At 35.0% G+C, this 144,179-nt stretch overlaps 1 pseudogene; it reads right to left on the reverse strand.

Annotated features, from left to right (window-relative positions):
* Window positions 1-41,004: 41,004 nt before the first annotated feature.
* LOC103663115 lies at window positions 41,005-43,675 on the reverse strand (annotated as a pseudogene).
* Between the last annotated feature and the right edge of the window lie 100,504 nt (window positions 43,676-144,179).

Consider the following 144,179-nt stretch of genomic DNA (forward strand, 5'->3'; position numbering starts at 1 on the left):
ACTACAATAATTTTTATTGGGGGACATGAGTTTATATAAGTTCTTTTGGAAAAAGAGTTTGTAATGAGAGAAAATGGTGTTAGTATTCATTTGAATGTGTGAACATTTAATATTGACCATACAGAATTTTCAGTGGGGATTTAAATGTGATATATGAGGGAATTTTAAGTGCAATAAATTTAATAAAATGGAGGTTCTCTGTTTTACTAGCAAGAACTAAGTCTTCCTCATCTACACAACAGACTTTGCAGTGTTAATGTTCTTTCCCTATGCCTACAAATAATGTTCAGAAAAACTGGATAAAATACCTCATCATATTCACTCTAATGCTGACACTTATGTAGTTAAGTATGGCTATGTGCCTTTTAATGACTCATTTCATGGGAAAACAATCATTCTCCAAAGCTTCCTGGAGAAAGTACAGAATCTCTTCTGTTGCAGGGAGAGAGAAATCTATGCAGGGCCTATTATGTTAAAGCAGGAAGGCAGGGATAAAATGACCCTTGACAATTTTCAGCTCCGAAGAAGATGTCTATTTATTGTTTGACATTTTCTTGACAGTAAGTTATTGAGCTATAATATGGAAACTTGGCAAACGATGCCTAGAATTCATATATATATATATATATGTGTATATATATATACATATATATATGTGTGTATATATATATATACATATATATATATATATTTTTTTTTTTTTCCCTAATTGAATTTCATACTTTGTGTCAAACAGCTGGAGGCTGGAAGAAGGATACGCAGCCTTAACGAAGACTGGCCTTGATGTGACCTTCACTGTTAGGCTCTACCAAATAGTAAAATAATGACTTATTATAGGCAATAGAGGAGAATAATGGTTATTGAAAGAAGGAAATTCCTTTTATCTGGTCTATAATTGCTTTAATTTTAAAAGCATTTTGCCATGTATAGCAGGAAGTCCTATGGAGACTCAAATCACAGGACCTGGTCGTAGCTGTTCAATTATAGTTCTAAGATTTGTCTATAGTGTCAAGTAAAAATAGGTATTCTAAATATTTAAGAATCTCTCATTTTTCCCTTAGTTGCCTCCTTGTTTATAATATGTCTAGGATGCCCTTAAAGCTTCCATTGGGGGTTTCTAGCAATTAGCCACTGTGTTCAACTGTAGCTCATTATGAAGCAGGGAAACCAAGAGCATCCATCCTCACCTAAGTTGCCTTCCCAACCTTTGCCATCAGCTTAATTTTCCACCTTCATTTACTGTCATGACTCTAACCAAATGCAATATAATTTTGTTGTTGTCTTTTTAAACAATAGACTGTAAAACTAATGCCAGTCAGATTTTAATGTGTAGTTAAGGAAACTGAAGATCAAATTTTACATATTTGGATTGTAAGTGACACAGTTGGAAAAAACATGATTTGCTACAAGGTTTATCTTATTCAAGAGTTAGTGTTTATTCACTACTTGACTCCTATGCCCTTCTCCTTTAGGAAAACTAAAACAAACAAACAAACAAACAAACCTCTTACCAACTACTAGTAGCACACATCAGTTATGTTCCTTTTGTGACTAGTGTCATCCATCAGTGCCATGTTTAATCTTACAAGTACAATCCAACTTAAGGAATAAGTTAAACTAAGTGCTTTTGGTGGTCACAGACTCAGTAAGTCCATACTTTACATGTAAATGGCCAGCCTTTGAGGACAGTGACTCAAGATGGCTGCCACTATGGGCTTGGGAGTAAAAGCCCCTTGTGTTGGAAGAATTCAAAGAAGACCAAAAAAGAGTAGGGGATGGCAAGGTTAGCTTGGGGTGTAGAAGATAACAGACATAGAACTTACAAGATGGGCAGACAATCCAGTTGGGCATCTGTTAGAAGGTGGAGGAGGGATAGTAAAGTATCCTCCAAACTGAAAAGGCACTTTGAGATGGGAAAATGAAGGAGGCTACTCCATACCATTTACACAGAATTTTATTCGGGCTAACTTACTGACAGGGGAATCTGGCAAATGAAGATCCAGGTGCTACATAGCTATTCTCCACCAAGTCCAGACCTTAATCCACAGAATTTATAGAGCAAGGTAAGGTGCAGAGATCATGGTGGTGAGGTCAAAGTGTTTTAACAGACCCCGTGGTGCCATCTGTGCACCAGAAGGGAGGAAGGGGAAGAAACTATGTTATCTCACTATTTGTCTAAACAACTTTAGGGAAGATCAGAAAAAGCCTTCCCACATTCTGGTCAGGCCATACATTAATCTCCAAGAGGCCTGGAACACATGGTCTCAAGGGAGGTCATTGCACAGGCATCAACAAGATGGAGGGCCAAAGATGGAGTCAGTGTTGTCAGCACCCCTCTAGCCTCCAAGAAAAATTTATGAAAACCTAATATATAGCCTTAAAAGGAATGTGGACCTCAATACTCAGAAGCAACTCTACTTCCCTTTTAAGATGTGTAACAACAATTTATATGGATGGAGTTAATAATTCTAATGGTGTGGAAACTCATGAGCCATATCAGGGAGAGCAAAATGGCAGAATTTATATAGTATCAATATTTACTAAACAGCCGCAGCACCTAATAATGCTGAAAGAAAAAAAAATGAAATTCTCAGCCACATGAAGAACAGTGTTACAGCAATTAGTCAAAAGTAAAAAGCACAGGCCCACCCCTCCCCCTCTATTTGATTTAAGCAGTCTCCATTGTCCACATTAGTAAATCTTCTAGATTTGTCTTATAGACCTTAAAGTACTAGAAAGGAGACTCCCATTCAATTTATCTGAAGATACTCTAAATACACTAATATTTTGTCTATTTGAAAAGTATAAACTGTGATATAATAAACAACCTTGTCAAGTGTAACTACTGTCCACTTTGAACTTCCAGGATCAAGAACATAGGTTTAAATTCATTTCCATCTTAATCTGTGGGGCAGATCTAACTCTACTGTGAAAAGACACATCATTATTATGCTGATGATCTGGCTTGGGGTCTCTCTTTCTCTCCCATCACTTCCCCCTGCCTTTCTCCTTCCTAGCAACAGCCCTCCAGCTTAGGGTGGCTCCTTAGAAGTGAATGTTTTAGGTTTCAACCTGGGGGACTAGTGTTGGGTATATAGGGGTGCTTTTTCGCACCTCTGATTTCTTGGTTGTTTTTTTTTCCTTTTAAGTCTTAAACTATACCCACCTTCCAAACCATTGTCCTTTCCCCACTCTCCTCCACTACCACTCTTTTTTTTTTTTTTAAGATTTTATTTATTTATTCGGCAGAGATAGAGACAGCCAGTGAGAGAGGGAACACAAGCAAGGGAGTGGGAGAGGAAGAAGCGGGCTCATAGCAGAAGAGCCTGATGTGGGGCTGGATCCCATAACGCCGGGATCACGCCCTGAGCCGAAGGTAGACGCTTAACTGCTGTGCCACCCAGGTGCCCCCTCCACTACCACTCTTGACTGAAGCATAAATTTTAACCCCTTCACTTCTAAAATCGGCCTGTGGTAAGGAATTCGGGGCTTTTCCCATATCTTCTGTCTTCTACCTTTATCTAGGAGTGCTGCTTTTTCTTTCTTCCTTGTCAGGTTCCTTTCTGCACTGTCACCACTAACATTTTCTGTGACACTTCCTCAGTTTGACCAGAGGCCATCAGGCGAAGTTGGAAAGAGTCTGTGACCACCTTCATTTAGTTTTGGAACCACATTTATTACTCTCTACGAGCCTGGGAAATTAATATTAGGTCCTTATCCCTGCTATACTCTGCTCTCATCATTTGCTGGTACTTTTTTGTTGTTATTTTAACCTCATCTTTTGATATGATAAAAAGAACAGTCACCAGGCTCCTAAATTCCTTGTTGGTTGAACTTGGAGAGAGACCACATGAAGACACTTGTAAGGACAAACAATCCCTCTGAATTTTCTTTTCCTGTAATTATTTTTGCTTTTAAAAATTGAAGTTTAAAAGTTTTAACTTTTAAGTTCTTAGGAAGTTTTAAACAGGGCACTTGGGTGGCTCAGTCAGTTAAGAGTTTGACTCTTGATTTCAGTCAGGTCAGGATCTCGGGGTCAGGGGGAGGGGGAGTCAGGAGATCAAACCCCCCTCCCCATCAGGCAGGCTCCATGCTCAGTCTCTCATCAGGGAGTCCGCTTGAGATTCTCTTATTCTCCCTCCGCCTCTTACCCGCTTGCATGTGCACTCTCTCTCTCTCTCAAATAAATTGATAGATCTTTAAAAAACAAACAAACAAAAAAAAAAACCAAAAAAACCAGAGCGGTCATTTGGTCATCTTTGGAATCCATTTGGATCCAGTTTGGAATCTGACAACTGGAATAAAAAAACTGAATTCAGTGCATGTTTTGGTTCGGTACTACTGTTTCTCATGATTCTGTGGGGATTAAGAAAGAGCTAAGTGCACCACAGATCCTCAAAATTGAAAGACTTGATTTCCTGGCAAATTGCTACATTTTTCCACTTTTCTGGTAAGGACCATTAAATGCTGAAAATATGGATGCATACTGAAATAAAAGCGATTTTTGTCTTCTAACACACACACACCCTCTGGTATAATAAGAAAGACATATGGTCTTTGTTCTCAGTTACTGACACACAGCTTTAAAGTCCTTGGGATTCCCTGATTTTTAAGGGTGATAGGATTATCTTTTGTTCTAATGAGGTGACTCTTAGGTCCTGAGAGAGCTTCGGGATGGGGGAGGGTTACCAAAACAAGCTTTGATTACAAGCTTGTAATTTTCAGCCCTACCCACCAACCTCCTGGGAGGGGAGAGGGACAAGAGATTGAGGTAATCACCAATGGCCAATGACATAATCAATTATGCCTATGTAATAGAACCTCCATAAAAATCTTTAAATGATGGTGTTCGGGGTGCTTCAAAATTCGCTAAGATCCATCTGCTGGGAGGATGGCACATCTGAACTTCATGGAAACAGAAGATTCTGCTCTGGGCATGCTTCTGGACTTCGCCCTATATAAATCTTCAATTTGGCCATCATTTGTATCCTTTATGACCAACTGTTAAACAAAGTAAAGTGTCTTCCTGAGCTCTGTGAACCATTTGAGCAAGTTTTCTAAGGGGGCCGTGGGGCCCTCAGTTTATAGCTGGCCAGTCAGAAGTACAGGTAACCCGATACTAGCGATTGCCATCTAGAGTGAAGGCGGTCTTGGGGAATGAGCCATACGCGTGCGGAGTCTGTCACTAATTCCAAGTAGTTAGTGTTTAGAATCGAATTGAATTATGAGACACTTAGATTGTATCAGAGAATTGGAGTTGGAGAAGTCGTATTCAAAAAGACACCACATGTTTGGTATTAGGAGGGGGAAAGAAACCTCACAAACAAATAATCATTCCAGGCACACAGAAGAAATATTTATTCAAAATCTTAATCTCCATGTGTCTATTTACTGAAAGGTGCTCTCTATCTTTAAGCCTTGATTTTTAATACTAAATCTGACATAATGCTAAGTCTGACATAACACTTAACATCCATATTAACAGTAAATTCATTTAACAATGAAAGAATGAATTTATCTTAAGATAGTATGACTATTAACAATTTAGTAAGTCCCGATTATCTGCATGGGTTTACAAAAAATTCATCATCCTGCCCTTACAATGATTATTTTATTGGAAGCTAAATTCCATCAAACAATTCTAATATTGCAAATATAATGGCAAAGAAACTACAAAGTGAAATGGGAGCATGTGGTTTCGGCAATTTAATTCTAGGGGATGAGATAAGCACTTAATTATAGATGAAATAAATAAATGAATACAGTTTATTTACAGTGTTAGAGGGTGATGTGTGGAAGAAAAGATAAAAGAATAAGCAAGAGTGCTATTTTAAATATTCTGTTCATAAATAAGGTATTATATGAGCAAAGACCTGAAAGAGGAGAGGAGTTATTCAAGAAATCATGCAGATGAAGAGAAGTCCAAGAAGATGGAACACCAGTGCAAATTTCTGAGAGTCGGAGCACACAGGGGGTTTTGGAAGAACTGCAAGGAGGCCAGTGCGGCTGCATCAGGGTGAGCAGGGATGAGCAGAGTGGAGATGAAGTCAAAGAAGTCATGGGAAAACAGATCATAGGCCACTATGGAATTTGGCTTTCTCTCTGAGTTTCTTGCAGGGCACTGAGCAGAGGAATGGTATGCTTTCTGCAAGCAGTGTTGGAAATGAAGAGGGTGAAAACAGGAAGGCTAGAGAGAGAATTTCGGCAGTAATTCTGGGGCGAGGAATGGTGATGATTCTTCCTGTGGTTATAGCAGCGGAGGTAGGGAGAAGTGAGTGAATTCTGGGTGTATTTTAAAAACTAAGAGAACATCTTGTTGTTACACATTGGTGAACTAGATAACCAAGTTGTTTTTGTTCTTTATCTTTACTATTTCAGCACATTGATCATTCATTGATGGCAACAAAAGAACTGGAGCCCCTGGAGTGTATTTCAAAATGGGGAGGTATAAGAATGGAAAAAGTGGCCATTGGTTGCAGGAAGAAGCTGTTGGGGAGCCATCTCCTGGGGACTTTCAGCAATAGATTGAAAGACAGTCTGAAAAATGAGGGTGCTACAGTAGTAAATAATAGGGGGAAAGTGTTACTTTTGCATCTCTCTTCCCTAGGAAGTTTTATTTGATATATATTATACAAAGGAATGAATGAATGAATCAGAACAACTACTAAAGCAATATGCTGATGGTCAGCTCACTTTTAACATGTGAACTGAAACTAACAAGATGGATACTTTAGGCTTTATACATATTTGTAAACATGGATATGGCAAAATAGTTATTTTATAGAATTTTCAAATATAGCATTATTTTTATAATTTTTCAATTTTTTTAAATTTAAAAAGTAATATATGAAGATAATTTCTTCTTAAAATCCATACAATTTATATACTTTATCAGCACAAACAAAACATTTGATTATCTTAATATAGTGTTGTGGCAATCATGAATTTTTAATATCCAAAATATATCAGAACATGCAATAGCTAGGTTTTGCATAAGTGATTAATGACTGTATGATTCATAACCACCACCATGTATGTAGTAGAAGTAGGATATTTAAATAGAATATATAAGCCATACAAGTGTTATGCCAGGTCTACAATTTCCGTAATTCTCCTGTGTGTCTCCTCTACTCTCAATATTTCACTCTGACACGTCTGGGCAGATAATGTGGGGAGTTTTCCTCTACCAGGCAGTCCTCCCACACCATTTGGGTGTCCTACCACTTAGTTCAGTTCTGACATTGTCTAACTGGAATTAGCATTGATCACACATGTTAAGGGCTTAGTCCCACAAAACGACCTCCACCCACTCACTTCAGATGCCAGTTGCCAAGTCCATGTTATAACTTGTGCTTCTGACCCACCAATTCCTGAAACACTCTCTTCAAATTCAGTTATTTTGCTAGAGCTGCTCATAGAACTCAGGAAAATACTTTGCTTACTACATTTTGCGATTATTATGAAAAGGATAATTCCATCAGGAACAGCCAGATGGAAGAGACGTCAAGGCCAAGGTGTGTGACCTCCAGGGTGTATCACTCTCCTAGCACCCCTGCATAGTCACCAGCCTGGAAGCTCTGGGAGCCCTGTCCTGGGGTTTTTATGGAGGCTTCATTAGAAAACCAATATTGAGCAAACGTGTTAGTCATTGATGATTAAGTCAATCACCAGTTCCTCTCCCCTCACTGGAGGTGGGAGGAGGGGAGTTGGACTCAAAGTCCCAACTGTCTAGTCACCTGACAATCAGCCCCCATCCATAGGGGTTTTCCAAAAGCCACCACATTAATATAAACTCAGGTATGGTTGAAAGGGGCTTGTTATGAATAACAAAGACACCTTTATTGCTCTTATCACTTAGGAAATGCCAAAGGTTTTAGGAGCTCTGTTCTGGGGCCTGGGATGAGGACTAAAATATATTTCTTATTATAAATCACCATATTGCAACCATACAAACTTTATGCTAGGTTTACTATTTCTACTCATCATTTATGATCATATACTTAAAATCAGAAATCCTCTATTTTATGAATTCTTGAAAATAATTTTTTCACATAGGTAAATTTTGAACTTCTAGAATTACATACACTATTAAGTGATTCGAAATGTGGGAATTTTTTTTTTTAATTTGGCATTCTAAATACACCAAAATAACCCATTAATTTTACACTAAAGAGCATTAAACTGTACCAACAAGCCTTAAGGAAACTTGCACCCACCAATACATATTGCAAGTATTTTAATAATGTGGTACTCCACTGACAGCCCTCACATAAGGTGGTCTTCAGAACACCTAATATGATTGGCAAGTAAAACTTTTCCAAGACAGGTTATGAGAGAAGTAGGATTCTGTGGTGGCTATTTCTTGAAATGTTTTCTGCTACCTTTTAATTATACCAAGGAAAGCTCTCTGTTCCTTTTACTGGCAGAGAGAAAGCAGATTTTTCAGTGGTTCAGATGTGCTAATGTCAGCTAATTCAGTTTTTATTTTGGGGTTGCTGTAGAAAGGAAATAAACTAAAGCACAAACATGGTCAAGGACATTTTGAGGGTCCAAATGGGTAGAAGAGTCTGCATTAGGTATTGACTGTAAGGAAGAAGTGGAAACAACTATCAAGGAGCACACTTCGGTAGCTGGCAAAATCATAGAAAAATTATGCAAAATATACTTTTGGTCGAGTCATAGATAAATAACTACAGCAAAGATAATCAAAACATGTTATTAATGTTAATTTATATTTGCATACACTTTTACTTATTTGGGACTAAAATACTGTATTTGGCAATGAAAATTATGGTCATTTTAATGAGAAATATGAATTGATAGAAGTAATCCCATTTATAAAAAGAATGAATTATAGTGTCTTTAAATAAATCAACAAAGATTCAGTTGATCATCCAAACTCAGTATTTAACGTTTCTGGAATTTCTCTGGAAATTCTTGATACTTTAAAACAAAAACAAAATTTGTTTTAAGTCTTGTGCACAACTAAGATACAAGAACATTGTAGGTTTGGTGGTAGCGTTTCAAAGGTTCCTGAAGTTGTGGAAAACAGAACAAAACGTGTTGTGAGAATACGCCCGACAAGCTATAAATAAGTAATTGTGTTTTTCACATTTGATCTACAAAAGTTTTGTCGTCCTTTTTCTCAGCCAGAGCACACTTTACAGCTTATTGTATTTTATACTGACTTTGAGTGGTTTGTTCTGGTGAATTTACGCTTAGAAAAATACATATGCTTTACTACTGGTTTTTTCAGACCAATTAATCAACAAAATTCAAGTCAGAGAGGAGCTATTGGTCATCTAAATAAGGAGATAAATTTTAACTTCGAAAAAATGTTAAGTGCCTGAAAGAATTGTCCTTCAGAACAACTATCATTTCACAAATCCATTCAGAAGGAGACATTTAAGGGCAGTGACAGTCAGTGCTTCATGTAGCTGATGGTTCATAGGGCTTTGCTTTCTTGTCAGAACCAATCAATGGTCCTAAGAACAAAAACTCAGTAGTAGTGAAGCTGGAAGAAAGGAAAAGGGGCATTTTGTGGTCCAGAATGCAATTCAATAAGCTTAAACTCTAAGTGACAGATGAGGAATTTAAGCTGCTCAATATAATTCTACAAATGAGGTGTGCGAGAGAGGTTTTCATTAAAATGAGTCTCACTTCACACAGGCTTATGAGTCTTCCTGATGTGTTCTCAGAGACTCTCATTAAAGGACTTGCAAAGTGTAAAACTTCTCCAACATAGTTTTCACACTCACTCCCTGTATGTTTATGTATATGTGATATATGAATTTCACCAGGAAAACATCTTGAAAGAGTATTTGAGCTGAAAAGTATATTCATAACATGAATTAAACAAGAGTTCTGTTTGATCTTTCCTTGAGAGAAGTGCATTTACATTTTCAAATGTGATCATTTATTAAAGTGCCATAGTTTGTGCGAGACATCACAGAAAAGATCATGCTTGCGTGCCAGGGCACTGGCTTTGGCGACAAGTGAACAGATTCACAAATGAAGTCTTACGGTACATTTTTATTATTCCATGAATCTTTTAATTCCTCGTACATGTTATAGTTATTGGAAACATGTTTTTGATGACTATCTCCAGGGCTTACACAAAAATAAGTGAAAATCAGTATTTAGAAAGTCGAGATTAATGTATCATCATGTTACTTCATTTTTTTAAAATGGAATATCCATGATCAAATTCCTCATGTGGCTTCTTTTATTCTTATTATTTTCAACACATTTGTATTACTCTTTGTAGCACACGTGTGTGCACAAGCCATTTTTACACCCAAAAACAAATTGTTCACTGTCTGGGTATTTACACTTCAAGAAAAATAAGACTTATTAAGAGAAAACTGAAATCTAAAGACTTAATAGTATTATTACAAAATTGTTTTTTATTGTGATAAATTAATAGAGTATGTTGTTTTGTATTTGCATAATGAAATAATTACTCTTGTATAGCTATTTTTATGTAAATGAACTCTACATGCCTTTTTAAAAATTCAATTTATATAATAGAAAACTAAATGACACTGAGATTGCCATGACTTACCTTGGTGACTTTTACAAGCTGGAAGTTTTCTTGTGATTTATGTTTAATAATTTAACACATTAATAATATTTTAGATGTGGATTGTTAAACATAAGCATGCAGATTATTTAAATGAATATTTAATTTTTATTCACCTTGCCAGAAGACAGAACGTGCATTTAATTGCCCGATATGAAAAATGGAAAAAAGATCAGTAAAAATGGTAATGTAAAAAAAGTTTAAAATAAAATATGTCTCTCTCTCACTTTTTGGGCCACAAAATAAATAATAATTCACTTGGCATTTGACATTATATAATAAAATGATAGCACAATTTCACCTTATTTTTTAACTGGAAAACATTGGGTCTGCTTGAGGCACATGCTCAGACCGTACATTTTAATTTGGATCTACTTTTTTTATTCTGAATATCTTAAATAACATTATGAATATTTTACATAATGAGTCTAACACTGTTCGTAGAATGGACATCTGATGAATAGTACTTCTTTTGAATTTTTCTTCTGTGTTGATTGCCAAAAAAAATCACTCTAGAGAAACACTCTTATGGCAGGGTGGGACACTGACCACCCCAATAGACAGAATGTTGCTGTGAGCAACACTCCAAATATTGCAGAAATGAATTTCAGTACTAAAATTTTAGTAATGAAAGGTGAAATCTATGGCGGAACTAAAGTCTAAAATACACAAGTCACATTTCTATATACTGGATATTTTCCTTTCTTCTCTGGAGAAAAATGGCAATCTAGGAAACGACATATTACACACACCCACATGCATGCACACATGCACACACAGAACTTTGCTATAACCATATTCCAGAGACTCAAACAGGGTGACTTATAATGATTTACTTTTGCAAAAGACAATTCTTTGACTCCGGCTCACGTGCTGAATCCTGTTCCACCGCAAATGCTGTGAGAGCTCCAGTGCGCTTAGAGTACTTAATGTAGGAGGCAGTGATTGGTGAGAGTTGGTAAGGAAGTGGCTACACTTGAGAATTTGCAGATCCAGTTGTACCATTACCCTTGATGTCCATTTTCACCCACTTTCTTCATTTATTTTCCTGTATGCTCTTTTTCCATTCTCATCCTTTTTTGCTTTAAAAACTAAAATTGTGGGGGTGCCTGGGAGGCTCAGTCAGTTAAGCGTCTGACTCTTGATTTCATCTCAGGTCATGATCTCAGATTCATGGGATGGAGCCCCCCATGGGACTGTGCACTTAGCCTGGAGTCTGCTTGTCCCTCTCTAAGCCCCTGCCCCTGCTCTTGCACACATGTGCACTCTCTCTATTTCTCTCTCTCTCTCCAATAAATAAAATGTTTAAAAACTAAAATTGTGGGTGAGGGCTAGTCAACACTAAAGAGTATCATTGCCATGACAGGTACTTCCTCTCCCTGCCCGCTCCACACCTCACCACACCAGTCTTGTCCTATCCCTATTTCCAACCACCATTCTTTTGTACATATGACTTGATTTCAGTCGTCCCAATCTTGAAGACACACTATAAAGAAAGAAAGAAAATATCCTTCTACAGTAGGCTGTAATTTAAAGGAAGGGAAGACCACTCAACCTTTTTTGTGGGTGGGTAGAAATGGGGATAGATTCCTTCAAATTATTGGGCTGAAATTATCCCTATAACCTCATCTGCAATTTTCTCTGATTGGGGAGAATTATTTCTATCTTGTTTCATTCAGCTATAGGCAAATTAAGTTTCAAGAACTGAAATTTGAGAACATTGGAATGTTGCACAGCTAACCTCTGCATTTTGCTGTATTATGAATCAACATATATTTAATTAAAGGGAAGAGAACTATGCTCATAAAAAGAATAAATGGCTATCTTTACATAGCTTAATTAACTCATTCTAAGCATTCAGGTTGTTGTTGTTGTTGTTGTTTTGAAAAATGCACTATTTATAACACTTCATTTAAAAGTAAAAGCCCTGATTTCTTTTTGTTCCTTAGTTTCTTCCCTCCCTCCCTCCTTCCCTTCCTCCCTTCCTCCCTCCCTTCCTCCTTTTCTTTTCTTTTCTTTCTTTCTTTCTCTTTCTTTCCTTCCTTCCTTCCTTCCTTCCTTCCTTCCTTCCTTCCTTCCTTCCTTCCTTCCTCCTTTCCTTTCCTTTCCTTTCCTTTCCTTTCCTTTCCTTTCCTTTCCTTTCATCCTTCTCCTCTCTCTCTCTCCTCTCTTTTTCCCTCTCCCCCCCCACTCTCTAGCCTACACATCTCCATGGAAGAAAACATAAAGAAAAACTCCACATAAAATGTCTACAACCAGATGGACCGAGAGTTTTTCCCCAAGTTCAATCCGAGCCTCAGCCTCCCTTGAAATTTTCGCAGCAATATGCCACCCATCATCTAAGTTAGCTCTTTGAGGCACTTACTGCTTGGAAACTTTTCCAGTTAGGACTTACAAGTACACCGGACTAGTTCTCAGTTTTAGGATCTTCGTGAAAATAAGACATACAAGTGTTTTTCAATTACTGTTCTTTTTTTTTCTTAATTAAAGAGAGAATTCAGATACTGTGATGAGAGGCACTATTGAGTTTTACAGTCAGATCATTAGTGATATTTTTATTTTAAACAAATATGCAAGCTGCAAGTCGGTGATCCAGGAGCTTCTGAGTTCTGATCCCAGAGCTGTCATTAGTGTTCTCTGCTCTAGTGGTTATGTCATCTGAGCCCTGTCTGCCTCCATTTTCTTATCAGTAATACCAGAACGAGACTGTGGTACTTACCGACCTCAGAGGGGTAAAATAACAAGTATTTTAATGTAAGAAAAATACGTTTTAAATGTCTGGGAAAGTTGCCTAGCCTTTTTAATATATACATTAGAGAAATACGTTGGGTATATTCATCATTAAAAAAAATACAAAACATCTTTTGTACTTATCATAAAAGACAAGGCATAGATTTGAGGCTAAGAAAGAACTAAAACATTTCTGTCTTTGAGCTTCTTGGTTTCTAACACAAAGCCTTTAGAATGCAATCGCTCACATTAGTAGATGATTCCTGATATTCATGAGGTTTTCATTCCATAAAATAAATTGTTACTTCCTTCTCTAGCAGTTCCCTAAATAGTAAGATTTTGTGCTTGTATTGGAGTGTGGAAGGTATAGTGTTAAAAAATAATAATCTGTTTAAATACAAAGCAAGTAAATAATATTAACAAAGCTAATATAAACAATAAGAAAGACTACAGAAGACATCACTTGAAACCATTAATTGCTTAAGAGGCCTCAAAATTCATTAGTCTATACTGCTTTCTCTTGCTAAATAGTATTGGCCCTTTAGAAATGTATCTTATCCAATATCTGCTACCATAACTCCTCTTAGGATTATGAGAATTCAAGCCTTTCCTCCTGTGACCTTCACTCTTTTATAACTTAGAGCCAAAGTGAATTAATTCTTCCCACACAAAGAAAATATCAAATTTCAAGGAATACAAGTTTACGGTTTATATATAGTCATATAAAACACTCTTTGAGTTAAAGATATTTGCTGTGTTTAAATAATCTCTTGCTTAAATCAAACATTTAACCCTTAAAGTGTTATGCCTAAAACCTTAGATCTACACTTGGTAAAGGGATATTTTATTGTTTTTTTTTCTCAATATAACTCATGTAGTTATGGATGAATCAAATGTCCTTGCAATTTGAAATTGGTCTCCTAACTACGTGAACTCAGACTTGAAAGTCCCTTTGTATTTAAAGGAGAGTAAACATCGCGTATTGATTAAGTTGAATAAGGTTTTAAAGATTATCTGAGTTTCCTGAGGCTGTATAGAATCATTATTTTTGTAAGCTGGTATTAAATGTATACAAATGTGTACATATTTTATTAATATTTATACATCTTGACATAAAATGTGAATTAATGACAGAAATTGTTGAAGGTAGGGACCTTGGCTTATTGACTTTTTTTAGCCTTAACATGAGCTATTTTATGGCATTATTAATTATCTATAATACTCCTGTAGAATGAATGAATTATTCATTTTGGATTATGTGTATCAGTTAATATTGGAAGGTTTAAACTACATATGAATACAATATGGGTTCCATAAAACAGAGGAAGAGCCACATTGATAATTCAAAAGCCTAAAATATATTAAAAAATTCATATTCAGGAATAATTTCTACCTCCATAAAAATTAAACTTCATCCAGAGTGGAAGGTAGTTGCTTTTTAATAGGACAAAGCAAACTGCAAAACAGAAAGGGTCAGAAACCTTGAAATCCTAATCTCTATTTTGTTATTTCCCTTCACTGTGTGGCCTCAGGCAAGGCATTGAACCTCTCATTTTATTCAGTTGTGAGATAAGAACACTTACCTACTTTATATGGTTATTGTGTATGTTAAGTAAATAATGATTGCAAAGCTCTCTGAGGACTGTAAGATGGACTATAAATACTGAGCCAAATTCTTCCATTCAGTATCTCCCATTAGGTTATACAACAAAGAATTCCATATATATTGGGAAAAAGGCATGAGAAATAACCGATAATGTGAATGTGAGTCTAGGTCAGAGGATGACTAAAAGAGGAATCATGATTTAAATCCACTAGAATGATTATAATTGGACAGTTTTGTTGGGTCATGAAGCTTTTGAGGATAAGGTAAAAGTGTAATTCTTACGTCAGGGGAAAGCTGAAACAGGTCCCGTGGATCTAGACAGCTCTCTAGACTTAGGCAGTTTGTATGAGAAACATGTTTTTTGTTATGTTATAAGAGATTAACTGATTAGAGACACTGGATGACAGGATGAAAAGATCATTGCCTTCACTAGGAAAAGAGCTCAAAGCCTTAATGATGTTAAATAAATCCAGGACAAGAGACAAAGTCTAGTATCTATTGTGCCATGCGTGCTAGGCACCTCTTTACGTGTTGTCCATTTATTCATGATAACAGACTTACGAGATAGATATTAGGACATTCACTTTTCCAGCTAAATATTTGGAAGTACAGAAAGTTTAAACTAATTAAAACCCGACAGCGTATTGAATCACAAAGCCAGATAGGTTGGATTCTCGAGTGAGTATTCCTCCTATTACCATGATGTATCCCCAAAGAGGTCCAGTAACGTCACCTTTATACTTGAAGACATCTTGCAGATGTCAGTAAATAACATACATATTTTACAAATCAAAATAAGATTCTGTAAATTCATTGTTATAATTATCTGTATATTTTTAGTGCACCCAGTGTATCAAAAATAATCCATTTCTTCTGAAAAAGTATATAATTATTTTTGTTTAATTCAGGCCCAATAGAGTGGTTTTCTGAAGTTGAATTAAAGGAGGCATTAAACATAAGTAAAAATATTCAAACTCAATATATGATTAATATATAAATGTTTATCTTTATGATATGTTTGTTTCAAAAGTATTTATGCTGTGGTTTGGGAAAATTGCCTTAAAGTAGGCGCCTCCATACTATGAGTGGGAGGATAAATTAATACTACCTTTTGGAAGAGAAAGCAATGTAGCAAGAGTTCAAAATTTTCCTACCCTTTGATCATGCCCTTCGACTTTTATTCTAGGAATCTACTACATAATAATAATTGGAGATTAAGGCACAGATTTATATACAAGGATGTTCATTTCAGGAGTATTTAAAGTAGCAAATAGAATCAAGCTTAAATATCCAAAAAAAAGTAAATACCCTCTAAACCATAGCATACAATTGTTTTAGGATATTATCAAAATTATGGTTTAATACTGTTTGTTAACATGTGAAATGTGCCTTAGTGAATTGGAGAACAAATCAGGGTCTTACAAATAATTTGGAGGCTCTTTTTACAGTCTCAATAATTCACTAAGATCTTACACAGAAGATAGGATTTCTAGGTCATATTGCTGTATTTAACCACAGGAAGCATAATTATGTCAATATATTTTCTCCCCTTCAGGAAATCTGGATGTATAAGATTAGAAGGGTCTTTAAAACAGCCTAGTGTTTTTTGTTTTGTTTTTGCCTAAAAATGATTTGGCTAGTATTTTATTCTCTGTCTCCCTACTACTATAATAAGGATTGTGTCAAGAGTTTGGTATGTATAAAAATATACTTTCTACATTTTGTAGTTGATAAAGTTTTAGAAGAACTTGACCAAATAATTTCATTTTTCCCTATACCTTAGTTTCCATGTTACAAGACAAAGACATCAATGATAAACTACTTCCCAGGGATGTTTTTGAGCATTAGTTAATGTTTGTAAAGCCTCCACCGAGACCAGAGGATGAATAATGAAATAGACTCTCAAAGTAGTATTATCACTCTCGTCTTTCTCATTAGTCTCTAAGAGGCTTCGTGCCAACTGTTAGCATCTCAGCTGCCAGAATGAGCGGTTTCTATTTTAATTTTGCCTAGAAAAGTGAGCGTTTCTTGAACATCTGGGGTTCACCTCGGCATAATTCCAATAATGCTTCTATGGAATCAGGTATGTGAAGTGTGATGACCAGCACCACAAAGGAATTCATATCTAATTTTAGGCCTGCTGTTTCAATTTATAATTTAGCTTACATTTTAAACCTATTAGGAAAAGCAGTATCTAAGTAATACATTTGAGATTTATTTGAGGTTTTTGTGTGAGAAAATTTTGCTTTAAATTAAATTACATTAAAACCTTGTCTATGGGGAGTGGGCAAACAGAATGGGATTAGAATTTTGGCCAGCTAGTTTCACCATATTTTTCTATATGTATTGTATTATGGCTAAAACATGAAAAAAATGAATTCAAATGAAAGAAAATTATTTACTCATTCATTCAAAAATATGTCTTAGAGGTAGGTATTGTGTGCAAAATGGTGCTGGGGCTATAGTAGGGTACAGTGACAATGAAAATCCTACCCCCATGGAGAGAGCGCATTGCAATAGCACCTACAAGATCCAGGATGACCTGTCTATGTTTTTATATATATCTTGAGCCTATCACATTACCTGTCACAAGTAGCCACTTAGTGCAAGTTCGTTGAAAGAATGAATGAATGAATGACTCAAGCACACAAAGGTTGTATAGAGAAAGCCAAGAATTTCATCTGCATTATCTAATTTCTGGGGTCCTATTGACATTGCACTACATGAGCCGATGAGAATTAAATAAATATTTAATTAATTTTACAAGGTGGCTGTTGTTTTTAAGATTAAGGTGCTTCCATTAATAGAATAAATCTAGATACATAAATAGAGATTAATGAGAATAATTGAGTTTTCTGAAGATTCGGATATTAAATTTCACAAGAGGCAAGTAAAGAATACGAAGGGGAACAAAGTAGTATCAAATTACATTTTATAGGTTCAAAGGATTTAGACAATAACAGAGTATCCATGACTCAAATTGCTCTTTAGTTCAGTATTGTAGAAACTACATCTGATTTTTAAGGCCATTCGTTAAAGTCAAGAACAGTGCTATCCAATAGAATTGTCTGCAATGATGGCAATGTTATATATTCCTCATCTCCAATATGGTAACTGCAAGTCAAATGCATCTATTGAGCCCTTGAAATGTAGCTAGTGCAAATGAAAAACTGAGTTTTTAACTTTAATTTAAATTTATTTTGGACAGGGAAGCTCTAGAAGAAAAAAAATGGTAATAACTATAAGAACTGTTTTTGCTAAAATTTCTATGTGATAGTCAGAGTGCATATATCAGATTATGGTAGCAACCAACCATAATCTGGTGCTAGGTCATAACTTGGCAGCTGGGAGTTGGGAAGATGGTGAGCAGAGAGTAGTACAGCCTTGTGGCTAAAAGCTCCAGCTAAGGAATGAGACAGACCTGGATTTAATTTATGACTTTAAAATTTATAGGAATGAGATTTTGAGCAAAATAACACGATCAAACTCAACTGTGAGGCAGGGATAAATATCTATATTCCTAGCATAAGGTCGTGAGAATTAGGTAAGATTAAAGCAGGTATGGTGCCTTTCATTCTGTCAGTGCTGTATGTGATTGTAATTATTGTTTTTGTACTATTATTATCCAATCTGAAGTCTTCTTAAATGATGTGTATATACAGAGAATAGCATGATAAAATGATCTGTTGTTTTGATATTCAGCCTGAATGTCCATTGCCCTCTGCCTCTTCTCCCTAGTGAAAACTTATTTTATCAAGTCTTTACTAAAATAACTTACACTATTATAGGTTTACCTGAAACCAGTAGATAAAAGTGTAATCACTTTTTTTTTTTTTTTGAGTGGAGGAGTGGTGCCCATATGCTACTTTATGGTACTGTTCATATTCTTTCCATGCTGTTTAGGATATAGTATTCAGGATTTTTAGATGGTTAACTTCTCCTATAGTTTTTACTCCTATTTAATAAACAAAGAAATACAGGCCCAGAGAATTTTTTATTCCAGAACTATTCCTGCTTTGGTTGTCATTATTAGCCTCTTGTGGGTAGAACGTAATCCAGAAATTTGACATTCTGATTTTTCAAGATAGAATACTCTAGTTTTTCCTAGAGTTGGTGATGCTGTAGTCACTTTGTAACATCTGAAAGGAGTGGTCAAGGCAGTGTCAGGTCTCCATGTTCCGCAGGTAGCCAGCAGGAACAGTAGATGGGATTCGTCAGTGTACCCCATACGGTCTATATTCTAAGAGGACGGATGGCCAGAGTGAGTTACCTTAGAACTAACAGTTGTGAAATCAGCTGTTTGTGACCAGCATTTTACAAATGAAATAAAACAGAGTGCGTCACACAAAGATAAGCCTTTTTCACAAAATTTTTCATTACTTCAGCAAAATGTGTACATATGTGTGAGTCTGTTCTAAATTATGATAAATAAAATAGTTTTCATTTGGCTCACAGTCAAAAAAGTCTGAAGCCTTGTCTATGAGGATATAAGTCCCAAAGTGTATTTTTATAAAATATGTGTCCGAAAAGTGAATGCAACCTCAGATGATTATGCTGAGAATAATGTAAGATGGTAGATGGTATTTAATGGCAATATAGCACTGTATGCTTCATGGAGGTTCAGAGAGAGATTAAAATGATAACTTAAGAATGAGAAAAGAATATTAGAAATAAATCATGATAGAAAAGAAAAAACAAAGTTGTCTCTTCAGTCTAAAAACAACCAAAGTCTTCTGGTGAGGTTTGCAAATTTTTGCAGCGTAATAACTGGACTGAAATTGCTGGGAAAAATCTGAGTTTCTGCAGAAGCAAATACATTATTTTGCTTCCTAATACCAGGAGTTACTCCTCACCTCCCCAAATTCACCTTTGGCTCCCACCTCACCTCTTCTGGGAACTCTTCCACATATTTCTACAAATATTTCACTCCCAAAGAAGCTGTCGTTATACTACATGACCTTCCCTGAGAAACCCTTGATCGATCTTGAGCTGGGCATATGACTAAACCAAGTGGAATTTTTTAATTGAAACTGAGAAAGGGTTACTCTCCTGTAATGGATTTCCTAAGATGTAAAAACAAGGCTTTCCGACATATTTGGGCAGCTGTTCTGAAGAGAGAAGCAAAGATGAGAATTAGAGACAAAGTCCTGGTGGATTTGGAGCCATGGACTCTATTTGTTCCTGAAGCCCAGCTGTATCTCTGACCTTCCCAAGGCTTCGGTGTCTCATCCTTTTTGGATTCTGAGATCCAACAAAACTCTTTTTCAATCTCAAGTGTGAGAAGAGGTACTATTATTTGACTAATATAGTTACGGGAAGTACCACTAACAGGGACAGTCAGAAAAGAGAAGACATTGTAGGACACCTGAAAAGAGGAGCAAAGATCGACAGAGTAAGACACACAAACACAATAACGAAATACAGAAATAGCACAACTGGACTAATATTATTGACGACTGAATCAGAAAGATTGGTGGTCAAAATGAGAAATAAACCAGAAGAGACATTTTAGTTGTATTGGTTCATATATGTAGAAAATAGGAATGTATATATGATCTATGTATCTAAGTAATGAACCTGTTGTTCAGAAAGCTATGGCTAAGAATGTTCTGTGTTTACCAAACTCTGTTTCCTTTGTCTTCCAGTCTCCGCACGATGCTACCTTTTCCAGTCCTTCTTGCAGTTTGGGGTTGCCATAGGATTGAGTTCTGACCTTGAAATATGTTCATTGTGATATGTGCAGATTAGAATCCTGGCCCTTAGAAACCTCCCTGAAGTAACTCACCTTCTCTTTTCTCACCCTTTCCCTATCCAGAGCAGTGTGTGATGGAGAGGAGAGTCATAATATGAAAGAGACTGGGACCCCAGTGACCACACGGAAGGCTACCCAAGCAGAACACTGCTTGGACTAAGATGTGGGCTAAAAATATACCAAGTGTCAACCTACTGATTTAGGGGATGAAGGGTTATCAGTTCCAAAAGTCAGTGGTGGCTAATAGAATACAGTGTTGCTCAGTTATTGTGAAATAATTTATTTGTACATAATGTTTAAACACAGGATGAGACATTAGGATACCATTAGGCTAGCAATCGCTGAATGACTGGATGCCAGTCATTAGCAAGAGGATGGCAATGGATAGTGTACATGAATTTGAAACTATGTTTACATCCCTGCTTCAATTTGCTCAGCCTCATTAGACTAAAAAGAATAGCCTCTTCTCAACTGACTGCAGAAAAACTTAATTTCAAGTCTGAAATTTTTTCATATCTGCAAGGAATTTCTGGATATACTTTGTATTTGTAACATGACTCCATTGATTCTCATACATCATGTTATTGGCAAACAAAGGTACCTAAGGGATAGATACAGTTTGATAGTTCCAGCCATCAATGACTATGTGAGAGCTGCTGAGAATTTCAAGGTTATACTTAAACAGATATGGGCATGTCCTGAGAGCTTTGTACTTCTTAGTTAAATTATCTGCAGAGGTGATCTTTGAAGAATATAAGAATCTTAATAAATTTCTAAAAGCATCTATTAAATGTTATTTGATTTCTCCTGGTTGAAAAAAGCAATCTACTAGTTTCAAATTTATTTTATTCATTATAGTTGCTGAGCTGTAAGACAGTCAGCTAAAGAAAATGAGTAATTTAGAAAGTATATGTAGGTGCCCATATACTTTATTGTAGAAATAAAACGTCAGAGAGGTTTAATAGAGGTGAGGAAGCCATAATTTTGCCTCATACTTAGACCACCAATGCTTGCATGAGAGTTGATGTCAACTGATGGAATAAAGCTATTTGCTTTGCTTTGTGTGTTTTAGATAAAAGCAGACTTTTATACAAATTCAGGTAGGGTTTTTTTTTTTTTTTTTTGAATTTTGCAATTATCTTCAAACTTAGTGACCAATCTTTACTTCCTTATTGTCCTTTGTCAACCCTACACCCTTTAAACCCTATATTATATCAAATGCCATATAATGAATTTCATTCGTGTTATCTCTAAAATTGTATCTTCTTTATCTGTTAGGTGTACTGAGTTACACTAAGTTATATCTCTGTGGTCTGCACATTCCCATTTTATCAGAAATGGTGATACCAATTCATCTTTCCACTATGTAAATCAATGCTTTAGCAATGTTAATTTTACACATATTCATACCTTTACTTGGGAGGTTGGTATTGCATAATGATAATGCCAAGTGTAGGAATAAAGTCAGATTAGCTGGGTTCAAACCAGCCATGTCCTACTTTTGTAACCTTTGATAAGCTAGTTAGCCTCTTCGGGCCTCAGTTCCTTTATCTATAAAATGGCAATAGTAATAGTGCATACCTCACAATGCTATTGTGAGGATAATATGAGCAGGTGGATACTGTGTGCTTAGAACAGCCCCTTACTAGACACGAATGCTTGCTAATGTTTTTTGTGTTTGTTACTGTTGACGTTACTAGGTATGATGCATTATATTGGGTAATGTGGGTGGGGAAAAAGGAGATAAGTTCCTGCCCTTAAATGCTTTGAATTACAGCAGAGGAACTGTACATATACATAAATGATTATTATAGAATATGATATAGGTACATATAAAGTGCCTTATGATTTGGAAATGGAAGTGACTTGCCATTTTGGGATGTCAGAAATTTCACAGGGAGTTACATTTGGTATGAGTTTAAAGTATAAGAAGTGTGCTAGAGAAAGATAGGAAAGCATCAAAAGCATGGAAAACAGAATGGGCAAAGCAGAGAATAGTGAAACATAAACATGTTAGGAAATACAAAGTAATTCATTAATTCAAAAATAGTTCAATAGTTCATTGAAATTAGAGCAGTGGTTCTTGACAGGTAGTAGTTTTGTTTCCTCTAGGAAACGTATGGCAATGCCTTTATTCTCACAACAGGGAGGCACTGTCGGCATTTAGCATGTGAAAACCAGGCAGGCTGCTAAACATCCCCACGGACTGCTCCCACAACAAAGAATTCCGTGGCCAGAGACATCAGTAGTGCTGAAGGCAAGAAGGCCTGAGCTGGAGAAGTGGGCAGGCAGAGAGAGCAGTGGACGACAGGCAGGGATTTGGTTGGGATCCACTTTAAAAGAGCCTGATATGCAAGTATAAAGATGCTGCCTTCTAAGGGCTATGGGAACCCTGGTCCATTAACTCCCTGAGGTGCCAGAACATTTGCCATTTGATAATTGATATATTAACAGTATCCAATCAGCTTGATTTAGAGTGTCTTCACTTTCGGCAGGAAAATTCCACATTTCCTTCAGATATCTGCTTTTCTTAGTCATTGAAACAAGCCTTAACATCATTTGAGGTAAAAATTCTGTCCTCAGAAGTGCCGATCCATATCCCCCTCGGGCCTTACTTAAAATATATATCAAAACCACAGTCTCCATTCACTGTTTCCCTCGCTCACAGTCGTTTCCATAAGTATTTTTAGTGGGCTCGTTCCCTTAGCTCTCTCCCCCCTGCAGATGCTCCCAATACTCTGTGGTATTCCACTTTCGTGATTGCTGTTAGTCTTGGAAAAACAAAGAGGAGTCTTTTTCATATACCTTTGTTTGTCTTTGAAGGCACAAAGAGAAAGAGAGGAAGGAAGAGATGTGAAAGGATCAGAGTAAACAATCACTTGGAAGACTTTAGCTTTTTAGTAAATATGTTTCTCTACCAACACAGTGCTGTATGACTAAAGGACTTCAGGAACATTTAGATAAGAGGAACAACAAAACAACATCATTTGCTGCTTTTCCAGAAGAAAATCAAAGTATTGCTGAGGGTCTTCTACTTCCTGCTGATTTTGTTTTTCTAAAAATGTGTATTGATTTCTTCCACCTCAGAGATTCATAAATGTTATTAAAAATGAATGGCAGGTCTGATTTAAATTAAATGTCAGGTGGTTGATAGGTTTCATAATACTTTTTTTAAATTTTAATGACATTCTTACTTGATTTTGTATTAGAGGCATGCAAAACATAGAATACCAAAATCCACAATAGTATATGCTAAATGAATGCATGAATAATGAAGCTCTTGCTTTTTAAAAATAAAAAGGAACAGTGTATCTGTATTTGTTATGGCTTATTCCAAAGCCACATAGGCTAAATAACACCAAGTTTCTACTCATTAGATAAGACAGAAACCCCACCTTCAACTTATTTGCTCCTATTCTTGTCTTTTAAGCATGATAATTACTTGAGTCATATCAAATTCCTTGCTCATTTGGAAAGTACTGCCAGAGATCAGGATGTAAAAAGTAGGACGAAGGGTTGCATTTTATTATAGTCTATTAAAATGTCTTTGGGGTGAATGTCAACCTTTCAAAATGCCACATTGTATTAGATCCTGAAAAATTCCCTTTATTTGCCCAAAGTGGCTTGTCATATGTTTTAAAAGTCTGAGGAGTAAAATATGCTTTCTATGTATATAAAGGTAATTTCTTTTTCACTCTTTTCTTTTGCCCAAGTGAGTGTTCCCTGGCCATAACCACTTAGACATCATACATTTCCAAATGTTTTATCCTCAAACACTTGATTACTCTAAATACAACCCCTGCACTGAATCACCCCCACCTAAAAGGCATTCAATTGACTAGAAGGAAGAAGCAGGCTGTTCTGAAACCACTACTCCAGGAACTTGACTAGTTTATCACAGGTAGACAATTTGTGTTATTTTCTCTCTTTGTGGAGTTCACCCCACGCTGCTCCTTACAATCCAAAGTAGCACTTTCATTTTTCTGATAGTGCTCCCAGTGGATGTTGAAACACTCTGCCACCTCTACTTCACTGATGTGTGGATTTCGCCCCCCTGTGAATTACCTCTGTTGAATTTTCTTTTGCTTTTTCTCAGGCTCCTGCTGACAAAGCCTGCAGACAGCAATGTACATCCTTAACAGACAGAGTACCCTGCTCCCAGCAGGGCAACCCAGGCATTCACAGCTCACACACGTTGTTGATCAAGTGCTCCACGGAAAAAGCTGTCTGTCTGCCACAGGCAGAGGGTGAAAAATCTTTGAAGATTCTCAGAGGACCCACCTACTCACCCCTACCTATTTTTTTCAAAGTAGGAAAGAGAGCATCAAGTCCATTATATTGTATGAAAAGACTTTTTTCCTATTCCTTGCTTCCTTGGCCTGAAATAATTTCTGCTCTGGGGTCAGGCGTTAAGAAATAGAAAGGCTTAATAGAGTACCAGTTTGGGTTCATATTTTATTGCATCCCATTCTATCATTTATTCATTTAACATATTTTTGAATCCCGGCCATCTGTCAGACACTGTTCTACACCTAATCTGTCTTTAAAATTTGTCCTGCTACCTCCATTTTTAAACATGTTGATATTTCTCCCCTGTCACCATAAAAATCTCCAGAAAAACAAATTAATTGACTGCATGTGCTATTGGTTGTGACATGGCCCCTCTTATCGGGTACCATTGAGCTCTTGGACTCTTCCACAGTTTTCAAATCAAGAGGTCTACATAGGATTGTGATGCTGAGTAGACTCATTTCAAATACCCATCACCCGCTGTGTCATATTTTAGTGTCACCTTAACTCCCAGCCTATAGAAATGGTGCAGAAATTATCTAATAGAACTTACAGAGGCAGAAATAACTCATTGTGTTTGTTCAAAGATTGTTTATATAGATTTATTTGAAGATAATTGTGTTTTAATGCAAAGAATATTACACTTCTGTTGGCAAAATTATGATCACAATTTATTCTTGCTTTTTCAAGTTCAGTTCAAGTGCTAAGAGCATTTTCTATTACAAAAATTTTTATGAGGTGTATGTTTGTCATAATGACTCTGTTTATATAACACCACAAGTGTCAATTTATTGGGGAAAAGAAAAACAGATAAAATGAATCCTTGCCATGACATTTCCTTTGGAAGTTATTTAAACCTCTTTTATTTCACTTGGGAATTTGAAAAATACACTAAAATAGTACAGCAGAAGAACCAGATGCTAATACAATAAGTAAATGCAAAATAGTCTTTTAATATGATAGAAAGAACTCAGACGTTGACTTCAAAATTACACAGAACTGCTGGAATACAATCCCAGTCCTAGAAATTATTAAATCTATTGCTTTATTCTTTCAGAGTATGTTTCCTTGTTTTTCATGTACGTTTAATATATCTCCTGCCAAGTTGTGTGAGGTTGGAATGAGATATCATAAATGGAATGAAAAAAATCACAGGTTCACTCATACTCTAGGAACTAGAAAACATTCTTTCTCCTGAGCTTATTTAAAGAATAACCATGTCATCTTTACTCGTGTGTGTGTGTGTGTGTGTGTGTGTATTTTTACTTGTTTATTTTCTCTTTACCCGTAGACTATGGTTTTTGTGATAATAGTGTTGATATCTAACATTTTATTAGTACTCTTTCCCAGTACTTGGCAGAGTCTCAGACATGACTGCCTGCCTGCTGGTAACAAAATGGCAGATAATGATAGGAATTAATGCAGATGAAATCTTTTTGACATCACTGATGGGATCCATAAAGTTTGCATCTTTTGCTCCATGTTTGAAGGATATGTTCTATCACTCAAAGGCTGTGACTCTTCCTAATAAATAAAAAAGAACTAACTTGCTTTGTTTCAGATCTAATTTTATCATCAGTGTCAATCACAAAGACTAAATCTACTGAGTTATAATTCACATTCATTAAGATGATATAAGTAAATTAAGCAATTAAACGTGTTCAGTCATCCTTGAATGATCTCAATATTTAAAAGTAGCAAAAGTTGGAGAGTGATGAAAGGTTGAAATGATTCAGTTCAATTCAATTTCATAAATAACTATTGCAAAAAATGGTGGGGAAGATAGGTGTCAAGCAACTTGAGTTTGAGTTCCGATTTTGGCTACATAGTGTTTTTTTTTTTTTTTCTTTTAGTTTCAAGTTTTATTTAAATTCTAGTTAGTTAGCGTACACGGTAATATTAGGTTCAGGTGTAGAATTGAGTGATTCATCATTTACAAAATAATGCCCAGTACTCATCACAACAAGTGCCCTCCTTAATACCTGTCACCCATTTAGTCCACCCCCACCACCTCCCCTCCAGCAACCCTCAGTTTGTTCTCTATAGTTAAGAGTCTGTTTTATGGTTTGCCTCTCTCTCTCTCTCTTTCTATGTTCATTTGTTTCTTAAATTCCATGTATGAGTGAAAGCATATGCTATTTGTCTTTCTCTGAAGGACTTGTTTTGCTTACAATAATAATCTAGCTCCATCCACGTTGTTGAAAACAGCAAGATTTCGTTCTTTTTGATGGCTGAATAATATTTCATTGTGTATACATGCCACATCTTCTTTATCCATCATCAGTTGATAGGCATTTGGGTTCTTTCCATAACTTGGCTATTGTTGATAATGCTGCTATAAATATCTAGAAGCATGTGCCTGTTTAAATCAGTATTTTTGTATCCTTTGGGTAAATAGTAGTACAATTGCTGGGTCATAGGATAGTTCTACTTTTAACTTTTTGAGGAACCCCTGTGCTGTTTTCCAGAGTGGCTGTACCAGCTTGCATTCCCACCAACAGTGTAAGAGGGTTCCCCTTTCTCCACATCCTTGCCAACATCTGTTGTTTCCTGTGATGTTAATTTTAGCCATTCTGACTGGTGTGAGGTGATATCTCATTGTAGTTCTGATTTATATTTCCCTGATGATGAGCGATATTGAGCATCTTCTCATGTGTCTGTTAGCCATCTGTGTGTCTTCTTTGAAAAAATGTCTGTTCATGTCTTTACCCATTTTTTTTTAACTGGATTATTTGTTTTTTGGGTGTTGAGTTTGGTGAGTTCTTTATAGATTTTGGATATTAACCCTTTATCAGATATGTCATTTGCAAATATCTTCTTCCATTCCAAAGGTCACCTTTTAGTTTTGTTGATTGTTTCCTTCACTGTGCGGAAGCTTTATATCATGATGAATTCCCAATGGTTCATTTTGCTTCAGTTTCCCTTGGCTCAAAAGATGTATCTAGTAAGAAGTTGCTACTGCCAACTTCTATTATCTTGTCAAAGAGGTTACTGCCTGTTTTCTTCTCTAGGATTTTGCTGGTTTTAAGTCTGTTCAAGTTTTCTATTTCTTCCTGTTTCAGTTTTGGTAGTTTATATGTTTCTATGAATTTATCCATTTCTTCCCCGCTGTCCAAGTTGTTGGCATATAGCTTTTCATAATATTCTCTTATAATTGTATTTCTGTGGTATTGGTTGTGATTTCTCCTTTCTCATTAGTGATTTTATTTATTTGGGTTCTTTCTATTTTCTTTTTTATAAGTCTGGTAGAAGTTTTATCAATTTTATTAATTTTTTCAAAGAACAAGCTCCTGGTTTCATTGATTTGTTCTTTTGCTTTTCTAGTTTCTATATCACTTATTTCTGCTGTAATTTTTATTATTTCCTTCCTTCTGCTAGCTTTAAGCTTCTTTTGTTCTTTTTTCTAGCTCTTTTAGGTATAACGTTAGGTTATTTGAGGTTTTTCTTTCTTCTTGATGTAGGCCTCTATTGCTATATACTTCCATCTTAGGACCACTTTTGCTGCATCTTAAAGGTTTTGGACTTTCGTATTTTCATTTTCATTTGTTTGTGTATTTTTAAAATTTCCTCTTTGATTTCCTGTTTGACCCATTGATAGTTTAGTAGCATGTGGATTAACTTCCATGTATTTGGTGTCTTTCCAAATTTTTTCTTGTGATTGACTTCTAGTTTCATTGTGTTGTGGTCAGAAAATGTGCATGATATGATTTCAATCTTTTTGTTATTTGTCGAGGCCAATTTTGTGACCTAATATGTGATCTATTCCAGAGAATGTTCCATGTGCTGTTGAAAAGAATGTGTATTCTCTTATTTTAAGATGGAGTGTTCTGAATATATCTGTTAAGTCCATCTGGTTCAGTAAATCATTCAAAGACATTACTTCCTTGTTTATTTTCTGCTTAGATGACCTGTCCATTGATGTCAGTGGGGTGTTAAGGTCCCCTACCATTGTGTTATGATCAATTGGTTCTTTTATGTTTGTTATTAATTGTTGATATATTTTGGTGCTCCCCTGTTGGGTGTTTAAATATTTATACTTGTTATATCTTCTTGTTGAATTGTCCCCTTTATAATTCTATAATGCCCTTTGTCTCTTTTTATAGTCTTAGTTTTAAAGTCTAGTTTGCCCCTATGTAAGTAAAGTGCTACGCCAGTTTTCTTTTGACATCCATTTGTGTGATAAATGTTTCTCCACACCCTCACTTTCAATCTTCAGATGTCTGTAGGTCTAAAATGAGTCTCTCGTAGGTAGCATATAGATAGGTCTTATTTTTTATATCCATTCTGACGTTTTGTGTCATTTGACTGGAGCATGTAGTCTATTTACGTTCAAAGAAATTATTGATAGATATGTATATACTGCTACTTTATTATCTGTTTTGTCATTGTTTCTAGAGATTTTCTCTGATCGTTTCTTGCCTTTGTTACTTTTGGTTTCTCCTTTGCATTCAAAGAGTCCCCTTTAATATTTCTTGTGGGGTTGGTTTAGTGGCCACAAACTCCTTTAGTTTTCATTTGTCTGAGAAACTCTTTATCTCTCTTTGTATCCTGTATTGCTGGATAGAATATTCTTAGTTGCAGATTTTTCCCATTCAGCGCTTTGAATATATCATCATACCACTCCCTTCTGGCTTGCCAATTTTCTGTTGAGAAATCTCCAACTAGCCTTATGGGTTTTCCCTTGTAAATTAAGGAGGACTTCTTTTGTCTTATTGCTTTTGAGGTTTTTTTTCTTTACTCCTATATTTTGCAATTTAATTACAGAATATCTTGGTGTTGGCCTGATTTTGTTGATTTTATTGGAAGTTCTATGTGCCTCTTGGATCTGGATGTCTGTTTCTTTCCTCAGATTAGGGAAGTTTTCAGCTATTATATCTTTAAATAACTTTTCTATCCTCTTTTCTCTCTGTTCTTCTGGGACTCCTATAATACAAATGTTATTGCATTTGATGGAGTCAATGAGTTCCTTAAGTCTTCTCATGTTGCATAATACTTCTTTCTCTCTTTTGTTCAGCTTCGTTGTTTTCTATTATCTTGTCTTCTGGATCACTAATTCATTCCTGTGCATCTTCCAGCCTTCTTCCTCTGCTTACATCAAGCCTGTTCCCAATCTTGTTTATTGTTTTATCTTTGATTGATTCTTTTTTAACTCTTTTATCTCCATGGTAAGGGTCTCACTGATGTCTTCTATTCTTTTCTCAAGCCCATTGAGTATCCTTATAATTGTTTCTTTAAATTCTCCATCAGGCATGTTACTTACATCTGTTTCACTTAGATCTCTTGTCATGGCCTTATTGTTCTTTCGTTTGGGATAAATTTCTCTGTCTTGGCATTTTGTCTAAATCTCCACATTCTTCTGTATGTTAAAGAGACCATTTATGTCTCCTCTTCCTGAAAGTAGAGGTCATGTAGTGCCCAAGTCCTGGCACTTCAGAGAGTGTCTCAGGTGCGTGCTGCATACGCTCTGCTGTTGTGTTTTGGCTGCTCCATCCTTCAGGCCAGTTGCCTGCAGAGGCTCTCCTTGACTGCTTAGGGCAGTGTTTGGTCCCTAGCCTGAATGTGGTGAGTTTTAACTAGGTGTGCTCTGGTATGCTTGTGAAATGAGACCTGACACCACTTTCACCAGAACTGAGGCCCTGCAGAACTCTGGTCAGGAGATGTGGTATGGCAGGTGTGTGTGCTGGTCTTCTGAGAGAGGGCCTGTCACAGTGGGACTGAGGCAAGCTTGATTGAGAAGGACAGGCCTGCCAGAGTGCAAGGGGGGTGGGGCTTGGTGTAAGCAAGTTTGGCTGCCAGGGTTAGCTCCGTGCTGCTTCCCACAGCTAGCTCTGTATTTTTGCTGAAGGGTAGGGAAATGGCACCAGCCAGCCCCTTTGTTCCTGGAGAGGCAACTCTGTGAATGCTGCTTCTCAGGGATGAGCTGCAACAAGAGCAAATATTCTCCCCTCTGTGTGCCCTAGATGTTCTTCAGATCAATATTACCATACTGTCTGCCCCCATACTGTTTGCCTGCCTCCTCTCCAGGAGCAGCACAATGTCCCTCTTTGGGCTCTATCCAGCCAAGCCTGCTGACCTTTAAAACGCAGGTTTTAAGCCCCACTGGTTGTAAGAACTCATGAAATTTAGCCCCTCTCATTTTCTAAGCCAATGGCTTTGGGGAAATGTTCTCTTTTTTTGTGTTCCCCTGTGTGCTCCTCTCTCACCCTTCTCTGTAACCATGGCTCCCTCCCCTCCACAGCACCTATGATCTGTTTCTCACTAAAACCCATGTATCCTCACTTCCTACCTTCTCTGATATGGCCTCTTCTCTTCCTTATGTTGTGGAATTTGTTCTGTCAGTCTTTAGGTAGATTTCTGGACAAATATGTTTTAACCTTCATTTGTGTCTTGAATGTCCTATCATTCCGTTTAGTAAACAGAGATGTAGTCATGATTTTATTTTATTTATTTATTTTTTAAAGATTTTATTTATTTATTTGACAGAGATAGAGACAGCCAGCGAGAGAGGGAACACAAGCAGGGGGAGTGGGAGAGGAAGAAGCAGGCTCATAGCGGAGGAGCCTGATGTGGGGCTCAATCCCATAACGCCGGGATCACACCCTGAGCTGAAGGCAGACGCTTAACCGCTGTGCCGCCCAGGCGCCCCTGTAGTCATGATTTTAAATTACATTGTTCACTCCCCCCAATGATTGAAAGATCATGGCATGACATCTATAATAGCTCAAATATGCCTCAGGCTAAAGTGAATACCACAAAAAATAATATTTACTTTTAAAGTACATTTGTAAATTCAATACAGTTCCACTTTAATAAACTGTGCTCATTGGAAAATGAGAAAACATCCCTTTAAATTTACTCTGAGAAGAGAGATTGGCTGACAAGTCATTTGCATTCAAGGAAATCTTTAAATGCCTAAACAGAAGCATTGAAGAATATTTCAGAAATGTAGCAATATTCAGCCAGAGAATTGGATCTACAAATATGGTTTTTCTTCAAGGATCAATTAATACATTGAACAATTAAAAAATTTAACACTAAAGCAGTATAAAATTACCTAACACTAGGACAAATTCCCAGATATGAGTTTGCTCTAGAATTACCTTAAGACAATATCATTATTGTCTATTGCAATGACACTGAGGGTGGAAGTCACATGGTTTGAATCCTCATAATATAGGAATGGAAATTAGAACTGTTACTACATTAATGCTTGTTGAGTTGTATGTAGTCTGTATTCCATACATTATGAGAAGAATAATGCCAAGTTAGAAGAATTGAGAGAAATTCTGAATGTATATACCATAAATAATAATTGAGGGAATCAGAGATTATTTGACTCTGAATGAAAACAACAAAGGAATAAACTTTTATTAGAGATGCAGTTTAACTCAAACATTTAAAGGACTATCATGAAGAAGGAGTAAATGTTCTGAGTACTTCCACAGCATGATGGATAAACATTTTAAAGTGGGCAGATTTGGGGTCAACATAAGGCCCAACTTTTATTTAAATGTATGTAGTCATGAATGTGGGATTTTATATGAAACTTATGCTTCACTCATCTTAACTTTGCCAGTCTATTCAAAGGACCTGAGTTAATTTTGTAATTCTAATTTTATATTCTTTTTCTTAACATTGGTTTTTTCAAATATTAACATTTTAGGTTCAACAAAAACTTGAGTCGTTCTCTACTCAGATGACAATAAGTCCTTCATATTTTGTATCATCCTTTCCACTTGCAAGAATCTACGATTTTAGTATTTTGCTACTCTTTTTTTCATTGATTTGTTTTATTGTCACAAATGTATTGATCAGATAATCCTCTATTATACATGGATTTGTGAGAATTAGCACTGTAAGTATAATTTGCCTCCCATTCAGTGTAGAAATGACAGAAAATATTAGGGTAAGAGGGCAAAAAGTAAAATTTGATACTTTTTCTTTCTCAAATGGTGTGTTTATGAGTATACATGAATAATTAAGTGTATCAGAATTAGCTTAAATATCTGGTTTAATCTAGAATTTTAGATAACTATAAAAACAGGGTAGGATAAAGCATTGGGTGCTCTGATGCTTGAGTATAATCATACATGCATATGCATAGTTAGCATGTAAAACATGAAAGGACAAAATGATGTTCTGTCCGTTTTCATCAAGTTTAGTGCATTTGACAGCTTTCTTTTGTGTGAATATATTTTGCCATACTTTTAGAAGGAAAATAGGGAACACAAATGCTATTCCCTTCTAAATATCATGTCTTCCTGATGTTAACAAAAAAGTACACAAATATACAGGGAAATTAAGGAGCAAAGGGAGCTTCTCAAATATGTCCGGGAAGTTCTAATGAGTAATTTATTAGGTTCAAAGATGATTTAGAGGTGGATAAAATGGCAAGTTGAGTTCATCTTGATATAGCATAAGGAATCAGTACAGAAAAGTAATAAAGTGGAACTGTTAAGAAAGAAAAAAATGGTATTGAGGAAGAAAGCAGTAAAATCAAGGATGTATCATGAACACTATTTGTATAGTGCTTTATAGTGAAGAAAAACACTTTCATAAGCATTAGGTAATAACGAATGTATTATAAGTGAATTCTGACTACAGGGGATGTGCCTTATGCATCCACATTTTAAACCCTTTCTTATTGTAAATCTCAACGTAATAGACCAACACTCTATGTATATGGACAATGTGGACATGTGAATTCTCTAACCAATAATGAATAGGATACTGTGCCAAATTGATTGGTTTTAGGCCAATGCAATTAAAAAAAAAAAGTAAGAAAACATGATGGGTGATCCATAAGACTGAAAACTTTAGATTTCATCCCTTCATGATGAGAAGGAATGACTATGGTTCTGCCAAGCATTGTTTTGAACAACTGGTAAAATACCCATGAAAAACATTCCTAGTGAGATAAAAGTATGGTATAATTGATTTGGGAATATAACTGAATAGCATAACAGTTAAGTAGAGAATTAACAATTTCTGTCTTCCCAAAAAAAGTTTCAAAATTTTTTGAAAAAAAAAGTAAAGATAAATCCATTAATGAGGAAGAATGAGATTCATAACAGGTATTTAATATCTATGAAAAAGGTAGTAGGGATCATTGAAGGGAAAATTTTTCCCATTTAAACTGTCAAGATTTTACATTAAAAGACTTTTTTTTGAGGGAATTCTTGCAAATTAAAACAATAATAAAAGTTTTCAAGACAGCTGACCCTAATTTTGAATGCATTTCAGAGGTATTTAGAAAATTAAATACACTGGTTATTGTCACAAAAGATTTACCATGAACAGAAGCATCCTGTTTCTTCCAAAGGAGAAAAATTCTCTTAAAAAAGAGCACTTATGATGTAGCTTTCACATCCAGTGATTTCGCAGATTTCAAAATGTTTTTAGAAAGCTGTATTGCATTTGATTTTTCAAGTTTATTTTGGCGACCAGTGTGGTGAAAAGACTAAAATTAAGGTTCAGTGTCATATGCTGCCTTGACATGGAGTACAACTGGGAAGGCCATGATGGCCTGACTGCAAGTTACCTCTACGCTGCTCCCACAGAAAAGGTCCTGTAGCCAAACAGCCTTCTTAAAAGGGGATTGGACACCATTCCTGCTTGTCCTTGAGCAGCGAGTGTCAGTTCCCCACCAGACCACTGAGTTATTCAGACAGGCCAAGCACTTCCTCCCACAGGAACCAACCAACGTGTCACCCAACCTTCTTGATGCTCTAAAGCCTGCCTCCAACAGCCCTTGGGTGTTCTCTCTGTTTCCAAATACAACTTCTGTGTTGCCCTTCACAGCTTTCAGTGTCCTCCTCCTGTGAGTATATGAGACCAATAAACTGCTATCAGTCACATGTGTCCAGTGTCAGGTGTCATGTGTTTGGCCATCTCCAGAGCCCTGGGGTAGAAAACTCTCCTCAACAATGGTGTGAAAGAAGGCTATTAAAAAACAAAACAAAACAAAAACATGTATTTTTATTTTTATGATACGAAATATATTTCAGGCACAGAATCTCAGTAACATTATGTATATATAGGAAATAATATTGAAGCTTGTTTTGTAACTTGTGATCTCTTTCTAGAAACTAATATTAGATTCTAAGTCATAGGGTATCCCTCATAAGGGGATGTAATGAGGCAGAGTTAATACGTGAGACCGAGTCACTTGTAAATTATCCAGAAAGGTATAGATCACAGGTTTTCTCACTTCAAAGTTAGTTTTCTTTCTATAATACTGAATTGTCTGGGTAATATTGAGATCTCACTATAAAAATCCATTTTCAGTAATAACACTAAACATGTATTTCACATTTTTCTCCTACTTTTCACTAAATTTCTTCCTTTGAACCTTCTCAACATTATTCATGGCAGTCAATTGGAGTCTTGTTTTAGTCAAGAATGCCTGCCTGCTACACAGAATTTTCTTTTTTTTTCTTTATTTTTTCTTTTTTTTTTTTTTTAAAGATTTTATTTATTTATGTGACAGAGAGACAGCCAGCGAGAGAGGGAACACAGCAGGGGGAGTGGGAGAAGAAGAAGCAGGCTCCCAGCGGAGGAGCCTGATGTGGGACTCGATCCCGGATCGCCAGGATCACGCCCTGAGCCGAAGGCAGACGCTTTAACGACTGCGCTACCCAGGCGCCCCCACAGAATTTTCTTTTAGACAAAAATCAAATAGAACCGTGAGACGACTATTCTCTTCTTTCCTCCATCCCTCTGGTATGGTTCTACAGTGATACCATTGATTTTTCTTGTATTCAACCAAGATATAAATAGAACAGTAACTGTTAAATGCATACAATTCCTAACTCTACCTCTGTTCCCATGCTCATTAAAATTTGAGATCTTCCAGTGTTCCAGATTCTAGTTATATGAAGGGTAGAAAAACTAGAAATGTATTCATAGTCATGATTAAAAAAAAAAAATTGCTGTGGCAAATTGAGCATACTTTATCTCTAAATGAAAAAGTTTGAGATATCTTTAATTTCCTTTTAAATGGAGCATTTGTTTCTTTTTGCTTCTTTTGGTATTAATATTATATACTGCCATGAAAGTTAGGGTAGAAAAAGAGTAAAAAAAAAATCATTTAAGCAAAATGCGATTATTTTTGATCTGTCTTAAAAAAACAAAATCCGTTTTTATGATTGGATAACATTATGGATTATTTTCAGTGTATGGCTTTCTGAAATATTTATTTTCTTATGGAGAAAATAAAATTTTCTTATGGAGAAAATCTTTCTGATTTGAATATGATACATTTTTATTTCTCTTTTGTTTTTATTTTGCTGACTGTGATACATTAGAAACCATCTCAATGGGTACTTGTTCTGTTTTAAAATAATTTCTTTAAAAGATTTGTTACTAACTAGTCTAAAGTTAACATATTCATTGATATATGTATTCACTGTTTAATTATTTATACCTAAGAATCCTAGATATCAGGACAAAATTATAGTTACCTAGAAGTACATTTATATACTTCTAGTTCCTGTTATGGAGTTAATTGTGTAGTCTGGTTACTTTTTTTTTTTTTAAGCTATATTAGTGTCTTAAGGTTGCAGTGCATAACTTGTCTCTGTTTTAAATATTGCTACACACACAAAAAAATATTAAAGCTGTTCTAATGTATCAGATCTTTGGTTCTCCAATTGTCCAAGAGATGGATTGGACCCACCAGTTGTCTGAGGCAAGTTTCTCCTTGCTCATGTATATATGCTCTATATCAGCTGGTACAGATAATGGGTGGCTCTCCATTCAGGCCCCTGTTCTAGCTAGTGTTCTTTCCAGCCATAAGATAACATGTCACCTAATTGTCAAAGCATACACATCAGCCCTTATTTGGTAACAGAGATTTTGTAGACTGTAGGTGTTTAACAGAAAATATATCCTTGGCTTCTCTGCTTTTTTTTTTGTTTGTTTGTTTTTCTTTCTTTTTTTTTTTTTCTTTTTTTTTTGGGAGAAATAACATTCATGAAATTTTTGAGTTGTGTGCACTTTTTATGTCACAAGATTTATTTTAAAATCATGTCAATTCATCAGAGATTTTGCATATTTAGGATAAATTATTTTAAATTTTTAAGGGATATTCTTTACTGAAGTTCACCATGTAATCATATGGCTATGGTATGTTGATGAAAATGAGGGACGCCTGGGTGGCTCAGTTGGTTAAGCATCTGCTGTCAGCTCAGGTCATGATCCCAGGGTCCTGGGATGGAGCCCCATATCAGGTTCCTTGCTCAGTGGGGAGCCTGCTTCTCCCTCTGCTTCCTGCTCCCCCTGCTTGTACTCTCTCTTTCTCTCTCTGACAAATAAATAAAGTCTTTTAAAAAATGTAATTATTTACTTAATACCGTGGTGTACCCCATCATGAGGCTCAAAATATAAAAATTATGTTTGATTTTCTTATAAATGTGATTTTTTAAAGTATTGCAAATATTTGTTTATGTTCTGTCCTCTTCATTATGCACCCATAGAATTCAGTTTCATGTCTGCTTTCCTAACTGGTAATTAGGTCTGCAGCTCCATTTCAGTACGGGCGTTTCCCATCCTTATTGGCTCTGACCTGTCCTGTTTGAGCATGTTGTTACCTTAACTTTAACTTATCAGCTTCATGCTCTCCAGTAGAGTTAAGGACAAATTTTAAGGAGGGCTAAAGCTTGTTACTATTTTGGGAGTTGCACTGATACCTGTACCTGGGGCTGTGTTGCCCTCACTTCCAGTAATGGGATGGAGGTTCTGTTAACAGCCGGTGGCAAACAATGGATTTCCCAAATCCTATTCCATCATCTCCATTTTCAGACCCTGCTTGGGCACCCACTGATCTGGGGTGGGAGTCCTGGAAGCCGCAGGAGATTAGGAAGCAAGAGGTCTATTAGGGAGTATACCCAGGCTCAATCCTTGTGAAGGAGAAGGCAAAGCAATGGGATTGGAGAAGAGTTCTGATTCAGTTTTAACAGAGGCCCTAGCCGACCTGACTGAGGAATCGGAAGCTGTCATAACTCTCTGCAGATGTCTTGAGTTGGAACAAAGGATCTAAGCCATTATGTTCCAACATAGGTCTGTCACTGGTTTCTAGATTTGAACTGGGATGAGGCAGTTCTCTTCAGTTGATGCATTCCCTCAGTTTCCCTGAAGGAACCTGACAGCTGAGTGCTTTCCCTTGGCTATGCTTCCTGCAGCTGAGGGAATAAAAGTCCATTCCTCACGGTGATCTGGGCAATGCCTCATAGCATCCTCCGCATGGATTATTAAATAATAGGTTTTACTGAAATCTAGAAGAAATCTATACTTCATCATGTTTATAATTTTTTAAATGTTTATTGGCCATGCAGGTTTTCTTTTTTTTTAACTGTGAATTTATTTTATTTTTTAAATTTTTTATTATGTTACATTAGTCACCATACAGTACATCATTAGTTTTGATGTAATGTTCCATGATTCATTGCTTGCGTATAACACCCAGTGCTCCATGCAGTATGTGCCCTCCTTAATACCCATCACCGGCCTATCCCAATCCTCCCCTCCCCCCCAAGCCCTCAGTTTGTCTCCCGGAGCCCATAGCCTCTCGTGGTTCATTCCCCCTTCTGTTTACCCCCTTCATTCTTCCCTCTTTCTTTTCCATGAATTGTGGTTTGGAAATTTTGCACATTTTAAATTGGATTCTTTTGTCTGTATGTTAAATTGTAGGAGTATATACTATGTATACCTATACACAGTCTTTGTAGTTTTTATGCAATACATTTAAATTCTGAATCTTTCACTTTGATTATGAATTATGTTGCTGCATAGTAGGTCTTCACTTTAATGGAGCTGAATTCATTAAAGTTCCTGTTTGGTTTGTGCTTTTTATATCTTTTTTTTTTTTTTTTTTAAGATTTTATTTATTTATTTGACAGAGATAGAGACAGCCAGCGAGAGAGGGAACACAAGCAGGGGAGTGGGAGAGGAAGAAGCAGGCTCACAGTGGAGGAGCCTGACGTGGGGCTCGATCCCATAACGCCGGGATCACGCCCTGAGCCGAAGGCAGACGCTTAACCGCTGTGCCACCCAGGCGCCCCATGTGCTTTTTATATCTTACTCAAGAATTTTTTATCTTCTCTGAAGGCATACAGGTATTCTACTATTTTACTTCTAAACACTGTGAAGCTTTGCATGTCCACTTTAGTTCTTTACAACTCCTGAAATGAATATACGAAAATGTTATTTCATTCTCTGTGGCTAACAACTGTCATAGCAGCAGTCCTTGACTAGACCATACATAGCCCCCCCCCCCCCCTCACCTCTGTAAAATATAAAAAGTCATATATCATCAGTCTGGTTCTTTGTCTCTACTTCTTCCATTAGATTTTTTGCTCATTCCCGAGGCAAATTTTGCTCTGATTTATTTAGAATAGTCTCAAAATAAATCTTGAAAACTGGGAGGGGAAGTTTTCTTTCCCAAAAGACGCAGTTATTTTGGCCTTTTGCATTTTCCTCAATCTTTTAGAATCATCTATAACAATATAATTTGTAATTTCATTGAATTTATAGATTAATTTGGAAGATAATTAACACTTTTAAGTCACTGAACATTCTTCTCTACAAACTTGGCTTCTCTTGCCATTTAATTTAGTCTTCCTTAGTAATTTTTCATTCAAGTTTTAAACTTTTCTCCATAAAGGCATTACTCAGATTAATTCTAAAAAGTTGACCTCTGCTATTTAATATTTTTATTGCTTTTATGCTTGTTAATGTTTAGAAATTTACATGAAAATATGATTTGCTATTAATATTAATAGTGTTAATAACACATAAGTATTACAATATACTATTATTTGCTAATATACAAGAATAAAATCAACTTGTATATTGTTCTTTTATTGAACAATCTTGATGAATCCTTATTCTTAAAATTTGGCTGCTAAGTAATTCAGGTGTCATGTAGAAAATCATATTAACTTTGAAAAATCTCATATCCATATTTTGTTTTTACTGTATTGGCTGAAGCCAATATAACATTATATTTGATTTTATCTTCACATTAATTTATATCTATAAAAATCACAGTGTAATGCTATCCTGGTGTATCTATTGATAAATCTATAAATAAATATCTACATAGATATATATATATACCTATACGCTAATATACACGTATATACCATATATAGATATACATCCAAATATATACTAGACACACACACTAGATAGATAAGCACAATAGTGCTAGTTGGTCATCTTTATTTTTCCTAATATTAAAGAGAAGCTTCTGACATTTCAATGTTAGGTATTATGTAGATGCAGATTGTGTAGATACCATTTAAGGATATTGCCTTTTATTACTAATATAGCAGGATGTCTTATTATGAATATTATTAAGTTTTACTGGATGATTTTTCTGTACCTATTGAAATCACATTATGTGTTTACTACTTTAATCTGATGTTATGCTGAATTACATTTATTGATTTCCTAGTGGTAAACCATCCTAACATTTCTGGGATAAACATAGTTGTTCATTATTAGCTTTTTCAAAAATATAGTAATGTATTAAATTTTGCTCATACTCTCTAGAATTTTGGAATCTCTTATTATTGAAATTAAAAGGTATTTTAATGCTTTCTGCATTCTCATATGTTAGATTGCTTACTAACACCATATAACTGGATTTTGTTTTGTTTTTAAAACCATTGTGAAATATGTCATCAAAATAAGGCTTATTCATTTGTATTTACATTTCATTTAAGCACCAAATTCAATATATTTGGATTTTGTATCTTATTTTGTGTTTCCCCTTTATCCTCCCTTTTCAATGCTTATTTTTTCTTTTAATTTTCTTGTATTCCATTTATAGTTTTAATTTTTAATTCTGCATTTTTCCTGCTACTTGTTTTTTTTTAATCTTTTAGTTTTTACCCTTTGGATTATCTTGTATTTGATCTGCTTCTATCTATCTTAAGATAATTTCTGTACTCTTCCCCAAACATAGAGGACTTGAGAACAATACTTTTCAAACTGTCAGTGGTAAAGAATTTTTTTTTCAAAATTTCCAATTCCTTATAGACTGATGGATCTGTAAAATAAAATTCGCACATGTTACTAGAAAAGTGAAATGATAAAGTGCACACTAAATACAAGGCTACTTTTTTGGTTACTAGACTTAACAGACATAAAATTATTCTGTCAAAATGCTTTTAAAGTTTCTTACTCTCAATTTCAATGTATTTCTTGTCACAGATCAGTACAAGACAGTTTGTGGACTGGTACTGATCATGGAATGTAGTTTGAATGGCACTGACTTTGAATACTTTAATTGCAAATGTTCTTTCTTCTTCTTATAGAATTGTCAGGTATTGAATACAGTTTTAATCTACCTTGTTTTTTTTAATCCCCACATTACTATTATTTGAACTGTTTCAGGTTGTTAACATTTTTTAGACTTATACATTTCTCAATTTCATTGGCTTTTTTTTTTTTCATCTCAGACCTTCCTTTTGTGATATTATTCATCCTTCCAAAATAATCCTTTAAAGTTTCTTTTAGTGAGGGTAGGTTAGTGGCAAGCTCTTTGTCTCAAATGTCTTTATTTTTTCTAAAATCCTTAGTGATAGTTTAGTTTGGTATCTAATCCTAAAGTGACAGTTTTCTCCTCCTACCAACCCTTTCTCAGAATTTTGAGGGTATTATTCTACAAGCTATTTATATTCATTGTGATATTGCACATTTTGTAAGTAATCTTTCTTTTCTCTTTGGTTACTTTGAAGTTTTTCTTCCTGCACTTGGTATTTTTCAGTATGTTTATAAAGTGTCTTGGTGTGGATTTTCTTTTATTTTACATGGAAGGACATGTTTCCTGTGCCTAAATATTCTTATTTTTCATTAATTCTGTGAAATTCTCACTCACTGTATTTGCCAATATTGCCCCCATTATATTTTCTATTGCCTTCTGTAAATCCGATTTAAAAAACTGAGACATTTCTATTCTATCCTTCACGTCTCTTAGCTTCTGTGTTTTTTTTTTTTTTGAACTTCAACTTTTTGAATTTCTGTGATGTATTTCTTCAAGTTTGACAGTTCTCTTTACAGTTATTTTTTAAATTCACCACTCTATTGTTTTGTTTCAGTGATTATGTTTTACTTATTTATTTTTTTTGCTGACACCGGGCACTTTATTAGCGAGGAGCCGTGGTTTAGGGAGGGGGTGTTGGGATGCAGAAGGAGCACTCATCTCGGGGGATTTTCCTAGAAATCCAGCGGTCCTCCATGCAGATTTCGCGGAAACACCGTTGTGGATGAAATCCCTAGAGGGCAGTGCTGTCCGGGACAGCATGGCTTCGATGTCAGGCTCCATATCAGTGGCTGGAAAGCGGCGTCAGTACCTGGGCACGCGCACACCATCGGGGCCCACCAGGAGCTTTTCAAAGTTCCAGGTGACTTCGCCAGAGACCAGGCGATGAACTTGGAGTCAGTCATGAGCGCAGTGGCGTTCTCACTGCTGGCAGGCAGGACCTCTTGCAGGAAGACGAAGACGGGGTGCGCCTGCGCGCCATTCACCTTGTACTTAGAAGGCGGGAAGTTGGGCTGGAGCCCGTCACTTAGTGGGACGTGCTTGAGGGAATTCAGGATCTCTTAGCTCTTGGCGTTTTCCCGGTCCCCGAACTGGTGGTGGCGGAAGCGGAACATGACCAGGCCCTGGGGCCGGAGGCACCGAGGCAGCCGGTTCATGTGGGTGTAATCCCGGACCCTTTGGCCTCAGAGTGACGCCACATTCTGGATGGCAGCGCCTTGGCCCCAGGCCACCCAGGCTCCTGGGCTCCCTGGCGGCCGCGGGCGCGTGGAGAAGGCGCACGAGGAGCTCGGAGCCGCGCGCCTGGCGGCCTATGCGGGAAGAGTGCGTTATGCAATTTTTATTTATAGATTACCTAATTAATTAGTCTTCACATCTTTGTAATACTTCATATTATCTTTAATTTTGCAAATATTTCCTTCTTTTATTTCTTTCAATGTTTTAAAAGTCCGTTTGTATTCTACATCTGTTACTTCAGCTATCAGAAAAACAGGGATTTAATTCTCCTGTCTGGATTCTGCAGAATAGCGCTTGTGGTGCCATTTTCATTAACCTTTTATAATTTTGGACTGTGAGTTTAGTTTTGGTGGTCTTTTTCTGGGAGAATCATACGGGGCCACATTTGGGCCATATTTTGAAAGATAATATTTTAAAATAGAGGTGCCTTGGAGATGTCCTTACCTCATGATTATTTTATGGTAATATACCTGTATGATTTTTTTTTTGCAAGGTACATAGTATAAATCGGATTATTGAAACCGTGATGTGAAAGCAAGTTTGTATTTGTAAATTCTTACAGACTTGTTTCCACCACAGTACGGGCCAATCCAGATAAGTACGCTTGTCATGTTTATTTATTGGCTTATTTTCTTTTAGAGTTTCTCCCTGGTCTGGAAAGGGGAGTTATAGAGAAGTCTAATTCAACCAACCCCATCTCCCACCCCGCCACAACACTCTGAAAGTTTATTAATTATATTCTCCGGTAAAATTTGATTTCTGATATTGGTAGAGATACAGCTTTTAGCTTACTATTCTGGCTTTTACTTTTCTCTTTGATTTGTGTCCTTTGGTGTTTTTCTTACTTGCGGCGGTGTTGGGCTTAACTGTATATTTAAAATAATGTTTATTATATTTCCCAGAATTTCTGGCTGCATTATAGTGAGACATTGTTCAGGATATTTATCTTGCCATAGTGTTATTTGAAATGTAAGCATATGGTCCAATTCATGTTCTCTTTTCTTTCTGTACTGTAGTCATACTTTACATCTTTCAGTCACTCTAAAATCTTTAGTTACTTTCCAACCCATACTGTTTTGGTTAGGGTAGGATGAAGCATACTCCAGGTGTAAAAATAAACTCCCAAATTTCAGTGTTTTAAAAGAGTAGATGCTTTTTGTTTACTCATCTAACAACCTGATATGGGCATTTCTTGCTGTCAGGTGGCTTTCCTTCACGTGGTATTTCAGGTATCTGGACTTCTTCTATCCCAGGGGTAAACCAGGGAATAGAAATGACACACACCACTTTCATCAAACTTCTTGGATGGGAGTTAGTCACATAACCACCTGTGGAGGCAAAAGAAGCCTAAGAAACGCTCCTTTCCCAGTCAGGGCTGTATCTAATGAAACTGCACATTACAGTGAGGGAAACTCTCAATGTTGATGTACAGATACTCATTTCTGTGACAGGTGCTTTTGCATATGATATTCCCTGTGCCCGGACATTTTCCCTCGCTTACCCTTTCTAACTGACACTCTTTTGTGCTTTGTCACCCAATCACAATCTAGGAAAGTCTTTCCAGATTAAGTGAGGACCTGGTTCCATAAAAATAACCTAATAAATCCTTTAGTCCTTCTTAGCACTTATAAAATTGTAATTGTTTTAATGTCTGTGCAATTGTTTCCTCGATCTCTAATCCCCCACTAAAGGAAGAGCTCATCTCTCTCCCACTGCTTCAACCCTCCCCCCATCATGATATTACTAGTTCCTTAGTGTCTGGCAAATTGTGAACATGCAATAACTATGTGCTAATTCATAAAAAAATAAAGGAGGTTTGTATAAAATGATCAACAAGATTTATAGTGAAAACCATGACAGTCAGTATCATCAAACTCTTAAATGCTTATCTTGTATAAGTAAATTAATCAATCCACAAAGTAAATTTATGAAGATTCGCTCAACAGAGCAGGTTCTGTGAAATACATATTCTTCAAATACATATTCTTTGTCATTAGGCATCTCATATCTCTTTGAGGGGTGGGGGTGTGAGGCCTTTCTAAGCTGGAACATTAAAACTCTCTTCTAAAAAAATTTAAAATTAGTAAAATATATGTTATGATTATGCCAAGATATGTCAGCTGTGACATTGCCACAAATACTGTATTTTAGCCTTCCTGTTAGAGACATACGTGGTGTCTTCTATCTCCTTACCCGGAGAACCACATTTCTTGTCTTACAGAAAGAATAAAGTCTGTTCCATTTAGATGTCCCAGGAAAGAAATATCATACAATTAAATATGAATTTGTTCCTATAGTTTTTATTATCTAAACTGTTCAAGTAGGGGGTTTTTATGTGCTCAATCATTCTTTCCAATTTCAAGTATTAAGATCAAAGGGTTTTTTCTCTCTCTAAAATATAATAAAATTATATACTTCTTAAAGCAAATAGAATGAGTGTTGAGGTATACATTGTTTCCTTAAAGATAATGATATGTCAAATATGTATTTGTATATTTTCTTCAAATATGTTTAAAAAACCTGATATCTAATATTTTTATGAGCTTTTATTTTTACTTTTTTAAGTTTTTCTTTTTTCTTTTTTTTAATAGGTTTCCTGGCTTCTCTTAGGAGCTCCTGACTTTCACGCTGCTAGATTCCTCCAGACCAGGTAAAAAGAAGGCAGTGAGCTCACTTGAACTTTTTTGGTAGAAACTTAGTTTTGTTGAAAGACTTGCATGCCTTCTATCTGACTCTTTAACATACATACACCTATTTGCTGGTGCTGTATTCTTCATCTTAAGTTAGTCATTGGTAAATGGCTGCTTATTGCTGCTTCAGTTTTTTACCTATGTGGTTTTGCTTTGAATGTATGTTATTTTTTTTTTCTTTAACCATTCAGATTGGCTGTGAATTATATCAGGAGAGCAGCCTTTTAGTAATCAAGGTCAATAGGAATCTCTACTCCTAATAAGTCACATAAAGCCTTTGCTGTGTGCTATTCCATAGGGCAGAGTAGAAGCTGTTTTATTGACCAGCCTTTCCTAAGGGGGCCTTGTAGCATTTGCAATTTTTGCCCTCAGGGGCTGGTAAAAGAGACCTCTGCTACTCTTTTAATCAGTACCAGAATCAGCAATTAACCTATAACTGTATCTGGTGTCCTAGAAATGAGGCAATGTAATCTTTTCTCATTACTTCTTATGGGAAAATTGCTTTTGACATATGTGCTTTAAGGTTGCTCACACTTTTCACGAAATATCCTTTTAGCCTATGCCAATCAGTACACATATTACCTCTTCCATAGATGGTCACATTTCGGTTTACTGAACTAAACTGTTCTGCATTGTATTTTGCCTTTATGCTTTTAAGGGTGCCCTGTGCATATTTCTCTCAGAATACTTATCACAATGTTGTATAATCATCCCTTTACTCCCTTGACTATAAATTAGAGAGCATTTATCTTGATAAATTCAGTTACTAGGAAAGTGACTGGTTCTTCATTAATAATGGCATTTCAGATCAACCTTAGGAACCAAGATAGTCTCTGCACAATGAAGAGTGCCTAGCACATAGTAATCTCTCAATAATATTTCTTAAATAAGATTCTTAATAATGGGGTGCCTGGGTCGCTCAGTCAGTTCAGTCTGACTCGTGATTTGGGCTCAGGTCGTGATCTCATGGGTAGGCTCCACACTCAGCGGGGTATCTGCTTGCTTGTCCCTCTCCCTCTGCTCCTTCCATCTGCTCGCCCACACTCTCTCTCTCAAATAAATAAATCTTTAGAGAAGTAATAACACCTAATGTACAATACTTCTTTTATGATGGGCATAGTTCTGACTTATATTAATTCATGTAACCCTCAAAACCACTTTAGTAGGTAGGGCTATTATTTTCTCCATTTTACAGATGAGTAACTGATGCAAGAAAGGGTGAGTAAATTTCTAAATGGCACACAGCCAGGAAGTGATGGTGTCATGAGTCAAATCTGGTCAGTCTGGTTCCCAAGGCCATCCCCTTAACATTACTGTAGGAAAAAGCTTCTATGGAAAGAAATGACTTGCTGATGAAACATTTTCACATATAAGAGGAAGAAGTATTTATGCTTATACAAAAGACTAAGTATAAATATATGTTCTTATAGGGCATATAAGAGGTAAATGGAAAGTCATTATTTGCCTTCCTGCACATTTTCCATGAACCAAAACTGGATATCATTTTTTCAGAGAAATTAGGAATAAAATGAAACCTTTTTATGTTTTGTATCTGGAATTAAAAGACCCAGTGCATAATTAGAAGTGATGAAAAGACTTTCAGTTCTTAATGTTGGACTGTTATAAGTTTTGGGTAGTATCTAAATTAATATTACCATAATAATAAAATACTACAAGAGTATAAAGGTATGCATCATCGATATTTTCTCATTAATGAATAGTGTGTGAAGTTCTCATACTAATGAAATGAGACTTAGGATAAAAACACATCAGGAAATAGTATACTCTTGATAATTAAATAAAAAATCTATGTAATAGTATTCTGTGATACATTTTATAATTCACTTTAAAACCTTTTATTTTCATAAGGCCTTGAAATACAATACCCAATTGCATTAGGAAACATTTACAAAATTTAGTTTAATATATGTTACCTTAAAATTTGTAATACACCTCAATATACTTTAACAGAAAAATGGAACAAATCTTATAGACATACCTAAAAATTGAATTTGAGATATAATATGCTAATCTAGCATGTGCATGTTCCTAGTAAATAATGTATTCTGGTTAAAAAATGGCTTACTGCATAAATGCGCTCTCTGCATAGAATTCTAAGGGAAAAAAATCAGCCTTTGAATTTGGTTTTAGGAATTATTGCAAGAATATTCATCTTGAAGTTAGAATTGTTCTCCTGCTGAAATTTAAATTTTTGTGTGCAATAATCTGAATTTCCTAAAGATCAAGCTGCTTGAAGCTGATTCCAAATTTTAACAAGGTTTTTGCTTTGTTTTAAAATTTGCCTGAAGTTGGCAACTTGTATTAAATTACCTTATTTTATTTCATTATATGTAAACATAAGTAGATATACTGATAAATATAAAATTGAAATGATCTATTTATTCAGATGTGGGGCATTATTCCTCAGCCTTTCCCCAAGACTGGCTAGCTTCAGATAATTCTCTTTCTTTCTCTCTTCTCCCCCCATCTCTGTATTATTTCAAGCTTATATTTTAGATTTATGGAATTTTTCACAAAAATACTTAGATAATATATTTTTAATTTTGGTTTGTTTTTGTATGTGTATGTATTTGAATTTAAGATTCAAGGAGTGAGCCTCACAGTACCATTAACATTACCATTTTTAGATTTCCCTTTGAATTACATATTCAAAAACTTACAAGTAGGAGCCAAGCTATGTCTTCTTTCCTAAGAATTATAGACTCTGGGTTTTTCCAGAGAGAATTTTTAGCACCATGGGATACCATAAGCCCTTAAATTCCTGATATTATTTGCCACAGTCACTGAAGGACATGCATTTCTGGGTCATTGTACTTTTTCCAAATGTTTTGCAGGCTCCAATTCATAGATTAGCCAGTGAAGAAGAATAGTTTTCAATTTGACAGTTATGGGATTGCAGTGCTACTGTTTGGTAGTGTAAGGATAAATTGCAATCTCATTTACACCATGTTCTTTTCCTTATGACTCCTGTGTTCTTATTTCCTTTAAACAAGGTATACCTGTATCTGTCAGTTCCTGAAAACTCAGTTTCTATTATGAGGACATTCTTGGAATTTCTTCATGTAGAATTTCTCATGGTCTTTAAGAATACCATGATTATTGGACCCGCAGAATATTTTAAACACTTATCTTGGTGGAAATTGTGTGAATTAAACAGAAACACCAGAAGTTCACCTACTTTTATTCAGTGGACACTCTCTTCAAAGACTTTTAAGAGAATTGTTATGTCATGAGTTGGGGGACATGTGATAATTCTCCACAGATTAAAAAAAAATGAGTAATTTAGGAAGCCATGCATCTAAATAATAGGAGCTGGTAGGATTCCTTAGAAACCAAAGGACCTAGTTGAGATGTACTTTCAGAAGTAATAAATGTAGTGCCTTTCCATGTAACCCGAGTCTGTTCTTAAATTCAATTAAATTCAATACACTATGTAATAGTTTTCATTATATTCTACCCAAAATTGCAGAGTATAAACAGACAAGGTCAATGATATGTGTGTTTGTTCTTTAAACTTTTCTGTAGCTTTGAGAATATCAAATAAAAATTTAACTAGTACCAAACCTATTATAGATTAGTACAAGCAGTAAAGTAATAATGAGTAAAATCTACATAGCCTATAATTTGTGAATATGAGCTTAAGACCCCATAACTAATTGGTAACCTTCAGCAAAATATATGGATCTCTAATCCTTGTTTTGCTTATATGTTAAATGAAAATAATAAGAGTATCTCCTTCATAGGACATTTCTAAAATTCTAATAGTATTAAGACAACTGTGAATATTAAATAAAATATTACATATAAATTACTAAGCGGAGTAACTAACAGTTGGTCAATAATTACTCAGTAATTGCTTGCAATTATGATGATTTACATATACATTTGTAATTTATCACTTATATATCGTTTACATCATTGAATTCTTTTAACAAGTTAGGTGGCACAAATCTTTTATTTATTTTACAGTATAGTATATTGAGGTTCAAAAAATTGAGTTAGTTGTATAATCACATAATCAGTAGATAGAACTGTAACTTGAACCCATTGTTTATGATTTTAAGAACCATGCTGGGGACAAATGCATTAAATTATTTTTAAAATTGTATTTCAGAAAATATCTGTATTGCAGAACAATCTTGTAACATAAAAATTCTAATTAACTTCTTTTGAACGTTCATCTTATTCAAAATCCTGTAGGAAAATGGTAATTATCTTAGGTAGTGATGTCCAGTTTATTCAAGTTGTATTTTGTTACCTTGACAAGTTTTGGAGCATCTTCTACTGGCTCCTCTCAGACCTGGTTTTGAGTGCTGGCTCTCCCAGTTACAAGGCATTTGTGTGTTGGGGATACTTAAAGACTGAGACAGAGTCGCTGTTCTCATCAAACTTCAGAGTGTCTGGCACAAAGTAGAGATTACAAGCTACAAATATTGCTACCACTAGAATATTTCAGTTGTTGAAGTGCAGAATTTGTTAATTTCTATATACGTTTCTAATATTAAGGTGAATTTTATGTTTAATGACTACATATTCAGTATAGTAAATACTTTATAACTTTGGAAGTATATTCATTTCATCATTGCATTTTTCTCGTAGTGTAAGTAACATAAATGGGTGAGATCATCTAACTCAGACTGTAGCATTTTAAGTTTTTACATCTTAAAACTTGGAACTGTCCCAGTGACTCAAAACTGTCTCATTGATTCCTTATTCCAAACAATGCTGTCCTTTGCTTAGGGCCAAATGGGTACCCCCATGACTTTCTTAGGTTGTTCATGCAAAATGTATCTCTTCCTTGTTTAATTTTCTATTTTCTAAGATAAATGTCTTAGTTTCTTCAACTGTTTTTAATGTGGCCTATTCTGAGAACCATCCCATGATGCTTAGTCTTTTTCTAAAAGTGCTTGCATTTGTCTATAAAAGTTCTACTCCCAGTTACCAGCCTCAGAGCCATGGGGCAGCTGAGACATTGGAAGTAGATTCCTGACGTTTTTCTGATTTCTAAGTAGGCATAGTAACTTTCTGACCTCAGGATAGGATTTGAAGAGGAATGACTTTAATGCTAGTGGCAGAGTCCCTGACTTTTCCTTTTCTAGTCTGATCGTTGCTCCATTAAACCCTTAAATTCTTGAAATGCCTCATTTTCTTTTCTTTCGCTGAAACCTGAATTATCAACCTGTAAAATGTGTATAGGGTCCAATCCATAGTTATTGGCGCTTAGTATATTAAATGTGAGTACTTTAAAAGGAGCTTAATTTCACTTAATTTCCTTTCACAAGCACCCCATTACAAATCATTAAAAAAATAGAGTTTATTTTTAACATGTTCGATCAGAGAAGGTAGGTTCAAGAACAACACCTTTTCATGTGTCAATTCATTTAACATATATTTATTGAAGGTCTGTTATGTTCTGAAAATTATGAACATGATATTTAGCAAAATAGAGTTCAGGTCTTCATATATTCCATTTCAGTGGAAAATGCACTCCACAGAAACGGAAATAAATGAATTAGGGACAGGCTTTTTTTCTTTCTGAACAGGATTACATTTCTCATAAACTTGAAAATCTGATGAAATTTGTTTGATTTTAATAAGAATACCCAAGTGGGCCTGTTTGCATGTGTGCTCAGTTACTGATTCAGTGACAGCTATCTTTCCTATCGTAGGTAGAGCCAACCACCATCACACTGGCAACTGTGGGCTTTGCAGAAACATTTCCTTTTTGACAGCCCCACAACTACAACTTCTTATTTCATGAATGTGAAGTTGACTTTTCATGTTTTAATGATCTCTTCTTGCCTTCTCTAGTTATACATATCCTTCCGCACTATTAATGTTGCTTCCTCAGATTTCCTCATAATGTTTTCATGGATTTCTGATTCCATTTTTCTTTGGGAGCCAAAGAACTTATATCCATTCTCCTTCCCCATCTCCTGTCCTCCTGCAGCAGTGCCAGTTGTCTCACAAGCTGCCCAGTAACCAGCGCTTCTTCCACCTTGCCTTCAACGAAGGCATAATTCTCCTCAAACTGCAGTTAAAATCAGTGCTTGGTTTAGGGTCAGAGAGAATCTAGGTTCCTCAGTACTTGGGACTCATGGTTTCTTGTGCAGACAAGATGGGGTATTTAGAGTTCAGGCCCACTCTGAGATAGTTCACATGTCAAAAGTTAAGTCAACTTTTGTGGCCTGGCCCCAAGACCAATAACATTTTTGCCTTTACTCTAATGTGAAAGTGTATTTTGAAATTTAAAGAGAACAAAACAAAACAAAAATTGTCCCCAAAATATTTACAAGGGAGTTTTTCAGGGTTTTGACTGATTTTTAAATTAGATATTGGAAATTACCTAAAATAGTAATTCTCTGCATTTTATGCAGTTAGGTGGCGGACTATTTGTATAGTCTGTGGTCCCAAGTAAAACTACCTCAAATTAAGCTAATAACACTGAGATAAGTGGGAATAGAGCAGTTGTATGTCAGTGGAGAAAACTATACTAGAACATTGAAGGAAAAGCAATAGAAACCAAAGATTTGATTATTTTCTCAAACATACCTAGTTTGAGATGATTTAATCTGGTATATTTAGTCTTGCTTCCAATAGGTCCTTTTTTTCAGATCTGCCATCTGAATCATTAAATTTTCCCCTTTCCTCAGGAATAATTTCCCTACCTCTCCTACTTCCACTGAGCCTCAGATTTGTGTATAAACCCGACTGCACGGGGAGTTGGGTATCAGTATTTGAGGGTAGAATTGGGCCCATAATGGGTTTGAAATAAAAAGAATAATGAATTGAAAACCTGTGTACTTAAATGTGTGTTTTCCATTTCTGACTGAAAATGCTGCTCAAATGAAAGCCTATTTTCTTTTTATGAACTGAACTCATAATTAGGAACTTGAAGTATAATGTCATAGAAATGGTAGTTATAATATAGACATATTACATTTGATTAGATTTTGCACAAGGGAGATTCTCTTTTGTATTAACCGGGCATTTAATTCCCACTCCACAGAAGGTAACTTTGAAATTGCAGTCTGTATACTGTGCCCTGCTCGGACACTGGCTAGGTCATGGCGGCCCGNCGCGGAGCATCGGGGCCAGCCACTGAAGACTGTTTGACTTGAAAATTGTCATTTCCATTTTTCTGGGTTTCATTTTAAATTCTTTTTTTGATCGTGTGGTTCCATTGTCCATGGCATAAATCTGGGGGCAGGATTTGCATCTAGCCTGCTATAAAATACACTGTTCCTTCGGATATATGAAGAAGGGTACCCTCTACCAATTCACATAAATCAAGATAAGAATACTAAAAGCAAAGCAGTTTGATCAGGCACTAAATTCAAAACATTACAAGATTGTGGTCTAACAGCCACTAGAAACTGAAGTCATCCTGCATCTGTGACATTGTCTAGTGTGGAAAATTAAAATGACAGTTTTAAGAGATAAAGGCAATCTTATTCTTATTGAGCTTTAGGGTTCGTGCCAGTTTATCTTGGTTATGAGGTGTAATGTAATATTATATACACATCTACTATAAACATTCAGACTTTTATAGACATGTCAAAAGGGTACCACTTGATGTGAAATAAAATAAATTACAACCTTGTAAAAAGTTCCATGACTTACTCTAACATAGGTACACCCTTTCTGCCATCTTAAATCCCCAGGAGAAACTGAAGAGAAACAACTGTAAATTTTAGTCTAAGAGTTATCAGAGCAATAATGTATAGTTTTCCAATGTCAAGGATCAAAATCTACCTTTGCTTTTATTATGAGATAATATCATCAGTGTTTACATATTACCGGTGAATAAATTCTCTGAAGCTTTCAAGCTTATATGTAGGTAATGTGTCTATGGAATTTTCTTTTCAGAAGTCTTACAAAAATCTTACATACACTGAGTTTGCCACAAAAATATGTGTTTTTCATTTCAGGGGGTATCATAAGTCCATAATCTTCTTGAATTTCTAAAACATTAAAAAAAAAGTACATCTAGAATGTAGATTGGGAGCCTTCTTTTTTCAGTGTGTCCTCTTTAAAGCTAACATAATTTTTTTCTCATCTTATATTCTGTCAGTGACACTGCTGTGGGCTTGATTTTTTTAATGTGTAGGAGATGTTTGGCAAGTAATAGCATTCCTTTCCTATCAAGTTTTACAGCTTTTATATAGCCAGAACAACCCATTTAAACTCATATTCATTCTATACATACTCGCTTTTAGTGATATTTCTTCTTTGTATGCCCTCTTATAATTAGGAAGAAGGCCCTGAAGGGCCCAATTAGCCAACATGTGAATGTAATTATAACTCTTGACTTTTTTCTTTCTTTTCCTTGTATGTATGTCTGTGTAGTATATAGCATAACTTACTTGGGAGAAAATTCCAACCAGGAATAAATTACATATTGAGATTTTAGCTAATTTATGGCGAACATTCATCATGGTTGCCTAAGAGACATAGTTTCCCTTTACCTATATTAAGAACAGTAGAAAGAGCGGAATTGCCTTTGATAGCGAGCTTCCTCTCACATTTGGAAGTTGAACTAAATAACCAAACTTTCAGTCAACCCTGTGTCCAGTGTCACAGCATCATGTAAGCCTGGTCTTGCCACGAGAGGGATTCTTAAGAGGGCTGAGGTTTGAGTGGTGAATTAGTGAAAGACGTGTGATCAGCCAGCATTGTTTTAAAGAAGACAATTTATAGCTACAGGAGGTTAAGGTCTGAGGAAAGAATTGAGACTTACTGCTCCGTAGTATTAATTTTTAGGGCCAAGTTTCCCAGTTTGATTGTCTTGTAACAAGTTTTATAGGCGCTGTCCCAGGCACCAACACGCACCACTCTGAGTCCTCTCTCTCATATTTAAGAGGTTCTTCTTCTCTTGGGAAAATTCAAGTTGTTCTCAATGCGTGGTGAATTTCCAGAGACCGTATTTCTCATTATGAAATAATGAATTTTCAATATATTTGAGATTAACTAAGGAATTTTTAGTCTCAGTTCATACTGAACATGCAAGTAGGTGACCAAGTAAATGTTTTGTGTAAGTGCCTTACTTTTATAACATTAATGTATAACTTATACTAACATGAGCATCTTGTACTGGGGCCACTAGGAACAACTATGCAAATCGTTCACTGTATTAATCCAGAAGGGGCCCTTGCCTTAAACTCTGATGTTAATGATGCCCTCTAGAGGTCTGAAATATGGTAACTTGGGCTCCTACTCTGAGCTTGTTTACTAATTTTCTTGTTTTTATTCCCAATTAGAATCATCTGTTGCCCTAATCTGTCACTAGCTAAGCTTACTTGTTCACATTTTATTCTTATCTTGTCTGTCTTATATGGGTTATAATGATAACAGCTAATAAGAAGTAACATTATTTAACTGCATTATCACATTTAATTCTCATAACTCTGTAAGTGAGATTTTATTATTGCTCTCATTTTACAGATAAGAAAACAAAAGCTTTCAAGGATACAGCTTTTAAATTGGGGAGCCCCAGTCTTTCTGACTTGAGAACTGGAGACCTTCATTATCAATTCACAGGCAAACTACTATTACATTCTAAACAATAGCTATGCAGGGGCGCCTGCGTGGCACAGCGGTTAAGCGTTTGTCTTCGGCTCAGGGCGTGATCCTGGCGTTATGGGATTGAGCCTCACATCAGGCTCCTCCGCTATGAGCCTGCTTCTTCCTGTCCCACGCCCCCTGCTTGTGTTCCCTCTCTCGCTGGCTGTCTCTATCTCTGTCAAATAAATAAATAAATAAATCTTTAAAAAATAAAAAAAAAATAAAAAAAAATAAACAATAGCTATGCATAAATAGGGTCTTTCCTCTGCCATATTATCTCTTGGGGCTTTGGCCACCTGCTTAGCTCTTTTGTTGCCTGCTTCCAAACCTTCTTCCTACTACCTGTTAACCAGTCAGATTTCCCATCTATCTGCCTTGCTCTACGAAATCTTAGTTGAAATAGATGAAAGTTTTATGGAAAGAAAATAGGAAATCCACACCCATCCTGACTAGTAAAGCAACAACAACAACAACAAAAAAAAAACACTGAAACTATGTCAAAATTTAATATTTTCCTAGGACCGTATCTGTATATCTTAGGAAATGTAGATCAGTATTAACAAATTAAATCTATTATGAGTTCACCCGTATCTAGAAAGGTTTAGTATATTTTACTTTACCCTGGCTGAATTATCCTTTGACTCCTTGCCACTCAGTCTAGGTGATGCAGCTCCTAGAAATCTGCAAATTCAACATGAGGCCCTTACAAGTATTGAAGGATGTTGGTTTATGGGTGGAGGTTCCTCCTGAGACTACTGAAGAGGTGTGTCAAGTGAAAGGAGTAGGTGGGAAATTGCGGAAGGCTCAGAGAGTTAAGGGAATGTTACAATTGGAATAGGCAGAGAAAACACGAGAGTAATGAAAAAAAAAATATTGATGTTTTATGGCTGACAACTCAAAATAAGTTCTAAGAAACCAAACATGCTGACCCATCTAACAGGGAAGAAAAATTTGGATGAAGATATCTTTAATCTAACTTTATATACTCATTATTAAATCAGTTTAACCAATATTGACTGGGCAATGAAGCAATGCCACAATTATGATAGAGTCTAGTATAGATAATCTGAAAATTTCAGAATATAAAGATTTGTATGCTGGGCGCCTGGGTGGCACAGCGGTTAAGCGTCTGCCTTCGGCTCAGGGCATGATCCCGGCATTATGGGATCGAGCCCCACATCAGGCTCCTCCGCTATGAGCCTGCTTCTTCCTTTCCCACTCCCCCTGCTTGTGTTCCCTCTCTCACTGGCTGTCTCTATCTCTGTCAAATAAATAAATAAAATCTTAAAAAAAAAAGATATGTATGCAAGAAATATTTAATTTATATTTATAAATTAATTTATAAATTTATAAAATATGTTTATGTTTAATTTATAAATTAAACATCCTAATGGGGTAGTATTCTGAGTGGTTATAGAAGATTTAAAAAAAATGTGAATTGGGGTACCTGGGTGGCTCAGTCCGTTAAGCATCTGCCTTCAGCTCAGGTCATGATCCCAGGGTCCTGGGATGGAGCCCTGCATTGGGCTCCCTGCTCAGCGGGGAGTCTGCTTCTCCCTCTCACTCTCCCTCTGTGCTCTCTCTCTCTCTCTCAAATAAATAAATAAATAAACAAACAAACAAACAAATAAATAAAATGTTTTTTAAAACAGTAGACTGAAGTAAGGCCCCCAACACCATTTTATTTAGTCTGAAATCTTGTTTTCCGTCTGGTAGAAAAATGTGAATGCGGTTTCGTGGCCCGCTGGATTCTATTTTTTCCTGACATATCATATAATACCATATTGTCTTAATACTAATTTAAGTGATTTCTTTTATCTTTCATGCTTTGGGAATACCAGCATAGTATCTCAGTTCTAAAACAAGATAAATAGCAACTATCAGCACATAACTTGTACCTTTACCCAGGTGTAAATGTAAAATAGGAATACATCAATTAGCATTCAACTAACATGGTCATTTACTACATTATTATCCCATTAAAACATTGTATATTTTTGTTCTTTATCAATGACTAAAACTCATTAATAAGGAGTTGTATCAAATGGCTGACTACTTAAACACTAGAACTCTAGAAATGACATATAAAATGTGAATTTTAAAGAGTGGTTTCATAATTATGTGTGTAAAAATAATGAATAGGTTCTATGGACCACTGATTTTAGGAATTAATGAAAGACAAGAAGCAAATTAGAACAGATGGATAGATAAAAACATATGCTGATGTAGAGGAAGGAGTCATTTCAGATAGAAGGAGCAGGATGAGACTGGTGCTTTTAGGGGAATTACACCCAGATTTTGATATGAATCTGCCCTCCTAACTTGCACAGCTGGTCTGCAACAGCAGTCAGGAAGAGGTTTATTTCAGAGACTGAACTTGAAAGTGTAGGCAGTTCAGCTAGCAAAGAAAAGGTGTGTCCCACCCCACCAAGAGAACAGCTTATTTGTTTGTTTATTTATTTATTTATTTATTTATTTATTTATTTATTTATTTATTTATGTAGAGAGGTAGAGGAAGGGTCAGAAGGAGAGGGGGAGAGAGAGATTCTGACCCTGAGATCATGACCCTGTGATAATGACCTGAGCTGAAATCAAGAGTCGGACACCTAATCGAATGAACTACCCAAGTGCCCAAGATAATGGGATTTCTTAAAGAGTAGGAGATTCCTACAGAAATCAAGATATCATTGCTCCCAACCTAGTTGGGAAAAGCACTTCATGCTTTTCCCCCAAATTGCTAGAAAACATCATCCAAAGGAAACATACTAGCATGAATTACTAAAACAAATATTATAGATCATAACCCAGGAAAATGAAAAAAAAAAAGGAATCTGAGAGAGAATGCGTAAGATAAAGATAAATATTGGTGTCCAAAGAGACCAATAAAACTTACAGTTAAAGCCAAACAATTGTTGGTGCATAATATTAAAACACTGAAACAATGTGAAACTGAAATACCAGATAATATCAGCATGGAAATATTTGGACAAGAAAAAGAAGGGAATTTGAGAACTGTTTCTGTGATAAATATATCTAGTGATATGAAAAATACTCTAAACAGTGACAAATAATGAATAAATAGGATGGTTAAAGAATGATGATCATCAGAAGAAATTATGTGGATATTTCATACACACACACACACACACACCCCTCAAATCCCTGAAATAAAAAAGAAATGAATAGATACTAAGAAAAATAGAAGAGGCAAGTCCTGATTAATCCTTTGGCTGCTTCTATTTTTTTTTTTTTTTCAGTTTTAAACAGTTGTAATTTTATATGTCTAGGTGTTGTTTTCTTTTGTATTTATACTTTAGGATTTTATAGAGCTTCTACAAACTGTGTTTATTGTCTTTAATTGTTTTTTGAAACTTAGGGGTATTATTTCTTCAAATATTCTTTCAGTTCCATTCAGAAATGGATTCCAGTTGTCCATTGGTTATGGTATTGGAGAATGTCTCACTTGTCACTTAAACTCCTACTATTTTAAACTTACTCTCTTTTAAAATTCATTTTTGGGGGATGCCTGGGTGGCTCAGTCGGTTAAGCATCTGCCTTCAGCTCAGGTCATGATCCCAGGGTCCTGGGATCGAGTCCCACAGCAGGCTCCTTGCTCAGCCTGCTTCTCCCTCTGCCTGCCATTTCCCCTGCTTGTGCTCTCTCTCCCTTTGACAAACAAACAAATAAATAAAAATTCATTTTTATCCTTTTAACTTCAGCTTGTATATTCTCTATTGATGTATCTTCCAATTTACTGATCTTGTGTTCTGCTCTGCCCAATATGCTGTTAAAACTTTTTTTGAGGTCTTATTTTAATTTATTGTACTTCTTAGTCTAGAATTCCCATTTTTTCTAGTTGCTATTCTCCTGTTAAATTTCTATATTTTCTTTCTTTCTTTCTTTCTTTCTTTCTTTCTTTCTTTCTCTCTCTCTCTCTCTCTCTCTCTCTCTCTCACACACACACACACACACACACACACACACATTTCTATGGCCCTGTGTCTTTGCTCTTCTAGTAATTTAAATATTAAATCAAATGCAATACCCATATTGTATATAAAAACTACCAAGGATCAAGATGATGTAATTGTTCTCTGGTGAGTTTCTGTTCTTTCTATTATTAGGTAGAACAAGTCTGATCACCTGAATCCATTCAAAGACAGAGCTGAGGTGAGACTAGGTTATGATTTTGGTTTTGCCCAGGCCCCATCTATCCTCAGTTAACATGCACCTCCCAGGTCACAGTCATTCCGAGCTTTCAACTGAGAACCTTTTGTGTTTGCTGGAGTTTCTTACCTGGCTGTTCCTAAATTTGAATTTGAATTTCTTTAGAAGGGAAAGTGTTTTTTTCTGATTAGCTGCTTGGCCTTTTGTCTCTCCAGTTTTAGACTTTGACAAACGTCTTGGAAGAAATCTGCCTGTGTGTCAAGCCCAGTTTTCTGCCCACCATTCTGCAGCATCTTGGCCAATTTTGTATGTTCAGCCTCCAAAGATCATCATAAACTACTGTATTTTCTGTCTCGCAGCAGTGGCCATTTGCCCAAGCAAAGTACATGTTCTCAGATTTATTTCCTGCACTCAGATTTGGCAATTCCCCAGAGAAAAATGCAGCTACAGAAACTCAGCTCAATACTTTCAGTTCTCCCCTCCTTAGGATCTTGGCTCGGTAATCCCTATTGTTTTCAGCAGCAGTGCTTTCTGCATTCTGTCTGGCTTATTTTTAGTTGCTTCAGTTGGCTTGTTTGTCCACCACATGCTCCTTTAACCTTTCTGGAAGTAAAATTCTTTGAACCACTTTCCTTAAAAAATTTTTAAAAATGTATGATTATTTGTTGAATGTCTACTGAATTACATACTATTTTATTTATTCCTTACAATAAATCTTAGGAGTATATATAACTGTTTCCATTTTTTAGTACATGAATTGAAATTACTTCCCAATCTACATAGTCTCTACAAAGCAGATTTTGAAATCATCTCCCTGTTTATCACATTTCTTGATGCTGATGCAAGTGAAAGAAAAGTAGAGCACCTTCAGAAGCCTGAAGTCAAAGAAGTTTGTGACTCTTTAAGAAGTTTGCACATGCCTCATGGACTGATTCTGTGATGCCACTCTCTAATCTCTAAGTAAATATACTGGCGTAGTTAGAACCAACCAGCCATAGGGAAAAAATGTGGAAAATAAATCACCATAATGGTATTATACAGAACATGGATTGAGGATTATTTATGTGCTGAGCTCTCTACATGTATTAACATGTTTAAAGCTCCCAGTAACCTGATGGCCTGAATCCCTTTTTATTCTTATTTTGCTCAGGTTGCAGCTAAGCCTCAGAGAAGGTAGTAACTTAGCCAAGCCTCATAAGATAATAGGGTGAATGGTTTAACTTCAAAGGCCAGACATTATCCATTGCATATACTGCTCCAAAAGTGAGAAGCCATTCTCTTTTTCTAGTTTGGGAAGAAAAAACACCCCAAGTTAGAGAAGAGAACCAGGGAAACAAATTTTTGTTATAACCTTTCAGTGACTAAATTTAAACTTTTTATTTCACTTATATGTGGAGTCTAAAAAAGTTGAACCTATAAAAAAACAAAGAGTAAAATAGTGCTTATTAGGGGATTGGGTGGGGAGTGATAGGAGTGCTGATGTTTAAGGGTATAAATTTGTAACAAGTAGTAAGTAAGCCATAGAGATCTAATGCACAGCATAATAAATACAGACAATGGTATTCTATCATTTTGTAATGTGATAAATACACTACATGGGCAGTCATATTACAATATATAAATGTATCAAAGCAACAGGTTTATACCTTAAACTGACCCAGCATTACACATAAAATTTATTTTTAAAAAAGACATAATTTGGGTTAAATATAAATGTTACCAAGCCATTATCTAGTTTAGCAGTTTCTAAATTCTATGGAAAGGATATATAGTCCCTGACTTTAATAAAACTAAGGAAATAATAATAATTTTATTATTAATATTATTATTATTATAAAAATCATTGTATCTAGAAATGTATATGGGAAAATGGTTCACTAATATTTTATTATTTTTCATTTTTTTAAAAGATTTTATTTATTTGAGAGAGTGAGAGAGAGCACAAACAGTGGGAGGGAGTAGAGGGAGAGGGAGAAGCAGACTCTACACTGAGCAGGGAGCCTGAGGATGCAGGGCTTGATCCCAAGACCCCAGGATCATGACCTGAGCCGAAGACAGATGCTTAACCAACTGAGACACCCAGGTGCCCCATCTTTTTTTCATGTTTTGCATTATTAAATGTCTCTTTCAAAAATACAATGTACTCAGTACATTAGAGTATAAAAATATTGTTGGACACCATATGCAAAGATTTTTATATCAATTTGTGAATGAACAATAAACTAATATATTCTATATTATAGAAGAAATTCTAAAGATGGAAAAGGGTCTATCTGTGGTATATTTCCTTTTTCTATGATTTGTATTATTACAGATTGGTTATAATGAATTCATATCTAATGAGTGAAAATAATACTGATCTAAAGATCTCCTGTGAGGTACAACAAAGTAAAGTTGTAGGAAAGAAAAAAAAAAAAAAAGTAGTGTATCAGAGACAGTTATGACTGCCCCTTTCCATTTTTATTAAAAATGAAGCTCTGTAGCAGATGGGCTTCAAAGATATTTTAAAGATTTAAGTGCTAATGCATGGGAGAATTCCAATGCAAACAGTTCCTTTAAAGTACTTCAGTGCATGCTGGGCTGTGGGAGGGACCTGGAGAGGCCTTTTAATCTTGCTTAGATCTTTCCATTAATAGAATGCTATAAAATTACCTTCAACGTGCATGAGAAAAGTGGTCTTACTGGGAGAAACTTGGTTTCTTCCTGAATTATCTTCCCCTCAACTAAAATTTAGTAAACCATTCTAAATAAGGAAACAACTCCAGCTGCAATGGATGGATTTCAGTTTGGGATTATTTTATTAAATATTGAATATTTTATTATTTAAAAGCATATGGCATACAAATGTTGAGAATTTCCAAAGAAGCCAACTTCTCATTGGAATAGCATTCCATTTTTTAGTGCATAAACAATTGGTTAAAGTTAAGTATTTAAAATGGAAATATGTTGTTTTTATTTCACAGCATAGTATTATCACGAAGTTTGAGTCTATAAAAATGTCTAGCAAAGTCAGTGCAGGCTTGCCACAGTCATATTAAGAATCATGGTGGTGACAATTGTGAGGTCATTGAAGTTGATAATCTGTGTTACCTGTGATATGTTTATAAGCATTATGCATGCAATATAAAGACAAGGAGAATTTGGGTAACCATTTATTTAACTAACTCAGTAAAACCAGGAAACCTGCTAAAGAATAAAGGACAAATTCTGTATTCCTAGAAATCTACATTTGTCCCATGATCAAATTCTCCTTCACTTTTACCATTTAATTATACAAAATCTGATAGAATAATTTCATATGTTAATTAGCTCTTGATAAGAGAAATTTTTTATATTTAAGAATTAGATTTTTTTCATATTAGATTGTATTTTTCTTTATATTTTTACTCTAACCATGACATAGTTTAAGTCTAGAAAAAAAACAATTATGATAAGAAATGGAAATTAAAAATGTGGTTTTCTGTTTACAATTGAAAAATGTTCTGGTTTTCTCTTTTATTTCTACTTCATTCAATTTTGTATGAAGAAAGGGTATGCTCTTAGCTGTTGAACAGGTGTCAATAACCAACCAGAAAAGGTAGATTTGATATCTATGATATCAGGCCTCATCCTATCCATGCCTAGGTGTATGACCAGCATGGTGAAGTCAATTCCTTTCCAGGCTCTGCCACCAGAGAAACCTTGTATAACCCAGGTAACCTTGTATAAGTAACATAATTTTGGTAAATCACACTTTTGTATTTGCAATGTAAGAATCATTATGTGTATACTGTAATATATTTGTGGAAATGAAATTAGTAATATTTTGAAGTAATTTTTTAAATTATAAAATCCTATGTAATTGTTAGTAGTTATTTCTACCTTGCTACTATGAAAAGCTGTTGTGCTCGTATTGGGTCATGGGAAATTCTTCTTCTTCTCTGTCTAGTTTGTAGCTAGACAACTTTACTCCCCTCCATTTTATTTTATAGAGTGGAGCGTCCAGCTGTGAAAGCCTACACTAAATTAGATGAGTAGAAAAACAAAAACCAGGAATGACATTCTCATTCCATTGTTGCCACCTACCTAAGTTATCTCCACCATCACCCCTATTTATAACAAGAGTTTTACTTGGTGAAGTACCCCATAAATCAAATCAAGGATTTACAAGACGTCTTTTTTATTTCATAGATTTAAACATAGATTGAATGCTTGCGTAAATATTGTACCATTTTTTATAAAATACTAGCTTAACCAAAATACCATTAAGTAGTAGAGAACCAATAAATAAAGCAGCATTCCAATCCAGGCATATTATTAAGGGAGGAAGCAATCAGATCTATAAAATAGTTCTACATTGTAGGAGGGTGAACTCTCACAAACCAGATGTTTTAATTTTTGTATGGTGTTTGTATAGTACAGTGTGTTCTAAGGAACTTTATAGTCACTAATTAGAAAAAGCTTCACTTAGTCCAGGTACTTTTGTTTCTCCCAATTCTGAATGTTGTGTGCAATTTAAAGTGCTCTAGCACTGACCTTTAATGGCCTCAAATGAATAATGTCCATCCGAGATTAACGATTTTTTTTTTTAAGATTTTATTTATTTATTCGACAGAGATAGAGACAGCCAGCGAGAGAGGGAACACAGGCAGGGGGAGTGGGAGAGGAAGAAGCAGGCTCATAGCGGAGGAGCCTGATGTGGGGCTCAATCCCATAACGGCGGGATCACGCCCTGAGCCGAAGGCAGACACTTAACCGCTGTGCCACCCAGGCACCCCAACGATTTCTTTTGATATCAACAATGCACCTAAAGTAAAAAGCAAAATATTTTGCTCTTACCTCTTCATGTGCCAGTCTCTGTTTGATGTAAATTGGAATTCTTTCAACATTTTGGTTCTCTTCTAGATAATGTTGCTCTTCCTAATCCTTTGTAAGGAAGGCTTGATATAGACTGTTTTCAGACATTTGTTTTACTGTAGTTTTACCTTGTGTTGGTGTCTTTGTTAGGTGTTTAAAACTGAGAAGCAAGTAAATAGAACAACATACAGAGAGCCCCAAAAGAAACAACAAATATTTACTGAGGAATTCTTCTGAGGACTTATAAAGTGGGAATTATCCTGGCTCTTGCTTTGGAGGTAGTGATGACCTAAAAACACAAATGGTCATGTATGAGCGTTAGTGTGAATTACAGCATCATAGTGAAAACTGGCTTTGGAATCTGTAGACCTAAGTTTAGGATTCTTACTAACTATCTGGCTCTGGTGAATTATGTAATCTCTCTAAACATCAGTTTCCATGGGATAAATGAAAGCTAGTGTCATTAATGAACAATTCTGAAGAGGATTAATTTTTTTTTTTTTTGCCTTCATCATATATATGCATGTATCACATGCTCTGTGACAAGGGAAATCATCCATCCACTCTCTTTCTCTATCAGTAAAATGCTGAGTTCCTTTGAAGGAGCTAAAGTCTGCAGGAAGGAGAGTGCGACATAAATCCAATTATTACATAGAGGATGGTAAGGGTCAATGCTGTTAAAGTTCAATTAAATTTAACAGTAAGCACGTGCTTTCAGAAAAATAAAGGATGGCTTTACTAATGTCTTTGCCATCCATGCAAATTAACAGGGATCCAGGAGCTGCTTCTGTTAATAGTAATAGTAATAATAATAATAATAATAATAATAATAAAATTGGTATATTAGTTTTCTAACAAAATACCACAGGCTGTGTGACTTAAATAACAGAAATTTATGTTCTCACAGTTCTGGAGGCTAGAAGTCTAAGGTCAAGGTTTCAGCAGTTCTGGTTTCTTCCAAAGCCTCTCCCCTTGGCTTGTTCTTTCTGTCCCTACATAATTGTCCCTCGGTCACTGTGTTGTCTGTGTCCTGTCTCTTCTTATAAGAATGTTAGTCATATTGGAGTAGGGCTCCACACATATGACTTCATTTTGCATTAGTTATCTTTTTAAATATCCTGTCTCTCAATATAGTCACATTGTAAGATACTGAGGTTTACGAGTTCAAGAAATGAATTTTGGGGAGTAACAATTCAGCCTATAGCAAATGGTTTTCTACAAAATCCTAAGGCTGATAACACTGGGGATAATCTACTGAGCAACTGAAAGGAGAGAATGTGTTGAGGGCACGGGGTATTCTACAAAGAAGGGCAGTTGGGTCAATCAGAGTACGCAGCCTGTTCTAGGACTTTTACTTCTTTATATAAATTCAGCCATTTGTTACTAGCTTATATTTATATTTGGCCATCAAATAGTTTTATTCTGTCAATTCCTTTTGCTCCTTGATACTAGAAGTAAGTAGAATACTTGAATATCGTTTCTCACATGAAAAGAAAATGAGGGGCCAGTGAATATAGAAGATTGAAAATATTCCTAAAGGAAATTCTGGCAGATCAATACACATTTTTGCAATGAGAAAATGTGGAATTTTGGTTAATGTTGAAAATGAGAACTATGGATACATCTTAGTTGTTTGACACACATGAATATGAGAATAACTTGAGAAAATAATAAGTGGTTATATTTTAGAGGATCATAGATTTAAACAAAAAAAACCTCTAAAATGTATTTGTTTTAACATTGACTTGGCCAAATTCAGCCTTTCTGTTTGCATTCATCACTGAATTGAATTATCTCTAGTCATGCATTTACAATTTTGTACAAATGAATGATTACATGAGTGCTATTGTGCTACATTGTGGTGTTTTTGTTCTTGAATACATGAATGATGAGGAAATAACGTGGGAAATTTATTATGCTGAAGGAAGTGGTTTTCACTATATAAAACACTATGGTATGTCTATGACTATGAATAAATTTCAACTCTTTAAAATATAATTTAAAGTAAACACTAAAAACATTGAGTAAGAATTTTCATTACAGACAAATATAGGAAGGAATGGGATATAAAGGGAAGATGAGTTTTGTAAACTCCTATGCCAAAATCAAATTTAGAATATTATTAGGTCTTTATTCATGGGATTAAATCATTAGAGATATAAGAGCTCTTTAGTTAACTGGGTGAATCAAATATCTCTACTTAATTTCATATGTGAGTTATTTGCATTTTTAATTTTTTCCATATATCATTTTAATCAAAGGTCAATTCAGTGTAGCTATTTGTAAAATGAAAGACAAGAACATTTAAACTATATAGATAATGATTCATAATTAGAAGTCTGATGATTATGCTTTTACCTATTTTAAAATGCATCTTTGGAGAAGTTTTAAAAGATATTCTAAGCAATGTATTTTTCATGAAAATTGTGGTTAATGTTATATTAATATAAAATATTTCTCAACTCCATGGTTTTTCTGAATTGGACTTTATATCACTGTGGCCATGTGTTATAGGTTAGATTATGCCCTTCCCCAAATTCATATGTTGAAGTCCTAATGCCCAATACCTTTAAGGTATGATGTCTTTGGAAATAGGATTGTTGCAGATGTAATTGGTTACGTTAAAATGGGGTCATATTGGAGTACTGGTTAGTTCCCTAATTCAATATGACAGTGTCCTTGCCAAAGGCAGAAGTTTGGATGTAGATACATACACAAGGAGAGCAGTGTGAACATAAAAATGGCCATCTACAAGCCAAGGAAAGAGGCTTAGAAAAAATCTTTCACTCACAGTCTTCAGAAATAACCAACCCTGCCAACACCTTAATTTTGGAATTTGAGCCAGCAGTACTGTGAGACAAATTTCTGTTGCATAAAGCCACCCAGTTTGTGGTACTGTGTTACAGCAGCCTTTGCAAACGAATACACCATATCTCTAGCCTTGCAATTTTATTATTATTTTTCAAGATCTTTATATATTTGAGAGAGAGTCAGAGAGAGAGAGGGAGTAGGGGCAGAGGGAGACAGAGAGAGAATCTCCAGCTGCCTCTGCACCAAGTGCAGAGCCTGACACAGGGCTTAGTTCCACAACCCTGAGATCATGACCTGAGCCAAAACCGAGAGTTGGACACTTAACCAACTGAGCCACCCAGGCACCCCAGCCTTCCAATTTTATTTTTAATTGAAGAACATTTAGTGTGAAGACACTCACCAATGATGGAGTTTTTTGCCAAGTTTCTTTAAGCTTGAGAGGGGGTCTTCTTAGTGTGTCATAACATTGAAAGTGAATACTTCTTAAATAAATGCTTAGCTTTGAAAAATAGTTATTAATTAAAATGATGTTTCTAATGACAAAACAAATTAAATGAATGATATCGAAGATGTAAACAATTCATCCAGGAAAGAATCAACTATGAACTATCAAAAGCTATGCTTAATGTATGCTTGCAAATAGAAAGGCTTTAATTTCTTCCTTATGATCTTCTATAAAATGTTTTAAAAAGTCAAACTTTATAGTCAGAGTTCTTTAGGGTGGTAGCTATGATGTTTATTGTGTTATAGTGTTAGGCAAACATCTTAATATCCTTAAGGCTAAAGTGAAAAAAATGAACATAAAAATGTTTAACTTGAAAGAAGATTCTGAGAAGTAAATCACATGATCTAAGAAAGCATCTGAATTTTTAAATTGACGCACTCATTTTTTGAGGCATAATTTATATATTAAGTATGTAAATCTTAAGTCCACAGCTTGACAAATATTTACCTATGTGTACACCTAGTTCCAGATAAAAACATAGAGCATTTCTGTCATTCCAGAAGTCCTTTATATCTCTTCCTATTCAATAGCCACTATTTTGACTTCTTATTTAGTTAGCTTAAATTTATTTTTTAAGTAATCTCTACACCCAAAGTGGGGCTCAAACCTACAACCCCAAGATCTAGTGGTGGATGCTGTACTGACTGAGCCAGCCAGGTGCCCCTTGACTTTTTAATTCATAGATTAGTTTTGCCCATTCTTGAATTTTATGCAAATGAAATCGCACAGTCTACACTCTTCTGAGCTGATTTTCTTAACATGAAGTCTATGAGATTCATCCATGTTGTATATATGTTATTTTTTATTACTGTATAATATCCCATTGTGTGAATAAACCACAATGTCTGTTCACTTGCATGTCAGAAAAAGAAATATGAGAAATATTAATTATCTCATAATAATATGAGAAAAAGAAACCAAACACCTTCTAGAAGGAAAAAGAGAATGTCATTGTGACTTTAGAGTAGGAAAATATATCTTTAAATAGACAGAAAAGCATATTGATCATTTAAAATAATTAATTTGGATTTCATTAGAATTAAGATCACTGTTTATCAAATACACATCATTAAAAAATGAATAAACAAGTCACAGTCTGAAAGATTTTCACAGTACATATAACTGAAAAATAACTTGAAATATATAAATAACTCTTAAAATCAATAAGAAAGAGGTGGATGACCCAGTTAAAAAAATTGCAGAATACTGGAGCAGATAATTCTCAAGAGTATTCAAATAGCCTATATTCACATGAAAAGGGCCTTACATCATTACTCAACAAAGGAAATATGGTGTAAAACCATAATGATGCACCATTACATACTCATCAAAATAGAAAAAATTTTAAAAAGACTGTCCATACCATCTATTGGACAATGGAGTGGAGTAACTGGAACTCTCATATGGTATCGATGAGATGGTAAATTGATTTGGAAAACTGTTTGATCTTATTTTCTGAAGTTAAATATATGACTATCCTATGACCCAACAACACACTCTTAGGTATATTTCCAAAGGATATCGGTGTGTATGTTTTCCAGAAGATATGTACAACAATTCTTATAGGAACGTTATTTATAACTCCAAACTGGAAACAAAATAGCCATCCAAAGTGAAAGGATAAATAAAATGTCGCATAGAACAATTATCAGTAATTACCACTACCATTATCATGCCTTTGTATTTTCTCCAAATTTATAGTGTCTGATTAGATGTCATGTTTTTGTTTCATATGTGTACCTTTTCACATTTATTCATTGGACAAGCAGAGCTATAGGAGAAAATAAGTCATTTAGACAGATTATTATGTAGGGAGGAGAGAAGGCCTTTGGTAAATATCTGTACATCAAAAATTATAGCTAACCTCTTTCTCCATACCATACCTCCATAAAGTAGATCCATAGATCTACTTTAGTGTGTTCCTTTCACAAATTATTAACAATATCCTTCTAGAGATTTATATTATGTTTTCATGTACTTATAAGATCCTTTGCAACTGGAATTGCTCTAAATGTTGATCCTGGTATATAAGAGATATGTGGGAATGAAATGAGATTAGGTGAGAGGAAAAACAAATGAAGAAGGGAGGTAGTTCTCTTTTTGTTAATAGTATTTTTTTAACTGTCTAGCTATATAGTTAAATTCTTATTTTAAAGAAAAGAAACACTGAAATATCATATACCAGATGTGTGGTGAGCTACCCTATTGTACAAGTTTTAAACAGTCCCTCTTGCTGATATTCTATGGGATGGATATCCAATGATTTCCATCCCCACTTATTTATCTAATTCCTATTTCTTATTTCAAGTTCTTGCTCCAGTGAACTCTAGATTTCACCAGCATCTCATCTCCAGTTATTACTATCTCTTTTTGTTTATCACAGATGCAGAGAAAGATTCAGATCCATATATTAGTGTTCTCTGCCCACCTCCCTGCCTCTCCCAAGGACATTCCCTAGGGATTTGATATAACATGCTTTGCTGAGTTTTGAAGCATGAAGAGGTTTTTGATGGAATGGTATAAGAAGCTTAGAAATGAATGTTGGATACTCATGTTCTGAATACCCTTCAGGCACCTCACCAACTGGACAGTAAAATTTTCCAGCTTCAGTCTCTTGTCATTTGTTGGGAGGAGAGAAGGCCTTTCTCTCTGTGTCTGTTTCTTTTCTCTCTTCTTCTCAATTCTCTCCTGTCTCCAATACTAGGCTCTTGATCCCAAACATGCTTAGTAGACCAGCTATCATATTGTTGAATCTTTTTATTCTCAGTGTGTGCCTGTTAGATACTTACAAAATGAGAGACATAGCAGTCAATCCCTTGCTAAGACCCTCACGTTATGTTTTCTGTGTATTTGGATCTAATAAAGAAAGACATTTTAAAAACTCTGAGTTCTTCAGGGTTTAGGGACTGTGCTTTCAGTGCCATGACAAACTGCCAAAACACTGACATGTGATTATCTGGGCAGTGGGGAAATGAATGGATAAATAAATTTCTAGTCACTGGGGTGCCTGGGTGACTCAGTCAGTTAAATATCTGACTTTTGATCTTGACTCAGGACACAATCTCAAAGTGGTGAGCTCAAGCCCGGTGCTGGGCATGAAGCCCACTTTAAAAAAAAAAAAAATCTAGATACTTGTTTAACGTATAAAGTTAATCTCTGCTTCTGCTTTTTTTTTTTTTTAATGTACAGAGATAAAATAATGATTTGGGCCAATTTAAATTCTAGCTGTCCTGTTCTCCCTTGTTCTGATAGGAACATCACCTAACTCTAACCTATAGGGTTTCAGACATAGGTTGAAGAAGGAAGATACAAAATCTCGTTAACCAACCTCTGAGAGATTCAGTGATAATCATTTGAAAGAAAACATATGAAATTCATAGGAGTGAAGTTGAAACTAGCCTGAGGGATAGCTCTGAGAAGCCTGTGGCAGAGGTATTTGCCCCGCCACTTTAGACACTATTGTGATGTCCTGCAACATCTTTTCTTACCATTTAACCTTCTATAGCCATGTATTTCTCTTCTGCACATTTTGAAGTTTGCATTAAAAAATCATAGCATAGCAAATGGTTCTGATGCAATATTAAGGAAGGTTAAGATTATGATTGTTTAAAAAACACTAGAACTTTAGAAGTGTGAGAAGAGAATGGGAATTGAAGATTGCTGAAGGCCATTACTTTTGTCCTATTTACTTTGTTCTAACAGGGTCAGCCCTTGGCAAAATCAAGAAGGAGGTGTTCAGGTTCCTTCACATTTCTGATCAGATAACCTTTTCTTCCCAAACCTGTGATGCTTAGCTGTGATCTAATTCCTTTTCAACTTCAGTTTACTATTCTATAAATATACAATTTGCTGATAAAAACATTTATTTTGTATTTATAATCTGCTGAGCATTGCATTTAGCATTTTGCACACAATTTCAAGAAGTAGGTAATACTATTGTATTACAAAGGAAGAACTGAGATTTAGAGAAGTTAAGTAAATTGCCTAAGGCCATCAAGCTAGTTAAAGGCAATGTAATATTGAAAAACTGGTCAGCCAGCTTTCAACAACCAAAATATTACCTTATCTGATAGTTGGTAACTATAAAAGGACTTACTCATGAGGTATCAGGGATGTGTGTGTGTCTGTGTGCACATGATTATTAAGGATGAATGTGTTGGTGATCCAGAGGAAAAATACCCATAGTAGCCACGTGACTCATGATGGTGTTTGGGGATATTGGTGAGTATAGCTGGTATAAGGGAACGGATGAGGTAGTGCCCTGGTCATCCAAAATCCTACACCATTCTTTTATACTTGAAATAGACGGTGCTTTAATACCTAAAACATTCATTGACCAATAACTGAAAATGTTTTATTATCAAAGAGTGAAATCAAGTGTTGTTCATTATACTAAAAATAATTTGCTAAACAACAATAGAAACAACAAACACCTGTGGGAGAAAGTATTCATTTACTAAATATTTGTTAAGAGCCTACTATATACTAGGTACTATTTTAGGGATATAATGGTGCAGATTAACATTGTCCCTGTTCTCTCAGTTTAGCAACTTTTGGGGAAATACAAGCAAACACAAATTTATGAAGAATGAGAGATAAAAAGAGAGGTGTGGGAAAATATGATAAGAATTTAAAGAATGCTTTTCCTAGTGACATTTAGAAAACTTCCCTAAAGAAATGGATCAACCAATGGAATTAAGTTTGATAAGTAAAAAATAAGCAATACTTATAGTTGAATATGATGAAAGAAAGGCATTTTATTTTCTTCTTTATAGTCAAATAAAAATATTGATATCAAAATTAACAAAAAGGAAAGAAAAGAAATCAGCATCACCAAGAAAATCAGGAGCTAGTTACAACCCTAAACGTCTGCCTATGAGAAAAAGCTGTCAAATACTGTAAAAGTTAGACCAAACCAAGAGCAGTCTCTTGTAGCAGATATAGACCTCTACAAATCTGAAACAGGTGCTGTTTTCTAGAATTAGAGACACAAAGGGGGCTAGCCTAATCCCTCGTCTGGATCAGTAGTGTCCTTGGCGGGTCATAGATGAGTCACAAAATTGTAAATCAGCACAGAAATATTTTTCTAGTTAGGGGGATGAGCAGAGAGCTCACTGAGAGCCATGCACATCTCTGCTTTCCCCAAAGAGGAAAACACTAATTGCAGAGAACTCAGCAAGTGTGTTGAGAAAATGTTCTTAAACAAGCAGATAAGAAACATAAATATAGAAAATTACTAAAGAAATGGAGAAAAAGAAAGATAAAATTAAAAGAATAACATTTTAAACCCTAAGTAAATGAAATTCACTTCATAAGCTGTAAGAAATGAATATTTGTGTAAGAAAATATACATTACCTAAATTGTTCACCAAAGCATAGAACACTTACACTGACCCAGGTATTAATGAAAAAAAAAAAAATGAGAAAATTATCAGAGATACCAGCCACAAAATATCATTCCCAGAAAGATCCAGAGGGAATGTCAAATGCTCATAAACAGGTTTTCCTAAAGTTTTTCAGTGTTTTCTGTATTACGGATAAAGAAAACACACCACACCTTTTTAGTTACACACAAAAATATTGGCATTAATATGAACACCTGAGAAAGGTAGTTTATTTATTTTTTATTTATTTTTTAAAGATTTTATTTATTCATTTGACAGAGAAAGCACAAGCAGGGGGAGTGGCAGGTGGAGGGAGAGGAAGAAGCAAGTTCCTTGCAGAACAGGGAGCCTGATGTGGGGCTTGATCCCAGGACCCCAGGATCATGACCTGAGCTGAAGGCAGATGCTTACCTGACTGAGCCACCCAGGCACCCTGAGAAAGGTAGTTTAAACAAGAAAGAAAAAAATAATTGCAGACAAATTCAATTATGAATATCTACAAATCCCTAAGAAGGGAAATAAAACAACAGTAAGTTTATTTCAATAGTTGCTGAAAATACATTTTTAAAATTTTAATATATTTATATTCTTTATTAAGACCTCGAAATGAAGTACAAGTGGATAGGAATTCCTTAACATTGTGTAAGCACACATAAAGTGATAATAGTAAGAATGGTTGTCATGCTGATAACTAATTTTACTAAGTGCTTGTTATTGTGCATGGCACTCTTTTATATATATTACAAGCCCCCAAAGTAGGTACTATGATTATCCCTATTATACAGATAATGAAGGCATGGGGCAGAGATTTCAAATAAGCTTTCCAAGAATGATGACCCAGTAACTGATAAAGCTGGATACAAACCAAAGTGGTCAGACTTCAGAACTCATATATGTAATAGGGATCATCTTTTAGATAGACTGGGCACAGAGCACATCATATATGGAGACCTCCATGAAGAACACTTCACAACTCTCTCCTGAGAAACACTGTAGAGGGAGGGGAGGCAAGCTTGAATAAATGGAAAAACCTTTTGTTCTTGGATGGGAAGACTTAATATCACACATGTACACAAAATTTTTTAGATAATATTTATTATAATGTTTTCAGTAACAATGATTAGAAAGATTCCAAGATCCCATTTGTAAATGAATGGTTAAGTACAGGATAGCCATGCAGTAGGATAGTATGGCATTATTTGAAAAATAATAAGGTTAATCGATATGCGCTGATGTGAAAAGATAACAAAGCTGTATTTGGTAGGTGAAAAAAAGAAGGCACAGAGCAGTATATATAAAACTGTTAATGTACATAAAGAAGTTTCATAGATGTGTGTTGTGTGTATATATATATATACACATCAACACACAGATATGTACACATAGGAAAATTTCTGTAATGATATATAAGAGACCAGTAACATTGTTTACCTCTGGGGAGTTCACCTGCGGTTTGGGCACAGAGAGTAGAGAAAGATATTTAATTTTTAACAATGTTTCTCTGGTTTTTCAAACCATGTTAGTATGTTCTTTTTTAAAATTAAAATATATGTATGTATGCATGTATATAATTATCTGCGTTATCTGCCCAGATGAATCTGTGGAGGGAGTACCAAAAAAGTCTCCAGAATGGCCCTGAAATGAAGGATATTCAAGTAAAACATAGGAAATAAAAAAGATTGAGAAAGATACTGACAGTAGTTTTCTAAATTGACCAGCATTTGATCCCTCACTATAGCTATCATAGTTCTGTAGCCCTAGAGCATTCTTAGTCTGCTTCTAAAAGAAAGGTGACAACATTTTAATAATGCGCTACTAGTATTACAGTAGAAACTTATACACTTTCATGACCTACAAAAATAATTTTAAGTGTAAGAAAACTATCTCCTAAGGGATTCAAAAATCAAGGAAATCTATTGAATATTTTTCTATAACTGTCAAAAAGGAATTTGTCTTTCAGAGTTATGATCTTATGCAGAGGTCACACAGAGCAAAACTTCATTAATTTGAACTTGGGTTGGTATATACAGTATATTATTCTATTCAAGGAAGTCCTAGTTTAACAATGACATCAAATGCATACCAGCTAGCTGATAGTAGGTTAATAAAATGTTGCCTATTAGAAATTCTAGTAAATGCATTTGGTCTATTCTCTGTTTGCATTTGTTAGAGCCTCCTTAAATATGATTCTGTCATAATATATTTTCAACATGAAACTTCTAATTCCTAGGAGTCTTCTGAATTATCAAATGTTTAGTGTTGTTCTATTGTTATAGATTGTTTTCTACATGAATGTTCTGATCATTGTTAACTTATGCTCACCATATATGCTACTTTTCGGACAACTCTTTTTATTAAATAATCAGATGATTAGTCCTCCAAGTATGGCAGTTCATTTTGTAATTACTGAGTATTTCTTATATTGAAAGGGAAACTCATAAACTATAAAAAATTTATAAGAGATTTCAAAATTGAATATATGCTAAAAATGGAATCTTTTGGAAAATGTAGTTTAATTTCCAGATACTCAGAAGATAACTCTGTAATTCAGTGTTTCACATTTCTTCCTAAGATAGTCCAGTCCAATGATCATAATAAATTCTAGTACTTCTAGGTGTTTTGAAATGTTGGTGATCACTGCACAGTTGTGTAAATGTAGATGTAGAAAGTGGAGAAAAATAAGAATGTATTTTGGCAGCATAATATAGTCTGGATGATATTTTTCTGAATAAATTCCAAAAATTGCCCAGAGGTATTTTTGTCATTTGCCTCTTTCTTCTAGAAGTTGATGCTGAAAAAGCAAAATAAAAATAGCAATCACAATTCCTAATACTTGCATATTCTGAGAGATTGAGGTGTTGTTAATTGTGGTTTTATAGTAGTTGGAATCGGTTTGTTTAAAAAGAAATACATAGATGTCTCCCTTGTTTTTTTTGTTTGCTTGGCTTACCACTTTTGCAAACCTCTTTTTATGCTGTTTACTGCAAAGAAGAAGTTATCAGTCCAATCTCTAAATAAGTAAATTTGGTGAAATGGTTTTCTAATATTTCTTTGCTAAAGTGAATTTAGAATTTTTAGCATATTAAATTGCCTAAGCTCCCTTTAAAAACATATATTTTTATTATTTATTCCTATTTTGTCACTATGTATATATATATATATTATGTGCCACACACTCCACTGTGGACCTCAAAGACTAACTTCTTTCTTTATTTTTTTTAATATTATGAAGGAATTAATAATAAGTACATTTCATGGATAATCCTCAGTAATTTTTATTGTAGAACTCCAATACTGACTAGTCTAATAGGGCAAGAGGAACCAGTAATGTAACAGCAAATTACAGCCAGAGGATAAGATGAAACTGAGTGATTTTACTTATATGTAACCTCTTAAAATATTTTAGAACATTTGTCCATTTACTCTCTCATTCGTTGATTCATCCAACACATTTTACTACTTGCCTAATATAAGCCAGGCAGTAAGCTCAGTGCTGGTTACACAGCGATGAGAAAATAGGCCTGTGTTTCTGCCCCCTTGGAGCTTAGAATCCACAGAGGGAAATAGATACTACAAAATAAAAATCAACCCATACCTCAGTATACATTACACATTGTGCATACTTCTTTTTTAACTGCTCATTTTTCACTTAATATATCACGAAATTATTATTTTCAAAAGTCAGATCATTCTAGCTTTCTGCCTACAACTCTCCAGTGACTTCCCATCTGACTGAGAATAATCATTTAATGCTGGTGATTGCTCTATGACTCTTTGGTGGTTGTCTACTTCCTCATCCACTCACATTGACTCCCTTGCTGCTTCTCAACCACACCAAGCCAGCTTCCATCTAGCATGTTACATTTCCTAATCATTCATCCTAGGATCCTCTACCTCCAAATACCTTTGGGTCTAACCTATTATTTTCAACTCTCAGAGGCCATCATTGAACACCCATCTGAATAACCCTATCCTCCAATGCATTCCATGATTTACTTATTCTTGGCTTTTAATACATGCAGCTCTTTATACCCTCTTGTGGTTATTGTAGGACTGTGACTTCTAGAAGGCTAACCCCACACAACTAGAGATACTGTTCTCTTCACTGTCCTACCTCCAATATCAGAAACACTGTCTGGCACTTAATTAGCATTTAATGAATATTTGTGGAATGAACGAATAAATAAATAAATAATAGATGAATAAACAGTTTTCTAGTCACTGAAGGTTTTTATTTGCAGCATTAGAATATTTAATGATATAAATACATCATAATTTATTTAATGAATCTTCCACTTTTAGCCATTAAGCTGAATTAATTTTCTTTTTTTCACCTTTATAAACAATGCTGCCAGGAACTGCATTATGGTTAAATTACCTGCTATTATTTCTTTAGGGAAAATTCCAGAAAGTGGGATTTTTCAAAGACTTGTAATCAGTCAATACTAGATAATGAGAAAATATCTGTTATTGCTAAGGAATGTCTATGTCTGAAATAAACTATAGTTCATTGAGGGGTTAGCTGCTAGGCTCTCTGTTCAACAGCGAACTTCAACTCAAATTATTCTCGGAGCATTTCCATGCCTCTAGTCATGGTTTCTGTTGAATTCAGGTTTTCATTTTTCTCCAGTAACAGTTTTGAACCAAAGTTTGTCTAGGAAACACAAATGTGAGTTTTAATATGTATAATATATATGCCTTGGAAATTTTTAAAAATCTCACTTCTAAAAATCCAATAACTTTATTTTAAGAATCAGAATAGGAAACATAAATAAGGATGCATAGAGTGATCCATCCACAACTATTTGACTGGGAAGTAGATTAAAATCTTAAATTATTGCTGAAGTTATCTAAGTTAAAAAATACTCGAATATAAGAGCTGGAACCAAAGTTTCTCATCAGCTGCACTATTTCCTACAGAGATAATCTATGCAAGTAGTATTTATCATTTAAACAGTCCTGGTTCAAAGACCATTGATGATGTCATATTACCAAAAGAAAGAACTTCTAACTGACAGTTTATTCAGCAAGAGAAGGAAAGAACGAAGGAGGCTATTTACATTTAGCTCACATTTTAAAATAAAGAGAAAGTAAAGAGAACAGTTTCCAAATTTGACATCAACCCCCCCCCTTTTTCATTGAAGCTCTGTTTTAGTTTAGAAAGAAATTCTAAATTGACATTTAAATGGTGGCAGGGCAATTCTCCTCTGCCTTGCGAAACGGTCTCTGGAAATGTACAATTACGCTGTCATCTTTAGCACTCCACATTGGACAGAGTTTAATTATTAATGTGTTTCCCTCAGAGAATGACTCGATCATGTCACAACTCTAGACAAATACAGCTAATGCAAAATCATAAAATATTCACTTGAATACTGCTGAACTGACAGGAAATTAATTCTATGAACACTTTTGATATTACCAGAAAATTAGTTTCAAATGCATAAGACTGAAATAAATGTGTTCATAATTTGCTCAAGGGTAATGCTCATCTTGCAATCAGTTGGTGTCTTTTTATAAATGTTACAAGTATTCAACATGGCTTTATGATAAAGAGGACAGCTAATGTAATGTATTATTTGTAGACAGTGTTTTACTTGTAAACAGCAGGGAGTGAAGAATTGCTCTCTCAGAAATATTTAAACTCCAGTAATATTCTGCTATTTATCATTTTGTAGAACTGAAGAATGCCATCAAAAAAAATTTTTTTTCAGACACTGAGAAGCTTAAGGAATGGTAATGGGATTTCAAACTTTTCACTTCAGATCACTCTTCCAAGTTTTAGAAAATATCTGAAAATGATTGAAAATGATTAGTATCTTAAGGCTACTAAATGTCCAGCATTGGACAAATTAGAGATTTTATGTTTTTTTGACAGTGAAAAGTACCCCTCAAATATATTTACTCCGTCCTCTGTGTTTGTCCATCAATTTGCACAAATTTTAACATACTATTTCATAATTATTTGTGTACATGTTTTCACACACTGTATGCACCTAAAAGCCCCTAGAAAATAATAACTTTGTTACTGACCTCTATCCTAAGTGTCTAGTCAAGTTGGTGCAAGTTGGTGTATAATTGAATGCATGGAAAAAATGGATAAATTGAAAGAATCTATTAAAAATATCAGTAAGGAATACAATCAGTCAACATATAATAAGTCCATTTTTGCAACTAAAAAATTCTCTAAAAGACATCTTTAAACGTATCTCAGAGTGACTTCCTTAGATGTCATTGATTTCTGCTTTTCTGGGAACTCCTGACACATAAAACTAAGTTCTTGTGGTCAAAATTTGCTAACTGGCTATAGTTAATTCATGCAAGCTAAGCTAATGAAATGTTTCCTCCTTAGAATTTGTAATTTTGAACATTGCTAGAGGAAATCATATTTGCCTGAATTCTAGTGAGAAAGCTTGCCAACATGTGATAAAAGTCACACTTCCCTTTTGTCTTTTGAGTTCTAGCTTCTCTGTTTCCTTCTAAACAATGCCTCTTTTAGCTTAAGCTAGCCATAGTTGTTTTGTATTGCTAGAAACCAAAAGATCCACAAAATAATGTATGTTAAAACTTATTTTGACAATGTCCCACTGTACTAATTTCATGGTTTTTTTGAACAAACAAAATTTATCTATATTGTCATGTCTAGGGTTTTCAGATCTTTCATGCTTTCTTGCATATACTTATACATTTTATGTAATGTGAGAAAAGAATTACTGTAATTGTTGGACATTCATTTTATTTCATTTATAAGGATGCTGTAATAAAACATTAAAAGAAGCATGGTTATTAATGAATTCTATCAGTGAATTTTATTTTAATAGTTTTAACTTATTTTAAAAATTGCAGGAAATGAGGTTGTTCATTATGCCATAAAGCCACTTCTTGTAATGACAAATTGAATGGGGGTCTGAGTTAAATATGACTGTGTAAATGCAAAAAGGCAAAAAAAAAAAAAAAAAAAAACCCCTGAATTGAATGTATTCATAAAAAGTGAAATATAGCACATTAATTGAACAGTGAAAATCTCGAAAACAGTGGCTGGTGGTTTTATAAACTACATGTTTTGTTGTTATTCTTATAAAGGTAGGTTAAAATGCATTCTAAAGTTTATACCAATTTTTTACCCCCTTTTATTTCAGGAATGATTATTCATTCAATAAATAGTAACTATCATGTTTACTCATTCATCTTGCAAACTGTATGCAAGGCATCATGCTGGGGGGCTAGGAAGAATACAATCAGGAGGGAGAAATTTTTCCTATCTTTAGGTAGTTTTCAATCTGTCAGAGATAAAAGTAACAGAAGTTACCATATTGATGAAAATACTACTGAATTATTATTTCAAATAATAGGAAATTTAGATGAAGGATAAAGGAAATTATTAAAAAAGGACATTTATGAGAGAATAGTTAGTAAGAACTCGTGCTGAAATAGAGAGCATATTCAAAGGCCAGCATCCACTGAGGGCAACTAGACTCTGGCTGAGAAGGAGTTTTATCCCTCAACCAATAATCAAATCTCTTTAGATTTCAAATAAATATACTATCCTCCTGTTACAGCAAAACTAATGAGGTTGTTTTCACTCCCTATAAATTTCCTCTCTTCCCATTATCTCTTAAAATCACTCCAATCAGGTTTTAGTCTTCACTGTCAGCAGCATTTTAACACTTGATCATTGTCTCTTCCTAGAAGTTTCCTTCATCTGGCTTCCAGATAACCCCACATCCTTGTTTTTTCTCTAACATCAATGCCCACTCTTTCTCATGATGATGATGATGATGATGATAATTGTAATTCTCTCCAAACTCTTAACATTGAGATATTCCAGGGTTTAGTCTGTGGGTGGCTTCTCTTTTTGCCTATTTCCTCTTTGTGATGAAATTCAGTTTCATGGATTAAGACACGGAATATACATTGAAGACTACAGAATTTACACCAAATTAAGGATGCTTAATTCTAGATTCACCCTTCCACCTGCCCTCTCAGTGTCTCTATTTTAGTTATTTATAAAACATTTCAAAGCAGCACTTCTGGTTTATTCCCTAATCCACACCATCTTTACTCAGAACCTTCCCCATTCTAGTTAAAGGCAACACCATTCTTGTAGTTACTCATATGAAAACTCATGGAGCCGTTATTGACTACTTTCTTTCACTCACTTTTCCCCAGATCCTGTTGATGCTAAGTACAAAATATATCCAGACTGATCATTTCTTACCACCATCACTGCTACCACCCTGATCAGAGTCTCTTATCTAAATGTATTCCTTGTTTCTACTCTTGCTGTCCTTCAAAATACTGTCAATACCACATTCAAATTAATCCTGTTGAAATATAAATAGATGACTCCAGATTTACTTGTTGTGATGGTCAGCTTTATTTGTCAACTTGGCTAGGCTATAGTAACCAGTTATTCAATCAAATGCTAATCTAATTGTTTCTGTGATGGTCTTTTGTAGATGCATTTAACATCTAAACTCAGTTGACTTTAAGTAAAGGAGATTATCCTTTAATAATCTGAGTGTGCCTGGTCCAATCAATTGAAAGGCCTTAAGAGCAGAACTGTGGTTTCTCTAAAGAAAAAATGCTGCCTGTGGACTGCAGCATCAGCTCTTACCTGAGCGTATAAGCTAATTCCTTGCAATAAATCTCTGTCTCTTTCTCTCTTTCTCTGTCTCTGTCTGTGTATGAATATCACTATCATGAATAATAAGAACCAAATATATATATATATGTATATTACTAATCCTATATACTTATACATAGTATAATTACTATAATATTAACATATTAGCGTACACACACACACACCATGTAGTAGCGATGTTCTATAAAATCACCAGGAACACTGAATTAGCAAATACTGGACCATTGCTCCTAGGAGAAGTACAGGGTTAAGTTCCAGTCACAATATTTTCATCAACTGATGAACATATAACCTTATTTTATGTGTGTTTTGTTTAAAGACACTTTATTTAATATATAGTTGATTCATTAATATTGAATTCATAGCCAACAGCATTATTACGCCTGACCAAACCCTGTCTAACACATGTGTTTTCTCCATAAAGCACATCACAGACTTTCTGTACTAGGGGAAACTAGATAGCACCTTGATATTATGCTTCCGGGCCTTTTAAACAGTGAAATCACTGAAAAACAAACAAAAACTAAGGGGAAAAATGCTGAATAGGTCACGAAAAGTAGACTTGTTACAGTAGAAGAGCTAAAACAAGAAGGCATGGTATTTCCTTGTTTGCCTTCTGCTAGAAACATGTATGTTGGGTGACTCAAATTTTTCGCTGCTCTGTGCATGTTCATGAATGACCACAAAAGTACCATGATTATTGATTTGCATTGATTTGTGGGTTACAAATAAATGTCGGTGAGTAGATAAATTTGCAGATATGTAATCTGTAAATAATGAGGATCATACATCCCCTACACACATACACATCAAATATACTACACATACATATATGTGAATAATGTATACATCCATTTAAATATACCCGTCCATACATATATACACATAAATCCATGAACAAGGAGGATAAAACACACATACACACCTGTCCCTTTGTCTCTGTTTCATTGTCTCTGTCTCTCTCTCTTGAGGAGACTACATTTATTCCACTGGTTCTGTTTCTGTGGTGGAAACCTATCTGATACACTCCTCATTTATCTACTTTAAGTCTTTGCTCAAATTTCAACTTCTAAGGCTCATTTGAAGCACTGTTGTATGTCCTGCCCTCCTTAGTCTCCTTATTTATTTCTTATAGCACATATCTTGTTGTAACATTATATAATATGCTTATGTTGCATATTTGTTGACTATTTATTCTGCTTGTTTGCTTATTTTCTATCTCCCCAGATTCAATGTAAACTTCACAAGAAAAGGATTCAGGTCTGTTCTGTTCACTGATGTATCACCCTTGTTTAGAATGATATTTATAAGATAATAGATGCTAATATATTTCAGTGAATAGATGAAGTACTTGATAAAAACATTGAGTTTTATGATAATTTGCCTACTGTTCTCTTCAATGAACTTCAAACCAGGTCGCTGCCTCTAAATTTATTTTTCTCGGAAATTTTAAAATAGGCAACATGAAGTTTACCTAAATATATCCAGTGACTCTTTAACAAGTATATAGTATTCTCTGGTAGCACAAATTTCAGAAACCAGCAAAACAGTCAGGCGGGGCATTTAATAAATAAGTTTTGCCACAAAGAGTGGAACTGAGAAGTGAGATTAAATTAGAAATAAAAACTTTGAAGAATTATATGTGAAGATGATTGCTGAAATTGCACAAGTGTGTAAGCTCTCTGAAGAATAATATATAGACAATTCAATAGGAACAGAAAAGAAATAATGAGACTAGAGAAATTCTAAGATGAAATATATTTAAAGAACAGGAAGAGGAAAAATGAGATAATTAAAGATATAGTAAAGAAAACACTGTATCTACCTACCTACCTACCTATTTATCAGTCTATCTAATATATACATGCCAATAGGAAAGTGCTGGATATGCTAATAGGGAAGACAGATTAATTTCTGTTTAATAGAGTATTAACCCCGGCAGTCAGGAAAAAATTTTCTTCCTCAAAAACATCATATATCCATTAAAACAATGATCACTTTTGGTGGTCTCACACAACTGGTACATGGATAGGAAATGAAGGGGGTCCCTAACAAAGACTGGTTTTCCTTAGAAAACTGTTTTGAATTCGGGATAGTAGGACAGGGTAGGGGCCAGTCCAGAAGCCAGAGCCACACTGATGGGGTGGACGAGGGAAGAGCTGCATCAAACACACAATTGGTCTCCCTTTATGATGCTGGCTATCTTTTGACATTCATAAGCTGGGAGGCAAAAAAGGTGGAAAGCCAAATTGCAGAATTCTTACTACATTTTCATTAAAACTTAAAAAATATATATTTTTACTAAATTTTTAACAGTGGAACTCAGTCCAGAATCAAACCAATTCCTGATCTGACAGAGATGATCATCCCCTCATACTGTTTTACTAGGAGAGGAAATGGGAGCTTCTTCATGGGTAGATAGAAAATATTATCTGGACTTACACAGGGCTTTTATGATGAAGTCTGGCTTAAAATTAAAAAAATATATACATGCAAAGATGCAAGAAAATGCAACTAATAATTAAACAATAAACAAAGTAGACTCTGACATGGTCCCATGATGATTTAACAGCAATAACTAAAATATTATTATTAATATGTTAAAGATAGAAATAGATGGACAAAATGGGTGAAACTTATGGGGAATTTCAACATAATAAATCTACAAAGAAGATCTATGAAATACACATTCTAGAATTAAAGTGTTTAACATCTGAATTTAAGAACTCATTGGATAGGTTTAACAACTGATACAAAAACAATTAGTAAGAGGTGCCTGGGCGGCTGTCAGTGAAGCCTTTGGGTCAGGTCATGATCTCAGGGTCCTGGGATCGAGCCCTGCATCTGGCTCCCTGCTCAGTGCATCTCTCTCTTTCTTGCTATCTCTGTCACTATCTCTGTTTCTTTCTCTCAAATGAATAAATAAAAATCTTAAAAAATAATAAAGTGAATTACAGGATAAAAAAGAAAAAAATGGAAAGGAAGACATAGTGTATAAAAATGTGTGAGTCAGATGGGACACCTGGGTGGCTCAGTCGTTAACCCTCTGCCTTCGGGTCAGGGCGTGATCCCGGTGGTCTGGGATCGAGCCCCACATCGGGCTTCTCCGCTGGGAGCCTGCTTCTTCCTCTCCCACTCCCCCTGCTTGTGTTCCCTCTCTTGCTGGCTGTCTATCTCTCTGTCAAATAAATAAATAAAATCTTTATAAAAAAAATGTGTGAGTCAGAGAAAAATGTGATTTTGCTAGGTAACTTATTACAGCAAAATGCAGTTTCTTAAAACAATGACCATTTATTATTTCTTTACAATTCTGTAGGTTAACTTTTCACAATTCTGTGGGTTGTCTGAATGGTTCCTTGGGTCTGGAAAGGCTTACTTGATCTGTCCTGGGCTAGAGTTCCTTCATCTGGAGTTATCTGGTGGGTCAGCAAGTAGCTAGATAATCTAGAATAGTTTTCACATCTGGTATTTGTCAGGCCATAGGATGCTGGATGGCTGATTGTTGACTAAGGACATCTCATTCCTCTTCTAACTGGCTTTTCCTTCTGTGGAAAGTTAACTTGGATTAATTCATGTGATGGTTTCAAGATTCTAAGAATGTGAGAGAGGACAAGCTCTAATGCTCAACTGCTTTTTAAGCATTTGTTTCTACCACATTGCCCAGTGTCCAAAACCATTCAAATATCCAAAACAAGATTTAAGGAATAGAGAAATAGGCTCAACCTCTTGATGGGAAGAGCAATAAATTCCCTTTAAAAAAGCATATGCCTACATGATTGAGGAAAAAAAAAAAAAGAGGCCATTTTCGCAATTTACTATGCACTGAAATTGAAATCTCAGAAGGGAAGAACAGATGGGTTGAATCAAATGCAATATTTAACAAGTTAATATCTTAGAAATTTCTAAAACTCTTAAAATTAGACATCAAACCCCAGATTTAAAAGACCAGAAAACCTCAAAGAAGAATAAATTTTAAAGTTAAAGAAACCAAAACAAACATCTAAGAACACATTAAAATGTTGAAAAATAAAGACAAAGCGATAATCTTAAAAGTAGCCAGAGAAGTAAGAGCAGGTTCCTCCAAAGAAACAATAGTAAGATATTGGCTGACTTCTGAACAAATATTGTGAAGGCAGGAAATAATTCAGTAGTATCGTTATAGCATTGACAATAAGAATCTATCAGAAGTAGAATAATTTTGCTAATGATATGGAGCAAGTAGAACACTTGGCATATTTGGTGGAAGTGCATCTTGGTAAAATCACTTTGGAAAGGCATCTGGCAATACCTTCAAAAGCTAACATGTAACTTTCCTGTAACCCAGCAGTTTCACTCCTAATTATCCCTCCAGAAATGAGTGAATGATCCCTAAACTGTATGTACATATATAGAATGTTCACATCAGCTTTCTTCATAATAGTTGCATGTTAGAAACAAGCTAAGTATCAAAAGGATGGATAAATATATTCTATTGTTTATACAGTGGAGTATTAGTGTTGAATTTTTAATATTCATATTTACTAATTTTATCCTGAATTCCCACAGAGATTATCTGAACCATGAATGAAATATCATTATTTACTTAAAGAGCAAATAATAGCTCTGTGGTTCCTCATATCCCCCTTCTTACTGCTGGGGTAGTATAATGAAAGCCAGGTCAAATGTCATACACAAAAAAAACTTTGAAGTCTATATTATTATTAAGACATGGAGAAAAATTGATTTTTCTCTGCTTATATACAGGAGAAAATGGGAGATGACTCTCTCTCTTCTCCAAAAGGAGGGAGCAAAACCTTTGCTCTTTCCAGAAGAGATGGAAAGGATTCTGAGTTCTCACTATAACCATTTGAAATATAAATAAAATCTCTCCAACAGCCAGAGAGTCCCTAAAGTCTTCAGATTTTACAACCTAGAGATGTCTCCAAAGTCTTGGACCTCTTTTTCTCTTGAGTAAACACATACCTCTGAAGTTAGGTAAATCTCTCAGGAATTTTTTCTCTCTATATATAATTGCAAATTTAATTCCCAGGACTTTCTCCCAGCTCAGGATTACAAGTTTCCTGTAAAATTTATTCAGAAAGCTCCCACTCTATACAAACACTAACATATTTTCTCTACACTTCCATGTAACACAGCAATATGAAAGAATAAACTACTTTAAAACTCAGCAACATGCACAAATCTCACAGATCTATGATGAGTAAAGAAACCAGAGAAAAAAGAGCCAAGCACTTTATGATTCTATTTATATGAAATTCAAGAACTGGCAAAACTAATTTATGGTGATAAAAAAATCAGAGTAATGGCCCTCTCAGTAATTTCTGCCCTCCAGCTTTGGAAGGTGAGAGTCTCTCTATGCTGCTAAGAAACACTTCTGGCTTTCACACATCACTTAAATAGATTATTGATCGTTCTCAGCCTTGAATTGTTCTCCTCCCCCCACAATGTATCAGTAGCACTTAGCAACAGACATTCAATTTTATACTTCCTAAAATTACTATTTCCTCTGTACTTTTCAAATGCCTGAGATGAAGTACCCGCTAAAGTATTCTCTTACACCAGTATCCTTTTCCAGTTTATGACCAGTGTAAATTCTAACAATTGCTCCATTGCAACATGACAAAGGGTATTCTAGTCCTGTTCTTCAAACTGCTTAATTAATTGTGTCTGTCATTCTTTAGTTTTTAGGAAGTACTTCAAATTGGTCAATTACATGTTTGTTACTTTTAAAAAAATTTTTAGAGAAAAAGAAGATGTGGTAATGTGATTGAAAGGTTTTTGTTTTCTTTTTGGTTGTTTTTGAGGAACAAAATCTAATTTTCAGCATGTAAACTCATCAGTCTATAATGCATATGAGTTCATGAGTTTAAATTTTTTAATTACAATTTTGCACAGCACAAGCTTTCGGTTACAAAGAATGTTTCACTGTATTTGTTAGACATTCCTTTGTTTTGATGTTATCATGAAATCAGATTTCTATGCTGTCCCAGTTGCAGTATGGTAAACTATTTTGGTGATTACTTTTCCTTTCTCCTAACTGATTACAAGCCAAATTATAAAATGCTTGAAGCATTCAGGTTTAAGCCAGTTTTTAACTTTAAAGCATGAGAAGCCTGTGGTAAGGATTTAATGAATTTACTTTTTTTTTCCCCTTTGTATTTTATACTAGCAGTTGAAGCCTGTGGCAGTTCCTGTTTGTTAGGTGAGTTTAACGCCAGACCTGACACTATAATACAACACTTATAATTGAGGTTCATTTACACATATCAAGTACTGCTATGGACTTTCTTATTGTCAGAACTGAATTAAAAACCAAAACCAAAACAAAACTTATAATACTCTTCTAAATGTGAAAAAAAATATTCTAATTATTTCACTAATAAAAAAGAATTAAGAGGTGAAACATATAGCTATAAAAGTATGTTCATGCTTTTATATTTTTTCTTTATATGTAATGAAAATTGCAAGTCATTAAGCAGAAGATAGCATCATCGCAGGATTTTTTAATTTTATTTTATTTTATTTTTTAATTTGAGCATTTGTGACAGCATAACATGGTGATTAAGAAGTGTTTGGAGTCAGACCATCTGGGTTCACATCCTAGGTTTTCTATTTGCAATCACTGTGACCTTGGGCTAATTATCTCCTTTAGGCCTTAGCTGCATATTTATAAAATAAGACATATTAGGAATTATTAATAGGAATAATAACATTGATTTCATAGAGTTGCTGTAAAATTTAAGTGAGCTAATGTACACAAAAGCACTTACCAAAATGACCAGAACTTAATTTTACGTAAAGAAAACCAAAACCAAAACCAAAAAAATTTTTGAAAGTTCTGAAGAGAAAATTAAACAGTTGTGGTAGTTTGCAAAAATGGTTTTAAATGGCTTTAAACTTTAGTCTTTTCTTTCCTGTACACCTGTCTGTCCCATGTGACTTTATACCTTTCCATTCTGACTTTGGCCATGTGACCAACTTTGGCCATTCAGATGCTGGCAAGTGTGATTCCACAAGAGACTTAAGAAGTCTTGTTTTTACTTTCTTAGGCCTCTGCCTTGGCCATGTGGATATACTTGGGCTAGCTGGATGGAGGAGAAAAGACACATAGGACAGAGCCACATTGTTCCCATTGCTTTAGTTGCTGTCATTTTAGCTGAGCATATAGTGTTAAAAGATAAACTGAGGCATAATAAAAAATTTTTAAGATTTTTTTTTGAGCATTTATCAGTTTGAACTGGATAGCACCGAATGAGAGTGGTTAGGAGTGTTCCAAGGACAGAAGCTTCAGGAGAGACTGTCATAGAAAAAGGCAGAAGCCAAGTAAAGGAATTATTGATTGGTTATAATTTAAATCCTAGTTGGCTGTTTGTGATCAGTTGTCCTTAGGTTTTGATTTCTTAACCTTGAGGCATTTACAGGCTTAGATTTTGGTTTGCTTAGATAGGCAGTCACAGCATTACAGCCACTTCAGACTAATGGTCTCCTTAATTAATTAATTTAACAATAGCCAGCTAGCTTTCAGACATGTGAGCTAGCTGAGTCAAGATCTGCAGAGCAACCTATTTGACACCCTGCTAATTCTACATACATGAGCAATAAGTACTCATTATGTATTATTGAGTAGTTTGGGGTTTGTTTGTTTTGGTTGTTGGTCCTGTTCACTTTTTCTGGGAAACAGATTTATGATTTTGTCATTATGATAGTGTGATCTTGCTATTTATAATAAGAAAAGACTGAGAAATAAGAAAGGCCAAGTATATATAAGAAGAAATATACACTTGATCTTTGTCTCCATTTGTGGCATAGAGCTTCTAAAACCCTTGGAATTTCCTAAGTGATAAGAACACTTGCGGTATCTCTTGTTTTAACTTTGGTCTTTCACCCCAGTTCCTGACACAGTGTCCCTGCAACTTGTAATTGGGTGATAGGAGTGTCTAAGACCAAGTCATGATTAGAAGCTTGGAATTTTCAGCCTCCCATTCCTCTTGAGAAGAGAGAGGGGCTGCAAATAGAGTAAATGATCTTGCCTACATGACACCATAAAACCCCAAAATTACACAGTTTGGAGAGCTTCTGGGTTTGTGAATCCATGGAGGTGCTAGGACAGTGGGGCACCTGGAGAGGGCATGGAAGCTCCAAGCCCCTTCCCACGTATCTTGCCCTATGCATCTCTTTCATCTGGCTATTCATCTTCATCCTTTATCATATCTTTTAATAAACTGGTAAACATATATAAGTGTTTTTCTGAGTTTTGTGAGCTGCTCCAGCAAATTAACCAAACCTGAAGAGGGGGTCATTGTAACCTCTGATCTATAGCTGATTGGTCAGAAGAAACTGGGTTTGTAACTGGCATGTGAAGTGAGAGATAGAGGCAGTATCTTGGGACTGAGCCCTTAACCTGTGGGATCTGACAATATCTTCCAGTAGGCAGTGTCAGGATTGAGTTAAAAGGTAGGACACCCAGCTGGTCTGGCAGAGAATTGCTTGGTCAGGGGCTTGGCGGGGGAGGGGGGGATACAACAACAACAACTTTTAACACATTTGGTGAACAGAAGTAAAGTTTTCTCTGTGAAGGTAAAGGAGACACTCAGAGAAGAAAGACATGGTAGGGTTTTTTCCCCTACATAGGAAAGTAGAAAACCTGAGATGCTTCCTTCTCAAATAAAATGTAACCTAAATATCTCAATGAAAGAAGCTAGTTTTAGCTTGGACAGTGATATTCTTGGGTTTATTTACTAGATCGTCTTCAGATATTTCCTCAGTGGACTCCAGTATGAATTTAAGTGTTGACTGAGTGGACATGATAAACTGCCTACCCTTTATTATCAGAGTTAGCAATCCAATCATTTAGAAATGCATAAAATCACATAGATATAGTACAATAATAAGGTAGTGTATCCCCAACTATAATTGGATTTTCTCAAGAAATAGAAAAACATCCATATAAAGAGAGAGTAACTTAGAGTTTACAGAGCATTTTTATTTATTTTTATTATCTCATTATTTATGGATTTTGTACCAGCACCAATACCAACTAATATTAATATTATCCAAAATTATATATATAATACAGTAGAAAATTAATTAACAAATATGTTAAATAACACCAAGAGTAAGATTGATTACAAGAAATCATTACTCAGTATATCCAAACAGGTAGATTTAAACCACTGTAGTTCATTTTAAAACATGAATGCCTGATTATTAGATATAAATAAAATTTTAAAAAGTGAATTGTAAGATCAGTTTTTGGACAGCTGAATAAGTTCTGAAAGAGCAAATAATGAGAGATGCCAGTGGATATGCAGGTCTGGAACTAAGGATGGTGCTTAAGATACAGGTATGTTGGTTTATGTAAGTCTTAAAGGTGAAGGAGATTGACTATGCAATAAAAAAAAGAGTAAAATGCAAAGATACTTAAGAAGCAAAATGAGACAGAAGAGTCAGGGAATAAAACTGGTCCTTAATAGTCGAAGAATGGGAAGAACTATAGTAACTAAGTTGGAAGAGATCATTAGGGCAATTGATGTCATAACTTCACATACACGTGGAGTTCAGCTGAAATTAGAAATGGAAAGTGACCCATGTTTAGCAGTCCCAGTAGTGACTTCAATGAGACCATATTTAATGTAGAAAATGTGGATCTAACAGCAAGATGAAGGAATAGTAGGGCAAAAGCAAATGGAAACTCTTTAAGAATCATGGATATAAAGAAATACAGTAAAATAGATGAGCCTAGAGTATAAAACTATTAGGGAAGGACTTGTGTTTATTGTGTACAGATGAAAGACAGCTCATCAGCTTTCTGTGATAGAGAGAACAATTAGTAGGGAAGTTTTAGTGAAGATAGAGAAAAAAAGGAGTTAATGGATAGCAAGATTTTTCCTGAAGAGATGAGATGGGTTGAAATGATAACGCTCAGGATGAAGCTTTAGATAGGAACCCAGATTGAAGGCAAATCCCCTGCTTCCTTCATAAAGGAGGAAAGTAGAGATGAATGCAGATAGAGATAAATATAGATGATGAGGTAAGGTGTAGAAGGGATTAATGTCCAATAGGCACAATTTCTCCAGGTAACATAACACAGGTCATCAGCAGAGGGGAGCTAGAGCTAGGGCTAACACTAAGGCTAGAGTTAGGGTTGAGGTTAGAGCTAGGGCTGGAATAGGGCCACAGTGCGCTCCCCGCACAGCCCACAGGAGAGAGAAAGAAAGGGAACTGAAGAGGGAACGGGTGGGTAGAGGAACAGAGCTAGGTTGGAATTAGAATGTAGAGAAAATTGGGGAAGGTTTGGAATTGGTTTTAGGGGAAATAGAGGGATATCCATGTATTGCTGAATACCTCTGATGTCTCATTTAAATTTGAATCATAATTAAGGTAATCATTAGAAGATCATATGGATATGTCATTTTTAAAATTAAATTAATTGTCCTCCATTATTACTAATCTTATTTTGTATTATTATTATTTTAACTGTAAAAATGAGAATCTGGAAGTTTATGTTGATCTAGATGATCTTATAAGATAATATAAAAGTAGTTTTAAAAATTGGGAATGAGTCACAGAATTTAACAAGAAAACAAAATAATCAGCTGGTATATAGGCAGCATTAAGGAACATATTCATCACAATAAAAAATAAATTTCTGGATAGATTTTTGACAAGTGACATACAGAGATCTAGATCTCATTCTATTTTAGAATGCATTCTGAATCTATGAGTAAATATTTCCCAACTATGAATGATAAAAATGACACAACAATGGTATATAATATATTACACATTGTTTATACATTGTAAATTATGAAAATTTGAATTAAACAAAATGTATATGCATAGTATATATTAAAAGACTGAAATTTTCTTTTAAGTAGCTTCTATTCCAAATTTATAGATCTTATTTAAGGAGTAATAAAGTCCTATGGAAGTGTTGTTAAATAACAAAGAAATATTACGTACCTTCAACTAATGAGGGGCCAAGTCGGAATGCAAAAACATCTGTTTAAGCAAAACAGCAAACATCTTTGTATTTGGCAACATAAACTACCCTAATCATAGCACAAAATGTTTTCATTTTACCCCATACTAACACAATAATTAAAGCATTCTGGATTGTTATGTTTACAAAAATCTATGCGTTTTTGAACTCATTGCATAAATGAGTCCATGATGGCTTGCCTCTAATATAATGTATTCATTAGTTTGGTTTCCAACTTTTATCCAGAATTATAAAATTTCAACTAATCAGAAAAAAAGACATAAACATCCATCCAAATGATGTTCTTAATTATTTTTGTTTACACAGAGAGATTCTGGGTGGGATGTTGGCTGATCACATTGCTTTGTAAATGGTAGAATTCTTCCTTTATTAATTTGTGGCATCCTACTCACATGGGTCAATAGGTTTCAAATCAAAGTCTTTCTTTAAAGATTTATAGGAGAGAAAAAAAAAAAAAACCTGATGAACAAGGAAGGTCCAAACTTTAAAGTCAATTATTTTGTCAAGTGCATTGTCAAATCATTGAAATTAAATACAGTTTTGCTCCAGAGACAAACATGGAAATGTTTTCCTATCATATCTCTTCTTCATATATTTGTGGGGAGGATTCATGAGATAAGGCATTAACTGCACTCGAACGAGAGAAGAAAAAAACAAATTTTGGAAAAAAAGAAAGATGAAAATGATTCCCAAAGTTAAAATTGCAAAGCAAATGAAGAAACTGAGGAAGGGTTCACGGAACATATGCCGCAGTCAGATTGGAAAGCTGAGACAATACTGTGACTCACTTAACTATTAACTCTCAAAAAGAGAGCCTGAAAATTTGTGTCAGGCAGAACGGTGACTGGGTGAGGTGAAGACTTAGTCTGGGACCTGCAAGTACTTATTAATGTGCATTCAAGGAAATAAATATCTCAAGGAACTTCCCGCAGTAGGCCCAGAGGCCAAAGTAGGCAGGGCTGCAGAAGCTACTTTCCTGTGTTCATTTCATGCTTCAGTCCAGCAGCCTCTGATTAGGCAGCCACTCTGTTCAGAACGCAGCAATAGAGGAACTGTTAATGCGGCCATGCGGGTTTTGGCCCTACTGCCACTCATCCATGTGGCTGTAACCTCAATCAGAGACACAACCGCGATTCCCATTGCGTGTGTGATCATAGGATGACTCCTGGCAAATTGGATGAAAAGAAAAAAAAAAAAAAAGGTTTTGCTTTGCATTCAATTTGCTATGGTTATAGAGACTCAATCATTGTATCTTTTATGATTTGTTAAAAGGATTCAAGGTATAAGGGCTATTGTGGCAGAAGGCATATAGTATTCATAAGGCACCATATAGGGAATTATAGAGGCGCAAGAGTCCAACCAGCTTGCTTGATCTCTACCCTACATCACTTTCGACATGTCGAGTGTCTCTGTCCTGGTGTCTCTTCCTTGTGAGAAAACACAAAAGGCAATGAATAACCCATTATCCACATAATAAATTTTAGACTCAGTTTTTGTCTGTGAAAATGAATAGATATCTTTGGAGCCAATTTTAGAAGTCATAGGTTCCAAGTTCTGTTGTCACTTACTATCTGAACTTGGGCAAGTCATTTAACCTCTCTGAGCTCCAGTTACTACGTCTATGAAATTGAAATAATAATAGCTAACTCACAGAGTGCTGTGGGTCAAATGCAATACTGTAAGTGAATAGGTTTTGGAAACTGCAAAGTATACTACAGTTTAAAGTGTTATAACTGACCATAGTTTCTCTTTTCTGGCACAACGGTAGGTAGAACTGGAATTTTTTTTTCTATGTCTCCTTTTCATAAGTTAATATAGAGTTTATCCATGGAAAACATTGTCGTTAGGTGCTGAGACTGGAGATGGGTACAGTAATCTTCATGACTTAAATGGATCCATTTCAGTCTTTAAATAGAGCTCCCCTGGAGAGTGAGGTTATTGACTTCACAATGACTAATAGGCTTTTACTTCTATTTGAATTGGGAAATTGTGTGGGATGTAAAGCATGATGTTAAACTTTGAATTTTAGTATCATTCTTTTTTCTAGCCTAAATTTCGAAACTTGAGGGTGGACTTAGACATGTCCGTATAAGATCTTTGACAATTTGTGTTTGTTTTTTGTTTGTTTGTTTTTTCATAACAAGGACAAAAACATTTAACAAGAGACTATCCACAGACATTTCCACCCCACCACAAACTTTCTTTACCCTCTTAAGGCAAATCTGTCTTTGCCTGCAGAAATGATCTTCTTTCTTGCTCTCAGTGAAGAATTGTGTAACCGACAGATCTGTTTCTGAGAGTCTGATTCATGAGAAGAGAGAATGAAAGGGAGAAGGAGGGATGGGGAAGAAAGAGAAGAGAAGAAGAGAGGAGAACAGAGAGGGAGAACTAGAGAGGCAGGAATGGTTGATCTGTACTTCAAGGGTGAAATGAACTTTGGAAAAAGGACAAGTTAGACATAAAAGGAAAGGAGGAGGGCAGGAAGAGAAAGAGAGTCCTCAAAAACTCATTTTTTACAAAGCTTTGGATTGGTTGCTGAGAATGAGGAGAAATAAAATTAAAATTAAAGTTTTTGGGAAAAGTAGGTACCACCGATATATCAAAAGGCTAAGAAATAAGAATAGAGGATCTATGACATCTATCACTATGCCCTGTGAGTAGAGATTTGATTTTACTTGCATTTATTAATTTTTATTTCTTGGGCTATATGCCTTAGCACAAAGATGATATATTATATTATCCCAGGTATATTCAGTCGACATTTTTGTGTTTTCAATGAATATCATCAAAGTATATCAACAGAAAATCTGTATGTCAAAGGGTGTTTCTTAACTGTGTAGTCAGTTGTAATTGGTCAAATTTATAATGGGATGCAAGTATGTTTTATACAGTCTTATTTAGTAGGAGTTTACCTTCTTATATTCTTTTCTTCCTCCCAGTAATTTCACACTAAATGAACAAACAAAAAATGCCTCATCAAAATTAACTGAATAAAATTGGATTCTATTTTTTAGAAAATGTTTTATCTGAAATTACCTATTTTATCTATAAAGTTGTATCTAAAATGTTTGCTGTGTATAATTTTATTAGATAATATTAATCGTTCCTACTCTGCAAAGACCACTATCCTTTACCTTAAATGAAAGGAAAATTTGATTTGATTAGGCTAGGAAAGTGACATCACTTTGAAATTCCCTTTCCAGTATTTAATATTTATTTAGCACCTATGGTATGCACAAGTACTAGCCATCCAATACTTTTAAATCATTTTGATGAACACTAATGTTCTCTTAATTGAATTGAAACTAGGTTTTAGCCACAGGACATTAGTATAGCCAAAATGCTTTCAGGCTGAAAAGTAAAGTCTTATATTATAAGACTGAGAATGCCCTTAAATATAATTACTTCTCTTTATTTCCAAGTAATTCTTGAAAGTTATTGCATCAATCATACTGTAAGTGAAATATACAGAATTGCTTTTACCTGTGAAATACAGGTTGACCTGTAGTGCCAATATTTTGCTGATGCAAATTCAAATTTGCATTGATTTGATTGAATTGATGCCAATTCAAAGCACAATATTTATATTCAGTTAAATCTGGGAAAAATTTGTTGTTTATTCTGTGCTGGGGACCAGAGCTAAAAGTGACCAGTAGTATCAATACTGTAGGAAAAAATGTGCTTCTGATGATGATGAATTGACATAATGACTTTTTTTTTGTTGGAAGAGTAGGTAGACAGATCATTGGTTGGTAAGGGTGAACAGCATTTTGTAAGTCAATATTATGTGATTTATACCTTGCTGGAAAAAAATACATATCATTTTTGTGTAAATATTTACTGTCTTGAAATTAAGGCCAGTTGAAAACTATATTTTCATACCATAAGGATATCTAAGCTATTTCTCGATAAGATAAAAGAGTAGCTTATAGACAATTTGCTGTATGATACTAAGAAAAATGATCCTCCAAGGACTTTGATACTAGGGACATTTAGAAGGTAAATTTAACCTTGACTATTATTTGAGCCTTCTTTTGGAACAGTGAACTTGATTTTACCGACTTGTTTCTAAACAGAGTTTTCCATCTTAACGGGTTATTAATATCGTCAGCGCTGTTTTCTCAGACACAGAACTGGTGTGAACACAGTGGAAAGTGCATACTATGCAGTTAACAGTCACAAAACTACTGCGGGTGAAAGAAGCTATGTGGAACACTATTCTAGTTTCTGAGATATATAGCACTTTATTGTTCTACTAGTCTTAAGTATTTTGCATCCTTCCTCACAAGGCCTTTTTGCTTCATGTGGTAAGAAGGAAATGAAGTGACTATTGCAACAAATGTGGGATAGAACTAGTAAAAGCAGAAAGCATGGTTTGTATTAAGAGCAAAACACTATAAATTCCATTCATGTGTGTTATCTGAAAAAGGCAATTTTATAAGCTGTAAAAATCAGGATATAAGTATAAAAATATGACTTGGTAATATGAGAATCCTTTGAACTGGATTTTCTTTATCACTGGTTTGAGTACTTGCCCTCTGAGCCCAGTTTTGGGATCTATAATGCTATGTGGAAATGGGAATAACTGTACAACTCATGATTAAAGAGAATCTTTTCCAGGAGGGTTGAAGCTCAACTTTTTCCTTTTTTTCCATATTGTTCATATTCTGTCAGTAAAATGACTTAATGATTATTGTGTGTAGTGATTACCATAAAAATATTTTGGTTGGTATTCTACTTTTAATGAGCTTTAATTAGGAGATTATATTAAGAATGTGTGGGTTAGAAAATGGTATTTCCTCCCTCTGGTTTTGAACTTGTGTTCTCTGCCCCCTTAGAACGTTGTGTTTCTCTCTCTGTTCCTAAATTTCTGGCACATTGAATCTCCCCTCTTCTCTTATCTCTTTGTCTTTGAACCTTTTCGCTCCCATAAAGCAGTTGTATTTTTCCTTTCTCATTTCTTGCCTTTGTTCTGATAATGTCTGACACAATATTCTCACCATCCTTCATTTCCTAATCTCTGTTATACCCTGAGATCTGAAAGTCTACACATGAAGATCATCAATAATCTTCTTCCCAACTCAGAAGTCTTCTTCAATCTTTGAAATGTAAAATCTTTGAAATTTTGACCAAGCTATTGATCATGCTTTCTTTGTTTAAAAGTCTTTGTTTCATTATATCTGTGATACCGCATTTTCCTGTTTTTCCAAATTCTCTCATTCTTTCTTTCCTGAAAGTAATTTTCTACAGTCCCCCCCCCCCCCCGGAAGTTATTCTTAGAGAATTACTTACTTTGACCTCTGGCCTTGAACCTTCTACTATGTAAGGAGTTGCTAGGTCTTCATTACTTGCTGAGTATTTGAACTTTAATGTTTTACTGTCACTTCAAGCTCAACACTCTAGAACAATTAACAGGATTTCTTGTCAAACTAGTCCTGATTCTCTTTCTGCTATTTCTCTTATCACCCCAGCACTATCACTGGTATCTTACCTCCTCCCACATCCCCAAACTACCATGCCTTGTTTATGTTACTTTTAAAACAATGCCTATATATCTCCTCTCTCAGGTTCCTAATTCCTCAACTCTAAAGAAGTCTTTTATCAGTCCTGCTTCAATCACATGAGATAAAATATGTAAAGTAACTTTGTCAAAAAACAACTTCAAAAAGTGAAATCCAATGTTTACTATGACTGCTACCACAACCACCACTGCAACAAAATCTTGTCACCATGCTTTACCCCTCCCTATTCAAATATGTCCTGCGTTTAATCACTTAATTAATTTCCTGAAGATAATAACAATACAGAATAATGCCAGCTTCAAATTTCAGTGTCTCCCTATTTCTTATAATAATTGCTAGAATTGATATTTAAGATTCCCCATAATAAAACTCCAAGTATGCTTTTCTTAACACATGCTTCTTCCTGACAAAATCCCTGTGTATGCATTATATGCCAAATATGCCATCTTTGTTACCCTCTCTGTTATAAAATACTGTTTCTGTTATTCTCCATGACTTTATCCCTCCTTTTTATCCTTTTTATGGAGAATCTGATAAAGTCCCACCTCTTTTTGTACTTACTCTCTGAAGTACAGTTAATACTTACTGTAATTCGACATTGCATTGTTAGTGCTTTCTGTGAGTTTGTTTTGAATAACACCTTGATTTTAAAGTCCTTGAAGCAAATAAAAATTTTAAAAAATTATTTTATTTCACCATGATGTCCTTGAGTAGTTGATTTTCTGAAAATACTAGTTCACTGTTAGTTAATGTATTATTTTTAAGAACTAATGCCCTACTTTTAGGTACTGTAGAAAATAGTATAAGAACATTTATATATTCACTCTAAAACTGTAATCTAATCATTTAATTAGTATTTTCTTAAAATTTGTTTAGATAATAAGTAGTGTAAAATACTACTACAAGATTATTTTATTTTATATAGTAGAAATATTACTCTGCCAATATATTTATTTTCTGTAATTAAGAGTTTCATGAGAAAGAGTTGAAAAACAATACATAGCTTGTGAACTGAAAGAAATAACCAGAAATTTAAAAACCTGTCGTGATTTCTTGATTTACCTGGACGGAAAGATAGAAAGGGACTGAAATGATTTAGCCAACTGACCATGACACCAGAGTTAATTATTATTGAGGGTGGGAATGCTCTTGCAACACTAGTCAGCACTCTTACAGAAGCATGACATTGACTGGGCAGGGGAATGTGGGTGGACCGGGACAAATCCATTTCCATTATTAGAAAAAGTAGCTTAAAAGTACTGACTCCAGTGATGGAGGCTTACTGAGATTATTCGAGGATATGACAGAATACTAATTTTTGTTATTTAGATTTTTTTGTAACGAAATTTAGTATTTCTGGAAAGTACTACTTCTCCTTTGAAGCACTATCTGTACAACATTGTGGAGAAGATCTGATTTATTTCTAGTATTTTCCTCAGAATAAAATTTATTAGTGGCTATATAAGAATTTTATCTTAAATGAAAAGATTAGTGGTGATTGTAGATATCATGCACTATTATCAGTGCTTAATTTATATTAGTTTATTTAATGCTGACCACAATCCTATAAACTCTAATAAAAAATGAATGAATTGCATTTTGTTTCACATTTCCTTGATGTCACCATTAAATTAAAAAAATTAAAATGCTATTCATATTTCCTTTTATAGTTTCATAGTTTTTATTCTGTAAATCACTATAGAATAGTTTATATAGTTTTCATTCTGGAAATCACTATAGAATATAACACAATCAAACAGAAAAAAAAGAAAACAAAACAAAAAAAATCTTGTCCCTAAAAGGAAGTATGCAAAATATTCTTTTAAATAATTTGGTCCTGAATGAATCCAGTCTTCCTGGTGTTTGGCAGAGTACAGAAAACATTCATCTTTGGAAATAAGAACAAGATAGTGAGTCCCAAGGGCAGATTGGTTATGGAATCTTCTGCAAGTCAGCATTACAAATTCCCCTATAGAGAGCACATGTGTCATGGAAGAAACAAGCTGTTAACATTTCCAAATTTTAGAGATTTTCCACCTTCCTATCTTCCTAATTTAATAAGCTATAGATGTATAAAAACACACAAAGAAATTTATATAAAGGTGGGGAGGTAGAAGTGGGGAAATGAAAAACATCTAAAAAAGATTACACTTTTGCAATTTGAAATCATAGATTTGTATGGTAATCTTCCGACTTGTAAATTCTATTTAAAAATCATACAAATCTGAAAACCTTGTATGGAGTGATAGAGTCTTATGTCACAGTAATGATTGGTATCAATAGTCTATATGCACTGATGGATTTTTAGGGATATTAATGATATATGCTGTACTTTCATATGTGGCATTAATTTGCTTTCACAAAATTCCATTTTGAAAATAGTGAATTAGTAGTCTTTGAGTTTCCTAATATCCTGTGTATGTGGAGATTGCATATATTATAGTTAATATAATTTTTAAGGTTACAAAAGTTAGGAGAATGTGAAGGATTGATTTCATTCTGGATCTGAGCAGTCCAAAAGGAGAGCCACTAGACACATGTGTCTATATAATCTTTTAATTAATTAAAGGTAAATAAAACTAAACATTCTCTTATTCAGTTGTACTGTCCTCCTTTCAATTGTCAGTACCCATATGTGGCTAGTAGCTGTTGGATTGGACAGTGTAGATATCTATTGGAGAGTGATGTTCTAAAGTTATATTCTTCAAAATGTAAAATTTATACTTTGTGGAATGTAAAATCTTCTGAGAACTCAAATATTTATGTGTAATATATAATATAAATTCAGTATAAATATTTATTTACAATATAAAAGTCAGTCTATCGGTATGCTCATTTTATGCTATTTAGTCAATTTTTAGAAGATTTTGTTTAGATGTAGATAAAGAGCCTAACTTTTCTATATAGGAATACCTTAAATATATACATCTAAATTTTTCTGATCATGCCACATGATCGGAAATAAATTGGATCTTCTCCACAATACCACAAAATGCCTAAGCTTTGTTTAACATTATATTCTATATTTGGAATATAATCACCCATTTTATACTAAACAAATCCCAAATAAATATTTTCATAACACATTGCTTTGAAATAATTAAAGAAATATATATCTTACCTAAATTTCTGAACTAATCTTAGCTGGGAAGGGATTGAACTCATGTAAATCTTCAGTTTTTATAGTTTATTGATTTCTGAATTATTGAATAAGTTTAATTTGAACTTAAAATTAGAAAATTGCTCCTATTCTTTGCTTCTGCCTTAAAAATAGCCAAAAGGATTTTGCTCAAAGTTATGAGCCATTGGAATCCAGAAATTTTTATGAATGTTTGAAGGTAAGCTTAACTCTATTGTTTATACCTTTGAATACACTCTTATAAATTAGAGACCTTACACTAAAATGAAGCTACTTTTGTAGACAAGTATAGCCACTTATTACCAACAAATTATAGTAACTCTTTATTTCTCCATATTTTAATCTATAATTGGGTAGTTCAAGTGGGCTGAATTTTGTATTTATTTAATTGTACCCCAAATTCAATCCCCATCTTGGTATTGAAAGGGATGTAACTATGTATATGCAGAACTAGGCATGCAGACAGAAATGCAAAGATGAATGGAATTTGTCTTCTTTTTAAGAATAACAAGTAATAAGAATCCTCAAATTCTGAAGAAGGTGGTACTTAACTGGCAGACTTTCTTTTTTCTCCTCCAGAGTATCTTAAAAGATACCAAAATACTGTCCTGTGTCCCTCAAACTCACTGCTCACTACATGCCATGCAGGATAATAATGGAGAAATAGAAGGGATGATAGTGTAGTTGTAGGCCCAAGAGAAAATGCTCTGTGATTTATTATTTTCTCTCTGTGGAGTGAGGTAGAGTGGACACCTTAAGCTAAATGAGTAGGTTTCAAGAGAACCATTCATGAATACTGGGGATGTTTTCTATAGGAAGGTATGAGTTATCCCACAATGGTAGTTTGCCAAACTATAGCAACTGACCACCTTAGGGCAGTACACCTGAGTAGGTTTCTATGAGAATTCTTAGGGGAAATTTTCGTGTGGTTCCTGAAGTTTAGAAGGCATGTGAAAACAGTCTGATGCCTGCCTCTCAACTATGTAACTTGGAAGAGATGGGAGGCTGAAGCTGGAGCTCACAGGTTTGGTTATGAGGAATAATAAGGGCAGTAGAAGAGTCCACTACTCTTCCTTTGTTTGGTATGACATGGATGCTGTGGTTTTCCCTTGCAGCAGGTGGGTACTGAAGAAGATCGGTGGTTCAAGGCCATCTTGAATGGTATTGCACCTGAGAAAATCTATTATCAGACTGTGGCATTCTAGTAGTAAGCCTTGTAGAGTGTGTATGCAGCAAGCAGGAGCTGAGTGGATAGATTGTAAAGGTCCATAGCTTCATTATAGAATCATTAACTATGAAAATTCCTGTACTCTGTGTAAGATATAAAATGTGAATACTTGTCCCACGAACACCCATCACATGTCTTTTGCCCTTTTCTCTGTATGTTTCTTCTCCAGACTCTTGATTCTATCCAAGAATCAGAAATAGCAGAAGATGGATTATGTGTTATTTGCAAGAGGTTCCTAAGCCATGACTCAGACACTAGCTGGGGGTGGGGTGGGGAGAGGAGAAGGGGGAACTTCAGTTGCACATTATAATGGACTTTTAATGTGGATATGGCAAACTGTTTTAATTCCTGAGAATTACTTGAAAGCTGGGGAATTTTTCTGAGATGTTATCTAGGACAGGGAAGAGAGCAAATCAAACATGTTTGCAAGCAGGGTTGCAGGAAAATAAAAATGTTTCCTCCTTGTTCCCTCAACAAATTTAAACCTTCCAATAAATTTGCTAGACAACTCTCTCAGAAAATGAGTGTCATTGGTCAAAATGGGGAGAGGATGAGAGAAGATGGATGGCTACTGATAATTCATCCCTGCTGCAAGAAGGAAGAAACACACTGAAAATGCATAGAATATAGGTATGAGTAGTTATCTTAGGTTTTTCTAGTCCACTCAAACAATTTTTGTTCAACTCTTCCCAATTTTAAGATCATTTTCTTTGATAGAGAAGAAAGAAGTTGACAGTTCTGTTTTCTCACTGTCATCTGTTAATATTATACTTATTTCACTTAGATATAACTTTCCCTTTATTTTCTTTTTGTTTTTACTGCCAACATAAGCCAAAGTTTTTTTGTTTGTTTCTTTGTTTTCTTAAGTATGTTTCCCACTCAGGTGTTAGCTTATACTAGGATATATTTTCCTCTCATCTTTTCTTATAAAGTTTTGTTACTCCTTGGCTACCCTTCAGTATATACCTTTTCTTCTATATTTTGTGCATGCTCTTCTAAATTCTAAGTTTACCAGAGATTTCTATGTATCTGAATATTTCTGCATATCCAATTTAATAACATTTAACCAATTTGATATAATTTCTTTTTTTTAATTCGTTGCTACATGATTAATCTCTCATTTAATTTTTTTAAGAAAAAAGTCACATGATCATAGATACAGAGAATATGTTTGACAAAATCTAATACGCATTAAGGATAAAAAAGAAAACTCAGCAAACCAACTGCTCTGTTGTTAGGCCTGTTCACATTAAGATTGCTTATGTCATCTTGGAGGATAGACCGCTTTATCATTATGTAATGCCCCTCTTTATCTTTGATAATTTCATTTGTCCTTAAGTTGGCCCTGTCTGAAATTAATATAGCTACTCCACCTTTTAAAAAATTGTTAGGATGGCATATCTCTCTCCATCTCTTTACTTTTTTTTTTTTTTTAAAGATTTTATTTATTTGACAGAGATAGAGACAGCCAGCGAGAGGGAACACAGCAGGGGGAGTGGGAGAGGAAGAAGCAGGCTCATAGCGGAGGAGCCTGATGTGGGGCTCGATCCCAGAACGCCAGGATCACGCCCTGAGCTGAAGGCAGACACTTAACCGCTGTGCCGCCCAGGCGCCCCTCTCTCCATCTCTTTACTTTTAATCTATATGTGTGTCTATATTTAAAATGGGATTCTTTAGACAACTTATGATTGAGTCTGTTCTTTGATCCACTCTGACAATCTGTCTTTTAATTGATGTATTTAGACCACTGATGTTTGTCTTAGTCCATTCAGGCTGCTATAACAAAGTACCACAGACTGGCTTATAAACAACAGAAATTTATGTCTTATAGTTCTGGAGTCTTGAATTTTGAGATCAGGGTACCAGCATGGTTGAGCAAGGCCACTGCTTCCGGATCACAAACTTCTCATCATATCCTTACATGGTGGATGGGGCAAAGGATCTCTGTGAGGCCTCTTTTATAAGAACCCTAATGCCATTCATAAACCTCCACCCTCATGACCTCCCAAAGCCTCGGCCTTCTAATAGCATCATGTTTGGGGTTTAGAATTTGAATATACGAATTTTGGAGGGACACAAACATTAAGACCATAACACCATTTAAAGTGTTATTGAAATGTCCTTCCTTTTTTTCTTACGTGGATCCAAATTTCTAACCCATATATTTTTCTTGTCTTTAAAGAACTTCCTTTCAACATTTCTTGTAAGACAGGTCTACTGGCAATGAATTTCTTCACTTTTTTTTTTTTTGAGAAAATATTTATTTTTCCTTCTCTTTTGGAGCATAGATTGTCAAGGCACAGATTATGAGTTGGTGGGGATTCTTCTCTCAACACTTTAAATATCTCACTCGCGGTGCCTGAGTGGCTCAGTCAGTTAAGTGGCCAACTCTTGATTTTGGCTCAGCTCATGATCTCAGGGTCACGGGATGGAGCCCCGTGTCGGCCTCCATGCTCAATGGGGTGTCTGCTTGAGGATTCTCTCTCTCCCTCTCCCTCTGCCCCTCACCCTATTCACATACTCTCTCTCAAATAAATAAATAAATCTTTAAAAATGTTAAAAAAATATATATCCCACTCTATGAAACCACTTGCTTGCATGGTTTCTGACAAGTCAGGTGATTCTTGTCTTTGTTCCTCTATAAGTAAGGTGATTTCTACCACCCCCACCAGGACCTCTAACTTCTTGCATAATATTTTTCTTTATCTTTGATTTTCTTTAGTTTGAATATGATGTGCATAAGGATAGGTTCTTTCTGTTTTTTGTTTTGTTTGGTTTTGTTTTGGCATTTATTATACTCAATGTTCTCTGAACTTCCTGGTCTGTGTTTTTGTGTCCAACATTAATTTAGGAAAATTCTGTTATCATTGCTTAAATGTTTTTTCTGTTCCTCTTCCCTCTTCTTCTGGTATTGCCATTACATGTACATTACATCTTCTCTGGTTTTCCCACATTCCTGGATATCGTGTTTCACTTTTTCAGAGTTTTTACTTTTTGTTTTTTAGTTTTGGAAGTTTTAACTGACAAATCCTCAAATTCAAAGATTCTTTCCTCAGCTGTTTCCAAACTACTAATAAGCCTATCAAAAGCATTTTTTATTTGTTACAGTGTTTTTGATCTTTAGCTTTTCTTTTTGATTGTTCATTAGAATTTTTATTACTCTTCTTAACTCACCCTCCCCATTTTATGCATGTTGCCTACTTTATCCATTTGAGCTCTAACATATTATTCATAATTGTTTTTAAATTCTTTTCCATATCTGTTTTAAGTATCTTTGCCAAATCTGAGTCTGATCCTGGTGCTTGCTTTGTATTTTCAAACTGTTTTTGTTTGCTTTTGCCTTTTATAATGCCCTGCAATGTTGCAAGACAGACATGACATACTGGGAAAAAGGAATTGTGGTAAATAGGCCTTCAGTAATATAGTGATAAGGTCTAAGGGAGGAGGAACATTCAGTAGTCCCATGATTAGGTCTGCATCTATTGGTAAGTCCATTCTCCTGGACTGTGAACTTCACAAGTTCCTCTCACTTTCGTGTTTTGTTCTATTTTCATCCCCTTTGGTGTTATGAATGGCTAGAGGGGCTGGTGTTGTGTATTTCCTTCCCCAAATGTCAGTTGGGCTCTGATAAAAACCTCAATAGTTCAGACTCTCGCAAAATAATATCTCTTCAAGGCAAGTCATATTAATTGGAACAGAATGTTTTTACATGTTTCAAAATAATTACTTTTTCCCGGCCCCCCACCTTGCTGAAAGCCAGAGGGGATTTTTTTTCTGATCTACATGTGAGAACCTGGTAGAGCTCTTAGAGGCAAAAATCTCAGAAAAATATGCACCCAACCCCACTTCTTGTGCCCTGACGACTGGGTTATTTATCCCTCAGGCTTTTCCATATTGAATCTCCAATAATTCATTAATTATAGTTCTCAGATCGTCCTACCAAGGCACTAGTTCCTGTGGAGATTTCTGCTCCAGTAAATTGTGATTCTCTATATCTGCCTATCTCTTCAATTTGGAGGGCAGCAATTGTTGACTTTTCACACTGTTGAATTTTTTGCTTATTGTTAGGACAGAGTGCTGACCTCTAAGATCTTTTCAGGTTGGAACAGAAACAGTTTAAATCCATCAATTTTTTTAAAAGATTTATTTACTTATTTGAAGAGAGAGCACATGAGGGGGAGGAGCAGAGGGAGAGGGAGACAAATAGACTCCCTGCTGAGCAGGGAGCCCAATGTGGGGCTTGATCCCAAGACCCTAAGATTATAACTTGAGCTGAAATCAAGAATCAGATGCTTAACTGACTGAGCGACCCAGGTGCCCCCATTAATTAGTTTTTCAATGTTAAAATAAGCCTATACTAGTGGTATAAACCTCTGTTAAGAAATTGGTGTATTTTGGGGCACCTAGGGTCAGTTGGTTAAGTGGCCGACTTTTGATTTAGGCTCAGGTCATGATCTCAGGGTCCTGGGATCAAGTCCCATGTTGGGCTCCCTGCTCAGTGAGGAGTCTGCTTCAGGATTCTCTCTCTTCCTCTACCCCTTCCCCCATTTTCTCTTCTCTCTCTCTCTCTCTCCCTAAAATAAATAAATAAATCTTAAAAAAATAAAAGAAATTGGGGGGTGCCTGGGTGGCTCAGTTGGTTAAGCATCTGCCTTTGGCTCAGGTCATGATCCCAGACTCCTGAGATCAAGCTCCACATCAGGTTCCTTGTTCAGCGGGGAGTCTGCTTCTCCCTCTCCCTCTACTGCTCCCCCTGCTTGTGCTTGCACACTCTCTCTCTCTGTCAAATTAATAAATACAAAATCTTAAAAAAAAAAAAAGAAATCGGTATGTTTTGTATATAATTTACCAATCTTTTGTTTAGGATTTTGATGATTATATTAATGAGAGAAATTGATCTATAGCTTTCCTTTTCTTGTAGTGGTCTTGTCATGCTTTGGTACTGAAGTTACACATAACTTATCTTTTTTATAACTCTTACCTATAAATACTAGAATTTTAGAAGAATTTGACTCCTTGAGCATTATTTTAATAAGCATTTTAATCCTACATATATTTTTATCCCTGCAAGATACTACTATTGTTATATTGGAAATTGATATGCAGTTGGTACTCATTTGTAATTACTCAAGTTTTTTTTATTTTTGGTTGCTCTTCATTCTTTCCTGTATTTTCATTTTCTGTTTAAGTAATTGGTTTTAATATATGCTTAGTGTGATTTTGGTAAAAACAATTTTGGTAAAAACAATTCTAAATCTTTTGTTCATTCGAAGATGTCTCTAATTTTGAAAGATTTTTTTTAATACAGAATTTTCTGGTTCGCAGTTTTCTTTTTTCCTTTCAATACTTTAAATTTGTTAATTAACTAATTAATTAGACTTCCTTTATTTTTGTTGTTTTTGTTCATTTTTGAGAAGTTAGTCAGTTTTCAGTTTTAGCATTTCTCCTTGAATTTGATATATTTATCTTTTCCCTTCTGACTGGGTTTAAGATTTCTCTTTGGCTTTTGTTTTGAGTAATTTTACTACGATATTTTTAGATGTGGTTTTCTTTGTATTTTACTGGGGCTTCACAGTGCTTCTTTAAACTGTGGGTTGATGTCTTCTGTCAGTTTTGAAAAATTTGTAACCGTTTTTTCTTATTAATAAACTTACCATATGATTATTTTTATTAATTCAAAAATTTCTGGTAAAATTCCCCATCTTTTCATCTGCTTTCTCCAGATTTTTCCCCTTTTAAAAATATATGTTAACTGGAGTTATTAAACAATTTGCCAACTGATGCCAAAATGTGGACCATCTCTCAGTTTTAAAATATATTGTATGTTTTTCTGTTGGATTTTAATTGTATATGTTTTCCTTCATATGTTTAATTTCCTTTGACTTAATTTTAGAAATTATCCATTGAAAATTAGAGAAGCTGGATGTATTATTCCTCTAGAAATGGTTTGCTCTACTCTCCAAGCTGAAAAAAATATTGGGTGATTACCTAGTGTCTTCAAGGACTGCTTCATGTTAACTTTGCAGCCCTTGTAAGGTTCAGTCTACCTATAGTTTGTTCCTGGTCATAATCCTTTTCAGCTAATACCTTAATGTCTTTTTTGGGCCTCTTTCCCTTTCTGGGCCCCAAATTCTAATGTTTTTCACAACAGACTAAGGAAAGATCTTCTCTGCACTTTAGAGGTTTTCTGCTTAGGTTTTAATTCTCCTATCACATGCGGCTCCAGGATTTTGCAAATGTCTTTAGGTTGAAATTGGCAATGACTTGAAGCTTCCAAGTCTCTTCCAAAATACTGGCTTGTTTCTTCTTCCCTCAGCAATGATCCCCCCAGGATGCAAAGCTCAGATTCTCAGCTTCCTGACCATGCCTAGAATCATCGAATGTGCCCAGGCTAAGAGTAACTACAAAAGTCAGTTCACTTCTTGAAGTTCTTTCCTTTTGAGAGGCTTAGTCCTTTCAATTCTTATTGCCCTAGCACCACTCCACTGCTTTCAGTGAGATTATTTCTGCATTTCATCCATCAAGTATAGCTGTTTTGTGCAGGATTCCTGATCCGCCACTAGTATTACTTTCCATTCTTTTATCTTTCTAAGAATGGAATTTCTTGTAATCTTGGCATAAATCCAACCTTGTTAAAATATACTGGTTTTTTGTTTGTTTGTTTTGGCTATTTTTTATACTTTAACTGGATTAAATTTGCTTTAGGAATACTGCATCTATGTTTATGGGTGAATGAGCCTAACATTTTTTCTTGTATTTTCTGTCATTTTGTTTTTAAACATTATGCATACCTTATTAAATGAGTTGAGAACTTTATTTTTTGAAATATTCATGAATAGTTTGAGAAAAATGAGAAATATCTGGTTTTCAAATGTTTAATACTTTTGTGTGAAATCATCTGACCTCCTCCCACTTTTTTTCAATGTAGGAAGATTAACTCTGGATACAGTTTCTTTAGGTTCCACCCCTCCTTTTTAAACCACTTTGGAGAATCATATTTTTTTTTATTAGTTCATTTCATTATATCTTTCTATTTTTGTCACTTTCTGCTTTGTGTATAGCATTCTACATATAACTGTAGCAAGAAGGAAGTAATGTCATGATGTGACTGGTGAGGAAACAGAATAGCCAAGTATACAAGTATATCTAGCTAAAATATGACAAAATTCAAATCTAAAATCAAGATTTCCAATCACACTGCATTTTCTTTCCTACTTGAGACTCATCTACCAATGTCAAGTCAGGTGGTCTCAAAGGTAGTCAGAGCTTAGAGTTACACTCCAATGTCATTCTCTAGGATAGCAACACAGTCAGTTTGAGAACTTCCTATTTGAATAAAAAACAGTTAACTGTCAATAGACTGGCAACTTAAATGTGGTTATAGTAGGATAAAAATTAAAAACATCAAACCATGGAATATTTTGTTCCAAGAGTATCAGTGTAGACTATCGTTATGAAATGAGTGAAATCAGAATAGCAATTGAGTTTGAAAACCGATATTGTTTGAACTTCATATTATGGGTCAATCCGTGGTATCAGAACAAACTTTTTTCTTTTTCTTTTAAAAATAACCTTCCTTTGGGCTCCTGGGTAGCTCAGTCGGTTAAGCATCCGACTCTTGATTTCAGCTCAGGTCATGATCTCAGGGTTGTGAGATCGAGCCATGAATCAGGTTCCGTGCTCAGCACAGAGTCTGCTTGTCTCTCTCCCTCTACCCCTCTCCCAGCTCACGCATGTGTGCGTTCTCTCTTTCTCTCTCTCAAATAAATAAATAAATAAATAAAATTAAAAGAAAATGCCTTCCTTATATCCAGCTGATCATTACCCTTAAGTTTGAGGGAGGATGAAGAAATTGTAAACCAACTGGAAAATAAACATCTTCTACTAGAAGACCAATTCTAATAATAGGCTGAAGGAAATCAAGTTGATGGATATGACCATTCATTTAAAAAAATTCAGCATAATAATGTATTCCTATCCTCCTATGGTAATTAATTAATTATGATTCCTAAACAAAAACCAAATTTATCCATGAAAGTATGACTACTATAAATAATTAATAATTCTTCTGAGGTAATTACATGAATTTCTATGAACTAAAAGTTTATGATATAATGTGATGTTTCACTGAATGATTTTTGAAATCACACACATATATATATGTATATGTAATCAATCCCATATATAGATCCATATATATGGGTATGTATATATGCACCCTTAAACCAACCCCATAGGGAAAGCCTGCAATGATAATTCAGAATTATCCATTAATGTCTCTAGCATATTAATCATAGTTTTAAATTCCCAGTCTGATAGTTGTATCATCCTTGTCATGTCTGGTTGTGTATGACACTTGCTCTTTCTCTTCAAATTATGTTTTTTTGGCCTTTTGGTATACCTTGAAATTTTTTATTAATACCTGGACATGATGTTCTAGGTAAAAGGTAAAAGCCCTATAAATAGGGCTTAAGTAATGTGGTGATAAGTTGTGAAGGGAGCAGAAGCTGTTTATAATCCTCTGATTAGGTCTCAGTCTTTTAGTGAGCCTATGCCCCTGGACTGTGAACTGCCCAAGTGTTTCTATGATTTTCTTTTCTCCCTGCTTAGTTGGGACAGTGTGGCTAGAGTGGGCCGGAGTAGAAATTTCTCTTCCCCCAGATGAGTTAGGCTGTTAATGCCCCAGCAGTTTAGGCTCTGATTAACAATTACCCCGAGGTCAGTCTTTGTTAGAAGGACAGAGTGCTCTGGCATTTCAAAATTGTCCTTTATTCCCCTCTTCTGCTGGAAAAACACAATATTTATTTCTGATATTTACTGTGGGAATCTAGTCAAGCTTCTGGAAGTAAATTTCATAGTATTATAGGGAGCCCCCTTGTGACTGGGTATCCCTGGAGTTTTTAACTCCCAGAGTGGTCCCAACTGAGGTCCCAGCAATTTGGTATAGGTCAGATTTTCCTATCCCACCTGGAACAGGTTCCTGGGGTAGTTTCGGTGATCTCTGTTCAGGGAAGCTCTGACTTCCTGTATTTGTCTTTCTGTATTTTAAAACTTGGTGACAGTGGTTTGCCCTGCATCTTCACCTCTCCTATGGGTTCAACAGGAGTTCTTAAATTTTTAGTCTAAACTGTTTAGCTTTTTACTTAGAATGGAGTGGCAACTTCCAAGCTTCTAACATGTTGAACCCAAAACTGGAAGTCCAAAGTGTTAATTAACTCTAGGTAAAACATAAAACAAAAGAAAACAAAGTAAAAAACAGAACTGAAAGTGTTTTGGAGACAAGTTAGTAGAAAATACATTTTGAGCTAGTTTGTGCATTTAGATACCTGACTGAGAAAAATGACTGTGACTGATCCCATGAAACATATTTAGAGGATAATGCAATTTTCTTTCTGTTCAACCAAATAATTAATTTACTTGCCTCTAGAGTAAATCAACATATTCAGACAGGGATAAATAGTTGAGGGATTTAATAAGAAATCTTAGGAATAAGGACAAATATCATCAAGTTATATTAATGGCTTCTGTTCATAACTAGTTCTTTCTCTATGAATGCACCTTAGATTTTCCTCACCCACCCAGATTGTAATGTCAGCGTACAGATATGTGAGATACTATTTTAGATTTTCATTCCTAAAATCTAAATTCAAGAGGAAAAACATCCTGGAAAATTTAAAGTTAGAAAATGTTTTCTTCTTTTATTGATAGTATACATGACATCTACAAGAGTCTAGAAGCTTGTGCGTATGTAAAATTTAAATAACAACACCAGCAAAATTTGCTAATTGTTTTTGAAAGGCACTACACAAGTTATTAATAATATATACTCTAAATAGACATACTCCAAAGGATAAACTATTGAATTTAGAATAACTTTTGTAGGAATTAAATCATTTTGTATGTTTATTTCCCATTATTTATTATATATCTTGAGAGAAGAAAACTTTCATCAATTTTATTTGATTCTCACTGAAAGACAGCCCTTCCCCCATATGAATTTGGTCATATGTAGAGGAAGTATATGAAGTTTGCTTATTTGTATCAAAACAACTCTTGCATAGTTGGCTTCTATGAGGGGAATTATAATGTCTGTTTACTTGTTTAATTTCAGATCTGAAATAGGTATGGTGCAATATTTGAAAATGTAATTCAGAGAACCAAGTTGTTTCTAGGATACACAAATGAGAAAATATACTGTACTTATAGAGAAAATACTATTGGAAAGTACAGCAGCTTTTGAGAGCCAAATATAAATATTAAAAATTATTTGCATTATTAGAAATAAAATATTGTTCATTCAATAAAAAGATGTCTGTTAAATATGTAACATGCGCAATAGTACAATAGTACCATAGACAATATTCTATGAACCTGAGATACGTAAATAAACAAAGAGTCACAAAAATTATTTTCTTAATGCTTAAATTATAGCAGAGGAATAAAAAAAACAAAACTAAGCATAAACGTAACAACTATATCTTTATTGTATAGAAGGTGATATTACATGGAGGATTGGGAAAGAGCAGGAGAAGAATGAATTTACAGGGAGAAAGGTGCAATTTTATTTTATTTTTTTAAATTTATTTGTTTTTAAGTAATCTCTATGCCCAGTATGCGGCTCAAACTCACAACCTGGAGATCAAGGGTTTCATGCTCTACCGACTGAGGAGCCAGGAACCCCAGAAAGTTGCAATTTTAAATAAATTATAAATAGGACCCTCAGATTAAGTGGGCATCATAAGGAAGGTATCATTTTAACAAATACTTAAAGAAGGTAAAAATGTTGGCTAAGTTCAGACAGAGGCCATAAAAGAGAAGCTAGCTAGGACTAATCAAGGAATAGCAAAGAGGTCGGGTAGCTAGAATAGAGAGAGCACAAGGGAGAATAATGGAGAGGTACTCAGGGAGATAAGGGTGAGATCAGTTAGAACTTTGTAAGGATTTTAATCTCTGATGATACAGAGAGCCAGTGGAACATTTTGAGCTAAGTGTTGAAATGATCTGACAAGCTTTAAAAGAACCACTCTTGCTGTTATGTGGCGGGTATATGATAGACAAGCACGGGTAGAGTTGAGAAGCCATTGATGGAGGCAGTAGAGTCCTGGAGCCAGTTCACTAGGGAGTTGATTTTATGTTAGTATTTTGAAATGGACCAAACTCTGAAATTGGAATATGCTGTAAATCAGGTCTTCTAATGAATCAATTTTAGTATGATACTTTCATCATTTAAAGAACGTGAAAGGTTTTTTATTTTGTTTTTCCTCATTTTTACATTTGAATTCTTTAGCATAGAGTTAGCATACTCCTTTAGCAATTAATCTCTGGTTTCTGTTGCGCTTTGGAATTGGCTATACTTATGAATGAATCAGTTTTAAATATTGCTTTCTCTTTGGAAGAAACAGTCTAGCTTGCCCATCTTTCATTTTACTAAGTCAGTTATGGTTATCTCACTTCCTCTGCTAATATCAGTTTAGGAATAGGCACAGCACAAAAGTATGACAAATTAGTCCAAGATCAAATTAGATCCATTATATAAAATATCATAAGTTGAGACACAGGAAAAGATGGACTTGGTTTTTACTGGGTGGTGTCCTACTTGGACATGATAACTGGAAATGCTATAGCCACCTCGGATTGTTTTAGACAGCTCTCCTGAGGACCACGCTTCTGTGCTAATATCAGCCTGAAGAGATAGAAGAAATCTAGATCCTTCATAATGTCTCTGACGAACCAAAGGAACCATCTTTATCTTTCTCATTATGTGAAATAATAAATATTCCTTATGGTTTAAGTCAATTTGAGTTGATGTTCTGTTGTTTGCCATCCAGAGTATCTTATTTGATGTAAAGGCCCAAGTTTCAGGGCTGCTTCGGCTATTTCCTTCTCTTTAGAATAAGTATGTTACTCAGATATCAAAACTGTCACTATCATTTGTAGTTTCTTCATTTATTCTTGGGTTTCCTCCAGAATTTAGAACTTGATATCAATTCTCCGAGAGGATCACAAATATTTTAAATAAGTGGATCAACACTATGATCTATTTTTTAATGCAACAATTAAGCTGGTTACATAGTACCTACTTTTGTCTATCAGTATCTATCACAATCCAGATTACACTGGTATTCAAACAAAGTGTGTTGCATCCTTGTTACTTTGGTCTATTGTGTGAAGCTTGGTAATTCATTCCAGTTTTACAGATGACAAAAGTGAGGCTTGAGGAGCTACCTAATGTAAAATAAAACAAAACAAAAAAACAGAAGAAGGTAATATCTAATGTATAATTCAGTACTGACACATTAATAAAATATGTAAATGTGTCTAATGTGTGCTAATGGATTTTAATCTATTATTCACTTATATAAATAATTTTTGTGTACCTATCTGCAGTAGAGATACGTAAGCATACAACTACATACATACATACATACATACATACACTTATTTACTGGCTTCCAAAGTTTGATACCGTTATGCACATTAGTAAATATTCATTGATTGTATAAATATATAAAGTAAGAGCTTGATGGTATATTTATATTGATTCTAGTAACAGGCTATGAAAATAATCAGCTTTGGTTTCCAGTTCCTTATGCTCAGAGTCTCATTTTTAAATGTGTGGGACAGAAAATTTTAAACCATTAAAAATCATTATCGAGATAATGAAAATTATGGAAACTGGTTTTAAGATAATTAAAAGTATGGAGACTGAAACATAACATATTGTACAATTATAATAATGTTAGGTATATGTTTTGATGGACAGAACTGGAAGATAATTTGCAATAAAATTATTTGCCTTAGGGATTTATAGTACTTTTCTGTATTTTTGTCCATATTCCTTTTATGATTGTCATTATTTAAAAACTCTAAACACAGACTTATTTTATTGTAAATAATTTCCTATTAACATTGATCTTATACTTTTACAAATAACTGGCAAGGAAATTCAGTAAACTATTTTCCATTTACAAAAACAACAATAACAACAAAAATAACCAATAACTGAAGCAGTAATTTGGTAGTATCTACAAACTAAATGTGGAATGTAGTTTTTAGAGTTAAACTGGAAAATCTGAACAATGTAACAGACACATTGGATACTTCAGGATTCTAAATTCCTAGTCCTGCCATAGTTTCCCATTCCTTGGAGAAGATCTGTATAATCACTTTAATTCTTCATTCAGTCTCTTTATTTATCCACTGCCTTATTGATCAAAACTCTGGAAAATAGATTTTCTGAAAGTATGATTGTTGATATTTTATAAGCTCTTCGAGATTTTATTTATCCAGAATAAAGACCTATATCTGAAACTACAATGATGCCATGCTGTATAAATTAGATTCAAGGAAAAAAAGGAGAATAGAAAGATAAATACTATATTAATTTTCATGTTATCTTTTTCCCTCAGCCCTTGAATTTACGTATCTAATTGTTCCCAAGGTGGTGGAGTTTGGAAATTCACTTTCACTAATCAGTGTTTGTCAGGGATCAAGAAGCTCTGACCTTCTAAACTCTCCTAAGACCCTATCTTTTTTATTGAAACATAGCTATTTCCCCAATCCTCCACAAAGGAGGCTGTAATTGACCAGATTCCCAAATGGAAATGTGAAACAAACAAACAAAACAAGAAAGAAACCGAATATAACTTTGAACATCCTCAGAAGTATTTTGCTACCAATATTGATAGAGGACAGACATGTATTGGTATGCTGTCAACAGATTTTGAGATTTTTAAGTACATGTTGCATTTCTATTACATTTCAATATGCTAATGATGTAATTATGGAAAATGTTTTAACAGAAAATAGTTATCAATGAGTATTTATGATAAACCTCTATGCTAAATAAACACTGTAAATGAGTGTTCATTGTAGTGTACAGTAGACTTGTCCTCAAGGAGCCATATACTCTCCAAGAAGTGCTTAATATAGGCTGGCCAGGTATAACCAATGAATGGAAAGGGAGCTAACTTCAAAGTTTGAAGACATACAAAATTCAAGGTAGTATGACCTAATTTTTTAAAAATGAGCAAGTAGAGGATTCATAACTGAAAATGTTTAAAATCTGATATGAAATAATACATATATTACTATATATATAAATATAAGTAATATATTTTAGATACTTTAGAATAAATTTGGTTAAGGAAGCACCATAATCCTTACCAATTTTCTTCTTTATTCTCAAAGCATATATGTTAAGTGTGGCAAATTGACAGAGGGTATATTGACATTGAATAAATTGGTTTGTTAGGGTTATTTTGGCTGTGGCTAAAATGAGATTTAGAAAGGATGTGAGAACAAGCTTATTTATTTATTTGAGGGGGGAAGAGAGAGAGAGGGAGAGAGATCAAGCAAGAGCACAAGAGCAGGGAGAGGGAGAGGCAGACTCCCCGTTGAGCAGAGAGCCTGATGCAAGGCTCAAACCCAGGACACCGGGATTATGACCTGAGCCGAAGGCAGATGCTTAACCAACTGAGCCACCCAGGCTCATGGGTGAGCCTACATGACTACATGTAATGAAAGATAAAGATGATTTGAATCCATAAATACATTGTAGTTAGATAAGACACATAGAAATAAGAGACTAATAATAGAAGCCTTTAAGGTTATCCTTAATCTTACTTTTTGCTACTTCTTATTCCTTTACAGAATGTTTTATTTGTGAGCAAAGTATTATACAACCTATTACCTTATTTAGAATATACATGGATTTCCATTTGTTTCCTCTGTTGATTCCATGAAGTTGCTAATGTTTTTGCCAAGTCATCTCACTTCAACATCAAATATAAAGTATGCCTACATAGTTAATAAAAATTGTATAATACCTTATTTAGAACATACATGGATTTCCATTTGTTTCCTCTGTTGATTCCATGAAGTTGCTAATGTTTTTGCCAAGTCATCTCACTTCAACATCAAATATAAAGTATGCCTACATAGTTAATAAAAATCTAGGAACTGGTATCCCAGATAGCCAGTTAATGATATTAAACAAAATACTTGGAGAAACATTGAAGTATAATGGTCCTTATTATTTTAAGTATAAAAACCTTAGTCATATACATATATACACATACGTAGATACATGTATGTATGTTTATTAATACATACTAACTTTTATAAAGATTATACAAGTATACAATTCTTTATAGATTGAACAGTGGTTTTAAAAAAAAGGGTGAGTCTGCGTGGTTCAATTGGTTAAGTGTCTGCTGTGGCTCAGGTCACGATCCCAGGGTCCTGGGATTGAGCCCAGCATGGGGCTCCTTGCTCAGAGGAGAGCCTGCTTCTCCCTCTCCCTCTGATGCTCCCCCTGCTTGTGCTCTCTCTCTCTCTGTCAAATAAATAAATAACATCTTAAAAAAAAAAAAAAACAACTTAGAATAACCCTGTCAGTCATTATTCTTTCTGAAAGAATTAGTTAGGGAAAATCAAAATAAAACCTGTATGATTTTAAAAACCCAAAGCTGAAGAACTGGCCTTCTAGAGGTGAGGTCTCTATGTGTAACTTTATACCTAAGTTATAAGAATATTTGCAAAAACTTGACAAACAAATGTATTATATACTGTTGGCAGAAGATCAGCTCTTAATATCTGTTATTTAAATTTTTGCTCTATGTTGACTTTTATTTGAATATTTATTCCACCATTTACATTTTTTAAGTTTCAGAATGTTATCAACTCAGAGAAAGTTCAAAATAAAAAAAAAAATCACCCATAATTCTACTAGTATGATACTAATTTTGGGTAATTTCTCTGTATAGTCTTTTTATATATTTACTTTATATATTAGTGATCATAGTATACATATCAGTTTTTCATCTTACTGTGTTCATTTTTCATTGTAGCATAAGATTGACTTTGTTGCACTGTGGCCTTCAAAATGTCACATTAGATAATTATTTATATAAAGGCTTTCTAACTTGATTAGCTCATCACCATGAACATGCATGATCACATCTGATTTCATTTAAACAAAGCAGAATCTGGCCCTGTGATATATGAAGTGTAGAGCAGGTAGTAGAATATCTACACCAAGTTTAGTAGGGCTTCTGTGAAAAGTTACATAACTCAGGGATTAAAAATCTCACTCCAGAATCGTAAGATGTAGGGCTTTATTTTAACTTTGTGAATGTGGACCTAGTGTGTGTTTAAGCTTGGTATTGTAACACATAACATTGGAAAATATCTTCTCTGTGCGTGTTTAATATTACTATGCATTATGGCACTGGGGTTTTGGGTATAAAGTCTTAAGTCACAGATAGTTGGATTTGCATATTGGTTGCTCTACTTGTTAATTTTACCGCATCAGAGGAGTAATTTCAGCTTTTTGAGTCTCAGTTTTCTTATCTGTAAGATCCCAATAATAAAATAACTAATACAATGGGTTCTGTCTTCATCAAGTGATATAATCTCTGTGAAGAAATGAGAGTGACTGACACATGATAAAAACATGATAGATTTTAGCAGTGGTTATATTAGTAATAGTAGATGCAGTAGTGAAAATCAAGAAATGTGGGTGTTTTATTATAGACTTTTTAAAATTTTTTGCATTTGTTAATACTGCATAAGGCATTGAAAAATTTTTACGTTATTATGGGGCATCTGGGTGGCTCAGTTGGATAAGCATCTGTCTTCGGCTCAGGTCGTGATCTCAGGGTCCTGGGATCGAGCCCCACAAAGGACTCCCTGCTCAGGGGGGTGGTCTGCTTGTCTCTCTCCCTCTGCCCCTCCCCCTGCTCACACCCTCTCTCTCTCTCTCTCTCAAATAAATAAGTAAAATCTTTAAAAATAAAAAGAGAATTTTACATTACTGTTTTTCGGAGAATTGATTGTGTCTTCAATTATTCTCATTTATATCAATGCGTGCTGACAAATATTTTAACAGTTATTTTTTATTGCATTCTATACTTCGATAGATGCTGACAAAAGTGATTGAATTTTGAGGTCAAATCAGGCAATAAAAATGAGTACATTTTAATATACAATGGCTAAATTTATAGTAGAATTGTTTTTTAGTCCACATTTTAATTCATCATTTGCAACCTATTTATGTTAAAACATGCATTGATTATGGAAATAGTTGCAGAAAATTAAGCCATTATCCTATTTCTAACAATTTGTTATGACTAATCTCACTCTTGTTTATAAGACTTATAAGGCTTCATTATTCAATGCATATATTCATAGACTTGACCTTAAGTCAGTTGATACATTCATGAGATGAAACCCAAAAAGATATCACAATTGCACCTACATGCTCACAGTAGAAAACAGCTATCAGTGGGTATGTTGAATTCTGAATAATGACTTAAATAAATGCTGTCCTTCAAACTCTGTTGTATGCCCCCACTCTCCAAGGAGATCAGCATTTACTAATCTTATGCAAGTGCAATCCTTAGGCTATTGTTCAATAACTCCAGGCAGTTTTGTGTTTCTTCCTCTGTGTTCTATCACCTTGTTCATAGCTCTGTCATAACACTCTGCAGTTTTTTGCTTTCGTGCGCATATCTTCCACTGAACTCTGAGTCCCTGGAGATCAGGTCCAGTCTGTTCATTTGTGTAACCTCAGTACCTGGCATGATGCCTCACTGGAAAATGAATACACATTGAATGAAGGACTGACCACTGAGATGACACATACAGAAGTTCCTTTAATTAAGAACAGCTTCAGTTGAAAGCCTATTCATGTGCCTGAGCCTAAAGAAAAACTTTGTAAGAGATCAGTAAGAGAGTTGTAGCTACGATGTCATTGGTCTCCACCTTTTTGCTTATTTTAAATTATTTTCTTTGTATATTTGCACTTAAAATTTTCCCTTTTATTGTATTTCCTATATGGAAAATGAAACCTAAGCCAAAACAAGTAAAAACCACTATGGTCAAACTAAAATAATCATGCTTAACTAACTAGTGTCTTTTTTTTTTTTTAATGTAATGAGTTGATTTGACTTGCCCTGAGGCTGAGCTTATTCAAGTCTATAAAAGTTCTAAGGTTTAAAGTGTAGCACCAGAGGTGATCCTGTATTATCTGAATGCAATATTTCTTTTTATTATAATTAGTTACTGTGAATATAGGTGACAACAGATTTACTGGTAGGTTTTTTACATTGTTAATGACCTGTGAAACAGCTGAGAAGAAAAAAAACATGCCTGTATATAGTGGCTCGAACAAAGAATATAAGGTTAAATTGAATTCCATTTTCAAAATTATCATTTTTCTTCTTGTCTAAATAAGAGACATTTCCAAAAGCAGACATATTTGGGGCACATAGTTTAAAGCAACACTAGAGTAATAAAGAAACCATAATGTGCTTTTATTATTTGAGTTTTTACAGTTTGGGGATAACTCGATCGTATTATCACCATTATTGAGTAAAACATGCAGCACTTTACCACGACAACAGGAACACCTGCTAGCAAAGCTGTTAAACTGTAAGTTTCCCTATTGCTCAATTCAACTAACAAGCTGCTTTAAACTGCCTCCTAATGTCTGTGTAACATCAATTTTTTTTTCCAGTCCACTCGTGGGGCATATTGTAGAGAGCTATTCATCAATTATCAAAATTCTTTTTTTTTAATTCTCCAGAGGAACTGAAAAACTGTAAGCTAGAAGATTTTAGCAGCAAAATCTGTTACTTACTCTGTTTAAATACATCATTATACATATATTTCAAATTCCTTTACGAAATATGTAAAGATTCATTAATCTCAGAATCTATTTTAATGTTGCCAATATAATCTTTCTACCATATAATATAATAAATCACTAGTTTTGAGAGGTGATGAGGTCTCTGAAATTACTCAGTAATCAATTATATTTTTGCTACTATTACAAGTTTTATTATTATTGCTAGTGCAGAGAATATTGCTACTGATATTCTGTTATATAGGTTTAAAAGCCGATGACTATTTTTATTATGCTTGAAGTCTTTGCTACGTACCTTTCTGTGTTGACTAGGTATGCACTGTAAAGTTGAAATGCAGTGTTTGCATACTGAGTAATTCTAAAATGTAAACTACATTCCTTAATATTAATGTGTTTTAAGTGACACCAGTTATGGATGTCTATGATTCATATTGCCGAGCTGTTCCCCTTCCCCAGAATGATGTACTGTCACTGTCCTATTCATTTTGAATGTTGTATTCATAAGGGTTTTGTGACTAGACATCACTGTAAATCAATGTTATTGGACTATATTTCCAAACAAAACATTTACAAAGACAGTCATCCCACGTTCTATATTCAGAGTACAACACTTGTATGAAGGTCAAATAAAGTCGACATCAACTTATGGATTAGTTTATTGAAAAAGCAAATGAAACCAACAATTTTTGGAATACCTTAATAAGAGGTTTAATGTATTCATGCTTCACTGTAAGAGCTCTGATAGAAATGTAAAACAAATAACATTAGGGGGATATATAAGTACTTGAGGTTGTCTTTTCTGATGAAGCACAGGGAGTATTCAGAACAGTGTTGGTTTGTAATATGACTTTAGAAAGTATGTGGCAATATTAACAATGTCACAATTTACTTCAAAATAAACACGATTCATTTATTATCACTCATTACTTACTGAATTTGTTCCCATGGTTGATATACAGAAATACAGTCTGTTTCAGTAGAACAAGCTGATCTACTTTCTAACATTTTTGCTTTGTTTTGTTTTTAATGTTGGAAAGTCCCTTAGTGTGAAATAAACAATACTTATTAATTTTCTTTTTACAACCACTTGGTGTGATGGAGGTTTTGGGTAGTTCAGGGCTCACAAATAGTCTAATGTAATATTCTGTAAGTTTTCTTTTCTCTGTCTTCATGTTCTCCATCATACAGATTTAAAGGGAGGTCGTATACTATGTAAAGAATATGCCCAAATCATGGGACACCTGGGTGGTGCAGTTGATTAACTGTCCAACTCTTGATTTGGCTTGGGTTACGGTCTCAGGGTCATGAGATCGAGCCCAGAGTAGGGCTCCATACTCAGCATGAAGTCTGTTTGAGATCCTCTCTCTCTCTCTCTCCCTCTGCCCCTCTCACTTGTGCTCTCTCTCTCTCTAAAGTGTAAGGGAGGGAAGGAGGGAAGAAAGGAGGGAAGGAAGGAAGGAAGGAAGGAAGGAAGGAAGGAAGGAAGGAAGGAAGGAAGGAAGGAGGGAAAAGGAAAGGAAGAATACACCCAAATCAGTAACGTATGACTGCATTACAATAAACCATCTAAGTGAATAAACAGGAAAAGGAAATTTAGATCTCTTGAGAGTTAGGAGTGATTCTTGAGTGAGGGATACTGAATGTAGATTAACTTAGGTGCTTCTCTAAAGAGTAGAAGATAAATGTTTGTTAAAGGTGTTCAAATGAAAAATAAAGCTTTTCCTTGAGCAACTAATAATATTTTACATAAAAGAGTAAAAACTCTCTGAATTCCTACTCTTATTTCTTCATGTTGATGGCAAATTTGCCAGACTTAAGAAAAAGAATTTTTAAAGTTACAATGTAGCAAAAATATACCTAACAATCAAGAGTCACCTTACTATTATACCAAAAGTTTCTTTCTGTTAATACAATGTATAAACTGTACAAATTAAATGTACAGTACTTTGGCAGATAAAATAAATGAATTTTACATAGAAAATTGCAGTGTGCTCTAGGTAGGCTAATTTATCTTAAACCCAAGCCCATATTTTACATTGTGATGACATCCATCCATTTTATATTCTAGTACAGCACTTAGTACAGGGAGTGCTACACTCATTCGTCATCTAGCACCCTAACTTACTTCCTAATTATGCTTCTTGGACGGGGGAGGGCTCATTCAAGGGTAACAGTGGCCATAGACAGAGCTTTAATTAAAGAGCAATAGATATGAGTACTCTGGTGTACCTCACATTTTAAGGTAAATTTGGTAAAGATAGGATCTTAATTAACATTTGCTAACTATAAGTTGTTCTAGTTTTTAGGTTGTTGGAATATTTGAAAAGTTTTATCGCTTAATTTTGTATACTATTTAAAGGGGTCTCTGTGGGGTGGGATGTAGGAAGTCACTGGGGGTGAGGGTAGGGAGAAGTAAACCAATAGCAAAAAAGATCCCATTCCCTTTGTGAACAATAAACCAATTGAAGAGAGAAGGCTAATCTGTCTGTCTGCAGGTTTCTTTTAACCACATCACATCCTTTTTATTTTACTCTGTTGCAGTTATCATAAGGATGCCATTCTTACAGTGTATCTTCTATCAGTTCATTGCTATGCAGCACAGCCACCTCTGGAAGGTAATGTTCACTTCACAAATGAAGAAAGACAAGAATAAAGAGACCTGCTCTCTTGCCTAGGGTTACATTATAAGTTAGTGGCAAAATGTGTATTAAAATTCAGGTCTCCAGAGCCCCAGTGTTTTAATTAGCTTAATAATCCATGCTAACTTTCATGATTGTTAGGGTTTAGGCTTTGGTATTCTTTAACATTATTCTCAACACCTATGAAAAATGGCTGCCCTTCATAAGGTTAATGCAAACTATGAGTTACACCAATTATGCAAACCCTAATCTTTGTAACTTATCTACCCCCAGGGTGCTTAGTGCTGTGTGAGCATGTATTTTTTTTTTTCTTATTCAAAAGAGCTTTCACCCACTTCTACGAGCACTTTCCTTTTATACTATTAACAACAAAAACAAAACCATTAATTGAATGTTACCACATTTAAACTTATAATGAAGGTATAATTATCCCAACTGTATTAATAAAGAAATTAATGTTCAGTGACTTCTCCACAGCTGCATAGCTAATAAGAATTAGAATGGGGATTTAATCCTGAGACTTATTCGAAGTATCAGAACACATGATCTTTGTGTATAAAGTTGATTCTTAAAAGAAAAATGTAATACTACTGGAAAAACCAAATCAATAAAAGGATTTGAAAATGTATACATTGTATCAAAGTTCTTCAATATATAAAATTTCCCTAGGCCCATGTACCCTTAGTCATTATTTATATTCTACACTTTATTCATTCCTTTCTTCATTCATTCAGTTAGTCACTTGACAAATAGTGAGCTAATTGCTGGGGGCCTAAAGCCAAGTAAAATGATTTTAGATTGTGGTATTATAGTTTTTAAATATGGCTAAAATAAGGTGGCTCTTTAGTGCAGTAGGCAGTGTGTCAGTCTCATAAAAATGGCTAAAATAAAGTGAATTGACTGGAGATGGAATGGTCAAAAATTTATTATATATTTTATTATTATATTATATTATATTATATTATATTATATTATATTATATTTAAACTGGGTGTTAAAGGAAAAGCTGGAACTACTGTATCAAGAGTGAGAGGGGCACCTGGGCAGCTCAGTCGGTCAAGCATTTGCCTTCGCCTTCAGCTCAGGTCATGATCCCAGGGTCCTGGGATCGAGTCCCACATTGGGCTCCTTGCTCAGCGGGGAACCTGCTTCTCCTTCTGCCTGCTACTCCCCCTGCTTGTGCTCTCTCTCTCTGTCTTAAAAAATCTTAAAAAAAAAAAAATCTTAAAAATCTTTAAAAAAAAAGTGAGGAATCTTAAAAAAAAAAATCTTAAAAAAAAAAAAAAGGAGTGAGGAAAAATATTCCCTCAGGGACAAACATAGACAAAAATCGTCATCAAGTTTATACCCTGGGAGAGGAGATAAACAAGAAACAAAGTAAATAAGAAAAGGATATAGTATATGTATAGAGAGGAGTACTGAGGAATCCAGAAGCAGAGAGATGTAGGGTAGTCATTATGTTAGGTAGGATGTTATAGAAAGTCTCACTAAGAAAGGGACATGAATAAGGACTGAAAAGCTGTGAGATACAAAGTCAAGCAGATCTCCAGGAGAAGATGTCCCAGAGGGAAGAAACAGCAAATGCAAAGGCCCTGAGGTAGAAGTATACTTGCTGTGATAAAGAAGCCAGTAGAGGGTTTTAAATTTGTGGCAGTATCTGATTAATATTTATTTTAGGAAGATAACTTTTGTGAGATTTGGAGAACAGAAGAGAGAACTCAAGAATGGAATGGGAGTATAATTAAGATGATCTTGTATAATTCAAGGTGATGAAAAAATTATGATTATCTGAACAAGGAGAATGGCATTGAAGCTAGAGTAGTATGTTATATTTTGGAGGTGGAATAAACAAAACATACTTAGTGATTAGTTACAGTGACAGAAAAAAGAGAAAATGTCAATAACTACTGAGTTTTCACTCATAGGTAGGGGGCCTACTGAATTAGGGAAGATAGGACATTGAGGAAGTAACAAAGTATTCTCTTCACCCTGTTATATCTGAAATGTCCGTAAAATTTTAAGAGGAAATCTCGAGTAGATAGTTAGCAGGGTTCTGACATATGAATTTCTATTTCATCAGCTGCAAATGATATGTAATTGAATTCATAGGCTCTCCACTTCTGACAACTCTACTCAGCACAAGCCTAGAAATATGATACATAACTATAGGTAAAACTTGCATGTGACATTCTAAGGATCGTTAAACTAATTTACTTACAAGCAAATAATTGGTTCTAGTCTTAAACAGATTCACAAAATAGGTGATTTTATCAGTAGTTCCAAAATTTTTCCTAAATACCAATATAACCATCAACAAAATTTGAATAAAAAAACCCACAAACAACAAAATTGAAAACAAAAAACAAATTTTATTATTTAAGTCCTATTTAGCTTTTACTTGATTACTATGCTTCATATGTTTTCCAAGACATAATACCCATCTTGAACTCATTGACTAGTATAATCTAACGTTCAAGTAAGATGACAATATAGAAGATTGTTTCAATGACATGAAGATATATTAAAGGTTACAACTTAGAACTGTCTCTTTGAAATCTGAAGATGCGTTTTGTTTGTCAGGTGCAGTGTTTTAAACATGATGCATTGGATGTCATTAGATGGGGTGTGCTCTTTCTGGTTGGTTTCAGATGCCACCACTCCCTACTGTCTTAACCATTATGCTGTTTGCTTGGGTTTTTTTTGTTTTTTTTTTTGTTTTTTTTTAAGATTTTTATTTATTTATATGTCAGAGAGAGAGAGCACAAGCAGGGGGAGTGGCAGGCAAAGCAGGCAGAGGGAGAAGCAGGCTCCCCACTGAGCAGGGAGCCTCAAGTGGGGCTCAATTCCAGGATCCTGGGATCATGACCTGGGCCGAAGGCAGACGCTTAACCAACTGAGCCACCCAGGCATCCCAGTTTGCTTGGTTCTTGACATGATTTCACATTATTAACCTGCTACAGATACTTTGAACATCTGTCTCTCTTTGTGTTAAGACTAACTGGCAAAGCACCGTGCATGTTGATTCTTTCAGATGAGCCCTTATACAGTTGCTTCTGTTGAACTGTGCTTTGGTGTGTTTCCATTAGTTCATGGTGAAAACATGTTATAAGAAATACACCTATGGATCATCTCGTGGTGTTCACTGTAAGCATCTTGTTGAGGAGGTTATACATTACAGCACATAGCATTCCTTTTATGAAATGATAATCAAAAACTTAATTTCTAATATTATTGGATAAGTTATTGCTCTAATTAGTTGGCTCATTTTTATCCCAAGATACTGTTATTTTAAGAAATGATTTCACTGTGCCGTTTCCACTGATTGTTTGAAAACTTCGGTCAATGTGAAATAGTAGAAAATACATATACTGGTCTCTGTCCCCAGTTTCTGGCACAAAGCTCCTAAAACCCTGATAATGTACTAAGTGATAAGAACACTGAAAGAGTCTTTCGTTCTAATATTTGGTCTCCGACCATGGCTTCTGACACATAACTCCTAAATCCCTTGAAATTTCCTGAATGATAAGAATGTTTTTTGTTCAGATAAGGTAACTCTTGGTGGGCTGGTAGTTAGATTCAGAATGGGGGCTGGTTACCAGAAAGATCAAACCATAATTAGAAGCTTGGAGCTTTCAACCCCACCTCCCGAACCCTGGGAAGGGGAGAGAGGCTGGAAATTTAGTTAGTGATTGCTCACGCCTATGTGATAAATCTCTATAAAAATCCTATGAGTACGGGGTTCAGAGAGCTTCCAAGTAGATGAACACATTCATGTGCCAAGAAGGTAGTGTCCCCCAACTCCATGATGACTGAAGTGTCTGCTCTCTATTGGTTTATTACATTAATAAATCAGTAAATGTAACTAAGTATTTCTCTGAGTTCTGTGAGCTGTTCTAGCAAATGATGAAAGCCAAAGAGGGGGTTATGAAAACCTCCAGTTTATAGCTGGTGGTCAGAAGCACAGGTGACAACCTGGGACTCATGACTAACATCTGAGGTGGTGGAGGGAGTAGTCTTGTCAGGCTGAGCCTGTTAACCACTGGAGTCTGCACTAGCTTTGGGTAGTGTCACATTGAATTGAATTGTTAGGACACCCAGCTGGTGTTTCAAAACCTGGCTTGATGTATGAAAACCCACACATGTGGTGTTAGAAGTGATGTCGTGTGGTTAGTCATGTGAGAGTCAAGGAGACACCGGGGGTAATTTTCCCAAGATGGACAGGATAACAAATGTCAGAACTCTGTGGTAAGCAGCATTCTCCCGTGACCTCTGTGGACTCTCACCCTTGCATGTTCTCCTCCACTTGAATGTGAGGGGAGATGAGATTTTGCAAATGTCACATTATAAGTTTCCAAATTAATTGATCTTAAGATTGGCAGATTATCTGGGTGGGGCTGGCCTATTCATATGAGCTTTTAAAATATGGATCTAGAGGTTGGAGGCAGAAGGAGTCAAAGATCCAAAATGGAGAGGGATTCAACTTGAGGTATATTCTCTGTTCTGGCTTTGAAGATGGATGGGGCTGTGTGGCAAGGCATATGGGTAGGTCCTAAGAGCTGAGAGTTGTCTCCAGCAGGGAAATGGGGACCTCAGTTTGACAGTTGCAAGGAACTAAATTTGTCCAAAAAGTGTTTGGAAGATCATCCTTCCCCCTGGAGACTCCAGACTTTAACAAATCCTGGCCACCACTTTGATTTTACCTTGTAACACCCGAGCAGAAACCTAGCCACACTCTGCCTGGACTTCGGACCTAAAGAAGTTTGAGCTAATGAATGAGTCTTGTTTTAAGTCACTAAGTTTGTAATAATTTCTTATGCAGCAATAGGAAGCAAATGCAGACTGTTATCTCCAGAACTGTGAAGTGTCTGAAATTTTACTCCGCTTGCAACTAAAATGTAACTGGCCACACAATTCCCTGCATGCGGGTAGGAGACAGGAGACTCCTGGACCACAGACAGATGGCCTTAGTACTTACAATGATAGCAGGGCCAGAAGTGTCAGGATTTGTGCTGATTACTTGAACTCCAATTCCCGCAGGGTAATGCAGAGAGGGCCAGATGATTGGGCTTCTCCGCACATGCACTGGGGTCTGTTACAGGAAAGGAACTCCCAGCACAGGAAACAAAAATCTTTTATAATGGGCAGTCAGCCTGCTTGACCTTCGCCCAGCGTGAGACATTATCTTTATTAAACTGGATAGTATATAAACCTGGCCTTTGCTCCCAAGGGAGGCACTATCTCTATCTTCTAAGGCCTCTTTCTATACAAAATCTATCAGTGATGAGCAGAAACAGGAAAATTGTCTCCGGGTATCTTATACTTACACATTCCTTATTGAATGGTGGCAGTTATCACTCATAATAAAGCATACATTCCTGAAGTATTAAGATGGGTGAAGAATATTTATAACATAGTACTATGGGGAGACATCTCCAAACTATCAGACTTCAATTTTTACATAAAGCAAATTTACTATCCACTTTACATGCATATAACAATGTATAATATTTTTTAATTAGCCTTATTATGTTTATGTTCCTTAACTTTGCTTTTTTTCTCTTTCTTCACGATTTCTAATTCATATCACAGTTTTATATTTTCTGAATCCCTAAAAAAAATTGAAGAATTGTGCTTATGCAAAGTCAACTAAAACAGAATAATTTGATAAGAAATTGCCAAGCAGAAAATATTTTTGTAGCTTTCCCATGACTCCATATATAGCCAGGACTGTGATTGGCTATGGGGTTGGGCTCATTAGACTGGATTAATTGCAGTTCCTAATAGCTTTGCAGGATATAGAATGCTCTGAAGGCAGCCATTTGAAGAATATTAGATATTTTTAATATTGCCATGGTTAATTTCATATCTTGAATAACCTTTGGCTCCAAGCAAGGTTCATACCCACACAACATGTAACTTGAAGAAAAGAGATGCTTTTAACGTGCTGATTGGGCAATTGGGTTTCCAAGCCCACCACTAGACCAACCGCTGTGGGAAGAAATGTGAAGAACTATTCACATAGTCCTAAATTATTGTCTATCCAGGCACCAGTCTCGATGGCAAATAGGATGAAATTAGTTGATAAATTTAGACCAAGCAAAGACCCGTTCTGGATCAATCCCACTCAGAGTGCACTGGCTGCTGCGGGGGGAGGGGGCAAAGTTGAAGGAATGCTCTAACACAATCTACATGACTGCTATTTAAGCCAAAGCAGAGGTTATTAGCCCTATAGAATAAGATAAGAAACTGAGGGCAAACATGTGATGAATGTGACCTCAAACTCTTAGTAAGTGGCAATGTCAGATTTTTAGGCCAGATAATCTGACCTCAGTTCTGTTGCTCTTGTCTGTATATTCTACTCTCTTGTGACATGGGGAATGAATTAATCTCAACAGTTAACGAAAGCAAGATTCGAAAGATGGAAAAAAGGAGTAACAATGAGATGAAAATACTTATTCTTTGGAGGAAAAAAAACCCCAAAAAACAACAAATCTTTCAAAGATGAAAACACCTAGAAAGAGGAACCCCAGGTTGGATTTTGTAAGACAATATTTGACTTCTGCACAAATTTGCCTAGGTCAGGACCTTCAAGTACTCAGGAGCCAGTAGCTCGGTGGTAGATTGCAAAATCTGTGCCATGAGAGCCCTTTTGCAGATTCACTATCCCACTGTGACTCTTCCCAGAACAGCTCCGACTAAAACAAAGAAAACAAATTCCCATAAAAACCTACTAAAAGGTCACGGAAAGGAGAGGCAGAACTCATTAATTTTTTTCAGGGCCTGAGGGTTCATTCTTTAAAATCTGTGCCACATTGGCACGTGCAGTTAGCATGATGATTTTCTTTTATATCAAAGCACACCCACTCCAGGTTGCAATACCCTGATGCCTCACTGCCCTTTGGCTCTGTGTCCCGGGCTTAGCTGAGGCTGCCTTGTAAATTCAGGTTCACCTTTCTTTGTGAATCATCCAAGATGGGCCTGCCTCATGATAGATTATACTCCTTGAATAGTCTTAGAGTAGTTATTTTCATTTTTTAATTTTTTTATTATGATATGTTAGTCACCATACAGTACATCGTTAGTTTTTGATGTAGTGTTCCATGATTCATTGTTTGCGTATAACACCCAGTGCTCCATGCAGTATGTGCCCTCCTTAATTTCTATCCGAACGTATATAAATGAATTGAAACAATAACATCCATGTGAACTGTTAAATGACATTATTTCTGAGGACCACCCTTTAAAAATTTTTTTTTTAAAGATTTTATTTATTTGTTTGAGAGAGACAGAGTGAGAGAGAGCATGTGTGTGTGGCGGGGGGGAACGGAGAAGCAGGCTCCCCGCTGAGCTGAGCAGTGAGACAGATCATGCAGGGCTCGTTTCCAGGACCCTGAGGTCAGGAACTGATCCAAAGGCAGATGTTTAACCAACTGAGCCACCCAGGAGCCCCATGGTCCACTCTTTTTAAAGTGGAGCCTTAAGGCTGCCATTTTCCCCAGGAAAAAAGGATATAAGGTTAAAAGACATAAATAATAATCCCTAATTTTTAACCTGTAAATTCAAGAGTTGATGCAAGACAGAAAAGTTTGAAGGTATATATAACCTGGCTAAAATCAGTCTTCTTTCCCTGTTCTCTATCAAGAAACAAGGCGAAGAGCTGGAGAGGAAGAGTTTGATGCCTGTTAAGGAACATTCGTCACAACCCATGTTCTACTCTGTATTGGCAATCTCCTTAAGTTTTGAAAACAGAGTAGAGACATCTAGACATAGTCCAGAGCAGAGAATGGGAAGCAGTTGTTTCCATTTTTTATTTTTTTAAGAAATAATCTCTGCAGTTAAAAAAAGCAATTATTGGGATGCCTGGGTGGCTCAGTTGGTTAAGTGTCTGCCTTTGGCTCCAGTCATCATCCCAGGGTCCTGGGATTGAGTCCCACATCCAGCTCTCTGCTCAGCAGGGGGCCTGCTTCTCCCTGTGCTTGCTTGTGCTCCCCCTGCTTGTGCTCTCTCTCTCTGACAAATAAATAAAATCTTTAAAAAAAGTCAATTATTTTTTGATATGTGAATAGGCATGTGCTTATAAAAATCTTTACAAGTTATACATGTGTTACTATAGTCATATATTTGTCTTAAATAATATACACAAAAATCCATGAAATTAAGATGGATGAGATAAAGGTGAGATGAAAACATTTTTAGAAAATGTTCTGTTCTATTTATAGTGATGCAAAAAACTTTTTAAATTTTATTAAAATTATTTAGTGCTTTCAGTGTGATTAAATATGCAGCAGCAGCATCATAAATATCTTGATTTAAAACTTTATGCAAGAAAATGATTTGCAGATCTAAGTTCTCTTTTATGAAATACTGCCTATTTTGGTTAATGAGTGTCATTTTGGAAAAGTCAAGTGGTAAAGCTTCATAGATCCAAATAGAAGAAATGCATGTTGCCTGCATTTACTAAATCTTGAAACTCATGTTTTAATCCTACCTGCTAATAATGCAAATATTTTGTTGAAATCAGATATTAGGTTTTGAGCTTCCCTGATATTCATCAATTGTTCTTTTGAGTTAGAAAGTGCTATATTTTTATAAAATATGCTCAAAGACAGTCACAGAAATTCATTTGAAAGATTTACAATCAGAATAAAGAATGAGAATTCTAAGTTTTTAAAGTATGGTGATATGAGAATTTGTATAGGTGACACTTTGTTTTCAGCAGCAAATTTATCTGAAGACGGATATATTTTAAAATGTCCTCTTTATAGCAGGAGGTTCTTTGTAAAGCAACTACATTCTTTCTCATTGTTAAAATGTGGCAAGTTTGGAATACTTATTTTTGTAAAGGAAAAAATATGTAAGTCATCTTTAACTTTGACAATTCCTTAAGTGCATTCTTTCGATATTTGAAGTATCTCTGTTCGGTATGTGAGATTTTCCTTCAGAAGACGTGCTGTTTTTCAAAATATTTAGAGATGCTTCTGTTTAGATAATATAGTCTATATGTTCACATTCAAACACTGCAGTACCTCACAATATATTAATACATAACAAAGGAGTAAGGATGTCCCTGCCCACCCAAGTAGAACTTCTATTTTTTCCATAGTGTGTGACAAGGAATCAGTTCATGTACTATGACTAAGGATGGCTTGTATTTGTTTTTTGGTTTTTTTTTTTTTTTTCCTTCCTGTATTTCAATTAAATTATCTCGTGTGCTTGGTCTGTACAATAGACTTTTTCATTTTGTAATTTTTGATTTACAGAAAAGTTGCAGAGACAGTACAGAGTTTCCATATACTCTTCACCCAATTTCCCCTAATGTAAAAAACTTACAAAATCATGATACATCTGTCAAAGCTAAGAAGGCAACATTGGTACAATGCTGTTGGCTAACTACAGATTTTACATGGATTGCATGCATTTTTTTTACTAGTAAATGTTCTTTCCCTGTTTCAGGATCCAGTCCATGAAGCCACATTGCTCTTAGTTGTCATGTTGCATTAGTCTCCTCTGGTCTATGACAGTTTGTCAGGTTTGCCTTTTCTTATGATCTTCACAGTTTTGAATACTTGATCTGGTATTTTGTAGAATGTTGCTTGATTTGGGTTTGTCTGATGCTTTCTCATGGATTTTGAGAAGAATACAAACCAAGAGTTGCCTTTCTCATCACATCTTGATCCATAATATCAATATGACTTATCCTTGGTTGTTCACTCCATCAATCACTTGGGTTGGGGGGTTACTTAAGATGTTTCTTCACTATAAAGTTATTTTTTTCCTCTTTATTTTTGGAAGATAGCCAGAAAGTCCAGTTTACATACAAGGAGAAGAACGTACTTCATTTTTTAACTAAGTTTTTAATTTTAATTCTGGTATTGTTAACATACAGTGTTACAGGTGTACAATATAGTAATTCACAATTCTATACATTACTCAGTGCTCATCATGATAAATGTGCTTCATCCATGCCCCCACCCACCTCTCCTCTAGTAACCATCAGTTTGTTCTCTATAGTTAAGAGTCTGTTTCTGGGTTTGTTTCTCTCTTTTTCCTTTGGTTCTTTGTTTTGTTTGTTAAATTCCACATATGAATAAAATAATACAGTATTTGTCTTTCTCTGACTTATTTCATTTATCATTATACTCTCTAGCTCCATCCATGTTGTTGTAAATGGTCAGATTATATTCTTTTTTATGACTGAGTAATATTCTAATACATTCTAATATATCACATCATCTTTATCCTTTCCTCTATCGATGGATACTTGGGCTGCTTCCATAATTTGGCTATTATAAATAATGCTGCAATAAACATTGGGGTGTATATTCCCTTTGAATTTGTGTGTTTGTATTTTTTGGGTAAATACCCACTAATGCAATTACTGGGTCACAGAATAGTTCTATTTTAAACTTTTTTTTCTGTTTATTTTTTTACTGTTTTCCACAGTGGCTGTGCCAGTTTTCGTTCCCACCAACAGTGCATGAGAGTTCTTTTTCTCCATATCCTCTCCAACACTTGATTCTTGTGATTTTGATTTTAGCCATTCTGACAGGTGTGAGGTGATAATTCATTGTAGTTTTGATTTGCATTTTCCTGATAATGAGCGATGCTGAGCATTTTTTCATGTGTCTACTGGTCATCTGTATGTCTTTGGAGAAATGTCTGTTCATGTTTTCTACCTGTGTTTTAATTGGATTATTTGTTTTTTGGCTGTTGAGTTGTATCAGTTCTTTATATACTTTGGGTGCTAACCCTTTATCATGTACATCATTTGCAAATATCTTCTCCCATTCAGTGGGTTGCCTTTTAGTTTTGTTGATTGTTTCCTTCACTGTGCAGAAGTTTTGTTTTTTTTTTTTTTTTTTTTGATATAGTACCAGTAGTATATTTTTGCTTTTGTTCTCCTTGCCTCAGGACACCTATCTAGAAAAATATTGCTACAGCTGATGTCAGAAATATTACTGTGTATGCTCTCTTCTAGGATTTTTATAGTTTCAGGTCTTGCATTTAGGTCCTTAATCTATTTTGAGTTTATTTTTGTGTATGGTGTAAGAAAGTGGTCCAGTTTCATTCTTTTGCATGTAGCTGCCCTGTGTTCCCAGGACCATTTGTTGAAGAGACTGTCTTTTTCTCATTGCATATTTTTCCTGCTTTTTGAAGATTAATTGACCATAGAATTGTGTGTTTATTTCTGGGTTTTCTATTCTGTTCTGTTGATCTATGTGTCTATTTTTGTGCCAGTACCATACTATGTTGATTACTACAGCTTCATAATATAACTTGGAAGTCTGGAATTATGATGCCTCCAGTTTTGTTCTTCTTTCTCAAGATTGTTTGGCCCTTCGAGGTCTTTTGTGGTTTCATACAAATTTTAGAATTGTTTTTTCTAGTTCTGTGAAAAAAATACTATTGATATTTTGATAGGGATTGCATTAAATGTGTAGGTTTCTTTTGGTAATATAGATATTTTAGTAATATTTATTCTTTCAATTCATAACGTGGAATGTCTTCCCGTATCTTTGTGCCATCTGCAGTTTCTTTCATCAGTGTTTTATAGTTTTCAGAGTGCAGGTGTTTCACCCCTTTGGTTTAGATTTTTCCTAGGTATTTTATTATATTTGGTGCAATTGTGAATGGGATCGTTTTCTTAATATCTCTTTCTGCTGTTTCATTATTAGCATATAGATATGCAATTATTTTTGTACATTGATTTTGTATCCAGAAATTTTGTTGAATTCATTTATCAGTTCTAGTAGATTTCTGATTGTCTTTAGGATTTTCTATATATATAGTGTCATGTCATCTGCAAGTAGTGAAAGTTTTAATTCCTCCTTACCGATTTGGATGCCTTTTATTTCTTTTGGTTGTCTGATTGCTGTGGCAAGGACTTCTAGTATGATGTCAAATAAAAGTGGTGAGAGTAGACATCCTTGTCTTGTTCCTGACCTTAGGGTGAAAGCTTTCATTTCTTCCTCATTGAGTATGATATTAGCTGTGGGTTTTTCATATATAATCTTTATTATGTTGAAGTATGTTCCCTCTAAACTTGCTTTGTTTAGGGTTTTTATCATAATTTGATGTACTTTGTCAAATGCTTTTCTGCATCTATTGAAATGACCATATGGTTTTTATCCTTTTTCTTTTTGATGTGATGTATAACATTGATTGCATATATTGAAGCCATCTTGCATCCTGGGAATAAATTCCACTTGATCATGGTGAATGATTTTTTTTAAATGTATTGTTGGATTTGGTTTGCTAGTATTTTATTGAGGATTTTTGCATCTATGTTCATCAGAGATATTGGCCTGTAGTTCTCTTTTCTGAGCATACTTCACTTTGAAAACAAGAAGACCCAAGTTGTTATTTTGAGTGTTTTGTGATGTATTCCAAAGTTCCTTTGTTTCTCAAGTAGGATACTGTTGAGTTTGGTAGAGAGAGCATGCCAGCAAGTCTTCATGAAAGCCTCTTAAAAGTTAGGAGGAAATGTGTCCTATATCTTATACATATTCCCCTCCCGGTGATGAAGTAAAGACATAGCTGAAATATCAGTGAATCCATTAACTATGACAGAGTTAGCCAAGTGAAAGCTACAATTAAGCCCGGATACCACTTTATTATTCCACAAATGGCCTGATAAGATAATATTAAAATGGAAGCAAAGGTCAAAAGAGAAATGAGACAGGAAGACAAAGATGATATTCCTATATATTCAATCCAAGTTCTGAAATGGCATCATCTCAGAATTTCTTTAGGGAGAAAGAGACACATTAGAGGTAGAATTTTAATACTAAATGCCATGATGGTGTAAGCTGAAAATGACTGAGAAATCACTGGATTGGGCTCTGAGAAATCAGAATCAAGTAGATCAAATTTTCTGTTATCATATAGTAATGGGAATGAGCTCATGCTAGAAATTAAGTTGAATCACATAAAAATAAAGAAAACTATATATATATATATATATATTTCACACAAATTTGGCAGTATCATCACAGGGTGTAAACATGAAGTCTGTCCATGCAGAGATGGCTGGATGATAAGAAAATTAATACAAGAAGGGAGCCTGGGTGGCTTAGTCAGTTGAGCATCCAACTTCTGATTTTGGCTTACATCATGATCTTGGGGTCATGAGATCGAGCCCCAAGTCAGACACCGCACTCAGTTTGGAGTCTGCTTGAGATTCTCTCTCTCCTTCTGCTCCTCCCCCTGCTCATGTGCATGCTCTCTCTCTCTCTCAAAATAAATAAAAGCTTGGGAAAAAATGAAAATTAATACAAGATATTAAAACTGTGCTTCATGTTTGGGCAAAACATGATATATTTTCAATTTGTTTATAGTCTGCACAGACATTTCATAATGACATTTCTTTCTTTTTTTTTTTTTTTTCCCTCCATAATGACATTTCTTAAGACAGGATGAATAAGGGCAAGAGTATCTTAGCGTTGATGGGGGGTATTAAGTGAGAGAGTCAGAGAGACCAAGGTTTCATTTCCAGTTTTATTATTCACTAACTCTGTGATGTTGCTGAATTTATTTAAATTCTTTGAGCCTTAATTTACTCATTCTTAAATGGAGATATCAGTGACTGCTTTATGAGGTTATTAAGAGAATTAAATGGGATCACATGTGTGGTACATCAAGCACAGAGTGCAACAGATAATAAGTAATCAATAAATCCTAGCTTGCTCTTAGTATTATTATTATTACTATATTATCATCCTAAATAGCTACTTTGAATTCTGAAATTATAAGAAATTAAAACCAGATTAGTGAAATCTAGCCAGGAGCTGAGATTGCAAAGGAGAAATATATAACTGAATAGAAATAATAAGAAGAAAGTTCATAAGGCAGAGAGAAAGAAGAAGTCAATTAAGGCATGGAATTTCTATCAGGAAAATCACTTCAAAAAAAAGACGTAAGATGTGAGAAGAGAATGGAGTATAAGTTGTCTGAGTTGATAGTTCCTTCAGATACCCAGGGCTGCTCTCTTGAGGTGTTATCAACATTCCAATAAAGGACAGTCCTTTATTTCCAGCTAAGGCAATTAGAATTTATTTTACCTACATATTTTAATTCATCAGTCCTAATTAACATTTTCTTTTACAAATATAATGGGGTACTGTATGCCAAAAACAAATTCCTATACGTGCTTGTGAGATTTTCAACATTTTATTTCTCATGGCTGACCAAGCATAAAGGATTAGTAGAAGTAAATTTTTAAAAGAATGTTAGCTATTAAATTAAAGCATAAACTTTTCTGATCTTTATTATTATTGCTAGATAGAGTTGTCATTTCTAAAGGAAAGCTGGAAGGTAGTTAATTTCTCTTTATGCTTAGGGTTACAGGGTTTTAAATTTGTAGGTCTATTTCAGGCCTCATTTAGCTATTATGAAATTTACACTATTTCCTTCACTTTCCTAATGGCCAGAGATACTGCAATATAAATTGAGAAGGATAAGAAAAAAAAAAACTTAAATTTTCATTACAGTTATACTTTCCTCTCATCAAAGGACCTTAGAAATTCCCCTGCTGTATCAGTAATGCCAGATAGTTAATTTCTCTGCCCAAACAGGATCCACAGATGTGCTGACATAACAATACCCAATATTTCAAGATCCTCAAGGATATTAATAAAAAGCTATTTCTTATGGGAATCTCAGATTTTTTTTTCCCCAGGAAAGATTACAGATCAGTATTTGTTATCTCAAAATATTAAGGTAATTAGTGCTGGGTGAATTAAAGAAAAAATGCAACGTTCACACTGGTCCAGATAAGTACCGAAATTTTGAGGATGCTTACTTGAACTTTATCAAAACTATGGAAATTCTGATGTTTGCAAAATTGAACTGCGAGTCTGGGGGTGGGGGGGGGTAGTGGAGGAAGGGCTATCTTGCAAGATTTTGAAAGCATCCTGTTGCTGGTTGGACTGAAAATACTACATGCATGGCTGTTCCCTGCTTTTTCAGCATTCTCTGGGTCAGCTTAAAAAGAGGTGAAAAAACCCAGAAGTGCAGAGACATTAAAAAGGCAGAAGTGAGCTTTCAAAACCTTTATAAATAAGGTTCTTTTTTTTTTTTTTTTTTTTTTTAAGTTTTACCTGACATTTCATTGATCTTTACTTTAGGCAAATAATAGTGAACCAGAAGATAACTCTCCTAGTGACTCATGTGTCCTTCCCCCCTTCTCCCTTCTACCTTCCATTCTTTAGCCTGCCAGAGGCCGGGAGCCTCCTTGGAAGTCCACGGGACTCCACGGAACTCCGTGCTTGCATCAGCTCAGGGGGGATCCAGAGCTAGATGAGAAACACGCCTGGAGAGTGCAAGGGAAGCTTGAGCAGATTGCGCAGTATCATTTCACATGCTATTATATCCCCTTATGTCACATTTTTCTGTTGCCCACAAGAAATCAGCTCAGGGCAGAATGAGGGAAAGCTGGTGCAGCAAATGGTCTTCTTGCTGGTTTTAACAAAGCAGTCACACTAGTGGAGAGCCGCCTTCTCTTGAATTCTGCTCCACTGTCTTGAGTCCATTTCTGAACCACAGCCAGCACCCAGCTGGTAGACTACTACAGTGCTGTCATGTCATCAACCCAGTCAAGATGTTCCAGGGTTTGCGTGTGTGTGTGTGTGTGTGTGTGTGTGTGTGTGTGTGTTTAAAACTTGCCAAGATGGCTGTTTTCCCATAAATTGTATGGAAAAAAATATATATATATTTTAAAGGTTAGCTTCTATTTACCCGTTTTTAGAGATTGCTCAGTAGACAGAATTCAGGTAAAAATTAGCTACAATGAAGAGCAGTCATATTTAGATATTCAATGACTCATAATAATATAGAATATTAAAAGTCCAAAATAAGGTAAAATATTCAGAGGCTCTTACTGTAAGGTGTGTCTGATATCACAAGTAAACATCACTATTTCCCAGATAAGTTATATTTCTTCACTATACAGTAGCACCTTTCTTTTTGACAGTAGTTTACTTTTTGAGTATATATGTGTGTGTACATATGTGTTTCTTTTATAAAAGCTCTCCTGGCAAAAAATCAAAACATTATCTATAAAATAAAGTGCTCAAGAGAAGAAAATAGTTTTCTGCCCAAGTAATACAAAGTCAAGCTGGTTTATTTGAGAGAAGCTTGAGTTTGTTTAAAATAATAAGCATTTGTGGGTATTTTTAATAATTTGAACATATGGTCTGAGCAGAAGCAGAAAAGGCAGTTTTTTAACTTGTTGTCAGATCATATCACATTATGTTGATTTATACTGTATAATGTGATATGCTGCACATTTTTAATAAATGGGCTTGCTTTTTCATCTCAACAGAAAAGTTTTTGGGGTGCAAATCTGGTGATGCCCTTTGGGATTCTTTAGTGGCTTTACACTAATACCATTTTCAAGTTTCTGACAGAGATTTTCATATTTTCTTTACTTCTTCCATTGGGTGAGAAAGCAAACAGATATGACAAAAATAAAGTTGTAGCAGAGAGAATGTTTCTTTTTCAATTTTTTTGCATCACTCAAGGGAATTAAAGTTTATTTAGGTCAAGAGCAACAATTTGACGATGAGAAATGATAAATTTTTTGATGGTGGGGGAATTGTAAGGAAGAATATGAGAAACAGTGTAAGGGAAAGAGAACAGAAGCATTGCCATGTCAGAGAGGTCTGATCTGAACGCCATATGCACTGAGTGTGTACCACTGAGCCCTTTACCCAATGGTCCATAGTCCATAATCCCTTCTTATGCTGAATCACAGAGAGAAGCTGCTAAGATTTCTGAATACTTTAATCTATAATATCCAAACTGTGTTTTTAAAGAAAAAATATAAACTTGCAAGGTCTATTTTTTTAGTGTGATGAAGAAACATAGTCAATCTAACATTTCACTGGAACCAGACTTTTTAAAAAACAAATATAAAAAAATACTATTTTCAGACGATTATTCCAACTTTCTTTTCCTCTCCTTTATTTATGGGTTATCACCCAAATAATTAATGATCTTTAATTAAACAGATATCTTTGAGGCACTAGGTAGTCACGTACCCATACCTAGAAAAATAAATTAAAACAAATGCATTATTTACCTAGACAATTGCCAAGAGACAATGTAAAAATATAAAAAGAGACATAAGAAAAGCACAAAATTCCTAAAAGAGCATCAAACCAGTAAGGCAAATCAATTGTTTGACTACTAAATTTTGTATGCAAGCAAGCAAGCAAGCAAGCGAGAAGTCATGTGATGATGGTAGGGGTCAGGTTTTTCTGTTACACAGTATTTTCAACACCAGGCATTAAAACAAATCAGAAATAATTGTTGAATAAATGAATTAATGTACACAATATCATCTTCAAAAGGAAAATAACAGAAGATGTTATTTTTTTAAGACTGCAAAGTAGAAATAAAATCCATTACTATTTTCAACTAGTGTATGGAGTACACTTATTCTAACAGTGCCTCAGTTAATTGCTTTACATGGATTATTTAATTTTACTTTCATTAATACTCCATGTTATATTCAAGAAATAAAGGAAGGTTTAGAGTTGATAAGTAATTTGCCTAAGGTCAATAGCTAGTAAGTAGTGAAACTAAGGTAGTAAGACCTCAGAGCCCACACCGAATTGCCTATAAGATTTAAGGACACAACTAAACTTCAACAGCAGTAATTGTGCCACATAATTTCATGTATAGAAAGTGGAAATCTTTGATGGCAAAAATTTCACAGCTTGCGGGAAATGTTAAAGGATCAAGTGCTGAAATAGCCAAATATATTAAATATGGTACAGTTTGGATTGAGATGGGTAAGCAAAAGAATTAAAACATAGGAGGGTCTGAAGATCCAAGTTCTGATCTATATTATATCAGCAACAAAGAGAAAGGTATTGTGGTATGAAAATGTGACGCTACAAAATGAACAAATGAATAAAATGATTTGCCAAAGAAATTGACTTAATGTCAGAACTAAGAATCTGTCTCCAGAAAGAAATGGAAATGCAGTTCTCAGTGTTTTCGCTAATGCTTAATTCATTTTTGTCTGCTTTTCAGGTTAGTTTTTCCACACAAAGCTCAACTTACTTTGAGTAAAGAAATAGTTAATTCATATATCACTTAGAATTAGTTTTGGCTGTGAGAAACAGATCCCAAAAGCAGCAGCTTAATCAAGAAACAGTGTTATTTCTCTCTCACACAGAAGTCCAGAGTAGATTGTCTAGAACTGACACGGCAGCTTTGTTCCACAGTGTCTTAGAATACATATCAGGGTGCCTCCATCTGATTCTGTCATGTTCTTCATTCCGAAAGTCAGTTCCTAATTCCAAAAAACTATCATATCAATAGGAAGGAGGAAAAGATATTGAAGAAGGGGTAAGATATACATTGCAGCAATGTTTTAAGGAAGGTAAGCAGGGGAAACACAAAATACCTTCCTTTACGTTTCCTTGGCTAGAACTTAGTCACCTGACCCAGGATGTTGAACGGTCAGGAAAGGTATTTGTTTTTCAGGGTAGTCAGCTAGGAATAGGCAATTTCCTAAATATTACTATGAAAGAAGGGAAGAGTAGATACTGAAAGATTCCTAGTAGTCTCTGCCACAATCAGTAGTTACTTAGAAAATGAAAACATTTTTTATGCTTATTTTTAAAAATTGACTTAAAACTCATTTCTTCCAGTAATACCTTCCATGCGCAGAGACTGGAGAACTTGCTACTGTTTCTAATATTTGCCAAGATTTCTGGGGATTCTTTGCTATATGGTCAGATTTTGCCTCAGAAGTAGCAAAAAACTGTACCACAAATAACATATATCATTGGAGACCATGGAACCATATGGATTGATTTACATTTTTTTCTCATACATGACCTTTGTACTACTTGTTTTGGGGTTCAATAATATACTAAATGACAACAATCTCAAACCCAGATTGAGTTATTATTCTTAAACGTTACCTTTGAGATCTGACCTAGCTCATCATCTTTCCCCAAACCTGCTTTTGTTCCTGCTGTCCATTTTAATGAATGACACCACCAAGCTACTTGGGGTCATGTTTTATTTCTTATTCTTTCATCCAACACAGACAAATACTGTTGAACAGACTCATTCTTCCCTCAAATCTATATGGGTCAGACTGATATTATAAAAGGTTTTCCAAATAATTTCTATTCTTTTACCACCTTAGCCTCAGTTCTGTTCAATCTTAACAGAAACCTTCTCCTTTCTCTGTTAGGAAGCAAAGAAATTCTATCTTTATTACCTTTAAGGTAGAGCTTTTACTGCAGAAATTTCAGGAACTAAGTAGTCAATGCCTAGCTTTAAGGTTTCAAATCACAGATGGAAGTGATAAGACCAGGAAAGGCTCTCTGAACATAGAACACCTATTCTCTGGAGCATCAAGTGGTTTTCAGGTCCTGACCTAAGCAATAGGTACAGTTGAATGGTGATTATTTGTAACTATAAAAGTTATTTAATGTAGAGACAGGAGGAGGAAGAACAGAAAGAAGAGCAATAATATTCACCATGTCACGTCTTAGAAGGTGCATTCAAATACTCCTTCTGGAGTCAAATCCCCATAGGGTGTTATAATCCCGGGAGAGATTTGGGGATCCAATAGCACAGGGAACTTCTGCATCTTTACCTTGTTGTACTAGGGTGCAACCAACCTTTGAAGTTTGCCCCACACCATCTTGGTGGTCAAAGAATACAATAGCAGGGGCAGTCATGGTAAATCTATATAGACAAGAGCCTAGGTGAACATGCAAAATTTCCTCTACTTTTCTGAGAGCATTATAGAATTAGCTAAAAGAGAGCACTGCCTAAGAGGCCTTTCAGTTGCACAGGAGCTACCCTGCTGCTGTCTGATTGGATTGTGCTACGGCAGAACATAGAGAATATATCAACAAATTTCAGTGAAGATAAATGCAGGAAGAGAACATCACTAGAAACCATCACTCCTTACCCCCACCTCCACCTGAGTCCAGAATATAGTAGTTTTGGAAGCTCAAAGGCACAGAAAAGGATGTCCACAGCTGATCCTGGAAGAAAATAAGGCACAGGAAGAAAATGTACTTCTTGGCCAGTGAAGCCCTTAAACCCCCTTTGCCCTTAATGATTTGGTTTTATGTAAACACGAACTCCAACTATCCCAGGATGCCAAAACCAACCCCAAACCTGGAGGTGAAAGGAGAAAAGTCAGTCTCTATTACCAACCTAAAGGGTTGGTTAAAATATAAATAATATTTAAAAATGTGTATGTATATATATATATATTACATAATAAAAAAGATTTATGGACATCTATTACTTCTGTACCCCAGCTACTTTAATTTAGCTCATTAGTATAATTTGTTTCATCAGTATAAGAAATAGGAAACAAATTTTTTCAAATAAAGGCAAAGAACAATGTGTCAGTGTGTCTTACTCTTTCCTCAGTCCTGTGAAGGGGTATGTAATAGATTTTAGTCTCTGAAGATTGAGAGATGAACTATACTTCCAAAATGTATATATATATGCATATATATATATATATATATATAATACATAATAAAAAAGATTTATTAACATCTTTTCTTTTATTTATACTTCAGTCCAAATCAAGTTGTTGCCATCATCTCTCACCAGAACCACAGCACCTGGAGTTTCCT

This window comes from Ursus maritimus, unplaced genomic scaffold, assembly GCF_017311325.1.
Source record: "Ursus maritimus isolate PB19 unplaced genomic scaffold, ASM1731132v1 scaffold_12, whole genome shotgun sequence".
NCBI classification, from domain to species: Eukaryota; Metazoa; Chordata; class Mammalia; order Carnivora; family Ursidae; genus Ursus; species Ursus maritimus.